This window comes from Gossypium raimondii, chromosome 8 (genome assembly GCF_025698545.1).
Source record: "Gossypium raimondii isolate GPD5lz chromosome 8, ASM2569854v1, whole genome shotgun sequence".
NCBI classification, from domain to species: Eukaryota; Viridiplantae; Streptophyta; class Magnoliopsida; order Malvales; family Malvaceae; genus Gossypium; species Gossypium raimondii.
In genome coordinates this window covers 316,588-457,434 of record NC_068572.1, presented here as the reverse complement: position 1 = coordinate 457,434, position 140,847 = coordinate 316,588, and the positions used below count along the sequence as shown (strand labels likewise).

Genomic DNA, 140,847 nt, shown 5'->3' with positions numbered 1-140,847 from the left:
TAAGATTTTACTCTTGATTTGGCTCTTAAACTATTCTCGTTTTCTTAATTTGATTTTTAAAACTTCTTTTACCCCACTTTACAAAAAAAAAATTATCTATGTCCAATAAGAATATGCCACATGTGAAGTTCTTACTGGTAAATTGATTATTTTAAAGGTAAACTAAGACGAAAAATAATAATTTAAATATCAAATAGTAAAAAAAAGAATTTAATTTAGATTTTACCTTATTGTCCCTGAAAGTACAAATATGGGACAACTGGACAATGCCTTTGCTACTCATAATGAGACCAAAAGCCAAGGCGTCCCTAAAAGGCATAAAGTTTAAAAATGAACCTATGCAACATGGTATTAGTTTGGCAAAGAATGTCGCGATAGCAAAAATGATAGAAAATTTGACGTGGGACGGATCCGACAACCAATTCTGTAATCTAACCCTCATTGTCGACGATGTCACGTAGACTGAAAGAAAGAGGCCATTGGTAAAGCATTCAAACTTGTCTATCAATGCCGACCCTAGCGGCGGACCGTCAGGGACAGCTAGGCCGAAGAGAAAAGCACCGATTAAAGGAGATCGATCGGTCCAATGTGTAAATCTGACACCCTATAGCAACCATCATGGTGGTTGTGATGTACACTTCATGATCGGTCCCCATTGGGTGTTTTTTTAATTACCCAATACATCAATGGACGAAACACAAAGAAAATGAGTGCTATGAAACAACACATGATCACTCCTCGTACTAAAACCGAGAATGGGGATGAGGAAATATGTCGTGAAACGTAATTATGTGGACTAAAACAAGGTGCTCAAGTCACCTCACATGATAGATGATAGGGCAAGTCGTCAGAGTTCGGTATTTAAGATCTTGAGCTCGGCTAGTAGGCAGCGATGACCGGAAGCGATGTTAGCGCTTGATCGGTGTTCGACTAGGCGTTCGGTTCTTATGTGTTCGGGTTCATTAGGTTGTCGAGGTTACTTGAACAGCTCCACCGACCAAGATGGGAGATAAAGGGATACGATGCTGATCCCTAGGGATCTCTTTGTTGTCTGAATGCCGACTTGATGTCCATTTTCACTCTGTTAGGAAGAAAAATAATGTGAAACCGAACAACGATACAGTGTCCATGATTTGTATACCTAACTCCTGATGCTGGAATATTCTCTCCATTTGTTCTTGTTTGAATATAGGGACCATAATAAAGCCGGACTAGTAAAAAAGAAAACAAGGTTTCACTTAGTTGACATACATTTCATGAAGCATAATAGGCTAAGAAATATAGAAAGAGAGAGTAGGTGATGGATTAACATACAAACATTTGTGAGGCAAATAAGGTGATACCAATAGACCTCAAGATGGTATAAACTAGATGATTGACCAAGAATATCATGACGACTGCACTCAAAAAGCGGCAGCGAGTAATCGAAAATCATGGGCGGTCGATCGCATTTTCCCATATACTGGTGGAATTCACCTTAGGAGGTAAAAGCGAAGCAAAATTCATATGTTGCATTCTCGTAGAGAACATATGGCGGAGGCAATGATTCACCATAGCTACTACATTAGTGTCGCTAAGATTCGGTATTAATGAAGGGAAGGAATTGGATGATAAGCGAAAGAATAGTGTAAGGTTTAATGCTTTACGTAGAATTTTTCTTGGAATTCAAATTAAAGAAATTTGTTGTAATGTTTTAATCAAGAGGGTTAAAATATTAAATTAGCAACTATTTTTGGCTTTTCTTGTTAATGTTCAACAAATTCTCGTTGTTTCAACTAGATTTTCGGCCACTTGAAAAAAAAAGGTGTTACCAAATGCAAAATTAACAAAATTACATATCCTTATTTGTGTTGTATCCTTATTTATCATTTTACACATATCAATTTAATCAAATCATCCACTGTAACCATTTATCAGTCAATTGCCAAACAGGGTCAATTATTTTTCGACAATTGTACATAACTTTTATTGGTATAATAATAAATGTAACTTTTAATATTTATACGTTTCGTCAATTTAATCTTGATTGAACAAATTTAACTTGATTTACATTCAAGTATTTTATATTCTAACGGCGATTTGATTGTTGTAACAGCCGGTTTTCAATAAAATCGAAACAGTGGTTTCAAAACCACAAATTTAAGGTCAGAAGAAAATTAATTTTAATATTATTTTATAGTCTATGGTATGATAGGAATGTATTATAAAAATTTCTTTCAAAAATTTTATCGATTACACGTCTAATTTGTTAAAAAGGACTAAATTCAAAAAAATGTTGAATTCATGGAAAATTATGAATTTTATGAAATTCATGGGATTTCTATTATTATGTATGAAATTTCTAGACTTGGAATGAAGATTAAATGTAATGAATTTCATCTTCCAAGTCTAGGGACAAAATTAGAATTAATTAAAAATATAGGGAAAAATGGTAATTTTACCTAGGATGTAAATTGAATTGAATTGAATATGAAATGTATTAAATTGATGTTAAATTTACTCATATAGATCCGGATAGACCTAGTACGAAATTGGACCGAGGAAAACAAAAAGTATCGGATTAGTAGATTTTCGTACACGAGCAAGTGTCGAGGTAAGTTCATGTGACTAGATTTTGTATATTACATATTTGAATTAAATGTTGTATTTATGAATGCTGAATTGTGAAATTGGTATGTTTATAAAATTAATCATAAAATCTGATAATGCCCGATAAATATTAAATCCCGTTTGAATACATGAAAATCGATTGGATACAGGGATCCCATATTGGTTGTGGTCTTGCATATGTTGCGGACACACCATAGCTCAAAAGAGCATCCCATTATTAGCTCTCATGAGCTTTCTGTTAAATGGTTCTTGTGAGCTTCCTGTTATAGCTCTTCGGAGCATCCCGATAGGTTGTGATCCTACATGTGTAATGGGCACACCTTAGCTCTTTTAAGCTTCCTAATTAAAGGCTCTTTGTGAGCTTCCTGATAAATGGCTCTCTGGAGCTTTCCAATTAAAGGCTATTTGTAAGCTTCCTGATTAATGGCTCTCCGGAGCTTCCCGATATGGCTCGCTTGAACTTCTCGATAAATGGCTATCTGGAGCTCCCCGATTAATAGCTCTTAGGAGCTACAGTTATAGGCTCACACGAGCTTCCTGAATATTGCTCTTATGAGCTTCCTGTTTTAGCCCAGATAAGCTTTCCATTTATGTGCTTTTATAAGCGCTACTGGGTATGAGTTGACAGATTTATTGTATTGTACACTTTGTGTGTATTGCCTAAGTATTCATCGATATTTTAAATAATTCAACGGGTAAAATTTCAGGTATAAGATAATATGAATTATAGATGAATGATTGTGAGAAATACTTGATATACAAAGATATGATATGTATATGTTCATTGGAAATTTGAAGTAACAAATATATGTATATGGGAATGGAATATTGATGAGCTCATTAATATTTCTTGGTATTTATATGAATTACATAACTAACATGCTTGTTGCTGATTATGTGTATTTAGGTTATTGATTACATTGATTTGGGTGTGCTATGTAAGCTTATTTTAAATGAACATGATTGGTAAGTTAAATTCCTGTTATACGAACTTACTAATCAGTAAATGTTTACTCGGTTTTCTTTTCTCTGTTTTATAGTACTTGGAAGCTCGTGAAGGTTGGACGTTGTTGGAGCAACATCAACTATCCTTCAGCTTGTTTTGGTATAAATAGCAAACTTATTTTAGTATAATGGCATATATAGGTTAAATTGGCCAATGATGGCATGTATATGGTGTGTTGTAACTAGCCCTTGGAATGGCTAGTGATGGTATGTTTGATGTAAATGTAGGAGGTCATATCATGTTTAATATATATGTGCTTGGTATGATAGATTGAATTTTGATAAACTTATATGATTATACAAATAGGTAAGTTTGAATACTTAAATACATGTGATGATATCTCATGAATAAGATTGGTTTTGGGCTTGGTTTTAATGTCTTGAATTGGTTGGTGAACGTATTCAAGTGTTTTTGTAGGTTTAAGGCAAATTTGGGTGAGAAAAGTGGCCTTGAAAATGGCATATTTTCGTCCACACGCGTAGACACATAGGCTTGTGTCTCAACCGTGTGTGACACACGGCCTAGCACACGGGCGTGTAACTTGGCCATGTGACCCCTACACCTAATTAATGTAAAATAAATTGCTCACACGGCCTAGCACACGGGCGTGTGGCTTAGCCGTGTGACTCAAGTAAGTAGTTACCTTAATTTGAACACGAGATGGGACACGACCGTGTGTTTCACATCGAATGCCCACACAATCTGGGACACGGGCGTGTCACTTGGCCACATAGACGTGTGTCCCCTGCACCTAAGAAAGCTTTTAAAATTTAGCGAAAAATTCTTTTAGTTCCCAGTTTAGTCCCGATTTGATCTAAATGCATATTTTGGGCCTCGATGGCCCATTTAAGGGACAATATGATTGATTTCGGTTATAAATAGTAAATGATATGTGTAAACTATTTTTTTAATCTGTAAACTCTGGTAATGCTCTGTAACCATGTTTTGGTGACAGATATGGGTTGGGAGTGTTAAATTTATTGGTATCAGAGCTACGGTTTAGCCAATTTTCAAACTAACATAGCAAGTACGAGTCTAGCTATACATGCCATTATATACTTTGTCATAGTATGATAAATCTTAATTATTTTAAACATGTTTTTTATATAGTAATGTCATCCAACTGATCTGAATTCGAGGAAGCTGAGAGCAATGCTCAAGCTTCAGTGCAAAGAGCTGTGTCAAGCAGTAAAAGGCTCGTATCTGAGGGCCAAGGTAAGGAGGCAAAATGAGCCTTTTTTCAAATGATGAACGAATGATTCACTGAATTTTGAGAATAAATCCTATTGTACAACAACCTCCTCCTCTTGTCCCTTAACCGATTCTTGATATTCCATAAGGTATAAAATTTGTTAGAACTGGTAAGCCACCGATAGATAAAATTCGTAAATATGATGCGAAGGAATTTAGGGCTACTGCTGAAGATGATCCAGAAAGGGAATAATTCTGGTTAGAGTATACCACTAGAGTTTTAGATGAATTATCATGTACACCGACTGAGTGTCTTAAATATGTTGTATCACTGTTGAAAGACTCAGCTTATCAGTGGTGGAATACTTTGGTTTCTGTTGTACAAAAGGAAAATGTTACATGGGAATTTTTCCAAGCAGAATTCAAAAAGAAGTATATTAGTCAGAGATTTTTGGATTAGAAAAGAAAAGAATTTTTAGAGCTTAAACAGGGAAATATGACAGTATCTGAGTACGAACGAGAATTTTTCAGATTAAGCAAGTGTGCTAGAGAGTGTATTCCGACTGAAGTTGCCATGTGTAAACGTTTTGAAGAAGGATTAAATGAAGACATTAAGTTATTGATTGGAATTCTGGAATTAAAGGAATTTTGTAGTGTTAGTTGACCGGGCACATAAAGCCGATGAGCTAAGCAAAGAAAAGAGGCAAATAGAGATAAAAGCCTGAACTCCGAGTAAAAGATTTATGGGAAAGTCACAATCGTCGGCTTCAAAGAAATTAAAGAAATATCATGATCATTGTATCACATCTGTGGGGTATTCTGGAAAAGACCGAGGCTCTCAACGCTCTAATCCGATATCTCCGGCCCCATCAGTAGCAAGTGCTGGAAGTGTTGGGAATCCCAAACCTAAATGCAAAAATTGTAATAAATTTCATTTTAGTGAGTACCACATGAGAAGCAGAGTCTGTTTTAGATGTGGTTCTCTTGACCATTATCTCAAAGATTGCCCAGAAATAACTGAAAAAGATACTATTTAGACTTCAAGGCCGAGCAACCCTGCCTCGAGAGGTAGACCACCTCGTAACCTTAGCATTGCCAATGGTAGCTGAGGTACAAAAAAAGGTTCAATTGCTAAATTTGAAGCACAAGCACCAGCAAGGTCATATGCTATTCGTGCAAGAGAGAATGATTCTGCACCAGACATCATTACTGATACTTTTTCTCTTCTTGATACTGATATTACTGCTTTGATTGACCCTGGTTCAACACATTCATACATTTGTACGAAATTAACCTTTATTAAAAATCTATCTGTTAAATCCACTAAATTTGTGGTTAAAGTTTTAAACCCCCTAGGCCAGTTTGTGATGGTAGATAAAATTTGTAAAAATTGTCTGTTAATGGTACATGGTTATTGTTTCTCGACTGATTTGATATTGTTTCTATTTGATGAATTTGATGTAATTCTGGGTATGGACTGGCTAACTCAGCATGATGTAATGGTAAATTGTAAACTTAAGCATATTGTAGTAAAATGTTAGAATGGTGAATTGCTCCGTATTGAATCTGATAAACTGGATGGGTTGTCTAACGTGATATCAGCCGTGCCAGCACAAAAATATATCAGAAAAGGGTATGATGCCTATCTTGCATATGTGTTGGATACTAAAGTATCTGAGTTAAATATTAAGTTAGTGCCAGTAGTATGTGAGCACTCTGATGTATTTCTAAAGGAATTACCTGGATTACCGCCAGTCAGAGAGGTAGAATTTTCTATAGATCTTATTCTGGGGACAACTTCTATATCTATAGCACCTTACAGAATGACCCCTACAGAGTTAAAAGAGTTGAAATCACAATTGCAAGAATTAATTGATAGAGGATTTGTTCAACCTAGTTTTTCACCTTAGGGTGCACCGGTTCTATTTGTTAAAAAGAAATATGGATCATTGAGATTATATATTGATTACTGGCAGCTCAATAAAGTCGTAATAAAGAACAAATATCCTTTTCCTCATATTGATGACCTATTTTTTCAGTTGAAAGGTGCCACTGTATTTTCAAAGATTGATCTTCGTTCTGGCTACTATCAGTTAGACTCAAATATACCAAAGACAACCTTCAAAACAAGGTATAGGCACCATGATTTTCTTGTGATGCCGCTTGGTTTGACAAATGCACCTATGGTATTTATGGATCTAATGAAAAGAATTTTCAGACCGTATTTAAATAGATTTGTGGTGGTATTTATTGATGATATCCAGGTATATTCCCGAGATGAAAATGAACATGCTGACCATTTGAGAATTGTGCTGCAAACTCTGCTCGAGAAATAGTTTATGCCAAATTCAGTAAATGTGAATTTTGGCTTCGGGAAGTTGGTTTTCTTGGACATATAGTATCTGCTAAAAGCATCAGAGTGGACTCGAATAAAATTTCAGCAATAGTTAACTAGAAACCACCGAAAAATGTGTCTGAAGTTAGAAGTTTTCTAGGAATAGCTGGATATTATCGGAGGTTTGTAAAAGAATTTTCAATGATAGCCTCTCCGATAACATGATTGTTACAGAGAGATGTGAAGTCTGAATGGACTGATAAATGTTAGCAGAGTTTTGATAGATTGAAAACCTTGTTGATTGAAGCACCAGTGTTAGTTTAGCCTGAATCGGGTAAGAAATTTGTGATTTATAGTGATGCATCATTGAAGGTTTAGGTTGTGTCTTGATGCAAGAAGGTAAAGTAATAGCGTATGCTTCTAGATAGCTAAAACCACATGAAAAGAATTACCCGATACATGATTTAGAATTGGCAGCAATTGTGTTTGCATTGAAAATTTGGCGGCATTATCTATTTGGTGAAAGGTGTTATATATTCACTGATCACAAGAATTTAAAATATTTTATGTCACAAAAGGATTTAAATTTGAGACAGCACAGGTGACTTGAATTATTGAAAGATTATGATCTGGTTATCGACTATCATCCAGGAAAAGCAAATGTGGTTGTAGATGCTTTGAGCAGAAAGTCTCTGTTTGCTTTGTGAGCAATGAATACTCGACTTTTGTTATCTGATGATGGTTCAATCATAACTGAGTTAAAAGCTAAATCGACATTTCTACAGCAGATTTGTGAAGCTCAAAAAAATGACGAAAAATTACAAGCTAAACGGGTACAATGTGAGCTAATTTCTGATTTTGAATTTTAGATTGGGTCTGATGATTGTCTGTTATTCAGAGGCAGAATATGTGTACCGAAGAATTCAAAGGTTGTACAGAAGATTTTAAACGAATCTCATAGTGGTACTATGTCTATTTATCTGGGGAGTAACAAAATGTATAATGATTTGAAAAAGATGTACTAGTCGCCAGGAATGAAACGGGATATTTCTGAATTTGTATCTAAATGTTTGATACGTTAGCAAGTTAAATCTGAACATCAGGTGCCTTCAGGATTATTACAACCAGTTACGATACCGGAATGGAAATGGGAAAGAATTACTATGGACTTTGTGTATGAATTACCCTTATCCCTGAAAAAGAAAGATGCTATTTGGGTAATCGTTGATCGTTTGACAAAGTCTACACACTTTATTCTAGTACGTATGGATTTCTCCCTGGTCGGATTAGCAGAGTTATATGTTTCTGAGATTGTCAGATTGCATAGAGTGTCGGTCTTTATTATTTCAGACAGAGATCCATGATTTATATCCCGATTCTAGAACAAGTTGCAAGAAGCTTTGGGTACACAACTACATTTTCGTATTGCATTTCATCCTCAGACTAATTACCAATCTGAACGTGTAATACAAATTTTAGAGGATATGCTCCAGTGTTGTGTTTTAGAATTCGAAGGTAATTGGGAAAAGTATTTGCCTTTATTTGATTTTGCATACAATAATAGTTATCAGTCCAACATTAAAATGGCACCGTATAAGCCTTTGTATGGTCGCAAATATACAACTTCGTTGTATTGGACTGAGTTTAGTGAGAAAAAGATACACGGAGTTGATTTAATTCGAGAAACTGAAGAAAAGGTAAAGGTAATTCGGGATAGTTTGAAAGCAGCCTCTGACCGTCAAAAGTCTTATGTTGATCTTAAATGAAAAGAGATAAAACTTCAAGTTGGTGATAAAGTATTTTTGAAGGTTTTTCCTTGGAAGAAAGTTCTTCAGTTTGGCCCTAAAAGAAAACTGAGCCCACGATTCATTGGACCATATGAGATTATTGAAAGAACCAGACCTATTGTGTATCGATTAGCATTACCACTAGAGCTTGATAAAATCCATAATGTTTTCCATGTGTTTATGTTGCGACGGTATCAGTCAGATCCTTCACATGTTATTTCTCCGACAGAAGTTGAGATTCAGCCTGACATAACTTACAGTGAGGAACCGATCAAAATTCTGGCATGAGAGACAAAAGAACTAAGAAATAAAAATGCGACATTAGTAAAAGTTATTAGGCAACAAAACGGGATAGAAGAAGCTACCTGGGAACAAGAGGAAACAATGAGAAAGCAATATCTGAACCTCTTTACTAGTAAGATTTTCGAGGACGAAAATTCTTTAAGGGGGAGAGTTGTAATAACCTGTTTTCAGTTAAATCGGAATAGTGGTTTTGAGACCACAAATCTGAGGTTAGAAGAAAATTTATTTTAATATTATTTTACAGTCTATGGTATTATAGGAATGTCATATGAAAATTTCATTAAGAAATTTTATCGATTACAAGTCCAATTTGTTAAAAATGACTAAATTGAAAAAATATTGAATTCATGGAAAATTCTAAATTTTATGGAATTCATGGGATTGCTATTATTATGTATGAAGTTTCTAGGTTTGGAATGAAGGTTAAATATCATGAATTTCATCTTCCAAGTCTAGGGATGAAATTGGAATTAATTTAAAAGTATAATGACAAAATGGCAATTGTGCCTAAGATGTAAATTGAATTGAATTGAATTGAATTGAATATGAAATGTATTAAATTGATGTTAAATTTACTCATATAGATCTGAATAGACCTAGTACGAATTGGATTGATGAAAACAAAAGTATAAGATTAGTAGATTTTCTTACATAAGCAAGTGTCGAGGTAAGTTCGTGTAACTAGATTTTATATATTACATATTTGAATTAAATGTTTGATTTATGAATACTGAATTGTGAAATTGGTATGTTTATAAAATTAATCATAAAATATGATAATGTCCGGTAAATATTAAATCCCATTTGAATACATAAAAATTGATTGGATACAGGGATCCCGTATTGGTTGCGGTCTTGCATATGTTGCGGACACACCATAGCTTGAAAGAGCATCCCATTATTAGCTCTCATGGGCTTCCTGTTAAATGGTTCTTGCGAGCTTCCTGTTATAGCTCTTCAGAACATCCCGATAGGCTGTGATCCTACATGTGTTGTAGGCACACCTTAGCTCTTTTGAGCTTCCCGATTAAAGGTTCTTTATAAGCTTCCTAATTAATAGCTCTCTGGAGCTTCTCGATATGGCTCGCTTGAAATTCCCAATATATGGCTATCAGAGCTCCCCGATTAATGACTTTTCAGAGCTACCTGTTATAGGCTCACACGAGCTTCCTAAATATTGCTCTATGAGCTTCTTGTTTTAGTTTGGATAAGCTTCCCATTTATGTGCTTTTATAAGCACTCCTGGGTATGAGTTGACGGATTTACTATATTGTACACTTCGTGTGTATTGCCCAAGTATCCATCGATATTTTAAATAATTCAACGGGTAAAATTTCAGGTATGAGATAATATGAATTATAGATGAATGATTGTGAGAAATATTTGATATACAAAGATATGATATGTATATGTTCATTAGAAATTTGAAGTAACAAATATATGTATATGGAAATGGAATATTGATGAGCTCATCCATATTTATTGGTATTCATATGAATTACATAACTAATATGCTTGTTGAGGATTATGTGTGTTTAGGTTATTGATTACATTCATTTGGGTGTGCTATGTATGCTTATTTTAAATGAACATGATTGGTAAGTTAAATTCTTGTTATATGAACTTACTAAGCATTAAATGCTTACTCGGTTTTCTTTTCTCTATTTTATAGTAATTGAAAGCTCGTGAAGGTTGGATGTTGTCGGAGAAACATCACACTATCCTTCAGCTCATTTTGGTATAAATAGAAAACTTATTTTGGTATAATGGCATGTATATGATTGGTTGTAACTAGCCATTGGAATGGCTAGTGATGGTATGTTTGGTGTATATGTAGGAGGTTATATCATGCTTAATATATATGTGCTTGGTATGACAGATTGAATTTTGATAAACTTTTATGATTATACAAATAGGTAAGTTTGAATACTTAAACACATGTGATGATATATCATGCATAAGATTGGTTTTAGGCTTGGTTTTAATGTCTTGAATTGGTTGGTGAATGTATTCAAGTGTTGTTGTAGGTTGAAGGCAAACTTGGGTGAGAAAAGTGGCCTTGAAAATAGCCTATTTTCGTTTACATGGGTAGATACACGGGCATATGTCTCAATCGTGTGTGGCACACGGGCGTGTGTCTCAACCGTGTGTGACACACGGCCATGCGGACGGGTGTGTGGTTTGGCCGCGTGTCCCCTGCATCCTTAAAATTGAGAAACAGAATTCCCAGGTATTTTTACATAGGCAGAGACACATGCGTGTGACTCAGCCGTGTGTGACACACGGCCTAGCACACGGGCGTGTGACTTGGCCGTGTGACCCTCACACCTAATTAATGTAAAATAAATTGCTCACACAAATTAACGCACGGGCGTGTGGCTTGGCCGTGTAACCCAAGTCAGTAGCTACCTTAATTTGAACACGGGCTAGGACACTCCATTCTGATAAACCATTGATTGTATCGACCCCACTCCGTAGCGTCTACCGACTATTATCAAATCATAATCGTCGACAATCATCCTAATAATCTTCACAGTCTTTCATCCGCTATCCGATACTTGTTCTACATACATCATGTCACAGCCATTACCTATTATTTTGCTCAACATCTTTCAATATCTCATTATCCATTATCGTGTCCCAGTCTAAGACGTCTCTACGATATTGATATGCAATGAGACAGATCACAGTTAGCTTCACTCGAGGGTCTTGAGCCATCCTTTTGCCAACATTAAAGCCTCCCTATCGTCTTTGCCACCTAAGAAAAGAATCCTAACAGAGTAGGACGATAATTTCATCGATTTTTGCCTCTCACCACGGTTAATGAGGATCCCTATCGAGCATGGTGCTCGGTCCAAGACTCTACAATTCACGTTCCGTGCCACATTGTTTTCTTCTTTTATAGACCCGTTAAGGACCATTTCCTATGGAAAGGCAGAATTATGAAAGATGTTTACTTGTCAAGAGCCATAGTGCAAATATCTTCATGCATGAGCTTCGGCGGTGAGATTGCTGTAAAAGCATTAACTGTAACCAAGCCTCAATTGTTCTGCTCGTATTGATAGAATGTAAGGATGTCCTCAAAGGAACTCTCGATGGTGGCGTTAGTTTCATGCTTGTGGTGAGCTATAAACACTGGTGAATCATGAGCCATTAACTCGGTCAAGTGAAGGGCATAAATAACATTAGTACTTTCTTTCATAGGGCATGTGAGGTCAAGCAAATTGATCATGGCTGAGACATTTTCAGGCCAATGAAACTGTAACATCCCGTTTTCAGTGAAATCGAAATAGTGGTTTCGGGACCACAAATCTGAGATCAAAAAATTTATTTTAATATTACTTTAATATCTATAGCATAATAGTATCATAGTATAAAAATTTCGTTAAGAAATTTTACCATTTGTATGCTCAATTTGATAAAAAGGACTAAATCGCATAAAGTTTGAAAGTTGTGTTCTATTAGCTAAAGGTGTTAAATAGCTATATAAATTTAAAGTGGAAGTCCTTATGTGGCAATTAGGCCATTAAATGAGTTAGTGGATGTGCATGGCTTGGTATTTATGAAAATTTTAAAGTTAGGTAAGGTTAATTAGGTAATTAGCCAATTAAAGATAAAAATAAAATAAAACAAAATACTCATCTTCTTCACTCATTCACCAATTGAAAATTTCAGCAAAGATTAGCCCTTAGAAGCTTTAAAATTTTGCAAAGAAAATTCTTTGCATGCAAGTGATTCTTTGTCCCATTTTTGTTGATTTTTATGTTTTTGGGATCGTTGTAGCTTAATCTAGCTAAATAGGGGACTAATTTGCAATATGGTTGAAAGTCTAGAGTTTTTCCATGAAAGCATTTTATTTGTTCTTTAAGTTTAATGGAAGAAAATGAACCCTTTTTGTTAATTAAACAACTCTTGTTAAGTGATTTTTAATAAAATTGTCAAATAGGGATTAAATTGAGAAATATGAAAATTATGTGTTAAATATGTGAAATTGTGAAATGTATAGGCTACTATAAGCATATTTAGAATTTGGCTAGGCTTTTATAAGGATGAAATTGCATGAATTTCATTTTACGAGCCTAGGGACTAAATTGTGAAGAAGTCAAAAGTATAGGGGAAATTGCAATTTTTCCATAACATGACTTTTGGATTGAATTGAATAGAGTGAGGTTTAAATTGGTTAAATTTGATTATATAGATCAAGAAAAGCAATGTACGGAATTAGATCGAGGGAAAGACAAAGTTATCGATTAAACAATCATTTTTCTCCGTACGACTTTGAGGTAAGTTCATGTAATTAAATTGCATATTTATATGCTTTAATTGAAATGTATGTATGTGGATTTTATAATTCCTATGCATAATTATCGATCGCATAATCGATGATGTACGAAGAATACCGAGCCCCGTTTGAACCTTAGGAATTCATAGGATACAAATGACATGTCATTAGGGTTACTGATTCCAGCTCTGATGAGCTTACCATTATTCAGCTCGGAAGAGCTTACCGTTTATCGCTCGTATGAGCATACATGTACAAGAATTGATGAATTACAGTTCAGTACACCTCGTGTGTACCACTCGCATGTCTAACGATATTCTAAGTGGTTCAACAGGGATATTGTTATTACAAGTGTCGAAACCATTTTTTTGTAAAAGGGGTCGAATTTAATTTTGAAAATGAAAATGAAAATGGATTCGTCACCGATCATTTTTATGAGGTGTGATCGGTTCACCTCGTAGCGATTTAATTTATTAAAATAATAATTTTGGTCTAGGAAATTTAGAAAAATGGGTTCGAGAGTCGGTTACGTACGAGGAAGGATTAGCACCCTCGTAATGCCCAAAATTGGTACCTAATTGATTAATTAATGTCTGAATGTCGAAAATTGAAACTCGAAAAGAATTTAAAAATACGATCCCTTTTTGTATTAATGTTAATTTTTTTAAAGGAAAAACGCTTGAATAAATTGAAACGAATGTCAAAGACCCTTTCGTCTCGAGATAAAAAATGTCACATCCCGTAAGTTAGGACACGGCATTTTGAACCCTCGAGAACAAGCTTGCCTTTAGAATTTTTTTTATTTAAATTTCATGTATTTTAATTTTAAAAGGACATTTGGCTAGTTCGGTTTATTTATGCTAAAGACTTACTGAGCTATTAATGGCTTACTGTTTGTGTTTGCTTCTGTTTATTTTGTCTTATAGATTTTTGAGGTTGTTACGAGCTCGGGGATCGTCAGTAAAGTTTATCACACTATCGACAGATAATGGTATCTTAAATTGAAAATTTTTTTGAAGTATATGGAATGTATAGACTAAGACTAGTTTGAAATTGTTTATTTTGGAAGTAAATATGTATTAAAGTCATGCGAATGTGGCTTAATTAGTTTGTTTTAACCGTTTTAGGTTTGAGTGAATAATTATGCATATTTTGGTTGAGGTTTAGTATTATACTGAGACATATTATATTTATGCATGGTTGTGCAGTTTGTTTGAGTTAGTTCGAGATGAATATATATATATATATATATATATATATTATGCATATAAATGGAAGTATATATGCGAAATTTTGGAAATGTTTTATTAACATATTATAAGTAGATTGAATGAATGTTCAATTATATAAATGTTTTAGTTGTTGGAATTGAGTTTGATCGGGGTTATACAAATGGGAAGCTAAATTCATAGGACTAAAGGTTGAATTTATATGATAGTATATATGTTTAAAATGGGATATGAAATGCATTGTTATAAGGTAATGAAATGAAAAAATTTTGTAAATGGTTTTGTATAAATAATTATGAATATGTATATGCGGTTTTGGTATTTAAATATAAACTTGATAGGTGAAAATTTGGCTTTGTGACTTATAATATTTTGAGATTAAAATGATGTTTGACTTTGCATGTTTGGTTGGTGTATTTTATAAAGTATAAACATATATTTATTTGAAGATCATATGACAAACAAAATTTTCTTTAGTAAATTAAGAGATGATAGTACATATGTGATGCGGTCGTTGGAAGCACCAAAATATCCTATCCTAATAAATAATGAAAAGAATAGTAAAAGGGAAGTAGGGTCAAATCCTCGGGATTTGGACTTGCAAAATATCTTGTTAAGTGATATCCCGGCGAGTCTTGCCCAAGACAACTGCGTTCTGAAAAAATAAAAACAATAGCAGAATTAAATTGTTGGATCTAGAAACGAAAAATAAAATAAAAACAGAATTAAGAATATTTAATTGAAAATTCGAAAAATTAAAAATAAAGTTAAGAGAAAGAAAATTCTTATGGGAGATTCCAGCCTCCAGTTGTCTCGTTCCGCCTTGGGTTCAATCCTCGGCTTTTAGATGATCCTTCCCAAACCAAATAAGCCAGTTATAGTGGAAGAGGACGCCTACGACCACCAGCTCCAATGATTTAGACTACGATTTGGTGGAACCTGACTCTAGCTAACAATCGCTTCTGTGGGATCGTCTTATGCTAGATCAACGCTTCTCAATGGCGAATCTCACGCCATTTTGTCTCTTGGGCTCGCCAACCTCGACGATAAGCTAACGAACCGATCGTGCAACCTTCCCAAAACATACAAAGCGCCGCCTTTGCATATGTTGAAAAACTTACTTCTTAAGGGACTTGGGCGGAGCGTCGGCCCAGTAGTCTTGAGAAACGATGAATACTCAGCGAGAAGGCTAAGTACGGATTCTTAGCCTCAAGAACCTTTTTGGGGATTTTTGACAACCTTTGGCTAGATGGATTTAGTGGCTCATGGTTGTGGTAGAAAAGAAAATAAATAAAATAAAAACAAAGATTTTATTGAAAGAAAATATGAAAAGAACAAAAGCCTAGACTTTTGGGGAGAGAGTGTTTACAGAAAAAGAAAAAGATGGGCTCCCCTTTTGAGTCACTTCACCCCCTATTTATAGTGCTAGGGGAGATATTCTAATTCTACTTAAATTCCTAAAAGATAAATACATTTAATTGAAGATAAATAAAGATAAAATAAAATCCTAAAAATAATCCTTAATAATTATCTCAATATTAATTATCCTAATATAATTAAAATAGAGTTTAATAAAATAAAATCTCTTCTTTTTGCATTTCAACCCTTGTGTCCTCCATGCTTGCACTTTTGGCACCAACTTTTCCTTGTGTCGCACATTGGCCCATTTTATCTCTAAATTCACGCTTTTGGCCCTTAATTTCACTTTTGCCTCAAATTTAGTCCCTATGAGATAAAAGATCATAAATAGCTCAAATTAGCAGGATCATACTCAGAATAAATACATAATTAATACATAAAAATACGTTATTCTAGAGTGTTATCAATATGCTTATATTTATAGGATTTGATAATCGATATAGACATATATACTTGTAACTCGCAAACATGAAAACATAGGTTTAATATATGTTGAATATATATATATATATATATGTATAAATATTTATATTCGAACATACTTAGATAAATTGATTTTGGCTGTTTACTATGAGATGTCATTTTGTTTAAAATTGAATGGTTCACTATGTATAATTAGTTTTTTTAGTAAAATATATTTATTTCTTTAAATCACTTTGTGAATTAAGACTTTGCTATAATTGTATTCAATTGTGCTATGTCTGTTAATACCTCGTAACCCTAATCTGGCGACGGATACGGGTTAGGGGTGTTACAAAAATAGCTTCATTTCTGCACTTCTCCAAAAAAAAACCAAAATTTTCTCTCCAAAACCCTTTCCCTTTTTCCAGAATCTGGCGAACTGCTGCCGTGTCGGCCACCGATCGCCGACGATGGCGCCGCCTTCCACGACGGTCAGAAGGCCAAAAGTCATTTTTTCGGTGAAATCAAAGAAAAATGGGTAAGTTTCTCTTTTCATACACTTTTGAAATACATATATATGTATAAACAGTATTAAAAAAAAGAAATATTTGTATGTATAAACGGTTTCAAAAAAGGAAAAATAAAGAAAATAAAAATAAAGAGGACCCTTGCACGTTTCTCACTTTTTTCTCTTCTTGGTTGCTATATTTTTGTTTGCATGCTTTGAATTTGTTCTTTTTGTTTATTCAATTTTTTTGTGTATTTCTCCGTCTCTGAAATTACAATCAGTTTTTGTATGGCTTTATAGTCGATTTTTTGTTTCTTGCTTTGTTTGCTACTGCTTGTATGCTCTTGCTTTCTGCCACTGTTGTTGCTGCCATTTTTGTTGTTTCTCTGCACCCGAGGAAAAGCGGCGCACATGGAGGCTAGGGTTTCTTCTTCCTCTTTTTTGCTGAATTTTTTTTTAGATTTTGGGCCATTTGGGCTTAGGGTTTTTTTTGTAATTTGGACTGGTTTTTTGTTTTGGTTTTATTTATTTGGATTTGTTTGGCCTAGTTAATTTGGTTGGTCCCGTGTAAATTGGGCCTACTACAACAAGATTATACAAGTTTGATATGAACTAATACAGGTATTTACATGGAAATGATTTGTATATGATATACAGATACATGGTACTGATGTTATATGTACATGGAATTTAATAATTGTTGAATTCATACATGATTCTCGGTTTTATATGAATACATGTCTAACTTAGTTATTGATTATATGATAGGCTTTGGTCATACTGAATTGTCTACTCTGTTTATTTTTCAATTTTTTATAGTGATTCGGAAGCTCGCTCGGATTGGAAGTCGTCAGGGATCTCATCACATTATCAAATGTTATTTTGGTACTTTGGACTTTATATTTTGGGTTAAATGGCATGTATAGGTCATTTTGGCTAATAGCAGCCTATATCTTTTGTGGTGTTTTAGCCATTTGTGTTGGCTTGTTTTGTGAACATATTTTTGTTATGTAAATAACCTTTGTATATGTGGTGTATTGTTGCCAAATGAATGCCATGTTTGTGAATTGATATTTTGGGTACCAAATGGTTGAAATGGATAAGTGGCATGCATGATAAGTGTTAGAGTATGCCCAAAGATCAATCATGAGATGGTTGTAATAACATACTTGATTTATCATGTTTATTAATATAAGGCGTTACCATTATTATTTCAGTTTCTTTTCTGTGTATATATAAATAAACTGTTTTATAATAATGTCCTGAGAATAATATGATTATTCTTAAAAGTTTCTTAGTCAAGTATTATTGTTGGATAGGACAACGATAATGCATTAAGACTAACGTGTAGTTGATTGATGATAAAGAGTTGTCATTGATATGGAATGTCAGAATCATTACATGAATATATGTGTTAGAGAACAACATATTGGACTGACCCGTTATGAGTATGTTTCTTGGATTATTATGTAATTGTCACGACATTACTCATAATGATTAATATTTATATGATCCTCAGACTTGAGATCATCATAATCCCAACATCGTGAGTTGTATATTTTGATACAGTCAAACGTACACCATAATTGGTTGTTCTATAAAGACTGATGTTGGATATACCACAATCTATGTAAAGGGATATGGTTGGTCGATATAGGATAAGTCCCTCCTACATAATGGGAGTAATATCTTAGGCCACTTGATTAAGTGAGACTAGAAATGCATGGCCATGCTCAAATAAGTTGATATTAGATGTCATACTTATTTGTATATCGTAGTCTGCTTAAGATATCAAGGAACATGGAATGGACAATGCAAGTGTGACTATTCCATGACTTGTGTCCAATCCAGAGATAAAGGACTTAAGGATTATTGCATAAAAGGTTAATCATAAAAAGGTTATGTCGAATCATGATCTCTTGTGACTTAGGTAGCAATGATGCATTGCTAGATGCCACTCATTGTTCGTAGCATTAGAATCGTTCTAGTGTTACTGCTAACGTTACAAGAACCTACAAGGTCACACCCTATAGTTGAAATGAACGGAATAAACCTACAAGGTTGTTGTACGTATAGTGAGGACATGAATTTGGTTAGCATAAGAATTCAAATAAATATATGGTTTACCGAACTTATATTATAATTAATGTAATTATAATTTTCAGATTAAAATATTATTATATTTATTTAATTCTTAAAAAAACCCTAAAACAAAAGGATATATATAATCTCGTTTTTCTTTGTTTGAGTCTAGCAGCCTTCAAAGAAAAATAACTCTCAAAACTGTTTTGGGGATTCCTTCCGTTCGTAGTCAACTGGGTGGATTACGTAGAGGCCGAAATCACGATAGATTGCGGTTTGGTTCGACAGCAGATCAGACTACTCGTTGTTGAGGTGTTGCTGTCTACTCTGAATAAACATTAGGTAATTTCACAACCTCTTTCACCCTGATTCGTTCCTCACACATGGATCCCTGGTTAGGATCTCCGGATTTTTATTTTTCGCTGCGCCATAGGGGTGCCGGCGATCCAACAATAAGTTAGGCACATTGATGCATATATGTGTTTGACCATTTAGGTAGATTTTGGAGGCATAGTGACAAGTTCTAAAATGGTTGATTGAGGTGTCTATTAGTATCATACTTGTATGTGATGTTTTAACAAGTTATAAGCTTGATATTGGTTGGTCTTGAATGTCTATTTATGCCATGGTTGTACGCAAATTTTTGTGTTTAGGTTGGTACCAATTTGGGTGAGAAATATGGCTTGAAAAATGGCTTATTTTTGTCCACACGGGCGTGTGTCTCAGCCGTGTGTGACACACAGCCAAGTGATACGGCCGTGTGTCCCCTGTAACTTCTTCAGAAAATAAGTCAGTAACTTAACACGGCCTAGCACACGGGCGTGTGGCTTGGCCATGTGGCACAAGTCAGTATACCCTCCAGTTTTCACACCGCCTGGCACATGAGCGTGTGAGGCCATTTCAAAGGGTACACGACCTGGCACATGGGCGTGTGGTCTGGCCGTGTAACCTAAGTCAATATGCTCACTAGTTAGGACACGGGCTAGGACACGGGCAAGGAAACGGACGTGTGGCCCCATTTCGAATGTCCACACGGCCTGAGACACGGGCGAGTCTCTTGGCCGTGTGAGACACACTGCCTGGCCACATGGGCGTACCTTTGAAATTTTTACATGTTTTTCGAAAAATTTCTTGAGTACTCGGTTTAGTCCCGAACTATTTCTAATGTCTATTTGGGGCCTCGAGGGCTCATATTAGGGATTATATGAATGAATTTGAATGGTTTTTTATTTGATTGAGAAATGAACATGAAATGTATGATTGTTTGATTTATAAGTCCGGTAATGCCCTGTTACCCTGTTCTGGCGTCAGATACGGGTTAGGGTGTTACATCAACTAGTACCTACGAACTATACATGGAAATAAAACTACAAAAAATCCTAATTTGCATGCTAGAATCAGATTTACATTAATAATAACGACTTGTCACATCACACTACAGGACAAGAGGACCTCCCCTATAAATACCCTTCAAATGATGAATAAATGATCAACCCCTTTAAGTCTTACACTTCTCTGAGCACTCTCCTCTACCTCTAGAATTCAGCCTAGTCTCTTATCCATTTTCGGCTTTCTGCCTCTCTGGGTGAACTGGCTTCATTAACACCACCATATACTTCTCCTTACCTCCTCATTATCTTTTCCCTATCTCCTCTATTGTTGTATATTGTATCAAAAACTTTAATTTTTTTGCCAATTGTACATATTTTTTATTGGTATAATAATAAATTTAGCTTACAACATTTACACGTTTTGTCAACATTAACACAAAATATATGAACATCAAGGGCTAAATGTACAATTAACGAAAAACATTAACGTTGTGATTAATTGTCTTAAGTTGCTCATTTTCAAAATTGATAGTGATTAAATTGTTCCAATTTTTTGAAACAGACCAACTTGCTTAATATCGAAATTGTGAGAGATTGAAAGGTGTTTTTACCAACTATTTTATATTTCAAATCTGTGATAGCCATTAGATAACTATTAGGATTTTTGTGCCCTTAGTGTAGTAATTTCATCATATTTGATGAATTATTGATATGACCAAACTAATTATTCATAAAATAAACAAATATTATTCACTATCTCTATGTTGTATTATCCTTAATGGTTTTACATGTCAAGCAAAATGTATAAACAAATATTGACTCATTAATTACCTAAGGTTTAACTAATATAAAGATGCATTATATGGATTAATTGTAGTGCGAAAAGACAACTTATATTAATAGATAATCTAAATTGTCCATAGTCCATAGAATAAAATTAAGTAAATGATTTATATAATGGACTACTTTGTCATTTACAAGTCTAATTGGGGAGATAGCTTATCTTGATTATCAAAGCAGGATTGACTCCTAAAGAAAAAGACATGAATTTGATTGTTCGGACTGACAATACATTGGATTTGGCACAAGTTGAATTAATCATAGATTTGTGTATGGATTTAATCACATGCGACGTTCATCGTGTGACTTGCCTAATCCCAAGTAAGTGAATGAACATGTGTGTGTAACAAATGTGTATTGATATATTGAAAACTTGTGCTATCATGGTAGTAGGACCGAAAGTTGGTATATTAGGTATATGAATTATATATGGCTTGACATCCATTACAATAGTAGAACCTATAGTTGTAATCAAGAGTAAATGGTATCCTCCCCTTACGGATTATGAAAATAGAATCTAACCAAGGGTCATTTGTCTAGGGAAAATGATTTTATCATTACTAATATGAGTAATGCTCATTTTCATTGCAGAAGATAAAATGGTGACCATGAGATAAAATAGATTGAATTAAGTTAATGGATTAAACCTTAAGAGATAATGGATATCCTAGGAGGATAACACACATATGACAAGTTCATTGGGCTAAAACTTGAAATATGTACCTTTTGTAATGGTATATAATAAGGAGTTCAGTCATAGTACTTGAATGGAATGACTCGGTAACTAAATAATTTTTTTATTAATAGACGAAGAGTTGAAATTTAATTACAAATTATTTAAGCCCTAATTATGTCTAATTGGATTCTCTACTAGTTCAACGCAATTCTTTAACGGATTGTGTTTGACACGAATAGTTATATGGAACCGTAAACGATTAAATGAGAAATGGTTCACTGAATTTACTCATTAGAGTAATATGTGTTTTCTCAATTCAATGATTAGATTATCTTGAGTTAATTTAGTCATTTTGGATATTTATTTAATTGGGTTAAATAATGAATTCAAAGTGAAACTAAATTAAGAGATTGCGTTATCTAATTATTTGGAATAAAATAAACTTAATTAAAAAAAGTTGCACATGCATTTTAATACGATGAAATCGTCATGACTTTAACAATATTAGAATATGACTTGTATTAGCAACAATGCTAATACCAACCAAGTAATCAATGTCTATTTACATTTATACATTGTTGTTGTTGCACAACTAATACAGATACCCTACTATCTAAATCCGTGGATGCAAAAAGGTCTCCGACAACCCCTAGTTCAGGAAATTCACTCCATTCTGATAAACCCGTCAATAGCACCGACTCCACCCCGTAGCGTCTACCGACGATCATTAAATCATAATTGTTGGCGATTGACCTAATGAGCTTTATGGTCTGCGCTCCGCAATTTGACACTTCTTCTAAATACATTATGTCACAACCATTACCAAGTACTCCAATATTTTGCTTAACATCTTTCAACATCTCGGTATCCAACACCGTGTCCCAGTATACAACGTTCACACAATCTTGATACGGAATGAGATGGATCACGGTTAGATTCACCCGAGGTTCTCGAGCCATCCTTTTTGCCAGCGTTAAAGCCTCTCTATCGTCTTTTCCGCCCAAGAAAAGCATCCCGATTGAGAAAGACGATGATGATGACGGCTTCATCCATTTCTGTATCCTGCCACGATCGATTAGGATCCCGACTGAGCACGGTGCTTGGTCCAAGATGTTGCAATTCAAGTTCCTTACCACATTATTTTCTTCTTCAAGTGATCCATCAATTGACCATTTCCTATGGAACGGAAGAATTATAAAAGATGTTTGCTTTTCGAGAGCCATTGTGCAAATATCATCATGCATGAGCTTCGGTGGTGTAATTATCGTGAAAGCTTTAACCGTGACCAAATCCCAATTGTTCCCCTCATACTCATAGAACGGAATGATGTTCTCGAAGAAACTGCTAGCGGCGGTGCTAGTTTCTTGATTGTGGTGAGCTATAAACAATGGTGAATTACGACCCCTTAGCTCGATCAAGTGAATGACATAAACAGCATTGGGATTCTCTTTCGTAGAGCAAGTGAGATCAAGCAAACAGATCATAGCTGGGATATTATTAGGTGTGTGAACACATGCTAGAACCCGTAGCTCAGCATCGGGTTTTAAGTTCATTAAGTTCCGTTGCTCATATGATCCATATTTTCTTGAATTTGAGTCATAAAGGAACCTCACCAGGAGTGGGACTATAGTTGCATTTGCCAAAATGCAAAAGATCATGGCGGTAAAAACTTTTTGTGATATAACCTACAAATGAAAAAGATAATTAGAGATTTACAAAACAATCAAAAAGATTTGGGAGATTCTAATTAAGTTTTTGATTGGTCAAATTGTATAAAAGGTCCTTATAGAGTGTTTGTTTGAAAATTTTAAGTCTCTACTATAATTTGATTATTTCTAAATTATTTACCTTTCACAAGGGTTTAAATTTTGAAACAACATCATATGGTGCAATGAATGTCATATATGCTTTATTAAAAATCATATGTACTTAATTGGGACATAAAAAAGTTCAGATACCAATGGAACATTAAAGTGAAACTCATGTACTTAATTGGGATGAAGAAAAACTCAAGTATCAAATTGAAAAACTTAAATACTAAAATGAACATTGAAACCAAACTCATGTACCAATTTGGGATAAAAAACTTTAAATACCAAATTAAACATTGAAAACAAACTTAAGTATCAAATAACATATTAATCTTTTTCTGAAATGTGTATTTTGAAACCTACGCTCAACTTTCCATTATTCCATCAAATATTTGACGTGGCTTTTTTTGAACTAGATGATTTTGCATATATAATTTAACATTTTCTATGGTTGAATTTTTTTTTTGCATATTTAAAAAAATGTTTGTTTAAAGGCTGAAAATGTAATTTTGAAAATTAAGAGATTAGAAATGATCAAATTATATTATAGAGATCAACTATACCAAAGAAACATGGTATAGGGACCGTATATAAAATTTGACCTTTTAAGATTTTACTCATGATTTAACTCTTGACCGTATATAAAACTTTTTTTCCCCCATTTTACAAAAAAAAAATTATCTACGTCCAATAAAAATAAGCCACATGTGAAGTTTTTACTGGTAAATTGATTGTTTTAAAAGTAAACCAAGACGAAAAATAATAATTTAAATATCAAATAGTAAAAAAAAGAATTTAATTTAGATTTTACCTTATTGTCCCTGAAAGTACAGATATGGGACAACTGGACAATGCCTTTGCTACTCATAATGAGACCAAAAGCCAAGGCGTCCCTAAAAGGCATAAAGTTTAAAAATGAACCTATGCAACATGGTATTAGTTTGGCAAAGAATGTCGCGATAGCAAAAATGGCAGAAAATTTGACGTGGGACGGATCCGACAACCATTTCTGTAATCTAATCCTCATTGTCGATGATGTCACGTAGACCGAAAGAAAGAGGCCATTGGTAAAGCATTCAAACTTGTCTATCAATGCCGACCCTAGCGGCGGACCGTCAGGGACAGCTAGGCCGAAGAGAAAAGCACCGATTAAAGGAGATTGATCGGTCCAATGTGTAAGTACAGCACACCCTACAGCAGCCATCGTGGTGGCCGTGATGTACACTTCCGCGACCGGTTCCCCATTGGGTGTTCTTTTAATTACCCAATACATCAATGGACGAAACACAAAGAAAAGGAGTGCTATGAAACAACACGTGATCACTCCTCGTACTAAAACCGAGAATGGGGATGAGGAAATATGTCGTGAAAACGTAATTATGCGGACTAAAAACAAGGTGCTCAAGTCGCCTACAGCAGCCGACGATAGGGCAAGTCGTCCGAGTTCGGTATTTAAGATCTTGAGCTCGGCTAGTAGGCAAGCGATGACCGAAAACGATGTTAACGCTTCGATCAGTGTTCCGATTAGACGTTCGGTTCTTACGTGTTCGGGTTCATTAGGTTGTCTGAGGGTTACTTGAACAGCTCCACCGACCAAGATGGGAGATAAAAGGGATACGATGCCGATCCCTAGGGATCTCTTTGTTGTCCTGAATGCCGACTTGATGTCCATTTTCACTCCTGTTAGGAAGAAAAATAATGTGAAACCGAACAACGATGCAGTGTCCATGATTTGTATACCTAACTTCTGATACTGGAATATTCTCATGATTTGTTCTTGTTTGAATATAGGGACCATGATAAAGCCGGCCTAGTAAAAAAGAAAACAAGGTTTCATTTAGTTGACATACATTTCATGAAGCATAATAGGCTAAGAAATATAGAGAGAGAGAGAGTAGGTGATGGATTAACGTACAAACATTTGTGAGGCAAATAAGGTGATACCAATAGACCTCAAGATGGTATAAACTAGAAGATTGACCAAGAATATAATGACCAACTGCAGCTCCAAAAACGGCAACGAGTAACTCAAAATCACGGCCGGGTTAGTCGCATTTTCCCATATACCGGCGGAATTCACCTTGGAAGGTAAAACGAAGCAAAATTCATATGTTGCATTCTCGTAGAGAAGATATGGCGGAGGCAATGATTCGGCCATCGCTACGGCTGACTGTCGCTAAGATTCTGGTATTAATGAAGGGAAGGAATTGGATGATAAGGGAAAGAATAATGTAAGGTTTAATGCTTTACGTAGAATTTTTCTTAGAATGCAAATTAAAATATCAAATTAGCAACTATTTTTGGGTTTTCTTATTAATGTTCAATAAATACTCGTTGTTTCAACTAGATTTTCGGCCACCTGAAAAAAAAAATTGGTGGTACCTGCAAAATTACCAGAATTATATATCTTATTTGTGTCGTATATTTATTTATCATTTTACACATATTAATTTGATCAAATCATCCACTACAATCAGTAATTTGCCAAACACGGTCAATATTTTTTCGACAATTGTATATATATTTTTGGTATAATAATAAATATAACTTTTATTGTTTATATATTTGGTCAATTTAATCTTGATTTAACAAATTTAACATGATTTACTTTTTAAGCATTTTTATTCTAATAACGATTTAATTGCGGCTATTTTTCATATTCGTTTAGGATTTATGATTGTACAATAATATTATTTTTAAGATTAGAATCTTAAATTTTATTTCCTACAAAAGTATGAACCAAAAATAGATAATCATAATCAATGTCTACTTTCAGCTATATAATGTTGTTGTTGCACAACTAATACAGATACCCTGCTATCTAAATCTGTAGATGCAAAAAGGTCTCCGACAATCCCTAGCTCAGGGAATTCACTCCATTCTGATAAACCCATTGATTGTATCGACTCCACTCCGTAGCGTCTACCGACGATTATCAAATCATAATAGTCGGCAACCGACCTAATGATCTTCGCAGTCTGTGATCCGCTATCCGATACTTGTTCTACATACATGATGTCACAGTCATTACCAAGTACTCCATTATTTTGCTTAACATCTTTCAATATCTCAATATCCATTATCGTGTCCCAGTCTAAGACATCTCTGCGATCTTGATATGCAATGAGACGGATCACAGTTAGCTTCACTCGAGGGTCTCGAGCCATCCTTTTCGCCAACGTTAAAGCCTCCCTATCGTCTTTGCCACCTAAGAAAAGAATCCCAACAGAGTAGGACGACGATTTCATCGGTTTCCGCCTCCCACCACGGTCAATGAGGATCCCTACCGAGCATGGTGATCGGTCCAAGACGCTACAATTCACGTTCCGTACCACATTGTTTTCTGCTTCTACAGACCCGTTAACGGACCATTTCCTATGGAAAGGGAGAATTATGAAAGATGTTTGCTTGTCAAGAGCCATAGTGCAAATATCTTCATGCATGAGCTTCGGCGGTGAGATTGCTGTGAAAGCATTAACTGTGACCAAACCCCAATTGTTCTGCTCGTATTGATAGAACGCAAGGATGTCCTCAAAGGAACCGCCGACGTTGGTGTTAGTTTCATGCTTGTGGTGAGCTATAAACACCGGTGAATCACGAGCCATTAACTCGATCAAGTGAAGGGCGTAAATAACACTGGGACTTTCTGTCATAGGGCATGTGAGGTCAAGCAAATCGATCATGGCTGAGACATTTTCAGGCCAATGAATGCATGCAAGTACCCGTAGCTCAGCATCGGGTTTTAAGTGCATTAAGTTCCGTCTTTTATATCCTGCATATTTTCTTGAAACTGGGTCGTAAAGGAACCTCACTAGGAGTGGGATTACAGTTGCATTTACAAGAATGGCAAAGACCGCCACGCTAAAAGTTGCTTCTGATATAACCTGCAAATGAAAAGCATAATTAGAGCTTGTCATAATCATACATTTAGGCTTTAACTTTTAATTACTTTCGCATTTAAATTTCACCTTCAAGAAAATGAGTCAAATTAATGATTTTTAAGGGAAATATGAACTAAAATGTTAAATATTTAAATAACTTAAAGAGTATTTTATGTTATTTTTTAATTTTTTATGATTTTTTAATTATTTATTAATGTGACATATAAAAATAATAATATCATGCTAGCCTAAATTATCTGGATTGTGACGCATATTGCTATACTAGCATAGATAAAAATAAGTGATGTTTTAGTCAGTTTTAAAAAATAATTTAATGTTTTTTAAAAGATTAATAATTAAATTTAACTGAAAAGATTGGGTCTCAAAATATTAAAAGTTTAGATTTATCATTATGCTAAACAGGACAACTTACCCAATTGTCTCTGAAAGTAGAAAAATACGCCAACTCCACGACCCCTTTGCTGCTCATAATGAGACCAAAAGCCAAGGAGTCCCTAAAGGGCATGAAGCTCACAAAAGATGCTATGAAGCAAGATATAAATTTTGCAAGGAATGTCAAGAAAAATGAAATTATAGAAAATTTGACTCTGGGTGGATTCGACACCATCTTCCTCGGATTAACCCTCATTGCCGATGCTGTTATGTAGACAGCAAGAAAGATGCCATTGACAAAGCATTCGAACTTGTTTATCAACGTCGACCCTAGTGGCGGACCGTCAGGCACGGCTAAGCCGAAGAGAAAAGCACCGATTAAAGGTGCTTGCTGGGTCCAATGTGTAAATATAGCACATCCTATAGCAACCATCAGGATGGCCACGATGTACACTTCCTCAATTGGTTCTCCTTCTGGTGTTTTTTTAATGATCCAAAACATCATTGGGCGAAACACGAAGAAAAGGACTGTTATGAAAAGAAAAGCCACAAGTACGCGTTGTAGAGCCAACAATGGTGACGTGGCCCAATCTTGTGATAATGAAATTATGTGAACTAGAAACAAGGTGCTCAAGTCACCTACGGAGGCCGACGATAGAGCGAGTCGTCCGAGTTCAGAATTTATGATCTTGAGCTCGGTGAGAACGCAGGCGATGACCGAAAACGATGTTGTTGATTCGATCAATGTTCCGACTATTCGTTCGGTTTTTATTACATCATTCATTCGTTTATGTTCGTTGAAGGTCTTGTGAAGCACTATTCCGACCACGATGGGAGATAAAAGGGATATGATTCCAATTACTACGGATTTCTTTGTTGAGTTAAATGCCATCTTCACATCCATTTTCACTCCCGTTAGGAATATAAATAATGTGAAACCGAATACTGATACAGCGTCGATCATTTCTACACCTAACTCTCGACGATAAAATATGTTCCTGAATGCGTTTAGTTTCCCCATTATTGGAGGTCCCAAGATGAGCCCGGCCTAGTAAAAAAAAAATTTAGGTTTCACTTACTTGACATGCATTTCATGAACCATACCATAATAACTCAAGAATATATAGAGAGAGAGGGGGTGGGGGGTAAGTGATTGATTAACGTACAATAATTTGTGAGGCGAATAAGGTGATTCCAAGAGGCTTGAGGATGGCATAAATGAGATGAGAGGAGACGAATATCATGACGATCTGCATCTCTAGAAGTGGCAATGAGTATGTCAACATCGTCGACGGGTAAGCCAGATTTTCCCAGATACCAGCTGAATTTATTCTGGGAGGTAAAATGATGCAAAACTCATATGTGTCATTTTGGTGGGGAAGCGGTGATGGTGCTTCGACCATGGTTGCCGCTGGCTGTCTCTTGTGGCTAAGATTAAAATGGTATTAATGAAGAGAATGTATTGAATGATAAGGGAAAGAACAATGCAAGGTTTAATACTTCACATAGAAATTTTTTTTTAGAATGCAAAGTAAGAAAGTTAAAAGAAATTGTTGCAATGTTAATCAATCGGGTTAAAATTTCAAGTTAGCAACAAATTTTGGGTTTTTCTTGTTAATGTTAACAATTTCTAGTTGTTTCAACTAGATTTCCGACATATTTACTTAAAATTTAGTTTATTGAGTCACTAAACTCGATTTTATCACTGTAAAATGTTAAAATTTATATCTCAATATAAGGTAGTTTTACAGATAAATTATACGAGAAATTAACACGTGATATTTGTTAAAATAATTCAGAATCACCAATCTTATTCTATTCCACAATGTTTCTACCTTTACACAACGAATAATTACAACCCCAACAAAATACCGTAATGTTACAATCACTCACTCTAAAACGCCAATCAATTGGCTAGTTATAGGCTTCTTCAAGTGTATAAAATTTATCATTTATCTCATCATTATTATAATTTACACGGCAGCCTCAAATCTCTTAAAATAAGGGTAAGGATAATGTTTGCTCTGAATAATTGGATCCTTCTCTTCGAAACAAAACCAAAATATAATTATAGTTTAATTTTTATTTCTTAATAAATTACATATTATTTTGGTAAAATAAATAAATTATATATCATACAGACAGACAAATATATCTTAATTACATCCCTATAAACATATTTATATGTTAATATAAGTTTTGTAATTATTAATTAGGTTCAATAATTTAAATTAATAACTATTAATTTTAAATGTAATTATAGAAAATTTAAAATGGTTAAGATACAAAATTCAAAAGTTGGTTTAAAATATCAAAATTTTGTACCAATCTACGCAAGCCGGTATGTACTAATACATGCTGGTATTGACTGAAATAGGCCGAAACACACCAAAATGGTTGAAATGCGCAAAAAAATATTATCATAACAGAACATAAACTATTCGATATTGATTTAGGACTGGAACAATATCGGCCAATACCGACTCCCATGGCAATGAGCAAAGATGGTTAGGCAATTGGAAAAGTTTATACATTTGCGAGACTAGAATAATTCACTATATTTTAACATTACAAGTCGTTATTTAAGTTTAACTTACTCATCCATTTACAACCTTACACCCAATACATCAATTAAGATCTTGAACAAATGAACCTCAAAAACAATTTCTTTACAAAGTATTTGTATTAAAACAAGTTGCTGTCAATGAACAAATAAGAGATGCATAATCAAGCCTTTTTATATATAGGTATTATAAGCTTGTAATATTTTATTGGTGTGAGGCATCAAATATGTAAAAACTCTTTTGACGAAATTGAATCTCTTCAAATCTAATCACTTTACCCTGCTTAAATTCTTCAAATAAAAATCCTTACTTGATTGGTATTTATCAAAATCAATCTTATGTAACTTTTGCTGACCTTCCTAAAAAAAACATAGAAAGATGTTCACGGAATTTGCAGCCATCTAATCACAAAGTGAGTCGTTATGAATGATGGAAATAGAATGTGCAAGTGGCACTAACATTGAATTCAACAATCAAGTTTAATTTGTTTGAGCTCGAGGCTTTCGAGATAAAAACAACAACAAGCCAAAATTAAAATAAAATTGACTTAGTTCCATCATGCATCTTCCAGCTATAACTATTATTCTAAAAGTGGGTTTTTAAATTTTGAAATATTCTAATACATCTTTAAATTATTGAGGTTATATTAAAAAGGTCATTTTATTACTAAATTTGATAAATTAACAATTAAATGCGACTTTAGATCTTATGTGGCGTAGTTTAAAATGCAAAGTTCAAAGAAAAAGAAGGCAGTAAAAATCTTGGTTTTGAGGCATCTTTCACTCTCTCTCTCTCTCTCTTTTGTTTTTCATTTTTACTTTATTTTTAGTTTTAACGTTTAAAATTTACGTGGTAAAATTTTACTTTTCTTTACAATTTTCATTTTAAATTATATCACATAAAATTTGATCTATCATTTAATGATTGAGTTAATAGTTTTAATAATAGAATGACCTAATTGATATAACATTGATAGTTTGGGGATGTAATTAGAATATTTAGAAGTTTGGGGATCAATTTAGAATAAAAATAATAGTTTAGAGATGTATGATGAATTTTTTTTTTTATTTGTGAATCGATGCGATGGATTATACATATTTAATTAATGTCTACCTAGCTCTACATAATATTGTTGTTGTACAACTAATACTGATACACTACTATTTAAATCCGTTGATGCAAGGAGATCTCCGACCACCCCTAATTCAGGGAATTCACACCATTCCGCTAAACCCATCGTTTGTACCGATTCCACCCCGTATCGCCTACCGACGATGATCAAATCGTAGTTGTTCACGATCGATCTAATGACCCCCGCGGCTTGTGGCCCGTCGTTGGAAACTTTTTCCGCATACATTATGTTGCAACTGTTACCAACTTCATTTTTTTGCTTAACATCTTTCAAAATCTCGGAATCGAGTATGCCGTCCCAGTCCATGATATTCCCGGAATGATGATGATCAGCAATGAGACGGATCACGGTCAGATTCACTTGAGGGTCACGTGCCATCCTTTTGGCTAACGTTAAAGCCTCCCGATCGTCTTTCCCGCCTATGAAAAGCATCCCGATTGAGCAGGTTGGCATCCTTGATGATGTCTTTAATGTCTTCCTTCCCCTATCGGCTACCCTGCTGTCAATGAGGATCCCTACCGAGCACGGTGCTCGGTCCAGGACACTACAATTCACGTTCCGCATCACACTGTTTTCGTCTTCGATTGATCCGTCAATAGAGAATTTCCTATGGAAGGGAAGGATTACAAAAGACGTTTGCTTGTTGAGTGCCATAATACAGATATCTTCGTGCATGAGCTTAGGCGGCGAGATTGCCGTGAAAGCATGAACTGTAACGGAATCCCAATTGTTCTGTTCGTATTGATTGTAAGCAAAGATGTTTTCTAAAGAACTTAGGGCACTGTTTCCATTCTTTTGGTGAGCTATAAACACAGGAGAATCACGTCCCTTTAGTTCAACAATATGAAGGGCAAAAACAAGTTGAGGACTCTCCTTCGCAGGACATGTAAGGTCAAGCAACTCGATGATGGTGGAGACGTTTTCGGATCTATGAGTGCATGCAAGAACCCGAAGCTCGGAATCGGGTTTTAAGTGCATTAAGGTTCGTTTTTCATACCCTGCATATCTTCTCGAATCCGGGTTGTAAAGCAACTTCACCAAGAGTGGGACCATAGTTGAATTTACAAGGATACCGAGTACCAAGACACTAAAAGTTGCTTTGGACATAATCTGCAAATGAAAAAGTACATTCAGTGTTTAATTTACGAAACGATGGAGATTCGAACTCAACCGAGTTTTCGATCTGTACCTTATTATCTATGAAACTGCAGAAATATGATAATTCCACAATCCCTTTGCTGCTCATGATTAAAGCAAATGCCAATGAGTCCTTTAAGGGCATTAAGCTCCAAAATGTGACTATAAAACAAGATATAACTTTTGCAAGGAACGTTACACAAACAAAAATGATACTAAATAGGAATCTAGATTGATTCTCCATCATCGATTTCACATCGACTCGCATTGTTGATGTGGTTGTGAAGACTGCGAGAAAAACACCATTGACAAAGCATTCAAGCTTGTCTACCAAGGCAGAACCTAACGGCGGACCATCTGGAACGGCTAAGCCAAAGACGAAAGCACCGATTAATGGTGAATCGCCGAAGAAATGAGAGAATATACTACACCCTATAGCCACCATTACTATGAGCACAATGTACACTTCCTTAATCGGTTTTCCTTCGGGTGTCGTGTTTATTACCCAAAACATTATCGGACGGAACACGAAGAAGAGGATAACCACAAAAGCAATGGATGCCGCCGTGTTAACTGCGGCTACTGATGGTGCATTGGCCCATTTTGCCATGGACGAAAAGACAAAGACGAGGATCAAGGTGCCCACGTCTGCGATGGCCGACGCTGATAGTGCTAATCTTCCGAGCTCGGAGTTTAGGATATTGAGTTCGCTGAGGAGGCAAGCGATGACTGAAAAAGATGTCAACGATTCAATGGTTGTTCCGAGTAAACGTTCCAAGTTTACCTCCTTGCTTTGTTCAGGCTTTTTGAAGGCCGCGAAAATCATTAAACCAACGGTTATAGGTGCTAAAATGGATATAAAACCGATCACCGCGGCTCTCTTCGTCGACCTAAACGCTACCCTCAAATCCATTTTCACTCCCATTAAGAACAAAAATATGACGAAACCGAAAAGCCCCGTGGTATCAATGATTTCAATGCCTGATACCTGAGGAAACAACAATTCGTTGATTGTGTCTAGTTTTCCCAATACTGTATGCCCCAACAGCAAACCGGCCTACATGTTAAAAAAAAAAATTTAATCCAATTCCGATGAAAGCATGCATTCCGAACACAAATTTATCAAAAGAGATGATAACTTACAAACATTTGAGTGGCAAAGAATGTAATTCCAAGTGGCTTGACGATAAGATAAATGATATGACTACACAAAAATGTCAATAAGATTTGCAACTCGAGACGCGGCAATGGATAGGAGAGGAACACGGAGGGATACGACAGGTTTTCCCATATACCCTTTGAGTCTACCTCACCCGGAACACAAACTTCGAGCGTTTTGTTTCCGTAAGGAAGATACGGTGGCGGTGCGTCACCCATAGTTTCTGCCGCCGGTTGTAGCGTATTGATAGGATTGGATGTGAGGTAAGGAATTGTGCGAAGGCTTAATGCTTTTCATAGAATTTTCTCTTTGTGAAGAATATAAAGAAAGGAAATTAAGTCGAATGTTTACGTTAGTTACAATAAATTGTTTTTTGAACTAGTAACAATAAATTGTAGTGTTGATAATGTTGAAAACAGTAATTTGTTATTTTTATTTAACAAATTTGATATATTTATACAAATTTATGAATATTTCGACTCAAGTGTAAAAATAATAACAACAACAAAAAAAACTAATAATATTAGAATAATTCCATTAAATCAAAGTTCGATTCTCTAAATATTTGAACCAATTCTTTAAAATTATTTAAATATATCTATATTACACATATTTATATCTATTTCAATACCCAACACCCACTTGAAAATGACGCCTAATTTCATATATAATTTTGAGATTTATTTCAAAATGTAAAATTGAAGCAGAAAAATCTAATTATTATATCCCTCAACATATTTTTTTATGTTCTCTTGCAAATTCAATTTTATATTTCAATTTCATCCATTCTAATTTTGTATTTTTTTAATTTGAAATTTCTATCCTAATTAACGATAGCAGTTAAATTTGTTAAATTAATTTCTACTATTTTCAAAACTTATACGATAAATATATTATCACATATGTAATGTCATGTTATGTTTCTATTTCCACATAATAGTACTACTAAAAAAAAAATGATGTTATTTCAATTCATGGGTTTAATGACTATTGTTTGAGTTGAGATTGAAATTTTAAAAATCCAATTAGAGAAGCGAAATTAAATCCATAACTTACGAGACCAATATCAAAATTTGATCTAACTAATTTAATTGCTATCATTTAGATTATAATTAAATTTTAAATTTTAAAAAATAAATAAAATAAAATCAACTTTCACAAAACACACAAACACTATGCATTTAGCTTGAAATTATCAAGGCCAACCTTAAATCCCAAGGTCTCTATTTCCTTTTGAGCTTGTGCTTGAAAAGATTTGTAAGTAAAAGGCTTGTACTTTGAACTTTGAATGGTACAATCAAATTGCGGAAACACAAAATAATTTATTGAGATTCGGTCCTCTTACTTCTTCACCTTTACTCTATGCTTTCGTACTTGTGTATAAGTAATTGTTTATGGCCTGATTAATGCAAAAGAAATGTGCTAAATACTAGCAATTGGGTCGAAATAATTAATTTTCCTCTCGTTGGGCTCTTAGAATCTGAGTTCAAAGATCCATTTCTTGACTCTTTCACGTAAACTGTTATCATCTTATTCATTGACAATGTATAAAATTTACAGTTTATTCATTCATATTTGTGGTTGGGTTAGGAGTTTAATTGATGAATATGGAAGGCACCAAGCTAGGCTTGCTAGAACCATATACGAATCCATGGCGAAAAACCTTGGTCTCGATTCGAGACTATCGAAATCTTATTTGTTGGAATTGACTAGATTTATACGTGTTCATCGGTACCCACAGATCCCTAAAGGTAACCAAGCTTGGGGAGTTGGAGTTCATACAAATAGCACGGTTCTTTCGATATTGAAGCAAGACCAACTCGGAGGACTACAAGTTTTCAAAGATAACAAATGGATCCATGTTAAACCCATAGCTGATTCCCTCATCATCAACCTTGTGAGATATGATGCAGCTCCTAATTTTTTTCTCAATACCTAAATTTTTTTTGTTTTATTTTTATACATAAACTATAATTTTCATCTCATTTTACTCCAAAATTACTACATCCAATAAAAATGTGCCATGTGTTATGTTCTTATTAGTAACTTTTTTTTTCTTTTGAGGGTAAATAAAACCAATGATAACTAAAGTGAAACAAAAAATATTTAAATACCAAAGTGAGAAAATAAATATAATTCAGGGTTAAATCATAATTTAAGCCTATTATATGCTTGTCAATTGGACAAGTCATGTTGATTTTTGGTCTAGGATTAATTTAGATGGCATCAATTCAATTTCTAAATTTTTTGGTTATTTTTTTGTTTGTATCATTTTGGTTTTTTTTTTTTTTTTGGTATCATTTTGGGTTTAAGTCAAGATTCAAAATTTTTCAAGTTGGGTCCATGGGTGGCAAGGCCTTGACCCCCTAAAATTAGAAACTTAAAATTTGACTTTTTAAAATTTATAAAATTTTAAATTAGTATTTGGTAAAATTGTACTTTGACCCCTAAAATGATAATTTTTTTATATAATCTTTTTTTAGTTCAAATCATTTCGAATTCCGGTTCATGTCGTTTTGGTTTTGGGTCAATTTGAATTAGAGTCCATTTCGATCTTGTTCATGTTGTTGACGTTTTATAATCAAATCGGATCGAATCATATTTAAATTCAAATCAATTGAGTCTAGTTTTCAAGTTCGGATCAAAATTAACACGTTTCCTTTGAGATTTGATGAGAAAATTTTGCATTAATCAGGCCATAAACAACTACTTATACACAAGTGCGAAAGCATAGAGTAAAGGTGAAAAAGAAAGAGGACCGAATCTCAATAAATTATTTTGTGTTTCCACAATTTGATTGTACCATTCAAAGTTCAAAGTACAAGCCTTTTACTTACAAATCTTTTCAAGCACAAGCTCAAAAGGAAATAGAGACCTTGGGATTAAGGGTTGGCCTTGATAATTTCAAGCTAAATGCTTAGTTTTTTTTATACAAGTCTTTGTATTAAATATGTATATTGGTTTAATTCATGAATTTTAATGTACTTAATTTTAGTTTCTTTTTCGAAATTTGAGATTTTAATCATGATCCAAATGATCATATCAATTAAATCTATTAGATCAAATTAGATATTGACCAGTAAGTTATGGATTTCAATTTTGAAATTTCAGTCTTGACTCAAACAATCGTTGTTGAATCTATTAGTTAAAATAATGTGATATTTTCGATGAGGATTATATGGAAATAACAAGTTGACATAATATTTTACACATCGATAATATGTTTGTTATATGAAATCTTGAAAACAGTCAAATTTAACTTAACAAATTTAACAACTAACATTTGGTTAGAATTAAAATTTTAAATTTATAAAAGAAAAACACAAAATTTAAAACTAACCAAATTCTTTGATTTAACGTAATTGTATATACGACCCATTTGCTCTTTAATTAAATATATATGGACTAATTTGATCATTTTTTTAGTAAAGAGAACAAAATGTAATCCAACTCCTAATGCAAGGGTTTCTATGGTGCTTTTACCTTTAATTCAATCAAGCCAAATATGATTTTAATTCAATTTGATTTGACCATAGAAAAGTCAACAATCCAAACTTGAATAACATGAACTTAAAATGATCCGAGCTTCAAACAACTCAAACTAAAACAATCCCAAACTCAATGACTTTAAAAACTTTTAAATAGTACATTAATTTAAAACTTTCGAATAGTACTGTAATGACCCAAAATTCACAGGCATCGGAAAATTACATTATCGGACCTCTGTCTTAGTAAACTAAGTCCGTAAATAATTATTAGGAGTAATTGTGAGTTTTGTAGTATGTTTAAATAGGCTTTAATTAAGTGAAATTAGCTCAACTTAGAGAAAATAGTAAAAATGACTAAATTGAATTAGGGGTAAAAGTTTAATTATAGATTAAAATAAAATAAAGGGATTAAATAGGAAATTATGCCTATTTGATTAGGTGAGGCGGCAAATGGGAAGATTTTTTGATTATGTATTATATATATATAAATATTATTATGGTTTTATATTAAAATAGTGACAAATGTATGGTATTGATAATAAACATGTGTAAAATACATGAAAATACACTTGTAATATATTTGTATATTTTCTTAAATAATAAGCAAAAGATATTTATTAGTTGTTATTATTATATTATAAAATAAAATAGATAAAGACAAGTGTAAGGTGATGATAAATACAAGTGTGTTAAATACAAGTCGAAACAAAAATAAATAAATAAATACTAAATTTGCTTCCATTTTCCATCCAAGAAATAAATAAAAAAATTAAACTTAGGAGGTAATGGAGGGAGGGGCTAGTTTTCGGTTTTAGTTCAATATTTGGTCTTGGTCCTTGTATAATTGTTCCATCCAGGCAATGAGCATATCAGAATTCCCAGTGTTACGACATTTCTGCTGCTTCTGGTCCTCAGGTCTAACCTGACCAGCGGAATGGGTGCCCCCGTTCATGTCAGGCTGGACCCGAGACGCTTCTGGTTCTTCGCTAGTTGATGATAGTGAGCGTGTTGTATTCGACAAATTGCTGCCGTTGTTTAGGAACACAAGAGATGCAGATTTTCTTAGTTTCTTTAGCTCTTCTCCCTGTATACCCCAGTCTAGTTTGCCATCGACGGAACCCCAATCCGAAAGGTTGGGAGGCATTGCACCAACTGGTGATGCTGGCGTAGAAAACCCTGAATTACGATTTCCAGCAGGACGCTCGATGACGCTTGGGCTCCGTTTTGAACTTAAACTTGATGCTGCAGTTGGCCCGGATGTTTCAACCCCGAAGGTTGGAGACATCATTATGGGAGAGGATGCTAGGTTCGTTGGGTAGCTAGCACGGAGCTGCTGGTTAAGATTCTGCCACTTCGGAACTCCCGTTGGTGACTGTAGCTGAGGTGAAGCAGCCTCGAGCGGAAGTCCTTGTAACTGGGGCTTAGCACTATCTAAAGATCCGAAAATATCGTCAAGGCTAGTCGACTTCACCCCTCCAAACCTGTTTAATTCCCCGGATAAGGGATTGTTCCAACTGGTCGGAGATTGTTCCAACTGTTGCTGCTGCTGCTGAAAGCGACGGTGAGTTTCCAAATTGAGTTTATCCATGTTTAAATCCTTACCCCGAGCAGTACGTGCAGCTTTCAACCTACTGAAAGGAAGCTGCAACGTAGGAGGTACGATGCTAGACTGGTTCGGCCACATCGATCCGCCTATAGAATTAGTCCCGGTAGGAGTCAAGGGTGGTGTTGATGTTGAAGGTTTTATAACAGATGGAGAAGCTGGAGCAAGCGGGCTCATTGAACCAAATTCGATCCCGGAACCTGAGTATGATCTAGGTGAAGGCAATGCTGAACCTGTTGAAGCATACAAAGGACGAAGTTCTTCCGGCTTGTGTGCAAAGAAACAAACCCTCCTGTTGCAGTTAGTCTCATCTTTGCATAGACGAGTTCGATATTGGGCAGGGTGAAGCCAAGACTCGAAAATACCATGTGCATACTCACAACTATCACCTTGCTTGCAAGATCCCTTACGGTATTCAGGGCAAGGGACGCAGCTGTAAGCATATTTCCTAGGATCGCGCCTCCTTGCATTCTCCCCAGGATGAACGAAAGGGCACTCGGTCCAATCATGAGAATAAGCCCTCGAGCAAGGTTGGATCTTGAAAGTGTACATCCTAAACTCATCTGTCCCATACATCCCGTTCTTAATGTCAGGAAGAGTGAGATCATAGGGATACTCTTTCTTCTCATTTCCATCTTTCCAAACTCGGTGGATCGAATTTACTTGCACCTCCGACACATCCATCTCGTTTCCTACTCGGAAGGGGAAACCCTCTCTTCCATCGACATTACTTTTCAACAAAGCCTCCAACAACTTCTTCCTCGAGCTGCAATCTGAGTTGCAACTAGCTGGAGCAATCAAATCACCAGGCCGGTTTCCGTTAGCATCAACAGAATTAATATCAGCACAAGCATGGAGCAGGATTTTGACAATTTCAGGTGAACCAGAGGAACCACCGGCAGCAGCACAATGGAGAGCCCTGGCTCCATCGGAACCACAAGCCCTATTGACATCGACTTGGCCGCTTTTGATGATATAATTTACCACATCCTTGCAGCCGAAAATCGAAGCAATCATAAGAGGCGTCCGTTCCTCAAACCCCATCTTCTTCGTACCTATCCTTCTTCCGTACCACAAGCTAGGCTCATCAATGTCATGACCCTCTTCCTCAATAGCAATCCTAAAACTGATCAAATCATTCGAAGCCGATAACTCCAGCAAATCGGAAAAATTTTGTGTGGCCCCACCGGTTTGAGTTGATTTCCCCATTGCAACACTGCACATGGTAATTAAATTTCTCTTCGATTCTGAGAAGAAAATTTTATAAATTTCTAACAATAAAAATGCAGAGCCTACAATTGACATAAAAAAGGGGAGAATTGCAGAAAAGTGACTCCCTAAAACCCTATAAACTTCATAAATCTATAATAGAATATTAGTTATAAAACTAAAAACATAGAAAACAAATAAATAAAAACAAGACAAATGCGGTTCAGCCAATGTCCAAACATGGTACCAATATGTATTTTTAAGACTAACTACCCAACAATAAAAAAACACTTCAAAGTTACTATTTTTTTCTTACACATTTTCTCACCAACCAAACAGCACACAATCAAAGGACCAAAATGTAAAAAAAAATACCTTTGAAACACAAATATGAGAACAATAGCAGAAACACAATCAAATCAGGGGCTTTTTGGCTTTGTTTTTTTTTTTTTTTCTGAAGAAAAAAGTTATAAAATTTGATGAATGATGTAAAAAAATTAACATATAAATATGATAATTTTTAGTAAAGTAATTATTTTTTTTAGTAAGGTAGTTATAACACAACTAGGTGGCTGGATAGTTGTTTTTACATAGCAGAGCAGTTCTTATTTTAACAAAAAAATGTTTTTACAAATATTAACATCTATAAAGTTAAAATGCTCTAATTTTAGTTTTGTTTTTTCAAATTGAATTAGTATGGTATAATTGAAGTTAATTGCATTAGACATCCTCAAATTATAATTCTCATTTTAAATTTGTCCTCAAATTTCAAAAATTTAAATTATATCTTAAACTATCGATGTTATATCAACTAAGTCCTTTCGATATTAAAGCGGTTAAATAACACATAAAATATTATGTAGCTAAATTTAAAATGAAACATGTAAATAAATAAAACGGTTTTTCTCATAACTTTTAAAGATAAAAACTAAAGCTAAAGTAAAATAGGAAAGAAAAAACAAAAGTGAACAATAAAACTTTTGTAAAAACTTTGAAAATGTCTAAACTAAAATTTTTAAATATTTTTTTATTTTAAATTATGTCACATAAGATCTAACTTGTCATTTAACAATTAAATTAACGGTTTTAGTAATGAAAAGATCTAATTAATATAATCTCGATAGTTTATGGATATAATTAGACTGATTTGAAGTTTAAAAATCAATTGTTTAGATTAGACAATTAATAATTATAAAAACTAATATTAAAAATCGAGTAAACTATAAATAAATCTTTTGTTTAGAGTCAAAGCGTTTACAATAGACATAATTTTTTAGATGTGCTCTTCATTCATAATTTTCGACCATATCAATAGGATTAAATGTTGGACATATCGACGTGCATTATGTGCTTATAAATTGAGGAGTGTATATGAGGTAAATAGAGTTTTGGGTCATTATTAACTAAATCTGAAATTGTTTTTAGCTCTCAAAATTAATTTTTTAGCCATTTGTTTTATAAATATTTAATTAATATATATTTATGAATGTCTTGGTGAATTTTATCGTAGAATATTTCACCTCTAATTTTAATGTCATTATCAATGTTATTTTTATTTCATCAAAATTATTTTTATTCTCTATTCAAATAAATTTTTTAACTGGTTAGACTACTAATTCTTAATCCAAATGGTTCAAAATAAATAAGTTATTAAAATAAAATTTAAATTTAAATTTAAAAATATTTTAATTTTATAAAAAAAAAACCAGTTCAACATAAGGATGGCAAAACTCATACTGTTCGATGAATTCTAAATCAGTCCACTCCGAATGAAGTGAGTTTTTTCTTTTGAAAAGTGAATACGGAGCAAGACGGATTGAATTTATTTTAGACAATTGATACGAAGCGACCATGATAATTACTTGCCCCGCGCTACTCTAGTATATTAAATTAACATTTTATCATTGTATGTATGTATATTTTTTTTTAAAGAATCACGATGAAATATTTATTTGCATTCAAAAATTCAAATTATTAAAAAAAATAACAAAAAATAAGTTAAAGTAACGCTTGATAAGACAGAAATAGATGGATCCAACGTCTGCAAAAATAATAGAAAATATACTAATATGTTCATAACTTTTACGAGTCACATCAGCATATAACAGTCAAAAAGTCACATGTGATGCTTAAGACGTTTGAAAGACATCCACCTGCCCTCCTTACCCCCATGGATCTTCTTTTTAGCTCCAGCGGGCCAATCAATGATAGCATTTTCATACTAATTTCTTTTAATATTATTATTTTACAGCTCGAAATTAAATTATTTATTCAAATATGTAACGTAGTTTATTGTTATACTCAACATTAATCCATAAATTAAGACAATAATTATGTTTTTTTGCTACACTAATGGATAAATGTATTTATTTTTAAAATGCATAATTAAATCAAAATTAAAGTTTTATGTATGTATTTGAAACACGATAAAAATTTTATGTACATAACTACATCAAATCAAAATTTACATATAACCCTTAAAGAACTGATAAAAATATCTAACAAGTCCTTGTGTTATGAAAATTTATTAAATGAATGTATTTTAGCATTCATTTCAGCTGGTACAACAACTTAAAGCTGAGTTGCTAAATGGTTGTGGGTATTTCATTCATTTAATTAAATCATTAACTCCGTGTTTAAATACCTTATGAATGAGGTCTAATTCTGATTTTAGTCCTTTTATTACGTTGAAATTTGGGATTCAATCCCTTTACTTTAATTTAGTATAATTTTATCATCTATTTTAAAACGGTATCAATAAGTCTAAATTGATAAAACCATTAGTTACTATCATTGATGATGTGTATTTTTCTTATTTATCATTTTATCCAACCAATTATATTCAAGCGATAATAATTTTATATATAATTCATATTGTTACTTTAATCACAACAACTATGTTTCTCAATCTAGACTTACTAGTAACATTTGGGGGGAGTGGCCATGGACAATGGGAGGTGTTGCTACGGGGGTTTTCCCGTAAAATAGGGATTTGCCCAGTGTTGGAAGCTAACTTGTGAGGGGGGTTTGAGGGAGTTAAGCTAGCATGGGAGAAGGGAGTTAAGAAGATAATCTTAGAGATGGATTGTATAGAGGCAGATAACTTGTTGAATAATTACACGTGAGATCATAACTTGTTAAGGGGGTAAATGATTTATTAGAACGAATGGAAGAATTTCGAGTGGTATATATATCAAGACAAAATAACAGAATAGCGGACGATATGACCAACCTTGTCATGAGAATGAATGTTCGAGTACACTGAAGCGTATTATCCTCCAATTTATAAGTTGAGGTGAGGTTATAAATAGTTATAAATATTATATTAAAAAGATATGATATTATAGGAACTTATGATGAGATTAATTTTCAAAAATATATATTTATTTGATGTTTTATGTATAAGGCATAAAACAAATTTATTTGTTACGGTTTATAATTTTATTTAATTTGATCCCATTTTTTTATTTGAATTTGGCTTTTTATATATATATTGAAATAGTACTATTTTATCTTATACATCATATCAAAATAATAATTTAAAAATTATGAAAAAACTTTTCAATCTTTACTTTTTAATTTTCATTAAAATTATAACAATTAAAAAAATAGAAATGCAAAAGAGTGACGACTTAGTAATAAAAGGTTGAGATTTAATTTGTTCCAAATAGAAGAGTACGAGTTAAATTGAATAAAAGCGTAAAAAATTAAGGTTAAATTTATTGTTCGTTATATATAAGACACCAAATTTTAACATATAACAATAATTTACTCATGTTTTAGAGTTAAAAGTGTAAATTTGCTATCGTACTAGGGGATATTGAAATTTTTACTATATTTGCTTCAATTGATATTTGCCCATAAGTAAATTTTTATTCAACTATTATGCCATTGAATTTTATTTTATTTTAATTAATTTTTACCACTCTATATTAATTTTGATAATATGAAAGCATAATTTGATAATAAAAATTCTTTCATATATTTTATTTTAATTTAACTTATAAATATTAAAAATTATTTCTAATTAATGAAATAAAAACTTGAAAAATAAAAATAATATCGTAAAAGAATTTTTTATATAAAATAACCATTTTTATTTAATTTTAATCTTATATTAATTAACTTATTGTTGTTAACTATTAAAGTAAAATATAAAAAAATTATTAAATTTTGTCTCTCAATTTTAAAATTAAATAAACAATTTAACTTAGAGGTGCTCATGGATCAGGCCGGGTGGGCCTGAAAAATGGGCCTAAAATTTTACCCAAACTTAGTCCGGATAAAAATGCTAAAACTCAGGCCCAGCCAATATTAATTTTTTTATATACTCTTTAAATATATATAATACATCAAAATTACTAAAAATTAAAATAAATATTTCTCAATAAATTGAAAATAAATTTTAAAAATATGTATACTTAAATAACACTAAGATAGATGCAACTTAACAAGCAAATGTCTCTAAAATAATAACAAAATTAACAATAAAACAAGTATTATACAATATTCAAACAATAACAACAAAATAATAGTAATATAATAATGTTATGGTAGCAAAATAGGGAGAAAAAATAAGAAAATAGCATTAAAACAACAACAAAATAGTAAATTTTGTTGTCATTTTGTAAATTCGACCCGGCCCAAAAATAGCATCAAATCCATATTTTTGTCTAAACTTTATCACTTTTTAAGTGAACCAAGTGATCTGGCAATGATCACGTATAAATTTAACTTTAGTGGTAAGTAAGAATAAATTTAATAAAATTCATACATTTACATAAATTAAGATTTTAACTTAAAATCTCATAATTTTATTTTATTTCACCTTATATATTCGTTATTTCTATCATTTTCAGAGACAGAAAGGAAAAAAAACCAGCTTTTTATGGGTTATGGGAACTATGATTAAACTACTTTTAAAAGGTAAAATCTGCAAGTAGGGAACGTTAAACAAGACAGACAGAAAGATAAATACTTTAATCTCTGTTCTTAAAAAGTATTGTTTTAATTTCATCCAACACTCTTATAAAGTTCCATTTTTTTATATTTGATTGAAAACCAAAAAAAAAAAAAAGTTTTCTGAAACTACCATCACCATTTTCATGGGACCACATGCTTTGCACTTATGTATGAATTAATCTTTATTCATTATCATATTATATTGTTTTATTACACGACTCTCTTTTCTTTATCATTATCATCGTGCTCCCTGTTTCTGTTCCTATGTTTTTTTTTTTTGTTCTGGTTTTTTTTTTCAATGAAGAACATCAATAAACCACCAGCACCATCTTTGAAATGACCTTCTTTTTCACCATTTCCCTCTTGATCCTCACCGCCGCTACCATCCATGTTGTCGCCGCCATCGGCTCAGCCTCCACGGTTGCGGTCGTATACGGCACAGGCACCATATGTGGTATCATAGCTAACGAGCCAACCCAACGAGTCCAATGTTACCAAAACGGACTCAAACTCGACGTTTCGGTATCACCCAACGTATCATTCGAATCAATCTCCGGTGGCAAAACCTTCTTTTGTGGACTTAGATCAGGTGGATTCAGTCTCCATTGTTGGGACACTCGAGCTTTGTTCAACCCAAAGCGTATATATTTAAACTATAATGTCTCGTTGACCGACTTAACCGTCGGTGTTGACCATGTTTGTGCTAGAGAGGTAAGTTCCGGCATAGCTAGGTGCTGGCGAGGGAACCGTGGTTCACCATTTTCATCACCTGGTGATGGTTTAAAGTTCAGTAAGATCACATCAGGGAATGGTTTTAGCTGTGGGATTTTGATGAACAGTAGTAAAGTTGTTTGTTGGGGTTATAATGAAATTAGTGTTGAAATCCAAACTCAGTTTGGTAACTTGTCTATGTCGAATTTAGTTGCAGGAGATTCCCATGTTTGTGGATTGACCAAGACAGGATTCCTTGTCTGTAAAGGAACCGGCCAACTCGATGTTCCAACCAGTTCGGCTTTTGAATTCACCGGTTTAACATCAGGACGGGGTTTCGGTTGCGGTATCCAACGAAGAAACGGTTTGGTTCAATGTTGGGGAAGCGGTGATAATAATAGAGTTAAGGATGTTTCATTTGAAACCATTGTTGCTGGTTTGGATTTCATTTGTGGGTTAACAACAAGGAATTTGACAATTATTTGTTGGGGAAATGCCTTTACAAGTGATGTTCCTGTTCCAATGGTGATTCCAGGTCCATGTGTTAAAAGTTCATGTAATTGTGGTACTTATTTGAATTCTGAGACACTGTGTTATGGTTCAGGCAACATTTGTAAACCGTGTCAAACCGAGCTTCCGATCCCTGTCCCGATAAAGCCGGTACCATCACGAGGATCTGAGCCGTCAAAAGGGATTAACAAGCTTTCAATGGCGTTTTTGATTGTGGGATCAGTTGGTGCTTTTGTAGGGATTTGCAGTGTTCTTTACTGTTTATGGCAATGGAAATGTGGGTCTTGGCTTTGCAGGTCAAATAGTTCCGTGCAACCCACGGTAGCTAATGATGCTATTGCTCCACCACCTTTAAGATCATTTTCGCTTCGACACAATAGTTCGAGGAGACTCAGCCGGCAACGAAGTGGGTCGTCGTCATCGAAACAAGCGGAGAAAACCCAAAGCTTTTCGTTCTCGGAGCTCGCCGATGCTTCCAACAACTTCTCGATCAAAAACCGTATCGGTTCCGGGAGTTTCGGGGTTGTTTATAGAGGCAAACTTCGAGACGGTCGTGAAGTTGCTATTAAAAGAGGCGAAAACGACTCATTAGAGAAAAAAGCAAAGAAGTTCCAAGAGAAGGAAACCGCGTTTGAATCGGAATTAGCTTTGTTATCGAGGCTGCACCATAAACATTTAGTGGGATTAATTGGATTCTGCCAAGAAAACGACGAGAGGCTTCTGGTTTACGACTACATGACTAATGGTTCACTCCACGATCATCTCCATAACACGAACAACATCGAAAAAGGAAGCAGCGAACTAAACTCTTGGAAAATGAGAATCAAAATTGGGTTAGACGCGGCAAGAGGGATTCATTACCTTCATAACTATGCAGTACCACCTATAATTCATAGGGACATAAAGTCCTCCAACATACTATTAGATGCAAATTGGACCGCTCGAGTTTCGGATTTCGGATTATCGTTGATGGGACCGGAATCCGATCAACAATTCATGTCAACCACCGCAGTCGGTACGGTTGGGTACATAGATCCTGAATACTACGTCCTAAATGTATTGACACCAAAGAGCGATGTTTACGGCTTAGGTGTGGTATTGTTAGAGCTTTTAACAGGAAGAAAAGCCGTTTTTCGAAACAGAGAAGACAGAACTGGACCAATGGGGGTAGTCGAATACGCCGGCCCAAGGATATCAACCGGGGATCTCCAGTCGGTGCTCGATACAAGAGTCGGGGTGCCAGAGATTCACGAGGTCGAGGCAGTGGAATTAATGGCTTATACAGCTATGAATTGTGTGAATTTGGAAGGAAAAGAAAGGCCTAATATGACCGACATTGTTGCCAATTTAGAGAAAGCTTTAACGCTTTGTGAGAATAGTCATGCTAGCCTTTCATCTACTACAATTTCACTTCCTTCAGATTGAATTTTTTAATTGCATTTTAGTCCTTTCTTTTTGTCAAAAGAAACCCAGAATTTTGATTCTTATTTATGATTCTTTGATTTGTAAATGAATGATTAAAAAGATTGAAAAAGAAAGTGAACAGAATGTGTTCTTGGATTACGGTCCCTGTAATCTTGCTTTAGTAGTACCCTATTAAGTAATGTTGTCGTGATCAGTTACATGATGAATATCGATAACACGAAAAATCGAAGTAGAAAAATAATGATCATAACATCGAATTACTGCGACTATTTAAATTTCGATAAACTATCTAAGGTTATTTCTAATTACAATATGGTACGTTAAAATGCACTGGAGATTCCAACCTAAATCATTAACTTGGATCTGAATCAGGTAAGGATAACATTGAGAACAGGTTGACTTTACAAGGAATTATAAACACTATAGGTTAAATTTTAAATTATAAGAGTATTAGTATCATATCAATTAAGTCCGTCTATGGAGCGTAATTAAAGTTCAATTTAGACTCCCCTAAAAACATTTTTCTACTTTCACCCCTGAGATAGCCTTTTTGCCTTTTTAATTTCATACTATAAGTGCATACACGTTTGCAATTTGATTCATGCGCTTTATAAATGCTCCACTTCATATTCGAATATGCCTAAACTAACGACAGAAGCTGATCGAAGAACTAAGTTGATATACATACTTTGAGGACTGTTTTGAAATGTGGGGATCAATTTATAACTTGGCCCATAGTTTGGGGATATTTGGTGCGATTAATCCTTCATATAATTACACCAAATGGGGTCCAGAATCAAGATATATTTTGAAAATCTACGAACATGAGGTCATCATTCTTCTTCCTCTTAATGGTTTCTAATTCTTTCAGAAAAAAAAATGGGACTATTTTGGAATCAATAAAAAAGCTGAAGTTTATATTAAAAAAATGAAATTACTTGAAAAAAAATTGAATCCAGGCTGTCTGATTTTGTCTTGGAGAGAATCAAGGAAATGTTGTGAACGTGAGGGTTTAAAATATTGCAGCAAGTTCCATATGCTTGGTCGAAATTCAAACAGGATTGGGCAGATTTCGTTTCATGTCTTGAAAATAACATGTTGCTAAGTCAAGATCTTAACAATTCAAGGCTTATGCTGTTAAAGTCTTTTTTTTCTAATAAGAAAATGTAGAATCCAACACAAAATTCAGAGATCCCATTAGTTGTTAGGTTGTATAGAATAATAATAATAATAAAGTATTAATACACTATTTTTGGTCCTTAAATTTGATAACTTTCTCATATTATTAAATTAGAAAAAATCTCACATTAATACTTAGATTTCTTTTTGTCGAATTTTTTAATTTGGTCACTGAATTTGGATCTGTTAAGGTGGGATGATCTGACAGGTTACTGTTGTGTCGCATTATTACCTGAATATTTTAAATATATAGATTTTTATATTTTTTCAATTTTTTATTTTTAATCTGAAAGTACCACGTCATCACACTTTAATAAAATCCAAGTTTAAAGACCAAAGTGGGAAAAGTCGCCAAGTTCTAGAACTGATGTGGAAAAATAAAAGTTTAGGGATTAAATTAAAAAAATTAGCAAATTCAAGGATTAAATGTTATTTAACCCTAAAAAGGAAGCATAGGAATTTTTTTTTGTCCAAAGGAAATTGAGTCGGCTGAGGCTAATTACATGTGAAACTGGGTATGTAACATTTCAAGTTCTAATTGTGGTTTTAATCCTTTAACTATGTCGAAATTTGGGATTTCATCCTTTTACTTTAATTTGACATAATTTGATTTTTCTACTTTTATAATATTATTAATAGGTCCAAACTGATGACTTTATTAATTGTTGCCATTGAAACAATGACATAATTTTTTTAAACAAACTTTTATTAGTATGTCCAAAACGATAATACTATTACTTGGTTGTAGATAAATATATGATGTATAAGGTCAACACCAAGAGGTATAAGCAAGAAAGGCCTTAACCTCTCATTCTTCAAATAGTACTTTTGTTGAGGGTGGATCAACTCCTCCGGAAGAAGTCTTCGAAGTGTTGTTCTTGGGGACACCAATCTAATCCCTCAACAATAGAAGGTATTGTCCCTCGAGGGAAGTTTTTGCCCCCTCCCCCCGCGGAGAGCCATGTATGGTTCACAGAGGGGGTGCCTCAACCGTACGTGGATGTATGGCCACCCACCAAGAGGCGGCATGACATCTCGCCCTTGGTGGGATTTGAACCCCTAACTATAGTATATAAGTCACCTATTGGGGTATATGGTATCACTTGAGCTAGCTAGCCAAAGTGGTACTACATGCGGTATACCCCAACAAGTGACTTACATGGCATAGGTCAGGGATTCAAATCCCACCAAGGGCAAGATGCTCATGTCGCCTCTTGGTGGTGATCGTACGTCCACGTATGGTTGAGGCACCCTTTCTATGACCCGTACATAGCTCTCTGTTGAAGGAGGCAAAACCCTCCCCTTGGCAACATTATCATTCGTTGTTAAGGGACCAGATCAGCTGCCCCAAAGACAACACTTCGAAGACTTCTTCCGGAGACTTTAATATTGGTAAAATTCCTATTTAACCCCCCAAAATATTGATAAATTTGTTATCTGAGTCCTCCAAAAAATTATGATTCAATCTTAGTCTTCATAACACAAAATTCCCATCTTCTTCCTAGATGACATGGAAATAAATTTTTTTTTTTGGTGAATTACAAAAGCATTCCCCCAGCATCTCTTTAACGGCAAAAACTAGCTATATTATTAATTAGGACCTTCAAAGGAGAACCAAAATCAGAATTAAACCAGTTGGTTTATAAGTGTTTCTTCATACATTCTCATACTATGGTATTATTATAGAAAAAAGGAAAGTAAAAGCAAGGTGAGGAAATTTCGTCCAACACCTTCCTTTATATGAGAGGGGCAGTACATACACCATTTTTAAGATTGTCATTTTCATCATTTGGATTGCTTTCATTTTTCACAAAAAATCTTGCCATACAAAACCCTTTGATTCTTTGTAAAGGAAGCTCTGACCTGAAAATACCAAGAAATTTCTGACCCCTTTTTAGTATACTATCATCCACAAAATTAAGTTTATGTAACTTTAAAAATGTCAATAAACATAATTATTAATTAAAATAATGTAGTTTTTTAATATTACGTGAAAATAGTAAATTAACATAATAAAATTTAATTTAATAAATTCAAATATAAAGGTTAAACCCGTAAAAAATTAATAAATAGCTCTAAGCTTCTAAAATAACATAAATGGTATTTCACTAATATAATCAAATATAAATATATTCTACTACAGAGAGAAATCAATTACAGCAAGTTTCCTCAAATTTTAAAATATTTTAATTAAATCATTAAAGTATCAACATCATATTAATCGCATATTTCTGTTAACATCATTTTCTTAGGTGTCAAATGCCAACTCGCATTGATTAAATTATAAATACATGTGTACCTATTGCATATATAGTTTAGATCTGACGTGTCTTCTAGTAATATTATATACTAATGCCTTGAAGATTCAATTAAACCATTTTAAAGTCTAGAAATTAACCCGTATAGATCCATATATACATAATTTAACTTTATAAACGTAAATGTGTATAAATATGTACCTGCAACTTTCATTTTTCTCCAAGGGTGAAAACTAGATACTATAGTACGTAAATTAAAGGGCTCAAAGCTCATGCAAGAATGGGAACAAAAGGGTTGGAAAATTCCAGGAAACTGCAAAACCCTAAAGAAATAAAAATTAATGTCCCTATATAAATCCCATGCACATATAAAAAATCAAAAAACATTCCCCACTTTGCTCTTACTATTAACAAATTATTTCTCTTCGAACAAAAATAAAATAAAACCTATAATTGCACTTTAATCCTTCTTCTTCTTCTTGTATCAATGGAGTTCTCTGAAGGGTCCAACAAAAGTTTGATGGACAAAGAAACATGTTGTAATAATAACAATGGTGTTACAATTAGGACAGCACAAAACATGTCGAGTTCGTTTATGCGTAAGAAATCGGACCCGATACTGGTGTCAACGATACGATTTCGGATTCTTAGGGAGTTGTTAGCAAATTTGCAAGAAGTGATTTTAGGTACTAAGCTTGCTGTTCTTTTTCCTGCAATCCCTTTAGCCATTGCTGCTGATTTCTATAAGTTTGGAAGAGTAAGTTTCTTTTTCAAATTTAATTTAATTTATCTTTAATTTTATCATTTTTTATTTAATTTTTCTGGGTTTTTGTTAATCTTAATGTAGCCGTGGGTATTTGCTTTAAGTTTGCTTGGACTTACACCACTTGCTGAGCGTGTTAGCTTCCTAACTGAGTAAGTTTGATAGGATATTAATTTATAAATTGATCCTCGAACAATATGTTTTTTAACGATTTCGTACATCCCTACACTTTTTATTTGGTTAGCAAATTTAATGGTCAGATGAATGGAGTTTGAGATTTAGTCCAATCGTTAACACAATTAGTGTATTTTCTATCAAAATTTGCTATTAATACAACCATAAAATCATACCAACTTCGTTAAGTGAATAAATTTTGGCAAAAACTAAACCCAAAATTGTCTTGGGATTTGACCCTAGTATTGATCAACAAAGCCATTTCAATATTTTATGTAACGAGGTTAATAACTTACTAAACTTAGAGTGTCTAATTATTAAAATAAATTTAGGTACCGAATTGTTAAAAGTTACAAAGTTTAGGGTTAATTTTCATATTATCCATTTTCTTTTCATGCACATATATTCTAGTATAATTTATATGCAAGATTTCTGACAAGATTTCTTTCTATAAAATCCAGGCAAATTGCGTACTTTACAGGTCCAACAGGTATTATTATTATTATTATATATATATATATATTACATTTCAAACATTTAGATAGGAAATTTTGATTTTTTGGGTTAATATACTATTTAGTACCTAAATTTAGTTTTAATGTTCAATTTAGTATTTGAATTTTTTTGTCCCATTAGCACTCATGTGAAATATTCATTGGACCACATTATGCCGTTTTGGCTTGGGTACCAAATTGAACATTAAAGCCAAACTCAAGTATTAAATGGTATATTAACCCAGTTTTTAAAGGATCAAGAAAATAAAAAATAATAATGGGATTGGAATATTTGCAGTTGGAGGACTCCTAAATGCAACATGTGGGAATGCAACAGAGCTTATAATAGCACTATTTGCACTTTACAGAAACAAAATACATGTTCTCAAGTACTCTCTAATGGGCTCCATTCTCTCAAATCTCCTCCTTGTTCTTGGCACTTCTCTCCTTTGTGGAGGCCTCGCCAACCTCAAAAGAGAGCAAAGATATGATAGGGTAAAGACTTTCTTTATCATACTATAAGTAATTTTGGAAAATTAATAGGGTAAACTACACTGGTAGTCATCCAGTTATTGGTAAGTTTTTTTTTCGGTCACCCAATTATAAAAAGTTATAAAATAATCACTCAACTATTCGATTTTTTTTCTTATTTGGTCACTATCTATTAAATAACTAACGGAAATATAATTTCAGAGCTTTTAAAATTGGCACAATTACAACTTTAACCCTCAATATTTATTAATTGTGTCAATTTAGTTTGGGTTCTAAAATAATTTAACCCTCAACATTTATACATTGTGTAATTTGATCTTTTTGAAGTTTTCTTTTCTTTGTGATGCTAAGTGAATTTTAAAAGAATGAGAAAATGAAAATTATTATCTTGGATTTCTGATGTTTTCATTTCTGGTATATTTTCAATCAAATTTAGTTGATAAATTTATTTATTTTTTAGCTTTTTAAGTGAAAGTGTCTAAAAAAACTGCAAAAAGACTCAATCACACAATATGTAAATGTTATATAAATGTTGAGGGTTAAAGTTACTATTATGCTAATTTTAAAAACTATCACATCATCTTTCCGATAGCCATTTAGCAGCAGATTACCCAAAAAAGTTATCGAATAGTTGAGTGATGAAAAAAGAAACTTACCAATAATTTGATGACTACCAGTGTAATTTATCCAAAAGTTATTTATTGATAATAATGCATTGGGGCTGTATGTTTGTGTATATATTATATATGATATGTGCAGAAGCAAGCTGATGTGAACTCTGGGCTGTTGTTGTTGGGATTGCTTTGCCATATGTTGCCATTGATGTTTAAATATGCAGTAAAACCTGAAACTGGGGTTTCCATTGCTGAATATACATTGGAGCTGTCAAGAGCAAGCAGTGTGGTGATGCTTGTTGCTTATATTGGATATATTGTCTTCCAGCTTAAGACTCATAGGCAGATTTTTGACTCTCAAGAGGTTACTATTTTTCGGTTAAAATATGCTCCAAGCCTTTATACTGTTTATATATTTGAAAATTTAATCCTTTACTTCTATTTTAAGGAATTTAATTTTCCTATTTTGTTTCAAAATTTAACACCATCGAATTCAGTATAAGAATTTAAATAGAAGAATCTTACCATTGTTAATGGTTGAAACTGAATTCTGGATTATTTATAAGTATGGAAGAACTTGTCGTATTTCATACCAAATCAAGCATAAGCAACCATGCATGATATTGATCTATGGACTCCTCTAAACCCGAGTTCGAAGCTGAAAGTGATGCTAATTGATAATGATGGTGTAGGAAGTTGAAGATGAAGATGAAGAAAAGGCAGTGATAGGGTTTTGGAGTGGATTTAGCTGGTTGGTTGGTATGACACTCATCATTGCTTTGCTATCTGAGTATGTGGTGGGCACAATTGAGGTACATCCATCCATCCATACATATTCTATAACATATATACATACATATATGGTTCACATTGATGTATTTATATATGTATGTGTTTTTGGTGGTTCAGGCTGCATCAGAAACATGGGGCATTTCCATTAGCTTCATCAGCATAATTTTGATACCCATTGTAGGGAATGCAGCTGAACATGCTGGAGCTATCATTTTCGCCTTTAAAAACAAACTGGTAATCAATCATATACATCTATCGTTATACCTATACCTGGCGAGTTTTGATTGTTGGAAACCTAAATTTCAGGACATATCTTTGGGTGTTGCTTTGGGTTCTGCAACTCAAATCTCCATGTTTGCTGTAAGATTTTAAACCTGTAGTGTCATGTTCAACAACTTAATGTCTTAATCTCTCCATCAATTCTAACATTATATGTATATACCACAGGTTCCATTATGTGTTGTGGTTGGGTGGATTATGAGAATCAAAATGGACCTTGATTTCAATCTTCTCGAAACTGGTTGTCTTGCTTTAACAATACTTGTTGTTGCCTTTACTCTACAGGTTTTATTAATCAACTTTTAATTAATTTTCTTTCTAAATTTTAGTGTTTATATTTTATTGTTGTAATAAATATAATTTTCTTTTATAGGATGGAACTTCACATTACATGAAAGGAGTGGTACTTTGCCTTTGTTATGCAGCCATTTCTGCATGTTTTTTTGTTCATAAAATTCCAGCACCACTGGGTAAGTAAAAAATTAAAAGGATAATATATTAACAAGGTCTGTTTAAATAACTCTTTTTTAAATAAAAATAAAATGTGATACGGTACACTTAATCACTCTATTAAAAATTCAATTACTCTTTTAAATTTCATGTCGGTATTAAAGTGTATATGATTTCTATTGCATCAACAAAAATTAATATAAGAAGTTGAAATTTAGAGTTTGATTTCACTCTGTTACTTTTTGTCCATTAATATCCAATGCATGTTTAATTACCATTTACAAATTAATTTTCACTGGTCTCACGTGTTTGAATGGTGATGATCAGTATATTAGATATTAATAGATGAAAAAAATAATGCCGTAAATCTTAACCCTGAAATTTAACGCATAGATTAAGGTTTATTTAGAGTATTTAAATATATTAGCCAAATTAAAACTAATTCCAATGGCATCCCTTTATTTATTTATGGTGTAGTGAATACTAGTTAATGGCACAATTTGCTTGTTATAGATCAAACTAATGTCCAATCGGGACTCAACCCATCGTTGTCAGCCTAGGCGGCCGCCGCCTTTTACACCGGAAATACCCCAAGGATGACGTCATTCCAAGCATCGATTTTCTTGGACCGTATGAAAAATATTTACATTTTGGAAATTTGAGCACTGAGAAGATAAGGAGTAGTGTTTGAGGCCATTTTTCAAGTTGAGAGAGAGAGGGAGAAAACCCATTTCTCATTTGAAAATGTTGTTTGTAAACAAGCTCTGTTTATGGGATTCCTTAATAAGGTTTTTGTCATCATTTCATTATATGCTTACCAAAGCAAACATAAATACCACTTGCTTTTTTTTATTTGAGATGTTTGTAAAATTTGCCAAGAATTCTTGTGGAATTTGGATATCTTTTTTAAATGAAATGTTGTGGTTAGAAATTTATTTTAAAGAGAATATAGAGCTCATATAAACTTATAGTAAATCAATACTATATAAACTTATTTTAATAGGTGCATCTAAAGGATGTGAGATATGTGAAATTCTTTGAAATACATACATGGAAATTTCTAACAGTTAAAAGATAGAATGATGAGATAGCAGCTGTTTGATCAAGCCACATCAAAAACTAAGACATTGTACTGTCAACTTGGAACCTAATCAGTTATTGAATACATTGCTTTTCTGTGGAAATCAGTCCTTCTTTAGTGTTGAAACCGGTTGAATTGGTTAAAAAGTAAACTATCGTTTCTCAATGCAAATCCTACATGACATGATTAACGGTAGATTGGTGTTTCTTTTTCATCCTTTTTATTTCAATCATTGATTTAAAAGAATCCCTATAATGAGATCTTTAGATAGTCACATTTTATTTCAGATGAGGCAAAATGAATCTAGAATCCAAAGAATAAACCTAAAAGACCTAGACCCAAACTTATTTTAAACCCGACTTGATTAAAAAGATTAGAAAAAAAAAATCAAGGTTAAAATGATTTGAAATCAAAATGGTCCAAGATAAAATAGACAAAACTTAAATGTTTATGAATTTTCACACTAAACTAATTAAGGATGATAAAATCCGAATTACTCAATGTTTTCCAAACTAATTACCACTTTACGTGACATGATCAAAATAAACAAAACATAAAGCTGTTATAGTAATTGCTTGTTTCACTGTAACCTGTCTATTATTTAAAATTGTCGCATTATACTTATATATTAAAAAGATAAAAAAATGTGAAAATATGTTCATGTTATTAAATAATAATAAAACAAAAATCTAAATACACGTAAATATGTTTTTTTTTCTGATTTACAAGTTGAAGGGATTATGGATAAAAATAAATATTATATTGAAAAATTAAAGATAAATGGTTATGGTGTGAATTTGAAGGGGTTGCCATTACCATGACTTGCAGCTAGCTTTGAAAATACAACGAAACCTCGTCAAGTTGGTGACAAATTTCGTATTGGGACCCAAAATTGTCAGCAAATTTAATCTCTTGTGGAGAAAATCTCATAGCCGTAAATATAGCTAAAGAGGACTTGTATCAATTTGTATCACTTGGGGTTTCCAAAGAAGACTGAATCCAAAAGAGATTGATTTAACCCTCTCAAATTTGATTCTTTGATTGGGTTTGAAAACAAACGAGTGTGAGGATGAGTGGACGAAAGGAGTGAGTGGTCAGCCTGCAACCTGCTTTGGTGCGTGCATGGTGTGCCAATATTCCCATCCACATTCATGCACGTCTTTCTCCAACTCAACTACGCTAATCAACTCCTTTTCCATGGGCCAAACGATTTTTGTATTATTTTTCATCTACGTTTTATACTTTATAAAATTTAATCTTTTCGGGAATCATAAATATTTTTCTCAATAATGTCTCTTAAAATAGAGACGAAATCAGAAAATTGCTTTAAAAAAGATAGAGATAAATCATAAATTTTGGAAGGTCGAGTGTAATTTTATCATTATATATTAACTTGTAATTTTAAAATTTTGAAGGGTTTACAAGGTAATTTTACAATTTTTGGGTCCTGACTCCATGAAAATATAATGTGATTTACTATCGCATCTAACACTTGTTGATAATTGATTTGAAACTTTACTTATACAACAATTGCAGCTATATACTAATAAATTCAACAGATGAATTGTTAAAATATCAATTATATAAAAATTTATGAAAGTGTGTAAAACATGTGGACTAAATTATAAATTTATCGTACTTTTACACGACATCCATTCCTTTAATTTAAACTTTGGGATAACTTCACATTTATTCATTTTTTCAATTTAACCAAAATCAAGTTTATACACCTAACTTAGAATCTAGACAATACTTTGGAAATGTTGTTTCAATGTTTATGAGTAGACTTGTCAATTAGGTGAATTGTATTTGATTTTGGGTTAAATGAATCGGGATTAGATCGATTCAAACTTTTAAAATTTTTAGGTTATTTTGAATTGAGATATATTTCAATTCAAATCATTTTAATTTTAATTATTCAAATTTATTAATCATATTTATCGAGTCGAGTCATATCGACTTCAAATCTTTTTAAGTAAACATTTATTTTCGAGCCATTCTAAGTTCGAGTTATCAAAATTTTATAAAATGTCAAATAATCAATATCAACCGTTGAAATTACTAGCCTTCCATATTTTTGATGATGTAAACGTTTTTGGTTACCTCAACATTTTTGGTTTTTGGACCTTCCATTTCTCATCTCTTTTTTTGGCTTTGCTTTCCACAATTAGATTCTTTTTTTCTTTTTTTTTTTGAGCATTTTATATTGAAAAATTAATTAGCTTTTTTAAATAAATGAATGAATAATTTTATTAATTTTGACATTTTAATACATAAATAATAATATAATTCATACGGTATAATTTTAATTTAAAAATACCAAAAAAAAAGAGATTACCAGTGTTAACAGTTGAAAGTTTTGAAATTAGAAAAATAGATAGACTAAATTCTGAAAACAAAATATAAGGACTAAATTACAAATTTGCGAAGAGTACAATGACTTATAAACATATTTTAATCAACAAATTTTACTGCAATTCCTAAACTAATTTTCTACCTTCACCCTTGAATACATTGGACAAAAAACGAAAATACTACATTAAAAAATTCAAACACAAATACTAAATAATATATTAAACTTTAAAAAATTAAGCACATGTTAATTTATTATTATTTAAGAAAAACGATGCATTTAGCTTCTTCTTCTTTTTTATCTCATATTACAATATCTTATCTCATATAAATTAAACTTTCTTTTAAAATTGAGATTTATTTTCTGTTAGAATTTTCCATATTTGGTATTCACTATTGTTGCCATGCTTAAGATAAGTCCATTCTACATTTTCTTTTCCAAAGCCTACTTTTGGATTTAACATTTAATTTCAAACTCTATGATTAATCTTTGAATTTAGAGGAACACCTAATCACAAATCTAATCTAAATAAAATTAATACAATTTATAATAAATTAAACTACTAATTTTTTTATTTTTAATCTCGTATATTTGAAGATATTTGTATTAGAAGTTAGTTGCATTTCATCCCTCTACTAAAAAGACATATAATTTTATTTTTATCGTTAGATTAAAGAGTGAATTGATTATTTTTATTTAAAATTATATTCATTTTACTATTAAATTGACATGGTGATAACATAACCAAATTAAATTGTAATTTTTATGATAGTAAAAATATAATTTCACCATTTTAATAATCTATATCTTTATAATTTTTAAAGAATTAAATTAAATTTTATTATTTTTAGGGGGCAAAGTGTAATTTTACCTCTACTAATTTAAAATTTTAAAAATTTTAAAGGACCTAAATAAAAAATTTTCTATTTTAGAAGGGCGGAGCCCTTCCAATCCTCCCAGTTACGCCCCTATATGTCACGCGTATTTCTTGTTGACATACGAAAATTAGTTTTTAATAATAAAAATTAATAAAATTTTAATGGAAAAATAAATTTACTTTTCAAGTAATTGAGCCGTTTATTAAGTACGAAAAAAAACACAATTCACTTTTATTACCAGTGATTTACTGATGCAAACCAAAATCAGGTTTAAATGTAATTTTAACCAAAACAAAGGGTATAGATAAGGACACGTGGCGAAAAAACAAGTCGGTGGAAAGTAAATTTCGCGAGAGGCGGCGGTATAGAAACGTGGCATACTTAAATGTTTTCCACGTCACCTCCATCTTTGTCCATGAAACAAGCCGTGTTGAAATTAAAAACATATGTAAAAGAAATGGAAAAATCTAATTTTATTCACATGCGAAATACATACAAACAAATAAAAATAATATCAACTAATATAAAAATAATATATAAAATTTTATCTCAATTATTAAAATATTTAATTACTTCAATCGAGTCCTTCCATTGATTTAACTTTTAATATAAACTGATGTGAAGCATATTTAATATATATATATAGGGTTTTTACAAAAATATTATTAAAAAATAAAATTTACCAAAATATTACAACTTGTTTTTATTTACCAAAATATTACAATTTTTTTTTATTTACCAAAATATATCAAAAAAAACAGAACCGGCAAAAAAAATCAGAATGATGTGACAATTTACTGGTCATGCCAATGGTATTGGCGGCACCAAAGGTGCCAAAACCATTGGCGGCACCAATGGTGCCAATACCATTGGCGGCACCAGTTGGTTTTATGGGGGGTCGGTGGTGGGGGCAGAAGAGAAAAAAGGAAAGAAAGAAAGGAGAGGAAAGAAAGAAAGGAGAGGAGAAGAGAAAAAAGGAAAGAAAGAAGAAGAAAAGGAGAAGAGAAGAAAAAAGAAAGAAAGAAGGAAAGAAAGGGAAAGGAGAAGAGAAAAAAAAAAGAAGAAGAGGGAAGAAAGGAAAAAAAAGGGAAAAAAAAGGTAATTTTATTTATAAATTTGAATTTTTGTAATATTTGTGTGTTTAAAATTTATGTAATGTACATTACAGTTATTTTATTATTTTATTTAGCATATATATTTTATGAAATATATTTAGAATGAAAAAAAAGTTAAAGTAAATTGCATGTTGATTAGGGAATTTTTTATGAAATTTACTTATGAATTTGAAATTAAAATTTTAGGAAAATAGCATTAAAAGAAAAATGACAAAGAAGTATGTTTAAGAAAACATAAAATACGAAAAGAAAAACGAGAATTGTAAATTTATCGAAATAATAAAATGCGGAAAAAATGCGAAAAATGTACATGTAATAAATGTAAAACATAATAAATTGAAATAATGTAAAATTATAAAATAAAAATTACGATTTTTTAAAATAATAATATGGATAAAAAATACGAATAAATGGTCAAGTAAGATCAGATTAGTAAATGTTTGTAAAAATTCAGAAATAATTTATACAAATAATTGGAAAAATGTAGTGAAATAATATAAAATAATAAGATACAAAAGAATATAGTTTTATTGAAAGTAATAAAATCGGAAAAATAATAATACGACCAAAGGCGGGGAAAGGGTTTATTTCGGTTATTTACCAAAATATTAAAAAATTACCAAAATATTATAAAGTTTTATTTTATTTACCAAAAGAATAGAGGAAAAAATGGTTATGGAGGGAATAAAAAGCGGTACCAATATGTGGGTAATTACTTTTAATCCTTCCTTATTTATTAATAAATTTCAAACATTATGCAATTGAAATAATGTAAAATTATAAAAGACTAAGTTAATGATATTTTTAAAGTAATAAAATGCGGAGAAAAAAATACGAACAAATGGTAGAAGTAAGAGTGTATTACTAACTTTTTTAAAATTCAGAAACAATTAATACAAAATATTTCAAAGAAAATGTACTAAAATAATTTAAAACAATAAAATATCTTTGAATAATATTTTATTATTTAAAGTAATAAAAATTTAGAAAATTGGGGGATCGGAAGCAGACAGCACGATGGATTCGGATCCCCCCGTACGTTCAGCAAGTTGGGGGATCGGAAGCAGACAGCACGATGGGTCCGGATCCGACGGCATTTTGTCATACAGAACAGGTAAAGCCCGGACAATCAGAATCAAATGAGGAATCACATGGCTATCATCCGGATTTGTTGGGCGGGGAATATTATCCGAGCTACGCAGAGGGCGAATATGCATTTGATTTTGAACTGTTTAGCTCCCCCCGGCCGCAGTACGGCATGCCCGGCCCGTCTGACACGTATCCGCCGCATTATGGGACTCATGATGGTTCAAGTTCATCGGCGGCGAACGAGGGACAGGACATTCCCTCTATGTTTTCCACGCCCCCACCCGCGGACGATGAGGATGTTGGTCGTCGCCCAGGCCGTGAGCGTCGACCTCCGCGTAGGTATACCCCCCGGACAACACCATCGAACCATCAAATGTAGGGGTTTAATGCACTTTTTCTATAACTCGTATTATTTGTATTTTAGATATCTCGGATGTTCTGAATTTTATCTATGGATATCAATTATTCAATTTTTTTCATTATATTAATGCTGAATAGAATTATTAATGCCTCCATTATAATCATTTAATCTCGGATGTTCGACAACGCTTACATGGTATATTATAACTTAATCTGGAAACAATATGGATACAATTTAAGCGTAAGCATAAGCCGAATAAGAAAAATTATTATTATTATTAAAATTACAGATCCTGATTTCCCCCCGATCCCGACGACTGTCCAACATGAAAGTTTCGGTTAAGGCATTTATTCCGGCTATGACCACTTAACCTACATATTCCACAGCGTTTTCCTTCAGATTTCTCCCTAATGTCCATCTCATTACGGATTCTGCTTGACTGCGGACGACCCTTTGGATTCCTCCGTAGCCCTCTGTCTAGGAGAAGCTCGAAAGTGATCGGCGGCACCTCCCACGTAGATAGGTCCGGCAGGACGGGGAACTCATTCTCCCAGACACGCAATGTGCGCTCCAGCGTGTACACATCATCGACATATTGTTCAGCAGCAATGTTGACTTTAGCACACGCTGCCACGACATGCGCACAGGGGTAATGAAGTGTTTCGAACTTCCTGCACTCGCACCGTCTGTTCCGGAGATCAACTCCGTAGGACCTAGGTCGACGAACGATGTTCTCAGTAACTTGAAACGTTTCCTGTCGTCGTGAATATATTTCCACGTTCATTGACCTCGCCAACCGACGGTTTACGACCATTGCATCCCTCACATGTTCAACAAACACATGTCCCTTTGAATCTGTCGACTTGTCACGACCCATTTTGGCATCAAAGTGGCCAGCCTATAGAAAGTAGCAGAAAATACCAATGCAATCGGAAGATGACGTGTTTTTAACAAGACTGCGTTGATCCCCTCGACTAAGTTTGTGGTCATGTGGCCATAACGAAAGCCCTCGTCAGCACTTTGAGCCCATTGCCACGGCTCCATTGTGCGCAACCATTGTCGAAAAGATGTGTTTGTCTGCCCCTCCATGTCAGTCTCAAGTCGGGCCATTCTTTGCCGGAAAATATGTGGCTCTAACTCGTACGCTGCATACGTATTAACGAAAAATAAGTGCTGACGAGTGGATAAAATCAAACATTACAGGTTATATTGAAAATATAAGGTTATCATTTACTCATTGCCACGACTTGTCTCTTCCAGTCTGCGTTCTTATAATCTTTATGGAAGTTGGACGCAATGTGACGAATGCAGTAAACGGATCTCCACGGCACACCGGAACGCCTAATAGCTGCAATTAAACCCTTCCCTCTATCGGAGATGATGCAAATGTTATCGTTCCTAATAACATACCTCCGCAGATTTGTCAGGAAGAATTCCCAAGACTCCATGTTCTCTTTATCTACGATAGCAAATGCTATCGGGAGCACATTTCTGTTACCGTCTTGAGCAACTGCAATAAGCAGTATCTGTGTATATTTTCCATACAGCTAGGTCCCATCCACCTGCACTAGTGGCTTGCAGTGGGGAAATGCCCGCACACATGGATCGAACGTCCAGAACATCCGATGGAAAATCCTTTTCTTGCTCTAATCGCTCATCCGGCCGTAAGATGGATGATGCGCAACTCAATCACGGTCCCCAGATGCGTACTCCAAGATAGCGACTATCCAACCTTGAAGCTTGTTATACGACGAATCGTAATCCCCATATAGTTGCTCCATCGCCATCTGTTTAGCTACCCATGCCTTCCGATATGAGACTCGATACTGGAATCGTGCTTGTATTTCCGCAATGAGTACCGAAACTCTAATGGTCGGCATATCCTTCACAATTGGCATGATACACGTACAAATAGTTTTCGAATCAAGTTTTTTATGATCTTCTGTCATACGTGTTGATGTGCATGTATGTGGACTAACAAATTTTCGTATCTCCCACATCGAGAACTTCTAATGAATGCACTCGTACGCCAATTGCGACCTTCACGCCTTCCAACACTCCCCAACATATGTTGTCGGAGTAGACACGGAGACTTTATAATCCACCGATATCTTCATGCTGTACCGTTTAATGGCATGTACGCAATCTTCTTTGCAACTGAATCTCTGGCCCATGAATAACTCATCATCATCAGATGTTACGGCCTGCCCGTGAGCATGATATATTTCAGGGTACTCCGGAAACTCAGATACATAGGCTGCGTCGGGATCTATGAGCGACATGTGTGGCCCAAGATTATTGTGTATCACAATACGCCGCATCTGCTCCCCGACCGAACAACCAGAAATGCCTTCATCTTCAGCGTCAATATCATCAGGTACATCGTCCAAATCGAGATCAGCGTCACTATCGACCTCTTCATCCCAATGATCGCCACCACCTTCTTCTTCGCCGGCACATTCTTCTTCACCACCAACCATGTCAACATCGGGTGTAAAATTCAAGTCGATACCAATCCCAACCATAGTTGATTCACTATCAACGTATGATATTGGAGCCACCATCCGCGGTTCTTCAGCCCCGTCTTCTTCATCAGATGCATTTTGCTCCATACAGACTAACTCAGCAAATAAGTGAATCGGTGCATTCTTCTCACTCCCATTCCCACAGTACAGATCGACCATTGTCTCCACGTCTTCGTCGTCTACAAGTTCCATTTCGACGAATTTGACCGGGTTTGTCGAAACTGGAAACTTGTAGAAAATTTTTGATATCATTCTCCCACAACGTCTATGGATTTTTGCATTAATCCTTGCCTTCATTTCATCGAACGATACATTTCTATTAAATCTCATTGCTATTTGTTGCCGACATTCAAATACACATCCAACACTTGTTGTCAATATGACTCCATCGAAATAAACACATACAAGAAACTTAGCATCCATCTTCAATATTTAATCTGTCAAAAAAAAAAAAATCTCATAAAAAATCTCGAACGGTAACTGAATTACTTTAAAAAAATTTATACTCACAATAATACACAAAATAATACACACTAAAATTATTAATTTTATACTACGAATAATATTAATAATTTTATACTCAAAATAATACACACTAAAATTATTAATTTTACTAAAAAATTAACTATAATAATAATACTAATTTTTACTAACTAGTTTATTTTCGTAAATAAAATAATAAGTAACCATAATAATAATAACTAACAACAACAACAACAACAACAACAACAATAATAATAATAATAATAATAATACTAACTAATACTTTTATTTTGAGTTTTATTAATCTTAATAACTAAACTACAACAAAAATATTACAAAATATACAAAATAATAACAATAATATAATCAATTATTTTTAAAAAATACCTCCTTTTCTCTTCTTTTCCGCGCCAACTCTTCTTTTTTTTTTAATTTTCTCTCTTCAGCTTTTTTTTTATTATTTTTCTCTCTTCAGCTGGGTAGAAGTCGTATTTATAATACGAGTGGTGCTGCCAATGGCATTGGCACCATTGGTGCCGCCAATGGTATTGGCACCATTGGTGCCGCCAATGGTTTTGGCACCTTTGGTGCCGCTTAATACCATTAGCGTGACGATAAATTGTCACATGATTCGATTTTTTTGCGAGTTCTTTTTTTTTGTTTTTTTTATATTTTGGTAAATAATAAAAAAGTTTATATATTTTGGTAAATAAAAAAAAATTGTAATATTTTGATAAATAAAAAAAAGTTGCAATATTTTGGTAAATTTTTATTTTTTAATAATATTTTTATAAAAAACCCATATATATATATTAATCATATAAATAAATTAGACATAAAACCTTAACTAATGGTAGAAAATTCAATTTTCGGAGTAGTTTTAAAATTTGTGGCCAGCATCTACTCCTTAATGGGCTTACAGAATGCGAAAGATTAGTTACTGGACAGGGACGAAGTTAGAAAAAAAATTTTAAGGGGCCGAAATAAAATTTAATTTTTAATACTCTATATCTTTATAAAATTTAAAGGATTAAATTAATTTTTTATAATTTTAGGGGAGCCAAAATATAATTTTACCTTTACTAATTTAAAATTTTAAAACAATAATTTTCCATTTTAAGGTGGGTCGGGGCCTCTGCCAGCCCCCTGGATTCGCCTCTGTTACTAGACTCGCTTCGATAAACATATTAAAAAATAAAAAAATAGACAAAAAACATATTAAGAAAAAATAATATCATTAAAATTTATGAATATATATATATACTATTTATAATTTGATACAATGTTAAAATATTAATATCCTATTATTATTTTTAAATATGTAATATATTAAATAAATATAATTATAATAATTTACTATTCAATATTCAATTTTGTACTTCAGTTTTTTATCCTGATTCAGTACTTAAAATTTTTAATCTCAATTTCATATTTAAGTTTAGTTTTAATATTCAATTTGGTATTTGGATTTTTCTTAATTAAGTGTTTGGATTTGGCTTCAATATTTAATTTAATACCTAAGTGTTTTTTATTGCAATTAAGCACCTATATTTTGTTACAAGATCACACGTGTCAAATAGTCATAAGGGATATGATACCATTTGGTCTAGGTACTAAATTGAACATCAAGTAAAATTCAGGTACCAAATTAGGACAAAAAAACATAAGTATCAAATTGAACAGTGAAATTAAACTCAAAGTACCAAATCTTATATTAATCCTTTTTCGTTAAACAAAATCTTAGACTTATCACAGTAAAACAAAATCTCTCTCTCTCTATATATATTTTATTTTTTTGAAGTACACAGAGCAAAAAAAGGAAACAGCTTTGTTCTATAAATACAGATCTTCTCCTCCTTTCTGATAACTGAATATATAAAGCTTCGCCAGAGCTTCTTTTTCTCGGGCGCCAAGCAAAAACTAAGAAAATTCCTTTTTTCTTTCTTAACAAATTTCTTGAAAACTATTGTTTAATTAATGTTTCGTTAAGAAATCTCGAATTTCTATCAGTTTTCCAGTTTCAAGATCCGCTTTTTCTCCATTTTCGAATATATTAAGGAAAAAATTCAGGGTTTGAATTTTGAAAGAAAAAAAAGTTTTTTTTTTCCAGCAAAGGTTTTTTTTTTTCAATCTTAAGGCTCTGTTTGGTGGCTCATAGCCGAATTTTGTAACAAATGGTAGTAAAAGTAGCAGCAAATTTGCATTTACAGTTATCAGAGCCAAACCTTACCCACTCGTCGGCGGTAATCCCTTCACCTTCATTTCCAAAACGGTGCCGTACCGACGCCGTCCTTGTTTCAAAGACCGTTAACCGGTCTACTCTTTTCGGTTCACGTTCCGCCATTATCAACCGGTCTAAATCCTCTGAAATTTTCAAACCGAAACATAAAGCTTCTTCACCAATTGCTTGTATACACTACTTATCAGACGATGAATTTTCAAAGAGAATTAAAGACTCAGCCCTCAGATTCCACTTACACGACGGCGATGAAAGATCCGACGACGAAGAAGATAGCTTCGATAATGAATTACAGTGGGGGGAATCGGCTTGTTGTTCAATGAAAAAGGCGTTTTCATCGACGGTATTTATAATCCGTGAGCTCCATAGTTACACTTTACAAATGCGTGAATCATTGTTATACGAAGATTTACATGGAATTTTCATTAGAGTTCAAAACGAGATCCATGCTTCGTTCCTCTGGTTGTTTCAACAAGTGTTTTCTCGTACACCCACTTTAATGATTTACGTGATGATATTGTTAGCGAATTTCTCTGTTCGTTCTATGGTAAACAACGCCGCTTTGGCGGCAGAAACGGCGGTGAATCCGACGATGGGGTCTTATTCTTATGTTCCTTCCGGTGAAGTTCGAGGCAAGGAGCAAACGAAGTTTGATTCTTTGCAGCTACAGAATGGGAAAACTGGTGGTGGTAGAGGCGGTGGGGGAAAAGCGAGACCGGTTGCTTGTGGTGGTGATGAATGGTTTGATGAAACAGAGTGGGAACCGAGTGAAGAAGAGTTGAGTCATCGGAACTCGATCGTTGATGGAACGCATTGTAGGACAGAGCTTGTTTACAAAAAGGGATTATCACAAGAACCTAATAATCCTCTCCTCCTTGCTAATTATGCTCAGTTTCTCTACCTTGTTGTTCATGATTATGACAGGTACTAAGTTCTTTTGTCTTTCTCATTCAATTTTTTTTAAAATTTTATTTTGTTGTTTTAGTTGTCGAGGGATCTCCACTCCCAACCATAGAGGTATTGTTTTTGAGTTTTTTAGACTAAATATTTTATTTGTTTAATTCTCAGAGCAGAAGAGTTGTTCAAGAAAGCAATACAAGTGGAACCGGTAGACGCTGAAGTACACAATAAATATGCGATTTTTTTATGGAAAGCGAAGAAGGATTTGTGGGCAGCGGAGGAAAATTTCTTGAAAGCCATTGAAGTTGATCCTAATAACTCATATTATCCGGCGAGCTACGCTGATTTTCTATGGAGCACCGGTGGGGAAGATACTTGTTTCCCTCTTGGTTCATCGGATAGTATTGCTTAAGAAGCAATGGCCAACACCCTGTCTTTTCTTTCTTTTTCTGGAATTTTGTTTGGATAAATGAAAACCTTTCTTTCCCAATGACTTCAGGTTTGATTTTATTGTACCAATCCATGTGAGAAAATGTAATTAGTAATAATATATTTTGTTAATACCATTAGATTGAATTTACAAATAATTGTTATAACCTAACTATTATCAACCCATTCATCTGCTACTCCATCGGATCTTGACCCGCATTTTGTATGAGTTCGTACATGGGAGAGCTTTAGATGAGGACACGTAAGTACAAACCCTGTGTATGCGAACCTCCTTTAAGTATACACATGTTAACCCTAAGATAGTATATATGTTATCATGCATAAAAACTTACCTAATATGTCATATCTATAAATAATGATAGTATACTATAAATACACAAAATTAACCTATCTACCCATGTTTCCCTCTTATTAATCTATTACTCAATTTGGTTGGTATATGTAGTTGAGGGATTGGACTTTTATTAGCTAGAAATTGGTGTATCCATGTTATGAAAATTGTATACAAGTAGCTGGTGTGGTCAATTTCACTTTAACATACTCTATTTTATTTTATTTTTTACACCAGGGCTTTAATGAATTCAATAATATGATGGTAGGTGCAATGTGTAGAGCTTTGTGGATGCTAGTTTTGTTGGTTAAAGTGATGGCAATGGGAGAGTGCTTTATTTATTGTTTTTCTTTTTCAAATTAATTTTCAAATATTGTAAGAAAAAAAAAAGCACAAAGTATTAAAGTTGGCCAAATTTAGGAATATTTAGTTTTAAAGAAATTAAGGTTTTGGGTCGGTTTCTGCGATATTTAGGGAAATAGATCGATTAGGGCTGAAAATGCGTCCTTCAGGGCATGCATTATGACTTATATGACATGTCAACTCTTTTGGTTAGATGTTAAATATTAGTGATTTTATCCTTGAGTTTCAGGTTTGATTCATTTCTTAGTCATATTTATATTTTTTTATTTTTTTCTCCAAAATCGACCTATTTCTCTATATATCACAAAATTCAACCCAAAATCCTAATTTTTTTAAGTCATACTAAGAAAATATCTAAATCAAGGATGTAACGTCAAAGGAATTTAGTTCTCATACTTTATTTTAAAGAATAAGTCTAATTATTTATACTACTAAAATCCTTCTATTAAATTTAAAATTATTGCGTCATTTTTTATTACATAATTATCGTATGAGTTTTTTTTTTTGTTCTAAAATGTCACACCAATGAATTTAAATTTTAATAATATTAATAATATGACCTCGATTAGAGTCTAATGTTCTTGGATTGAGCCTACACATGATATTAATACACTTTTTGCTTGCTCAAGCTCGACCTGATCTGAAATATGAGTCTAAATTTTTATCTAAACTTGCTCATACTTATAACTAACCAAAGATCATATTAGACCCGCTCATAATATTTAAAAAATAAAAATAAAAATATGTTTATACTATTTTAAATGTAATATTTAATTATTTAATTCTACTATTTATTAAAATTTTATATATAATTATCTTAACATTTTTTAAATGTTTATATTATATATAATTTATCATAATATATAACATTATAAACTAAAAAATTGAATTCAGCCAAGTTAAACTCTTGAATGTTTAAACATAAACTCAACTTATATTTTAAACGGACCTAAAATTTTCACCTAAGCCCATTTTTTAGATCTAATATTTTTACCAAAACTTATAACTTTTGGGGGAGAGTGCAAGAACTAGGAGATCCAAGTAATGAATAACAAAAGGAAATAATCAAATAAAGGGAGAATGAAATAGGGCAATGCTTGGATTGGAAGAGTGTTATTAGATCATTAATGAACTAAATTGATACAACTTTGTAAAAATCTGCAAAGATACAGAGCTAATTAACCTCAATAAATCACCAAAACTAGCCTACAACAATGTTTGATTTAGGCAAAGCCTTGAATTTCTTCAGCATATATGTAATGGCTTATATGCTAATTGAGGGGGGGGGAGGGGGGAAGCAGGTCATTGAGCTGCATCACCATTCTCATCTGCCTCAAAAGGAATGGTCAATAAATTAACACAAGAAAAAAAATCAACAAAGATAAATATAAGAACTCCTTATAGATTCAATGATCATCATCTCATCTATGCAGGCTAACAGATACAAAACTGATCAAGAAACACCTATGTGATGTCGTGCACCATTTTGCATTTTGCATTTTGCATTTAGTCCTTAGTCATTATAGCAAACTAAAGCTATTACGGTAAAAACATCATGGAATCCCCTCTACTCAAAAAATGAGCAACTTAGTCCCTGTATGTCAGTGATACGTGGCGTGCCACATGTACCTCATGTTAACATACAGTGATTAATTTTGAATAGTAGAAATAGATGAAATTTGTAACAGAAGGATCGATTTGCTCTTTGATCTGACATACAGGAACTAATTTATCTATTTTTAATACAATCTAGCTCCTAGTCCAGAGGCCTCCATGGTACTTTTACCAACTATTACCAAAGAAGAATAAGCATCTTCATACTCTCTTTGTCATTAACAAAGATCTTAGTACTCTCTTTGCATCTTGACTATGTTGAATTGTACATCTATCTAAAGTCATACATAGTACTTATTGCACCATACGTTATACACACCATACACCATTTTGCATTTTTTGCAATTATGCCTTATTCGTTATCACGAACTCAGCTCCTACCAAGTAGGAATATGCATCTTAATACTCTCTTTTGTATCTTTACCATGTTGAATACAGTGCCAAATTGTGTATAATTACCAACAAAGGATCTTTCTACTCTATTGGCATCTTCACTATGTTGACTATATACACTTAACCTATTACATAAGGACCAACAAAGCAATAAAAGTATCATGGAGGCTTTTGTATTAAGAGTCGGATTGCATTTCATCCACTCTACTAAAAAATAGGCAAGTTAATTATTGTACGTTAGATCAAAAGGCAAACTCATACTTTTGTTAAAAAATTTATTTATTTCTATTGTTAAAAACTGGTCTCTGTACGTCAACATGAGGGACATGTGGCATGTCACATCTAATTATTCTATCAATCATACCAAATTTTAATAGTAAAAATGGATTAATTCTTTAACAGAAAAGATCAATTTGCTCTTTGATCTATTGTATAGAGACTAATTTGCTAACTGTTTTTTTTAATAAAGGGGCAAAATGTAATCTAGTACAGGAGCCTTCATCATACTTTTACCCAACAAAGCTCATTTCTCGATAAAAGTACCGTAGAGACCCCTTACTAGGAGTGACTGCAGTTTACAACTCTACTCAAAAATTGGGCAAATTAATCCTTATACATTATATTAAAGAGTAAATTGGTCCTTTTTATAATAAATTTCATCTATTGGTACCAATTTTTAACTACAAAAATGGATGAAACTTTTAAGAAAAAAATCAGTTTGTTTGTCTAACAATCAAGAACTAATTTACCATTTTCTGAAAAGAGGAGTAAAATATAACCTAACTCGTACAAGGGCCTCTATGATACTTTTACCCTCATTTCTCCGATTTCGAATCCTTCTAAACGACATCTAAATTCATCTTCTTCACACATATCAGATCAGTAAATAAACATTATAAACCTACACACACAAAATGTAATGCAATAAAAAGATAGAAAATTTTAGCACCAATTTATCAGTAATATACTAACTAAAAAAGAACTTTACCTTCACCGCTTTGTTCTTCTTCTTCTTCATATTCTTCATTATCATCCTCAGTATCACCTTCATAATCTTCACCATATCTTCCATTGAGATAATCCACAGTATCCGGAGTCAACACCAAATTATCACAATTCAAAATATCAAACAAATTAAGGGTCCTCGGCGTTAACATCCTCAAAGTTCCAATATTCCGACTCGATTTATTCACAGTTTCCGGCACTTCCATCATCAAAAACATAGATTTCTGCTTTGGGTCTAATCCCCATCTCTTCAAAGCCTCAATAAACTCTTTAGTCTTCGGTTTCTCAAATTTATCCCCAAAATCTTCAACAACTATCGTGTTCTCAGCCGCACTGGATAACGCCGTCGAAATCGCCAACCTTTTCTCTTTTTTATTGATCTTAACCGACCAGTCTCTGGGTTTGGGTCCGAAGATAACACCACCACCGGGACGGAGCGGGGTGCGCGTAGACCCACGGCGAGCACGTCCGGTTTTCTTTTGAGGGTAAGGCTTTTTTCCTCCACCACGGACTTCACCACGAGTGAGTGTAGAAGCTGTGCCACGACGCTTGTTTTGCAAGTCAGTGATGATTGCTCGGTGAACGACGGCTCTAGCGGTTTCGGGAGGGGCTGATTTGAGGTCGAGATAAGTTTCGCCGATTTTTTCGCCGGTGAAGGACAAAATGGGGAGAGTGGAAAGTTGGGAAGAAATGGAAAGAGACGGATTTGAAGAAGGTTTGAAAGAGAAGGAAAGGGAAGTTGAGAGTTTAGCGGAAGGAGAGGAGAGGAAAAGGGAAGAAGAGAAGAAGGAAAGTGAACTGAGTGTAGTAGCTGAAGTCGCCATTTTTGGAGGATTTTTTTTTCTTTTTTTTTTCCTTTTTGGATTTTGGGTGCTATTTGGGAAGAAGAGAAAAAGGATGAGCTAAGAAGAGTCTATTATTTCTTATCCGCTTTCCTTCGAAAAGAAAGGTAAATTTGTCTTAAAAGCCCTTATATTAAAAGTTAGATTACGTTTTCCCTCCTAACTTGAAAATTGAGTAAAGTGATCATTGTACATTAGTTCAAAAAGTAAATTAATCATTTCTATAATTTTTTTATCAATTTCTACTATTAAAGATTATTTTAGTTGATTGAATAACCAAACAATTGCACACAGTGTACCTCATGTTGACATACATGGACCATTTTGTAATAGTAGAAATGGATAAGATTTTTAATAGAAATATCAATTTACTCTTTGAATAAAAGGAACATAATAAATCGACTTCTAATATAAAGCCATGGGTAAGCATAGAGATGGTATAAAAAAATTTCAACACTTAGTATCATGGCGCCTTTGTATTACTCCTCTACTAAAAAAATAGGTAAATTAATCCTTATTTGTTAGACCATAAAGTAAACCAGTCATTCTGTTAAATATTTCATCCATTTTACTGTTAAAAACTAATTCATATATGTCAACATAAAATACATGTAAAAATGGATGAAAATGGATGAAAATTTTAATAAAAAAGATTGGTTGTTTGATCTAACGTTTATGAACTAATTTACTCATCCTTTTAGTAAAATGAATAAAATATAATCTGACTCCAAACATAACCACTTCTTTCCGATCTTTTCCACTCATTTCATTGCCATGCATGAATTTTGTTCGGATTCTTTCGGGTTTTTTTATGGAATTCCATTTAGAGATGGACTTGGGTCCAATTAACCCATTATACTTCATTATTTTTGTAAGGCCCAATTTTAGCCCGGGCCCATGCAGATTAAATAAACAAAAAAAACAAAACAATAAACAATGTCTAGTTTTTTTTGTTTTTTTACAAACCCAAAATCAATACAGCCCAGTAAACTAAACCCTATTAACCTAGCCCAAACCTAAACCCATTAAGCCTAGCCCAGCAAACCAACTCAACCCAAATCCCAACCCGATTACAGAATCCCTAGCAGCAAACAACTTCCAGCGCCGCAGCCACCAAGGCCTTCGTCCCCACGTGCCGAGCCTCTGCCTAAGCGCGCGCCTTCACACGAGCGCCACGGCTACGTGCCACGCCTCCATGCGCTGCGCCGAACCGCGCCACGTCACCGTACGACCTCCGTATACCTGCAAGAAGGACAAACAAACGAAAAGGGCAGAGAAAGCAAACAAAAAGAATAGAAATCGCCAGCAAATCAGAAAAAATAGGAAAATAAGAAAAAAGTAAAGAAAAAAGATTCGGGGGGATTTCATTTTTTTTATTTCGGCTATAAGAAGAAATAGGGAGCCTTTTGTAGGGGGTTACAGAGACAAACACACGAAAAAAACACACACACAAAGATTTTGAAATTAAAGAGCAAAAAATATTCGGAATCAAAGAGGTGATTCGCATGTATTTTCTTTTTTTCTCCGTTTTTTATTTTTTTTCTCTCCTTACTGTTCTTGTTTTTGATTTACCATATGAAAAATACTAGAAAGATGTTGAGAAATCAGAAAAACATACCTTGCGGTCGAATCCTCGTTCTCTCCGTCGCAGTCGGGGCTGGAGCGAGGGTTCGGAGGTCTCGTTTTGTGCGATTTTTCAGGAAGCGGCGTAGAGAGTTTTGTTCATTTTTTTTTCTTTTGGTTTTCTTTTCGATTAGGGGAAAATATCAGATGGCTTAGGGTTTTGTGTTTTAAATGGTGAAGGGAACGTCATCGTTTGAGGCTAGGGCCATGGCTTCGAAACGGCGTCGTTTGTAGGCATAGATCCGCGTGGTGACCCGATTCGAGGGAGGGATCTGCGCGTTTTGCCTTTATGGATTATTTATGCAGCAAGTCCTTCTAGATTTTATATGACTTTGATTCAATTTTTATTTATTTATTTTAATTTATACCTTACTATTGATTCGGATTTCAATTGAGTACAGTTTAGAGCGGCGCCGTTTTGAGTATTTCAATCTGTAAGCCAAATAGGATTTTTGTGTTAAATTGCTACAATGGTCCCTGTGATTTTCAGTGGCTTTCAATATGGACGATTGCTCATTTATTTTAAATTAACCCTTAGAATTTTGTTTGGATTCAAATAGATCCACTTTCGTTAAATTAATCAGTTTATTATATTTAATAGTTTTATATATATACGGGTATCAGTTAACCTAATCTTTCTATAATTTTTCATTATATCATATTATTTTATATACTCATTTCTTAATTTTATAAATATTCTTATATATGTTTATGACATTACCTTAACATAATTCATATATACCTTTTATTTTTTGTTCACGTATATATATATATATAATTAACTTCAAGTTTTTTATAATACTTCATATTTTTATATAGGTATATGTAGTATTTTTAGTATATATATATAATAATAATAATATGTTATTAATTTCAAATGATATTTTTTATGCATAGAAACCTTATTTCTTTTAAATTTGTTATTTTATTTCATTTATTTAACTTTTGTACATTATTACTATGTATGTATGATTATTTATACTAGATTTTACTTTTTTTATAAATCAAAATGTAAGTACTAATTTTATGTTATTCACTTTTATTTTATTTCCTTTATTTATTCAAACCTTTTATTTGTTTTTGGTTCAATTACCAAAGTTGTATCAAATATTCATCTTATTCATTGTTACTATATTTTTCTTTTTCTTTTTCTCATTGTTTGAAGTTTTTATTTATTGATTATTAATTTTAGGTTGCTTAATTATTAATATGGATGTTTGTATAACATGATTAAAGAATGTTTGTATTAGCTTATTACTTGCTTGATTGCTTCTAGTTTAAATTTAGATAGTTATTTATCTTTTACATTACATGTATTGCTATTCAATTATGTTCTATTTGTAAGAATCGCATTTCATTAAAGCATTATAATTGTTTTATTTCAAAGTTCCTAAAAAAGCGTCGTGTTCATAAGCTCCCGAGAGAATTGTGCCCTAACTTATTGGGCTTCAATCTTTCTCGATGAATTTAGATCATCAAGTGTTCATTTTGTTAAAACCATAGGATTGTTAAAATAAAATTCTTAAGATTACAAAATGTTGGATCCTAACTTACTGGATACGACATTTTGTTGTCCCGATTTTAAAATAAAGGCAATATTTGAGGTTTAGGAATTTTGAGAAATTGAACCCTAACTTACTGGATTCTGGTTTCTCGATTGACTTAAACAATCAAGTAGCCTTCATTAAACACATGATTTTCTTAAGAAAGGGACAAATTTAATTTCGAAAATTGAATTGTTGTACCCTAACTCACTGAGTATGGCAATTTATTTCTGCGAAATAAGTGCGTCTTATCATTCAATTTAGTTTATTCAAGTTTTCTCATCAAAGGATCGTATTTTAAAATCTTTTCAAAGTTTCGACACTAAGACATTAAACAATCAATTCGGTACCAAATTTGGGCGTTACGAGGGTGCTAATCCTTCCTCGTACGTAACCGACTCTCGAACTTATTTTCTCAAATTTCGCAGACCAAAACCATTTTAATGGTGAACCGGTCACACCTTAATAAAAGATCGGTGGCGACTTTCATTTTATTTTCAATTTTTAAAAAAATGATTTCGACTATTTTATTTTAGTTGTTAGCTTTTGGGCCTCTTGCTATGTAACCCAATTTCTATCCTTAATGGATCATCTTATAAAATTTAACCAGAATAGACTTCATTATTAACCCCCACTTCAATTACCAATTTTTTATTTGTCACGTATTATCCCAAGCAAAATTAATCACTAAAAAAATGGCAGAGGAAATCCTAAATTACAGGAATCCAGCAAAAACTATCCACCAAAAATTAAAATTTCTTAAAAACAAAGAATTAAACCCAACATCCATTCACTTTTCTCTTACATTAATTTCCCCTGTTTTAACTAAACCAAAATGAAAATCAATGTTCTATCATTATGTCTCAAATGCATGTCACATAGATTTTACTTAGGAATTTAAAAAAAAAAAAGAAGAAGAAGAAGAAGAAGACCCAGAATGAGTATTGATTCAAAGGGTATTCAACATCTTCTATGGAAGTTGTTGTTATAGATATGTAAGAAAGTATCCACTTGTGTCTGGTTTTATTGTCTTTGTTTCATCCCTGTATATATGTTTTCCTGTTGGCTTTTACTATTTGATGTGTTCTTGTCCTGTTATTGTGTGTGCTTATGCTGTTATTAGATTTTATTTGAAAGCTAAGAGAAAAAACAATGAGAAGAAGTCATATGTTGATGTAAGTAGATCAAATGGTCCTTCATTAAAAACATTGAAAAGTGTTCGACGAAATGCTCGAATGGAAGTTTTAGAATGGGATAGGAAAGAAAATGAGGACATGAACAAGTTTTCTCCTAGAAGTCCTTATGGTAGTTTGTGTAGTAATAATGCTAATTTGTTGGATGAGAATTCGAAGTTGGTTTTAGATTAGAAAACGAGGATTAGTACAGAATGTGGAGGGGATGTATCCGGTGTCGAGACTCGAAATGATCGAGTGCTTGATGGTTCTAATGGTGGTGGTGGTCGGGCAGAGGTTGAAAGTATCCAAGAAGGGGAGGAGGAGAACGATGACAGGAAAAAGGGGATTGAATGGACCAAACATGATCGGGAGAATGTTATGATTCTCGGCACTTTGGAATCAGAGAGAAACCAAAGGCTTGAAAGTTTAATGGTGAAACGTAGAGCAAGGAATTTGTTCAAAATGGCGGTCGATAAAAACTTGATGAACAAAGATGCTATTCTCCCTAGTCATTTGGCTCCTGTTATGACCGCTAAAAGCGACCTTCTCGGTGGTACGAATGAGCCATACGAAGAAATATTACAGATGCCGGGTTCTGCACCTTCAATCTGGGTACCTAAAAATAATCCATTTGACTTACGTTATAATCCACACGAAGAGAAACCGAATCTTGCGGGAGATAGTTTCCATCAAGAATTCATGACAGTCAACCAAAAGGAAATGCTTTTCTGCAGACACGAAAGCTTCTGTCGCAGAACATGGTTGACCCAAGACTCGAATGATGCTCACTTTAATCATTATTATAGTACTCAAAGAAGTCTTGTGGAGGAGCCAACAGATCCTAGATTCAAATGGCAATCAGATAAAGGGGGTGATCACCATCATAATTTCTCTAGTACAGTAAGTGATGTTGATATCGTTGAACTAGATGAGTCCAATCATGAAAATGCAACGAATTCATTGGAAGGGAAACACGAAATGATTAGAGAAATAGCAATGGGCTCTCCTCATGATGTCAAAATGGAGATGGATTCTATAAACATCAATGATTCATGCTACACATCTTCATCTGAAGACACGGAACCGGTCTTACATCAAACGAGTAAGTCTCCCGAGATATGTAGGGATCAAATGCAAAAGAGCCTTAATCTTTTAGTTCCCCCTAAGGGGAAAACTCTACATACACTTCCCTATGATTTCAATCCATCTCCAGCTGAAAGGCCTAGGCCGGAGTTCAATTTGTTTTACGGTACATATAATCGACATCGTCCTACTTCAACTTGTTCCGTAGCTTCTGATTTGCAAGTTGAGGTCTCAGAAGTTGGTTCACCTCCATTAACAACAACAGGTTCATCCATTGATGGTGAGTCAGTTACGTATGATGATAGTGATGTTGATGGGGACATCCATTCCGACAGTGAATTGTGGGGAGTCAAAGTAGACCTTTAAGGTTTAAAGACGAAACCCGATGAGCCAAATGCTTCTCATCAGAAGCCTATGGAAGAATTGAACGTAAAACCAATAACTCAAAGAGCTTCTAGTGTTTCAGACTCGAAATCATATGAATCTAAAACACCTTTGGAATCTAAAAAGATGGAGAAATGCCAACCTGGGGATGCACCGAATGCAATTCAAAGTAGAGAGAAGTTGATAGAGAACAACGATTCTGGATCGAAACAAAGATTTGACGATCCAATTGTGATGGCTCTAAATCAAAGATTGTTGATTGAACAAGTTCCTGAAAACAAATTTTCATCTCCAAGGTCAGTAATAGCAGAAAATATCCTGGACAATGAAATACCTCTATTAGATGTTGAGCAACCACAAGAAAACCCGAAATGAATGGAAGCTGGTTGTGAATTCAATAGATCAGTCATCCAGTAATAGCAGTCTCGAAACATTCAAGGTCAGTAATACATTTAAAGGTCTTGGGGTCATATACAAGTATAGAAACATTCTGTATGCTATGTTACTTGGACTCCAAGGTAAATCTAGACACTCGGTCTATGTTTGATATAAGCCTCTCAGACACCAGTGTCAAACATGGGTACCTTAGAGAAAAAATGAATTCTCTGTAACTTAGCGCAAGTATGTGGTATGTGGTAGTCTAACATAGACTTACCAAATGTTCAACAGGGGTCATCTATGTCCATGCTCGTGATACTAAAGGAGAGTCCCAAATATTAAGTAGAGAAAAGGCCATGCCTGTCGTGGAACAGGCCACTGGGGCAGCTAGTACACGATCTGTTGAAGATACTAAACACGAAACTGAAAGATTAACCGAAGCTAAGGCCAACTCTGGCTTATCAACTTCAGCAGGAGAAAGCGGCAAAGAAGGAGGATAATCACAAAGCAAACGACCATAACATTGCCGTGGAAACATCGAAGCCGACAGAATCCGAAGTGAAACCAACCAAGCCTGAGGGAAATGCTAGCAATGCAGTGTCAAAATGAGGCGATTTTACACAATTCCAGCATGTCTAGAAGCTATGCTCAACATTTACACCATAGAAAAAGCTGAAACTTCCTCCATCCATGAATCAATGTAGCAAAATTTCAGTTACTGTAAATTTTGAACATATCAATTTTGACAACATTTTGGTACATAAAAAAAGTAGAACTGCAAAAATTGTCAAAGTGAAATACTAACCCATTTACCTTGTAATGAAAGTTAAATATTCTAGTCTCATTGCTTCATCCAATTCATAGATAAACTATAATCTTTTTTTAGCTATACAGGGGTGAATCCAGAAAATTTTACAGTGGGGATCAAAATTGAATTATAAATTTGTTAAAATATCAATTTTGGAGGGACTAAATATATATATATTTTTCATTTTGAAAGAGCCAAAGTACAATTTTACCATATATTAACTTAAATTTTTATTATTTGAAAGGACTGAATCGCATGATTTCCATTTCTGGGCCCCCTTAAATCCACTCCTGAGCTTATGCATTTTTGGGTCCCCCTTAAATATTTCCTTTAATCTCTTCAAAATTTATGAAATTAAAGTTAATATAATAATAAAATTACTCTTTAATCCCTTTAAAATTTTATTTTTCATTTTCACCCTTAAGCTTAGAGAAGGGTTCCTAGCAAATACCATCATTTCATGTCTCAAAAGAGGGTTTAATCTTATAAACATCATGATCAAAGCATTAGCTTCACAAGTTATTCTTGAAAAAGACTTGGCCTAGCTAGACAAAATATTACAAGACAATAATCATGTACTAAAATCTGTATTAATGGTGTTTAAATTTGTCGAATATGTCATGTTTTTAAATTATGTCCGAAATTATTGGCATTAACGCAGGTGTGAAAGCAAATATAGCATTCATATTAAATGATAAACACATCATTAAGAAACTAATTAATTAACATCAAATGAACTGGTTGCTTTGATTAGAAGTTTTGTATATATCATCGAGCTTGTCCTTTTTTGGACAACAAGTTCAAACCAAAAGGCTTCAGACTGCACTTTTGTTCACATTACTATTTGTTTTTAGAGTCAACCCAAATACATGTTTTAATATTCGACCAATGATGCTTCATGAAAATTAATAAACTTTTTTATCCCTCTGTTGAAGAAATAAGGGAATCTCGGGGACAAGAGGCCGAGGGTCGTAGAGTAAGGTATAAAACTATATTTCTACTATTTGACTTTGATTAGAATAAGGTTTTCCAACCCTTAAATAGATATAGTTGAAACTCTTATTGTATCATTCATTTGTCAACATATTAGTGAATTTCTTCTCCTCTGCCGTGGTTTTTTTCCCGAAAGGGTTTTCACGTACAATCTGTGTGTTCTTTTTTTTTTCTTTTTTTATTGCTTTGCGATCGTTCTACCGTTATTATCAACGTTTATTATAACAATTAAATAGATTAATTTAATCACGATATCATTAAAAAATTAAATAAAGCTAAACTGAAATAGAGTTAATACTTATAATAGTGTACGCAGTTAATATTTTAAAGTTTTTATAGTTTTGTAAATGAATCTTTTGTTAAGAATTGAATTGCAACTAAAATTAATAATTTTCAATATATTTTATATAGTAATTGTTAACTCTATTATAATTTAGACTTGTTTGATTCTTTTAATAATATAGGAACTAAATTTTTCAATCCTTATAATATCTGAGATCTCTTAAGTATTTTCACCCTTTTTATCATATGATAGTATTAATCTATATTTGATATAAGAGATCTGAACTTGACAATTTTCTGAATTTTATCTCTAAGCTTTTTTTATCCATATTAGTCTTGGAATTTGACAACTTTTTTAATTTGGTCCCAAAACTTGAATTTTGCCACATCATCGTCTAGAATGTTTTTATAAAAAATATAAACTTTTAATATTTTTTCTATGTTCTTAGATTTTATAGAAATTTCAATAAGAAATCTAAGTTTAAAGACCAAATTGAGAAAAATTGTTAAGTTTCCAGACTAAATTGGACCAAAAAAATTTAAGGACCAATTGAAAAAGATTCTCAAATTTAGGGACTAAATATTGCTTTGACCCTTGATATAAAAAAAATGAAGAAACGTCTCGTGGACATCAAGGTGATGTAAGAAGGGAAAGGCATTAAAAACAGAAAAAATAAATAATCACACATTTTTAATGAAATTAAAGAGGAAGAAGCAACACAAGTTATGGTTTTTTTTGGATTTTTGGAAGCATATATAAGAGTGTAAAGACAATACCTTTGATGAAACTCATCGCTCTCCCTTTGTGGAAACCAAAGCCATCATCTCCTTCAACTCTCAATTTTATTTTGCCGGAAAACCATTGTTGATCCACTTGTTACTTGAAGCTTAAGGTATACCAAAACAAACCCAATATTCCTTTTCTCTCATGCATCAATTTTCTTTTTATTTTCTTCAACCTGGAAAATCCATTCATTTCAATACAATCTTTCAGTGCTGTTTTTGAAAATTCTTGGAGCAATACACTGTTAAAACATGATTCAATGCAACCCAAAGTCATCTTTTTGATCTTTATGCTAAAGTTTGTCAGCTTAAACTAGACCAGGAGTGCACATACTATAGCATGTAGACCTAGCAATTCGTATATTTGTGTCAGTTCATATCATGTTAATGTTATTCTTTTGTGTCCCAAGTTATTTTGAGACACTCGTCCATGCCTACACTAGACTAGGAGTGTGTATAGACTATAGCATGTAAACCTAGCGTGTATTCGTGTCGTGTTTTTTTATTTCAAGACAGTCATCCATATCATGTTCATGTTATTCTTTTGTGTCTCAAGGTATTTTGAGTCACTCATTCATATCATGTTTATGCAAAAGTTTGGCAGCCTCAACTAGACTAAGAATGTAGAGATTATAACATGTAGACCTAGAACTTGTATATTTGTGTCTGTTTTTCGATTTCAAGACGCTCATCCATAACATGTTCATATTATTCTTTTGTGTCCTGAAGTATTATAGCATGTGAACACTATCTTGATCCAAGTTTTCACAGTTTCAGGCTTTGACAAATGGAAGAAGATGATATATATACCAAAGATGGGACAGTGGATTACAAAGGAAATCCAGCTAATAAGAAGACAACTGGAACCTGGAGAGCTTGTCCCTATATCATAGGTAATCAAAACGGAAGCCATTAAACGAACTTGAAATTAATAATTAAAAGATAAGAGATTTTGATGTTTCACCTTGGCCTTTTATCAAACAGGTAATGAAGGTTGTGAAAGATTGGCATACTATGGGATGAGCACCAATTTAGTGCTTTATTTCAAGCATCAATTAAACCAGCATAGTGCAACCGCTTCAAAAAATAACCAGAACTGGGGTGGAACATGTTACATTACTCCATTGATTGGTGCATTTCTAGCTGATTCTTATCTAGGAAGATATTGGACAATTGCTTGTTTCTCAATCATCTATATCATTGTAAGTATACTTCGAGCCCAAGCAATATACGAAGTTTATAGTCTTATAAAAGTACCATGGAGACCCTTATATTAAAAGACGAATTGCATTTTACCCCTTTTACTCAAAAAATAACAAATTAGTCCTTGTACATACGTTGGATCAAAAAGCAATATAGTTCTTTCTATTTCTACTGTCAAAAACCGACTTGATTGACAAAATAACCAGAAAGTTACACGTGCACCTCATTATGACGTATAGAGACCAGTTTTTAACAGTAAAAATGGATGGAAATTTTAATAGAAGGACGAGTTTACTCTTTAATTTAATGTACAATGACTAATTTACCCATTTTGTAAAAAAATGAGGCAGAATACAATCCGACTCCTAATATAAGAACCTCCATAATTCTTTTGCTTTTATAGTCCCTCACTGAGATAATATTGATATAGGGAATGACACTTTTAGCAATGTCTGCATCGGTCGATGGCATGAAGCCATTTTGTTATTCGAAAGATAATTGCAACCCGACCGATAGGCAAAGCACCATTACATTTCTAGCGCTGTACCTAATAGCGCTAGGAACGGGAGGGATTAAACCATGTGTTTCGTCATACGGGGCCGATCAGTTCGACGACACGGACGAAAGGGAGAAGATACACAAGAGTTCATTTTTCAATTGGTTCTATTTCTCAATAAACATTGGTGCACTCATTGCAGCATCTGTGTTGGTATGGGTTCAAACCAATGTGAGTTGGGGATGGGGTTTCGGCATCCCGGCTATAGCCATGGCTATAGCTGTCGGGTTTTTCTTTGCGGGCACTCGTTTATATCGGAACCAAATACCCGGTGGCAGCCCTCTAACACGTCTATGTCAGGTTTTGGTAGCATCCATTAGGAAATATAATGTTGCAGTGCCTGCTGATAAGTCTCTTTTGTATGAAAAAGCAGATGCAGAGTCTAATATCAAAGGAAGCCGCAAGATTGACCATACCGATGATCTTAGGTCAGCTTTTTAAGCTTTTAAATCATCATTCATTACATTGTGAATTTGCAACTAACATTACTCAGATTGCATTTTTACTCTTTCTACTAAGAAAATAGGTAAATTAATTCCTATAATTTAAATCAAAAAGTAAATTTGTCATTTCTATTAAAAATTTCATCTATTTATACTGTTAAATCTGGTGTGTCAATGGAATAATCAGACAGTATCACGTGTATCTCATGCTAACATATAATGATCAGTTTTTAATAGTAGAAACGGATTGAATTTTTAACTCAATGATCAATTTGCTCTTTGATATAACTTCAAAAGACTAATTTGCTCAATTTTTAGTAGAGAGGGTAAAATGCAATCCAACTCCTAATACAAGAGCCTCTATGACACTTTTTGAAGTTTAGTGATCAATTTAAATTCTAGACGATAGTTTGAGCACATTTCATGAATTAACCCGAAAATAATTGATATTCTAATTGGGATAATATGATTTTTGGTCCCTCAACTTAGCAACTAGGTTCACTTTAGTACATGTACCTTTTTTGGTCCACTTTTGCACTTGAACTTGGCAACTAAGTCTATTTTGGTCCATGAACTTGAAAACTAAAAATTTAATCATATGACACTCTGATATTATACCACATCATCAGAGTGTCGCATTTAGTGTTTTAATAATTGATGGTTGAACTGGTTACCCTAACGATTCCTGATTCAACCAGTTTGTTTGCTTCGACTATCGAATCAACAATAATTAAATAAATAATTAAAATTCATTTAACTAATTTAATTGTTTATTCTTTTCGATTTTCGATTTTTATCAATTTCAAGCCGTTTTTGAGTCAACCGGTTGAACTCCTTTGTTTGGACCTTTATATCAATTAGTTCTCAATTTGTCCAATCTGGTCATATTTCAATAATGTTGGCCATATCATCAAATGTCGACAAAATCTAAGTTCATAGACAAAAATGGATCTAGTTGACAAGTTCAAAAACAAAAGTGGACCCAAAAAAAATATTGGTTCCAAAATGGACCTAATTGCTAAAGAGCCAAAAACTTATATTATCCCATTCTAATTATACAAGTCTGGCGGTACCGTGGCTGACCATGGACTGATGGTAATGGAAGGCAGCAAGGGAGGCTTCTGCGCCAAAATTTTGGAAACTTTTTTCTAAGACCCAAACAATTTTTTTAAATTATAATTAAGTTCAAAAAAATTTTGAAATTTTTAATTAGACTCTCACTATGGCTGCAATTTTTCAGTTTCTTCGACAAAGCAGCAGTGGAAACTCAAACAGACCAATTAAAAGGCATTAATCCATGGCGACTTTGCACCGTCACACAAGTCGAAGAACTCAAAGCTATAATCCGATTACTCCCCATATGGGCTTCCGGCATCATCTTTGCCGCCGTATACAGCCAAATGAGCAGTTTATTCACCTTACAAGGCGAAAGAATGGACACTCGCGTAGCCCACTCCAACTTCCATATCCCACCAGCCTCACTTTCAATCTTCGACACCCTCAGTGTCATTTTCTGGGTACCAATCTACGACCGAATCATCGTCCCGACGACCCGAAAATTCACCGGCCAGAAAAACGGATTAACCCAACTTCAACGAATGGGAATCGGACTCTTCATATCAATCTTCGCCATGGTAGCCGCCGCTATCTTAGAACAAGAACGGCTTAAAATAGTGAAAAAACATAACTATTACGACGTAAAAGAGATGCCATTGACGATTTTCTGGCAAGTCCCGCAGTATTTCCTCATTGGGTGTGCTGAGGTTTTTACCTTTATTGGACAATTGGAGTTCTTTTATGAACAAGCACCGGATGCCATGAGGAGTTTTTGTTCGGCGTTGTCGTTAACCACCGTGGCTGCCGGTAGTTATTTGAGTTCATTGTTGGTTACTATTGTTACTAGTATTACGGCTAAAGATGGGAAACTGGGGTGGATACCGGATAATTTGAATCATGGCCATATTGATTACTTTTTTTGGTTGTTGGCTGGTTTAAGTGTGGCGAACTTTGGGGTTTTCATCGGGATAGCGAAATGGTATACGTATAAGACGGCGGTGGGGACTGTGCCGTTGAATCAGAAAGAAGCGAAATGAAGAAGACGAAGAACATTAGTGTTCGGAGTGTTTTATAAGATTATATATGGGGCTGTCTGTTTTTTTCATGTTTTTCGTTGTTGCTATTTACGTATCCTTAGCATCTTATTTGTATTGTGTCTCTCTATTTTTAGAATTTTAACTTTTTAGTCCTTCGTTTGCATTAACACTAAACAGCTACCATTTGGTCAAGACTAAAATTTCAAATTTTAAAAAGTACAGGGACTAAAAGTGATCAAATTAAAGTACAAGCACTAAATTAATGATTTGCACAAACTAAAAGGTCTAATACTCAAATTTTGACCAATGTAAAATCTCATATTCAAACTTTTATAATTTTAAATTTAACCCTCAAGCGTTTACACTTTTATTAATTTAACCATTATTAACTATTTAAAAGAGTAAATCCATCTTTTAATAGAAATACTAATTAAAACATTAATTTTTAGTGGCTTACTTCATGTTGATATGACATTATTTGTCTTATATGTTATATCAATAAATTATTTAAAAGTTGTAAAAATATCCAAAATTAAAATATATACATAATTCATAAAAATTCAAATACAAATTATTATAAAGTACATGTGGATTGTCATACGGGTTATTATGTTTAAAACTTTAACATTTTAGTTAGTATTTACGATAAAAAATAGCAATTCGACTATTTTTGAAAGGTTGATAGTCAAATTTAACTCTTTTAAAAGGTTGAAGGTCAAATTTAGCTTTAAAAATAATTAAGGATCAAATTGACAAAAAAATATAAATATTATAAACTAAGTTTATTATTATGCCTTTAGAATTTTAAATTTTAGTTATATTTATTTTTTATAATCAATATCGTTTAAATTAAATCAGATCAATTGATCGAACTAATTGAATCGAAAATAAAAATTAAATTACTTAATTTACGAATCCTTTATTTCTAATTGAACCGACAAAAATTGATAGTTTGACTGGTTGGACCGAAACCAATAAAACTCGGTCTAAGGGATCAACGACAGGCCCGATCCTACCCATTTGTTACATCTATTGGCGGGAACCAACGACTAAGTCGCTCTTTGGTTTAATTCTTTCCCAAGTCCCTCTACTATTCAAGTTTTTAAAATTTAATTTCTCTATTTTTATTTCAAGAGATTTATTTTTTAATTATTTGATTTAAAAATAAATATTCAGCTGATTTAAAAAGAAAAGAAGAAGAAATATCTAATCAAATTTTGCCAAATTCTCCCTAAAAGAAGACATTGGTTCAACAAAAATTACAAAATTCTTCCTTCAATTTTGTTTCACTCAACAGCCTAATCCCACACTAAAAAACACATAATATTTGTTGAATTTGTACCCACATACATATATATATATCCCTATTGCTTAATGGTCCCTTTACTTACATACTGCGTTTTTTAGCTTCAGCATAAAGAATAACCCCTGCCACTGTGAGTGAGTATCCAAGCATCCCGGTAATTGATACTGGATTTTTGAATATCAAGATCGATATAACCACGGCCACCGCCCCTTTCGCGTTTCCCAACACCTACAACAACGACAATAACTTGAATGCTCGTAAAAAACAATTTATTTTATCTGTATTAGGCATTTACTCGTATTCAACAATGTATGTATTTGCAAGGTAAAAGTACCATAGAAGCTCTCGTACTAGGAGTCGATTTACATTCTGACTCCTCTACTCAAAAAATGAGAAAATCAATCCATATACATTAGATCAAAGAGCAAACTGATCATTCTGTTAAAGATATCATCATTTTCTACTATTAAAATTGGTCCATTTATGTTAGCATCAAAGTACATGTGACATACCACGTGTTAATGGACCTATTTTCTCTTTGATCGAATGTATAGAGATTAATTTGTTTACTTTTTTTTGCTAAAATGTAATCTGACTTTTAATATAAGAGCCTCTATGATAATTTTACCGTATTCTCTAGTGATTGTTTTTTTTACCTGGAGAGTCAAGGGACTGGTATGCTTGGTGACCAAGAAATTGGCCAAGTTGACAAAATAAGCAAGTGCTGAATTGAAGAGGAGATATATTAAGAACTTCCAATCATCTCTTGCAAGTGCAATGGTGATGCCAACTACACCTCTTTCCATGTAAAGAGCTGCTGGGAAAAGGGCCATGACAGCTACAGGTGCCATGTACATTAATAGGTTCATGGAGTTGAGCTTTTCCCTAATCAATTTAAACCCCAAAATTAGATTTCATAAAGACAAAAAAAGCATTTCCGAGAGCAAAATACCCTTTGTTTAGCATTGGTTTTACCATCAGAAAGTGTTTTAGACAGTCAAAAGCAACGGTAACTCCAAAAATGTCAGGTCCCTTACCCTTCAGAAGACAGCAAAAGGCCTTGAAGCACTGATTTAAGAGCTCTTGCTGCTGTGGCACCAATACACATCATAAATCCAAACAGATGAAACAATGGTTCTCCCTGGCAAGGATTATCATCAAGTATTGTTCAATAAAATTCAATCTATTTTCAAAGTGTTGTTCTTCGAGAGTTAATAGACCCTTAACAGTAGAGAAGAAACAGTGAATTTGGGGACAACATTAAATAATATATTTTTATGATAATAAAAATACAATATTGTCATTTTAATAGACTACATCTTTACAATTTTTAAAGAATTAAATTAATTTTTTATCATTTTAATAGTCTAGATTCGCCCCTGCTTAAAAAGTGTGTCGATATTAAGTTGTCTCCGAATTTTCTCTGTGCCCTCTTACTCTATAAATACGTCGAGTTTCTTAAACTCACGTAAATATCATAAATTTAATATCCATCATATTTAAACACAAATTAGAGACGAATTCTAGGGATAAGCAAGGATTAATCCTAAAAAGTGATTAAATTAAAATTAATAAAATTACATTTTAATCCTCTAAAAGGGGAAGAAATTATGTTTAATCTCTTAAAAGTTAATGAAATAATAACACAAATATTGAGATTTGAAATTTTAAGGCTTACCCCACTGGCAATGATAACACCAGCGACAACAGGCACGAGTGTAACATACGTAATCCAACCTTCCCTTTTAGAAGTCATAACCACCGCAAAAACCGCCGTGAAAAACGGCGTAGTAGCACCAACAGCTTGATTAAACGACACAGGAAGGTACCTAAGCGAAATATTCCCGCCGACGACCGACAAACAAAAGATGAACCCCAAAGCTGATATCTTCATCATCTGCAACCGTGACTTCACCCTTTGCATCGGAGCTATTTTCAGCCATTCAATAGCAATATAACTCAGCAACGAACAAGCCATCATATGGCACAAGGTGAGGAAAATTGGGTACTTGAACCCATAATTACTTAACAAGAACTTGTTCAATAACAAAACCCCAATGTTCGAGGCGTACCATGATGCTATTAAACCGATCGTAAATAAACTTCTCATTGGATTTAATTTTTTTTTAAAAAGCAATCTTTTTTTCTGGGTTTTCTATAAGGAAGAAATTGAATTGCTGGGTTGAACCCAAAGAATTTTCTTTTTTATCAGATTGTAGAGAATTTAGCATTGGGATTTGGGTGTTAATGGAAGAAGAATTAAAGTTTTGATTTTTTCTTGGGGTGGGGGGGAATTAGAGAAACCTGAGGTGATGGTTTTTTAATCTCAGGTTTTTGAGGAGGTTAAATCGGAGAAGAGTTCTTGTTCTTCTTAAATTTTTGTTGTGTTGTATTACTTTATATTTTATTTGAGTGAGGGAAAAATAGTAATTTAACCCTTCAATTAGCCGTTTTTCCAGTTTTATCCTACGAAAATAAATAGATTTTCTTGCGTTTTCCCACAAACCAAACACATCTTTTGTTTTCCATGAGTATGCGGACTGATGTAAAATTTGAAGGCTGAGAATTGTAAGAATTAGTATTTGAGCTTCCTCTCCACTAATTTGTTCCTCCCACATTTTTTTAGAGAAAAAAAATTACAAATACAAATTATTAATAAAAATTAAAACAACAAATTAAAAATTAAAATATGACCCAACTTAAATTAAAATAATTTTATCTAAACTTATATATATGTAATAGAATTTAAATAAGAACAAATTTTAAATTAATGATTTACCGAAAGTAGAATCGATCCGAATATCTCAAGATTTTCAGACCTATCAATAAATATTGGTTGCAATAATAATACACATTGCATTTTCAAAAACTCAAATTCAAATCTTAAAGACAAACATAAACCGAAAAAAAGGAATATCTTGATTTCTCCCATAAATTTTTCTTATATTTTTCTTAACATGGAATAAAATTACTATTAAACTAAAGTTTTAGGTTGAAATGCAAAATTAACTCTTAAATTATATTGTTTTTCTCACTTATTTAAGTGAAAATCGATATCTAAACTATAAATTTTGTTTCATTTTATTTTAAAATAGCCTTAATTAGCAATTTGGCTCTTAAAGTATTCATTTTCTCACTTTGATACTTTAATTTTTTTGTTCCAATTTGGTACTTAAAACTATATATCGCTTATATTTTTAATCCATTTTTACGGGCATTAAAAAATTTTTATAGCCAACCACTAAGCGCCACATGACATTTTTATGTTAAAACAAACATTTTTTATTAAATATATATACACATTAAAAATTAAAATAAATAAAAATATATAATCTAGAAAAACACATATAAATTATAAAAAATTACAAAAATTAAGATAATTGAAAAGAAATTAGTTAAAATTAATAATATTATTACAAAAAATTTGTAAAATTTATTAAAATTTGTAAAATTATTAAAAGGTTTAAAATATTTTTTTATAAAATTATAAAATATATAATTCTAGAATTCTAAAAGGTATTTAAATTTCATTCTTTTTGCAATTAGTTGAAATTTAAATATATTTTTAATTTTATAACGATTTTCAATTTGTAACATTATTTTGATTTTTTAAAATTTATAATTATATATTTTAGAATTTTATAAAAATTCAAAATTTTATAAAAAACATTTTATATTATATTTTAATCAATACAATATATAATACTTTAATAAAAAGGAGTTGGGGTATACTCTAATAGTGCCATGTAGTCAATCAATGCCGGTCAACAATCAATCAAAGTGAAAAGTATTTCTTAATATTTAAATATTTAATATTATAATTTTTATTTTTTTATTTTTAAATTTAAATAATGTTTTATTTTAAATAAATCTATTTACCACGTGTCATGTGGTGCTTTTTCATTGTTGCTTAATAGTTTTTTTAAACATCCGTTACAAAATAGACCAAAATACGGAAAAGCGATACTTTAAATATCAATTTGGGACAAAATAAATTTAGGTACCAAAATGAAGAAAATGTAAATTAACTCTCAAACTACATTGTTTTTATCACTTACATAAAAAAATGTAGTCAAATTTGGTTTCTCACTTATATTGTTTCATTTTATTTCAAAATATGATACGTGTTCCACACGTCTCTAGGACATTCTTATTGGTTGCCATACAAATGAGATGAAATTAATAGCTTAAGCACTATATTTGACCAACAAATTAAGTCCTTAGGTGAAAAAAATCGTATAGTTTATAGGTCAACTTTGAGTTAAGCTTCTTCTTTTTTTTTTTTTTTTATGTATAACCAAAGTATTTTGTATGTTCCTTTTAGGTCTAATAATAATGAATTTTTTTTAGATTCGTGATACTCCACCTAATAATCTCACATTCAAGGTTTAAATCTGAGTTCTCTCCCTTGAAGTGTAGTATAACTAAACAATACGCCAACAGTTGTTGATACTTTTATGTTGAGCTTGAGACTTTGCCACTGTTTTTAGAATAGGACTGTCTAGATTAGGAACTAATTGAGGTATCAGCCCAAAATAAGGAATTGGACCAGTTGACATGTGAGCCTGTATAAAATAGTTGAACCGAGAAAAAAAACAATTAAACTAATATTTTTTTTAAAAATTTTTACAATCTTTTAATAATTTATTTAATTAAACCGAATAAACCAATTAAAATTTATTTTTAATCATAAACCTCAAAATATGTTAAAAGTACAACACAGTTATTGCCCTATTAAAGCCCATAATAATATAAAAATATTCAAGAATGTTCTAGAATAGAAAGTACTTATATTAATCATTATTAGAATCTTCAAGATCATGCTCTACACAATGATTTAAAGCCTAAAAATAGAAAAATCTTGTCCAAGCTAGAATCCTCCACAAACTACTATAAATACCCATTTCACCTCCCCTACAATTCTCAGACAAGCAAAACTTAAGATCAGCAAGCATTCAAACACAAGCTTACCCACTGTTTTTCAAAAATGTCTTTGATTCCAAGCTTCTTCGGCAACAGACGCAGCAACAACGTGTTCGACCCATTCTCTCTCGACCTCTGGGACCCACTCAAGGACTTCCCCGTCTCAACACGGTCACCGGAAACATCTGCCTTCGTCGACGCTCGGATTGACTGGAGGGAAACGCCGGAAGCTCACGTGTTCAAAGCCGATGTGCCGGGGCTTAAGAAAGAAGAAGTGAAAGTAGAGGTAGAAGATGACAGGGTGTTACAGATAAGTGGAGAAAGGAACGTGGAGAAAGAAGATAAGAACGATACGTGGCACCGCCTTGAACGGAGCAGCGGCAAGTTTATGAGGAGGTTCAGGTTGCCGGAAAATGTTAAGATGGATCAAGTTAAGGCTTCAATGGAAAATGGGGTGCTGACCGTGACTGTTCCGAAAATGGAAGTTAAAAAGCCTGATGTCAAGGCTATTGACATTTCTGGTTAAAATATGTTTATTGTGTGTATGTGTGGAGTTTGTGAACTTAAAACAATAAAATTTACTATCTTATTATTATGAGTTTTTATTAAATAAAAATTATATTATTCTTATTTTTATTTGAACATAGGATCCAATGTTTCAATATATACTATTAAAAATAAATAAAAACACTAAACGGTTCAGAAATAAATTAATAATAGTGTTAATGTTTTGATTTATATAATAAAAAATAAAATGTACAAATATTATAAATTAAATTTGTTAAATTATAATTAAGTTGATGTCTAAAACTTTTGGGTTAAGATTAAATTTTAAAAATTAAACTTGTAATAATAATAAGAGTCAAATACAAAATTAAAATCTGAACTTATCTATTTCTTGATTTTCCATCCATTATATTGGCACACGACATGACAGCATTGGTCGTTCGCGCGCTGCAACATGTTTCGAATATTTGTATAGTTTGTTTTTTTCAATAAATGACATGTACCTAAGATTTGAGCCAATAATGTTAACTTGAATCTTGATTTTTGGTATATCATTAAATTGGTTGAAATTGAGGTGTTTAAACTTTTTTTTAGGTGTCCTAAAATTTGTACCATTTGGAAACAAACGGTCACGTCGCAATGTTGGACCTTTAACGTCACGACGATATCAAGTTAGTGAGTTGCACCGTGACAAGGAATCTCCGAAGTCGCAACTTCAACCTAATAGTTCTTATTTGATCCCAAGTCATCTTAAGAGCTTTTGTAAGCATGGATAAAACCTGAAAATGATTGTATAATATATTTTGAATGAGTAATCTAATTATTAGCATGTATTCGTGGTTAAATTGAGTTGTATTTTATTGTAGTTACTCTGACAATGAATATGACATCTTGTATCTCTGACCTGACGTTCAGATCGGATATGGGGTGTTACACTGTATGCCGTGGAAGGTAGCGTTCTAGGTAATTTTCCAATTAGGGGTAAGTTTCCACAGATTGTTGAAGTTTAGTCTGATTCTTTGTTCGGAGATTACTCATGATGAGATCCGATAGACTCTGTTTGAGATGGCTCCATTGAAATCTCCTGGTATTGATGGATTTCATATTGAATTTTATCAAAAACAATGTAGTGTTGTTGGGGCGTCAATTTTTGAAATGAATCAAGAGGATTTTGCAGGGAAGGAGTTGGATCTGTTTTGGAATCAGATGTTATTAGTTCTCATACCCAAGGTATGGGTGCCGGAAGTCTTTACCCAATTTCGTCCCATAAGTCTATGTACTATGCCTTATAAAATTTTAACAAAGGTGATTAAGCGTAGTGTTGTGGCACCTAATCAAACTAGTTTTGTGATGGGTTGATGTATCACAGATAACATTATCATTGCACAAGAGGTTGTCCACTCCATGTTTAAATGTAAGGGCGCAACAGGATGGATAACGATTAAAGTTGATTTAAAGAAGACTTATGATTGCATTTGGCGGGATATTATGGAAGATACTTTGGTGGATGTTGGTTTGCCTTCAAGTATTATTTCTGTCATCATGCACTATCTTTCCTCATCATGCAGATTCTGTGGAACGGTGAGTTATCAAAAACTTTTGTGCCTACTCGAGGCAATAAGGGGACCCTTTGTATCCATTTTTTTTGTCTTATGTATGAACTGTTTGGGGCATCTCATTCAAGCTGCTGTGGAAAGTCGTCAATTGAAGCCAATTCGGTTATCTCGAAGGGTGGGTCCTTTGATTTCCCATCTCTTTTTCATAGATGATTTAGTGTTATTTTGTGAGGCCTTTGTTGCCCAAGCCAATTTAGTTAGTGCTATTGTCCGTCGATCCAGCTACTTTTCTGGGCATAAAGTGAATGCTCAAAAGACTTCTATTTTCTTTTCCTCGAATGTCGGAACTGCGGAAGCAAATGGACTAGGTGGTATTATGGGCTTCAATAGGGTTGATGACTTGGAATCTATGGGGATGCCTTTATTTCATAAAAAGGTGACTTGTAACACCTTTCAATTTGTGATTGATAAAGTGAGAAGAAAGCTAAATGCGTACCACGCTAAGTTGTTGGCTTTGGCTGGTCGTGTTACTTTAGCTAAGTCGGTTCTTTTAGCCATACCCTATTATTTCATGAAGATCATGTTGTTGCCTATTAAGGTTTCTCATGAGATAGAGAAGCTAGCTTGGCAGTTTATTTGGGGGACGACTAATACGGCATGCAAGGTATCTTTAATTAAGTGGGAATCTTGCTATCAACCGGTGGAGAACGGTGGTCTTGGTATTCGAGGATTGGAGGTGCAGAATAAGTCTTTTTTTGTATAAGCTATGTATTGCTTTGCTTACTAAAGAGAATGATCTTTGGGTACAAGTTCTTCGCTACAAATACAGATTTGGGAATGGTTGCCCTGTTTCGACTGCGAAACCAGGTTGCAGTTTGTATATTTGGCGATCACTCTCGAGGGTATGGGCACAATTTCGAAGCAAATATTTGTTGGTCGCTACGGACTGAGAGGTGCGTGCAGTTTTGGATGGATACATGGGTTCCGGATGTGGGGCCTTTAAGTGATCTTTTTCCTGGTATGGTGGCCGGTATAGAGGACTTGCGTGTTAGTAATGTTGTTGACTCGTTGGGGAATTGGAGGTGGGATTCAACGTTCTTGTGGATCACCTTTATTCCTCCTCCAAGTGAGACAGCAGGGCCGGACAGATGTATTTGACGATGGACAGCTATGGGGCAATTCTCTGTATCGACAGCTTACAAACATCTTGTAGCAGGTTCTTTGGAGTCTAAGGAAGAGCATTGGAAGCATTTATGGAAGCTACGGGCACCTTTTAGAGTCAAGCACTTTTTGTGGCTTCTGTACAAGGAGAGGGTTCTTACTAGTTTTGAAAGATGTCGAAGGGGATTTAGTGACGATGCTTCTTGCCCTCCGTGTGGTACCAAATAGTTTGCATGGAGCGTTCTTCAGAGGGGAGTTAAGCTTTTGGCTTACGAATAAGATTCCCAATGTGACCCATGTTAGTTTGTTGAATGTTCCGTGGGAGGTTCTGTTTGCAATTGTTTGTTGACGTCTTTGGAAGCAGCGGAATGCTGTCGTTTTCCGGCAAAAACACAGCAGTACGGAGGACTTTGTTGCGAGCTGTTGGAGCTGGGCTGCATCAGTTCATAAGGCTGCTGATTTAAGGTTGTAACAATGCCGATCAGTTACAACAAATGATAAATGGTTAAATCATTAAACTATGCCATATAAGATTTGAATCGGTTCATAAAACTTTTGTAAAAGTTCTGAAAATCTCAAAATCAAATTTTTAAGGTATTCATTTGTTAATGGTTAAATTAATAATTTTAATAATAGAAGGACCTTATTGATATAAGCTTGATAGATTGGGATGTAATTAGAATGTTTTAAAATTTAGAGATCAATTTGATACCAATAAATGTAACACCTTTTACCCAGTCCGGTCGCCGAACCCGAGTAATAGAATGTCAGAAACAAATACAAACCATTTACAAACAAATTATAACTTAAGTCTCAATTAATTATTATACATTTCATGAACAATCAAATTAACATGTGTTTCAATAAATTTTGGTTTAATATCGAGAGCTTACAGAAGGTTAAAATTAAGCTAGCAACTATTAGGGATCAAATTGAAACTAAATTAAAAAGGTAAGAAAAATCTACAAATAGGGGTCACACGGTCGTGTCCCCTGATCATGTGCGAAAACTAAACCGGTGTATGATGAACCACACAACCATGTCACCAAACCGTTTGCGAGAGCTAAACCCATGTGAAATAGGCCGCACGGCCTTCTGGTCTGTAAAAGTTTTGGTGATTTTAGTGCACACAGTAACATTTAATTGCATGGTCATGAATGTTACAGTTTAGGGATCAATGGTGGAACTAACTCAAATTTATAGTGTACTAAAATGAATTTAGTTACTAAGTTAGGACCAAAATTACATTAACCCAAATCAATATCTACAGCCTGTTTTTCTAAATTCCTCAAATGTGTTTGTACTGCAAATCCCTAAATTACAAAGTGCAGTACAATGATAATAGTCCAAGGTTCTTTTTTTTTTTTTTTCTCTCACTAGCTGGCAACTCTAGTGGACATTAGATTCATTGCATTTAAATGTGATCCAGCAAATTAGAATTCGACATTTGTAATCACTTGCACAACTTTTTATAATTTTCCATGCAGGTCCACTGTTGTTGTATCGAGTGGCGGCCCCATGCAGTTAAGGGACTCCACCCAAAAATATACAAATTTATAACGTAGTTTTTATGAAATTCTACTTTCAAAAAAATGAAATTTTAAATTAATATAAGGGTAAATTTATATTTTGTTATTTTAAAATTAAAATTTTATTTTGGCTTAAAAATAATTTTATAGTTTAATTTTTTAAGTGTAAAATTTTAAGTTAATAAAATGATAAATTTACCATTTTAACTCTTACGAAATTTTGTATTCAATTCTAGTCCCCAAAATATTTGGGACTTGTCATTGGTTTTACTTAGAGTTATAAATGTGATACTAGTGCTCTCAAGTTATTCAAGCTCAACTTAGAAAAAACTCAAATTTGATTCACTATCTATAGATTGAGTTAAAATTAGGCATTGTAATATTCTATTCAAATGGCTCGTTGGCTTAATTGAGATTTTTATTTTAATGTATTTTTATATTATGAAAGTACATTTTACTCTTATCAATTTTAATTTAACTATAATATGAGCTTGAGTAAAAAATTTGATAAACAAACTTGAGCTCAGATAGCTCGATTGAGTCCCAAACCAAGTTCAAACTTAAATTTTAATATTTGAATGAACTCGAACTTATTATTATTCAAATTCAGCTCCACTCTATTACATTCCGATAATAACACTAACCTTAAAAAAATGTGAGAAAACTTTAGAAAACAGTGATATTACTTAGTGATAAGCACTTTATAATGATGTACCAAAGCTAGCAATGGTAGTACAAAATCATGAGCGGGATCCCCTTTTTAAATTTGCTTTCAATTGAGTCCACCAAAGAAACCATAAGCAAACCCAAAGAACATGAAGATGGGACACTTAACATTATTTTGGGGCAAAAACACAGAGGATATATTCCCAGGATGGTCAGGTGGAAGCTTCTGTTCTTATTTCTTTGGGTTAATTTGGGTGTTTCTTCTTTCATTCATGGTGGAACGACTTTCCCACACAAAGTTTATCAAGCAAGGGACCAATCATGTCGTTGCAGGGCTTTTGCAGACACTTATGTATGCAACCAGGGTGGCTTTGGCTTACTTAGTGATGTTGGCTGTCATGTCGTTTAACGTTGGTGTTCTTTTAGCTTCGGTTGGTGGGTATGCTGTTGGGTTCTTGGTTTATGGGAGTCAGGTTTTTAGGAAGGCGGACTTTATTCAATACGAGGAATCTTCTGACATTCCTCCTTTAAATTGTTGAAATGTTGTTTGATAGTAAGTTCTGTCTTCTGACAATGTAGAGAAAAGTGCTTGAGATTTTGGCTCTGTAGAACGAGAGTATCTTGTCGGATCAGACCATACATAGGGCATGGCTGCCTATCAAAGGAACATGAGTATCTATGCTTGATAGGGTTTGTATATATGCCCTTATATACAGGGGTGAAATTAGATATTCTTTTGGAGGGGCCAAAAGTAAATTATAAATGTTTGGGGGCTAAAATGAGATTTTATCACTTTACTCATTTGTATTCTTACAATTTGTAAAAGGACTCTAAGCAATTCTACCACTTTTGGGGGCCAAGGCTGAGTACCAGTCCTCTAACTTCATCACTACTTATTTGGCATCAATGGACATTTATGCTACCACTTGATCAAAATGATCGTGCGTCACGTATGGTCCAATCCAATAAGATGCTTCTGCTCTATTGAACATGTTGTTTTAATCACTCAGAAACTCTCTAGAGTTAGGAGACAAAATCCCGATTAAGAACAATTTTGTTCCATTTAAGGGTCTATCAATTCCCATTGAACTTCAAAAGCTTCTCCAAAAAGGTTTGACCTCTTCTCAATAAAACCATAACTCTAACATGTGAAAAAATCAGTTGGTCTTTAAAGATGTTAAGTTTTGGGTTTTCACTGTTTGTTGGCCCAAAGGGGTAGAAATACCAAAACCCATCATACTCACTTGTTCAAGTTGAGTCAATTTGGGTTCTTTAAGTTAGAATCATTTCTAATTATCAAATTACTTCGAGTTATTTCAATTATTTTAGATTTGAGTTAAATTAAATTGACTTACATAAAATTTAGCAAAAAGGTACCATTATGATTTTGTACCCAATTCACTATTTAAATACAACGATTCTAGATTTTTAAGGTGCAACAGATCAGGTGAACATACTACCTCACTCACATCATATTCAATTAAGTTCATCTCGTAAAATCACTAGATAGTCTCCATACTTATCAATTTATGTAAATTTAATCATTCTAATTTTATTTGTTCAAATTAATCCTCTATTTTTGAATTATTCATTATCAGTCATTACGTTAACTTTTGTTCAAATCTCATCATCCGCATTCTTCTAAATTTTATAATTTTCAACTAATTTATTTCAAGTTTGACTATTTTATCTTCATATTCAATTTTAAATTCATTAAAATCTCGACCATCTATAGAGTTGAAAGTGTTTTAAGTTTAAAATAGTGGAACCTCACTTTTCTTCCACTTCTAATAAAGTAATGGGAAATTTGCTTTATAGCTCTTCCTAAAATTAAAAAAATTGAATTTAGTCCTTTTAACCTCTGATTAAACGAAGAAAATTATAATTTTAGCCTTTTTCAAAAATTAGTAATTTAACTTAGGTATTTTTAATACAATATTTTTAGCTTTAGGCTAAATTTTATAATCTTATCCATCCCTTCTAAATAAAATTTCTAACTTTGCCCTCACTCGATCTCTAAAACGTCTAAATATGTTTGAATTTATATTTTCAAATTATTGCAATAATAATACCAGCTGAACTAAAATCCGTATTTTTATAAATGAATCTTGGTGTGTGCTCTTTATTTTAAATAAGATTTGTGAGATAAAATGGTTCCATCTTTTCTACCAAAAGATGATTTACATATTGACCAATTAAAAGTATGATTATTACCCAATCATATAATAGAAGCATCTTGGTGTCATCTATCACATGATTTTAAATAAACCCACGAATTAATATGACGTTTAGAAAATGAATTTTTCTTTTTATATTCTAAATCCAACCATTCTATCTTTGACCAAAATTCATCCAATCGGACGGCTACCATCAACAACATGAAACCGGCCATGATTCAATCAAACGGCATCCCACATTCACAATGGTAAGCTCTATAAATATAAAATGGTAATAACTTCTGTTACGATAGTTGTTACTAAATGGGTTCGGGTCGGACAGGTCGGTTTCTATCGATCTCGCATGATAGTTATTTATATTCTTCTGTGAAGTCGCATATGAGATTGTGCAAAAAAAACATTTGTTAAGTATACATGGAACCTATCTAATACATTATATTAATGAACAACACTGATATTATATAAATGACAAACATCACCATTTAAGAAAAAAAACGTTTAACAAGTTCGAATCTGAGTTTGTATTTAAATTTTGAATTTTAATATAAAATATAAACCATTGAGTTTGAGTCAATAAATATTAAAGAAAATTTTTTTAAAAATTATTTGAATTCAAGTAACTTATGAAAATTTTACATCGAGAAAGCTCATGGAGACCGGTAGATGTGACCGCATTGGATTAAACCTCAAGAAAATGACAAATTTCAAGGATTTGGGAGAGACATGCTAACATTACATCCACTGTCACTGCAAAATCATCTGCCATGCCAGCCTATTAATTTTTTACCTTTAAAATTCGTCTTTTTCACACAATTGCCATTTAAACGACTCCGTTTCATCTCAACCAATAAAAACAGAATGTATATTCTAATTCAAAATTTAATCCTTGCCCCCGTTTCAAAAAAAAATCAAAAATCAAAGCCCTCTCCCGGCTTGTCCCTCTTTTTATTTTCACAAAATTATCGAATTTTCTTCCATTTTTTGAAAAATTTTCTCTTCTCGATCTATCCACTTCGGGTAAGTTTTTTCAATCGCTTCAATATTTCTCTCTTTTTCTTTTCTTCGTTTTAACTTTTTTTTGTTTTGTTTGAATTTTTTTGGATCTTGCAGGTTTGAGAGGGAAGAGATTTATAGACAGTGATAGAGAGGACGAAATGGCGCATAGAGTAGATCACGAGTACGATTACCTTTTCAAGATCGTGTTGATCGGCGATTCTGGAGTTGGAAAATCGAATATTCTCTCTAGGTTCACGAGAAACGAGTTTTGTTTGGAATCTAAATCCACTATCGGCGTCGAGTTCGCTACGAGAACTGTCCAGGTTTTTTCATCTATTCAATCGACAACTCTTTGATTCATGTTCGTGTTCTTTTTTTAAAAAAAATTTGTATTCTCTGCTGAAAATTAATTGTTTCTTGAAGTTTCTAGAATTTAACTTCATATTTCTCTTCGGCTTCCATATTTTAAAGTGTTTTTGACTACTTAGGATCTGATTTAGTTTCCGGAAAAAATATTTGCATGATCAAGTTCACTGTTAATTCTTCGTGATATTTTTTTTAATTCCTTGCTGAAAATCAGTTGTTGTGGAAGTTTCTAGAATTTTACCTGATAATTCTCTTCATCTTTGATATTTTAAAGTGTATTTGACTACTTGTGATCTGATTTAGAGTCCGGAAAACGAAATTTGCATGATCAAGTCTACTGTGAATTCTTCGTGACCTTGAAGTTTCTAGATTTTACCTATTTTGATATTTTGAAGTGTACTTTACTTATCATCTGATTTAGTTTCTGGAAAAATATTTTTGCATGATCAAGTTTACTGTGGATTCTTATACTTAGTAAAATATTTAGTATGTAAAGAGTTGTAATCTGATTCCGTAACAACTTCTACATTTAAGAAAGCTTGAAGATTTGATTAATTCAAAACATTTTTTCTTACTATATTGTTTATTTTGTTGCAAAGATAGATGGTTTTTTTGTTAATGAGAAAAACTATGTTACTCGGGCTCTTCATTTTCTCTAAAGAATCTGTGTTCGACGACTATGTATGGGTTATCAATTATGATGCTCCAAATATATCATACATGTATGCTTGTCTCGAACTTATATATATATCTAACACTCACCTAAGTCATATAGCATATGAGAAAACATCTGTCTCCGTCTTTTTCCCCCTCTCTGTGTAGACATCATTTTATTGAATTGAAAATGAAGTTATTACAATAATAATCCAAGCTGTTATGTTGCTGTCTTATTCCCATTCTTATTAATAGGGAGTTAAGTATAATGTTGTTGTTCATGGGCCCATGATATAATTAACATTTTCTTTCATTTGCCAACCTGTTATATTAGATATATTAAATCTTTTGATTCTTTGTTAACTAGTAATCTTGTTAATGGAGACTGGTAAACTATTGCTTTGTATTTTTCTATTAATTTCAATTCATTATCATGATATAGGTGGAGGGAAAGACTGTCAAAGCACAGATATGGGATACGGCTGGTCAAGAGAGGTATCGAGCTATCACTAGTGCTTACTACAGAGGAGCTGTTGGTGCACTTCTTGTCTATGACATAACCAAGAGGCAAACCTTTGATAATGTCCAGAGGTGGCTACGTGAATTAAGGGACCATGCGGATTCCAACATCGTCCTCATGATGGCCGGTAACAAGTCCGACTTGAACCATCTTAGATCCGTTTCCGAAGAAGACGGTCATGCTCTGGCCGAGAAGGAAGGGCTTTCTTTCCTCGAAACATCGGCATTGGAAGCCACCAACATCGAGAAAGCATTCCAAACCATATTGAACGAGATCTATCATATTGTAAGCAAAAAGGCATTGGCGGCACAGGAAGCCGCTGCTAGTGCCTCGATTCCTGGTCAAGGAACCACTATTAACGTGGGTGATGAATCGGGGAACACTAAGACAGCATGCTGTTCTACTTAAAAAAAGGTAATTGGTTATATCATTTCTTGTACTTACTTTTTACTTGATTGTGATATTTTAAACAAAACCATGTTGTTAGTAGCTTGGAAAGGTCTGCATTTTTTTGTTTTGTTATTTTTTTAAATCGACATGTTTTCTTCAAAAGTGGAAGATTGAAAGTTGGGTTTGGAAGTTGCTTTTAGGAAAAAAAAGAAAGGTTTAATTTGTTTTATTTGATCAGTCACTAACTTTAATAAAAGTGTGCCTACTTTTAGTCGTGGTTAGGAGAATTGAAAGGCACAAAATAGACCTTTTGTCTAAATTCAAACACCTGTTAATCTTTCTGTAAACTTGTCTTGTTCATTCAAATGGAAATTTAAAAAAAAAAAAAAACTATGTCACTTGGATTTTTATTTTATTTTCTTAAAATGTCTGTTACATTGATATCTTTTATATGGATATGAATATTAGCTTAATATATATATAAAAGTCATGTCGAAGCAGAGATGTTGATGGACAAAGTAGTTTGATCCAACCAAAATAAAATTGAGGTTTGTAAATTTGGTATGTCACATATTGGTCAGCATTCTTTTCATTTAAATAGCAAGGTTTCCCTCTTCCATGATGATGGTAGTGATGTTTTGAACATTAAGCAAAACTTTATTTTGATATGATGTATAAAGTTATTTGAGTTATTATTTGGTTTTCTTAATAATTTAATAATTTATTTATTTTTAAATTCGAGTGAATTGAATTTTATAATTCAAATAACTAAAAATGATTAACTAAAATTGCTTGTTTAGGTACTTTTTACTTTTGTAAAAGTACTTATTGGGTCGCTATCAATTTAAAAAAAAAACAAATTCATTGTTTAAAAAAAATTGGCTTTTAAAATTATATAATTTTATGTTTTTAAAAAATATATAAATGATAATGAAAATATAAAATCTAAAAAATCTTAATATTTGGAAAAATATATAGGTTTAATGGCAAATTTGGTCTTAATGTTTGTATGTTTTGTTAAAATAACGCTAATTGTATTTTTGATTCTTTTTGGTCATCAACTTTTGTTCTTTTTTCAATTTACTTTTTCTAACAAATTTAATGAAAGTGCCATTAAAAAATTAACGGGATGATGTGGAATTTTATATGTGGAATATTTTAATTAGATGTAATTTATTATTTAGATAACTTAATAAGATAATTACATGTGAAAAATAATAAAATAAATAATACAATAAATTAAAAATAACTCTTAATTTAAATAAAATAAATGTAATTATTTAAAATTTTAATTCAATAGAAAATCTTCTTAGTAGACAAATTTATAAAATTTGAAACCTTTTAAAGGAAAAGAAAAGTTTAAACCTTGAATTTATTCATTAAATCATTAGAAAAAGAAAGTTAAAAAAAACAAAGGTTGGTGGCCAAATAAGGCTAAAAAAATAATTAAGGTCATTTTGACAAAACATACAAACGTTAGTGGCTAAATTTATTATTAAGCCAAATATATAATACATAATATTTAAAAATATCTTAATATTTGAATCATAAATTTTCTAATTTAAGTTTAGTTGATAAAAGAGGAATCAGTAAATTTTTAAATTCAATTAATTTAATTTTTTTTCAATACTCACTAAAGGATCATATCCAAACACACCAATTCGCGAACATAGTTGAATTAAGGGAGGTAATACCAACGGCAACTAATTGAATAAATTGATGGTTAATTGATTAGTGGGATAAAAATTGATATAGAGTAAGCGTGAGTTTGGATGGGCGATTGGGTGCGTTGCGTTTACTTTTTGTCTCACGCTACAGTGTCTAATCTCACCGCCACCGCTGTTTTTACACTAACCGCAGATAAACGCACTGCCCATCTAAACTTACCCTAAATCTATGTGAACCGGTAAATCATTAAAAAAAACAAATACAATAAACCAATGGTTTAACTGATTAAACTAGGTTTCGAATTTCTAATAATTTTTTTAATTTGAGTTTTTCATTTAATTTGTCATGACAATTGAATTATTTAAATTGGGAACAAGGGGTTTGAATGATTCGATCTTCAATCTGGTTTTTACTATACAATTTTTGAGAACAATAAAAAATATATTTTAATGATAAATATGAATACAATTATTTTTAATTAAATGAAATTATCTAGTCAAATACATTGAATAATTGGTAATAATTATGGTTTGATCGTCTGTTATGTTAAAATTCGAGATTTAATATATTTATCTTAATTTGACATAATTTGATGTTTGGATAAAAAATTAGTGGGCACTGAGAACCTTCTAAATCTCACAATTCTTTCATAGATGACCTCTTACTTTTCGCAAAGGCTTCGACGAAACAAGTGAAAGTTATACATTCATGCTTACAAGAAGTCAGTTCAACTTCGGGATTATTTGTTAATTTAGACAAGTCGAAGCTTTTTGTGTCACCTAATTTAAACCAAGCGGTAGTGGCTAATTTTAGTGCAGTGGAAGAGAATAGATCATGCCACACCTCAAAATTTTCACTGCTCTATTTATGCTCAGTTGAAAATTCAAAGCTGTAAACGCAACTTACATCTTCTTTTTCTTTTTTTGTCTATTTTCATTTATTAATAAATTGAATAAAAAAAAGTAAAAAAACCAAGTTGATGGTTAAAGAAAAAACAATGTTTTATTATAAATTTACATTTTAATATTTTATTAAATGAATTTATAAACTCACACATTTTTAATAATTTTATAAAAGTAATAATTTAAATTTTTTTATTAGATATCATTTTTAATCTAATCATTAATAATCATTTTCTTATTTTCACCGTTGTTTTTAATCTCGTAGCTACAATATTCAATCTTATCACTACAATAATTAATCTCACCACAACCGATGTTTTTAACCTTACCAAAGTTAAATACATCGCTCATCCAAATTAAACATTAGTTAATTGTCACGTGTGTATTTCTTCGAAAATTTGAGGAAGGCAACATTTAACAATCTCGCCATGCTCTCCGAAGCTAGCTGGCGTTTACATATGAACCATGAAGCACTTTGGTGTTGAGTTTTTAAGCAAAAATACATGCGCAACACCTCTTTCGTGGAGGTGGATTTGAAGGCGAAGGCGTCATCCCTCGAAGACTCGTACTGTCTTGACTCAAGATTGGAAATGGAGAGTTGGAAAGTCTGACCTAAAAGACAAAAAAAAGGCTAAACTTATTGTGAAATGAGAACCCAATAAATAAGTAAGCAGCCCAAGCTCCTGGCTTGAAAACTGAAGCCTTTTCTTTGAGCCCAAAGAAATAAAACACAAATAATTATAAAAACATCCACTTAACCCCGACCAGCTTTCACCTTCAACCTCTTTTAATCTTGTTTTCTCGACAGGGCAAGAAACTGTGATTCTTGATCGGTTCGAGAAGAGGACAAAGTTAAATTAAAAAAACAAACATGTTTTTTCACATAGTATTAGAGAGGAACATGCAATTGCATCCACGCCACTTCGGTCGTAACCTACGGGAAAACCTCGTATCCAAGCTCATGAAAGATGTCGAGGGCACTTGCAGGTTTCTTCTTTTACCATTTCATAAATGTTGTGACAGAAAAAAAATAATTGTTTTGGGTTTTCTTTTATGTATAAAAACAAAAACCCAATTGAGTTTATTCGCTTAAATTTTCTTGAGAATTCTATATCTTAAATAGATAGAAAATATAAAAATTAAACTAGGTTTTAGCTTCTTTTTTGCATAACTTGGTTGAGTGCAAATAGATCTCTAATAGATTGATTGATGGTTAAATTCTGCTATTAGTCCTTGTACTTGGCGAAAGTTTTGTTTTAATTTCATTCACTGTATTCACTTTTCAAAAATTGAAATTTTAGTGCTGTTCCATTTGGTTAAATTCAATTACTAGTGTTGTATTATGCGTACAGTTGTAGATTTAGTCCATATTCTTTAATTAGATCATTATAAGCCCTATTCTTTCCAAAATTTGAAAATTCAGTGATGTAAATGATTGTTGTTAATCAATTAACTGGATTTTTAGTGAGTAATATGTGGAAATAACAATCTAACATGGCATTACACATATGACAATACGCCTGGTGAGGACTCAAATTTTAAAAATTGAAAAGTACAGGGATTAAAAGTAACCAAATTAAAGTATAGAGACTAAATCAACAAATTTTGCAAAGTACATGAACTAATATCTCAATTTAACCTTGATTGATTGATTGAAATAACCTTGTTGAGCGAGTTCGGCTTTTTTTGGAGAAGTCTTCGAAGTGTCGCTTATTGGGTTGAGCTTGAGTTTTAAGTTTGGGGTTAAAAATGGCTGAAATTGTTAGCTTTACTATTTGTTTACAGTGGTAGACATGGTTTTGTGGTGGCAATAACGGGTATCGAAAACGTTGGGAAAGGTTTGATTCGAGATGGGACCGGGTTTGTGACATTCCCTGTGAAGTATCAATGTGTTGTTTTCAGACCATTTAAAGGGGAAATCTTGGAAGCTGCTGTTACTATGGTGAACAAGGCATGTTTTTTTTTTCTTTCTTTCTTGGGCCTGTTTTCATTATTTGATTTCTACCATGTTGTGTTTATGGTTGTAACTAGATTTTATGGTTTCCATACAGATGGGGTTCTTTGCCGAAACCGGGCCTGTTCAAATTTTTGTTTCGAACCATGTAAGTCTTGTTAAAAATCTTGGTATCTGGCTAGAACAGTTTCGAGCAAATGCTGCTATAATCTTTCGCTTTGATTGTATTACTATATGTTGTTTCCGAGGTTTGAAATACTATTCGATCAATGATATGTTCTGTATGTTGAGATGAAGTTAGAGACTTTATTAAGCAAATTGCATTTGGAGGATTGAAATTATTCGTTTTCTGTTCCGGTTGACAACATATGAAAGAATATGAGTTTCATTTTTCGAGATTCCATGTCTTTAAGATTAATGCGTGAGGGATGACAAACTAGGGTAAAAGTATCATGGAGGCTCCTATACCAGGAGTTGGATTGTATTTGGCCCCACATGCTCAAAAAATGGGCAAATTAGTCCCTGTATGTTAAAGAGGAAACTGGTCATTCTGTTAAAAATTTCATCTATTTCCATTGTTAAAAATTAATCATTGTACCTCAACTTGAGGTATATGTGGCATGCCACATGTTACTGTGTTACTGTTTAGTTATTCCATCAACCACACCATTTTTTAACAGTACAAACGGATGATTTTTTTCAGAAATGACCAATTTGTCCTTTGATCTAACATACAAGGGTTTAATTTGCTCATTTTTTTAGTAGAGAGGGCAAAATGTAATTAAACTCCTAGTACAAGGGCATTCATAATACTTTTTCCGAAGAACTAGCTTCATTTGTTAACCATGCCTACTCGGATATGTTTCACAAACGACTTAAAATTGAATCTAGAGAACTTCTGTAAGTCAGTACCATAATTTCTTATGTTACTCGTTAATTGTAGTGAAGTTTCATCGTCATTTAAGCTTTTGTCATATGTTACTCAGATTTCGTTGTGTAATGAAAATTGTGTTCTTTATTCAGTTGATTCCGGATGATATGGAGTTCCAATCCGGAGATATGCCAAATTATACTACATCTGATGGATCGGTATGCTTAAGTTTGATTTTATGGCAAAGGAAATTTTCTTTTTGTGGAAATTTCATTTTCGACCTTTTCATCGATGTTTTTTCAGGTTAAGATTCAAAAGGACAGTGAAGTTCGCTTGAAGATAATTGGAACTCGAGTAGATGCTACTGAAATAGTATAAAAACCTGACCCTTTCTTCCTCTTCATTATTATCTCACTTATAGTTCCTATAATTATTTGTGCTGTGAATCACAATCTCGACAATTTAAAGACTCGAGTCACTTAGATGCCAACCGTAGAGTCTTTTAAGCTCTCACTTGGAATTGCTAGCTATAGTGCTCGGATTCTTGAATACACCCATGTCAGACAACATAGTCGTATCTATTGACTGATTATCGGAACTGGCCAACAGTCGGTATAAGTTGCATTTGTGACTGTTAAACAAGTTATCCATTTCAATAGGCTGCATTGGCATTCAAGTTTCTTTGTGGTTATCGATACTTATTTGTCCGTATGATCTAAAACCCACGTTATCGGTCTCGAAACTCACATCTGTCTACGGTGAGATTGAAGATATCGGAGATTTGAACACGTAGGCAACTTTGTGAGCATACATTATATGCACTTGTTTGAAATCTTTTACTTCATATTTCTGTCGTGTTTCATCCTACGAGCGTTGCATGCTCGAATATGTTTTGTCTAAAAATAATGATTTCCTTTTCTGTGTATTGCAGTTTTGTATTGGAACCATAAAGGATGATTTCTTGGGTGTGATTAATGATCCGACAACAGCTTAATCCGATGTGGGATAAATCTCACAGATCATTCCACCATTTCTATGGACATTGGAATCTTGTTTTTGTTACAGTTAATACAGTTATTTGAGGATATGTTAATGGTTGATGTCTGAACTTTCATTAGCTGTAAAATATTTATTTAATTTCATGGGCATTAGAATTTTCTCTCGTTTGTTACTGTAATAATTATTGATCTAATTTCATGGATAAACTACACCAAAGTCACTAAACTAATAGTAAGTTTACTTAATTTCGAAATATTACAAAATAGTCATTGAACTAGTTTGAAAGTTTTTATTTAAGTTATTGTACTATTAAAATTATTGTATGATTTTCTTTTCTTGCACCAACTAAAAGTTCTTTTCCCTTGTTTTCTCTATAGTTCAGTTTTATTTTCATGAAATAGCTTGAATGTCGTAAATCTGCGGATCAAAATTTAAACAGTTTTCCTTTTGATCTTTGACATTGATCATTAGATTAACTTGTTGATGGGCATTGACTCACTATATTGATTGTTGAATCGGTGCTTGGAATTTGCTAGTCAAACTTAAAAAAAAAAAAACTTAATAGTTTAGTTTTTAAATAAAAATTTCTGAATGGTTTAGTGACTTGAATGAAAATTTTTAAATAGTTTATGAAATTTTTAAACAATGATAGTAAAGTTAAGTAGGAAGTATAAAAAGAATTATATTAAAGTAATTATTATAAAGTTAATTTCTACCTTAGAAAAGGAATCTCAAACTTTAGTTTCAATGATATGGCATCCCACTTTCCAAAGCTTTACAGCTTAGCATTTTCTCTTTTCATTTGTTGTTTTAAATATCACTAATTAAATAATGCTTGAGATAATATAAGGATTAATCTCATAAAACATTCTTAAATTATGGTTTAGATTTTGAATTGATACCTAATCTTAAAATATTCTAATTGAGTCCTCAAATTATCGAGTAGCATATTAATCAACTTCTTCCATCATGCTAACGTTAGTCGATGCACTAAATGACAATTCGGTTCTATTCTGAAGTATATTTAAAACAGGTAAATCAAATTTGAAACATGTGTGTACTTCTGACCTGAACAATTTAGATTTGACGTGTTATAGAAAAGACAATATCATTAAATTTAGGAAGGTTATTATTTTCAACTTATTAAATCTAACTTGTCCATACAATTAGAGCTACTCAATGGCTAAATTGCTCGGTCAAGCTCGAAGGTCCGCCTGAAGTATTGGGAGGATCTCGACAAAATATTAAGTCTGAAAAATGAGATTGGATAATAAATTTTGGTCCATTTATTGGCCCAACCCAAATCATTTTTGAGTTTATAATATGTTACATTTTTTTTTCTCATGAACGAACTAAAATGAACTTAACTTAAGTTAGCTATTTACAAATATAAATGGGCAAGGACAAAATTCAAGGTCCATACTTTGAACCTGGTCAGGCGTAGGCAACTATGTATGGTTTCGACACCATGCATGAACCCGATCCAAACCTAGACTATGAATACCTTTACACACGTACGTGTTTTAAATTCAACCTCATGTTTAATGTCAAGCTCACAAGTAGACGGATAGAAAAACATGATTAAAACTATACCCATACTTTAAGGATTCAATTAGAACATTTTAAAGCTTCTAAACTAATTTTTAATATGAGTCATAACTTGGGGACGTCAAGTAAATTAATCCTATATATATTAGCAGGACTAGAAAGAGAAGAAAAAATAGGAAAAAGGTGGTGGAGGGGAAATACTTATTAATTAAGGAACCAAAAGCTAGTTAATAATAATGATTGAGGTGTTTTTTGTGATATATATATATATATATATATATATTCTTGCTGAAGCTAGCGTATACTCAGCTGATTTTTTTTTTTTGGGGGGGGGGGTGGCAGCCATGAAATACAGAAAAAGCTTTTGTTTTTGCATCCCAGCAAGCTCAGAGAAAGAAGATTATTCAGACAGTTCTTCTTCTTACAAAACAAAAGCTAAACGAAGTGGAAAAAAGAAGAAGAAAAAGAGAGACATAGAAGAAGGTAACGATGGGAGCTATCAAGGAGCTCCTACTGTTACCACAGCCAGCAATGATGCTGCCGTGGCGACGGCGGCGGCTGTTGTAATGGTGGGTGCTACTACTGCTGCAGCCATGGAAGGAAGTGGTTGTGGTAGTTCTCATGGAGGAGGTGGCGGCGGAGACGGTGGTGGCTGATATATACTATTGAAAGCAGCTATTATATATATGTATGTATGTATAGTTTTTGGTCTTTGGTAATGATGTGATCATAATTGGTATTTATAACCTTTTTCCTTGTATGCAATTGGGTTTTTGATTATATTTTGTTGATGAATTTTTAATCTTTGGTGTTCTTTAATTTATGGAAATCTGTGTAAACTGTAAAAGCTTCCTTGAAGCTTTTCAAAAAAAAAAAGTATTCCATTGTAAGTTTGTGTATTTGCATTATTATTTCTTGTTTTAACTCTCAAAGGTTTATACCTTCTCTCAACTTATTCTCGATTTAATAAATTTAGTCTATAATATTTGTATAAATATAATTTATTGATTTTTTTAGAATTAAAACCAAATAAATAAAATATATAAACATTAAGTGTTAAATTTATTGTTATACCGATAAAAATTATGTATAATTGATGAAAGACATTAACATCGTGATTAATTGTCCTTAGTTGCTCTTTCAAATTTATTGGCATTAAATTACTCCGTTAGGGATCAATTTGCTCAATTTAGAAATTGAGAAGGATAGGAGAAGTTTTTTCCCCATTGAAATCAAAGGTTCTAAGTATTCTATGGAGTCCCTTGTAGTAGGAGTTAGATTGTGTTTTGTCCCGTTTACTTAAAAAATAGTTATTTAGTCCTTATAAGTTAGATCAAAGAGCAAGTTCGTCTATATCTATTTTTATTGTTAAAAACTGGTTTGGATGGTAAAATAACCAGACAGTGTCACGTGTACTTCATTTTGATATACAAATATCAGTTTTTAACAATAGAATTGAATGAAACTTTTAACATAAGTATCTGAATTGGAATGTTCAAATTCAATTTACTTGGCATATAAAGAATTTGAATTGTTATACGTTTTAAATTAAAAAAATTAATTTAATAAATATGAAGTTTTAATAGATTTAAACATCCGATAGATAATTTAAATGGTTTGGATTCAGTCAATTGAGTCTTAACTTCATTGGTATGAGCATTGTTGCCAATGTAGGAGGATGTGTGCTCGAATACACTGAAGCGCATTATCCTCTTATTTATGGGTTGGAGAAGGATTATGAATAATTCTAGACATTATGTTAAAAAGAACAGATATCATCAAAACTTATAATGAAAATGTTCAAAAAATAATAATTTAGATTCAGATTTAAATATTTATATTCCATCAATAATTGCTCATGATAGCCAAGTTGTAACTTTGGTAGGGTTGATAATGTTGAAATTTCATGATTGGGAATATTGGAGTATTTATGATTTGGACCACCTTAATTTTCTTTAATTTTTCTCAATGTCTTGTACAGTAGCTTTTAAGGAATATATAATTTCTTAAAGAATAAAATTAATCATCATAAATTAATTATTAATTCACAATTTATACTTTAATCACATCCCATAAACCATCACTAGCAGACGTTGCTGATAAATTATTCAAATTTGATCCAAAAGAAGTTAATTTTTGATTTCGTAATTATTAACAGAGGTTCGAATTATCAATTGAGTTAAATTTAAGTATTTTAATATTCAATTCAAACTGTTCATGAGTCTAGTTGAATTTTTCATTGTGATATAAACATATACAAGCTTAATCGTGTTGGAGTTTGAGCTTGAGTACTAAAAGTTATAAATGAGCATAATCAAGCTCAAGCTTGCCACTAATCAAACTCGGCTCAACTCGATTACACCCTTAACCATCACTCACTAGATTTGAACAAATGTTCTCTATCCTCGTCCCGACTCAAGTAAGGGTTCAGGTAGTTGTTGCTTGTGGTGCAATACCACTAAGATTTCTTAATAAAATCGGGTTTTAGGCGGAATCAAAGTAGATAGGGGCGAATGGAGGGGCAAGCAGGGGCCTTAACCCCTTAAAATAAAAAATTGTGGCTTTAGACTTCTGAAATTTACAAAGTTTTAAGTTAATATATGATAAAATTATAGTTAAATCCAAATATAATAAAATTTTAATTTAGTCCTTTTGAAAACCGTAAAATATAAACTAAAAATAAAATTATATTTTAACTCTAGTAATAATATATAACTCAATCTCGGCCATTTAAAAAATTTTCTTACTTCGTCCTGAAAGCATGAGGTATGAAAATCGGATCAAAAGTTAAAACGAGTAGAAAATCTGACAGATCAGACACAAAAAAAAAGAAAAGTACTTAGAACAGGAAACAACAAACCACCCAAAGAAAGCTTGCTATCATGGGGAAGAAAAACATCAAACAAAGATATACAGAATCATATGATGTACAGATGCAGAACAAAAAAAAAAGCATCACTGTGCATCATTGACAAGGAGAAATTTATTTTGAAACAAAAAGAACAATGTGGAAGGTTCTGCGTATCCCGATCCGACTGGAAGATTTCGCCACCCGATCGCGGTCCCCATCGGTGCTTGTACCACAGGTTCCATGTGATCATCGATCGGAAACACGGATTCTTGCGTCTCCGAAAACGGACTCGGCGAAGAAGCCAACGGTGTAAGCAATGGGATTGGTGTTGCCCCTTTTTCGATAACAGTGGTGTTGGGCTTCATCTGACTGAGCTGAAGAGGTGCCGGGGCATGCTTTTGAAGCCTGGTGGTGGGCGGTTTCGGCTTATTGGTTTCGTAAATGTCGATAACTCGTTTCTCAAGTAAGATCCCACCGTTTTCCATTGTTGAAAAATGAAACGATATCCCTTCTTTTGATTTTCTCTTCTTGTATCTCTCAATTCACCAACATATGTCGATATGAAGATGGAGAATTGAAGAGATATTGAAGAAAAAAGGAAAGAGTTTAAAATTTAGTGCAAGAGATAAGGTAAAATATGTAGGAAATGGACAATAAAAAAGGGCCTTGTCTTGGAACCGGGAATTACGGTGACTGTCATAAATTTATGGATGAAAAACATGAGTTTTACTATGTTTGGTAAGGAGGAAAGTGCAAGAAAAAAAAAGTAAAACAAAAAGACTATTAATCGTGGTTAAGTATTAATTAATTTGAAGGATAAACTATCAAAATATTCACCTTTATTTATTTATTTTAGGTTACATTTTATTTACTTAAATTATCGCGTTATAACATTTTAGTTATTGAATTGTCCTTAATCGTGTAATGATAAGCTAACATGGCATGTTAAATCATCATTTCAATAAAATATTTTAGGTTAATTTATATAATCGACCCCATGGTTTTTTCGCTTTGAGTAATTTAATTTTTTCTTTTATGTTCTTTTGATTTTCATTTTTTCTTTATTTTCCATTATTTTTTGCTTCTCCCTCTGTTTTCTTCTTTTCTTTATTTCTTTTAACGTAGTTTTTCTATGTTTTCATTTGCTAAAACTAGTCCCTATACTTTTATTTTTTTGAACAATTTAATTTTTTGGAGTGAGGCAAGCTTGTGGACTAGTTTTAACAAATGGAAAATATAGAAAAACTACATTAAAAGAAATGAAGAAGGGAGGAAAACAGAGGGAGAAACATAAGAGAATGGAAAATAAAGAAAAAAAAAGGAAAGTTAAAAGAATAAAAGAAAAAAATTAAATTGCTCAAAATGAAAAAAATATAGGGACCAATTGTAGAATTTAACCTAAAATTTAATTTTGAAAGGATGATTTAAAGTACCACGTCAGCTTAACGTTACACCGCTAACAATAATTAACGGCTTAGTGACTAAAATGTTACAACATAATAATGTAAGTGGCTATAACGTAACATTTCAAACATAAGTGACTAAAATGTAACATGAGGCAAGTGACTATTTTGATAGTTTATCCTAATTTGAATAAGAAACAAATGAAGGATAAAACGAAGACAAAGTTGTTTAATCTTAAGCCTAGTCAGTTTGCTTCTCAAATCGACAAATGGGACAATAATGACTTTGCACCAACCATTTTTCGATGCAATCACCATGAAATGCATGAGAAGAGATGGCATGCAGTCTTCTTCATCTCCATCCTCTACTTTGACTCCCTTTGGCATCTCCTTCATCGATGATTAGGTAGCGGCAACCATGCCATAGTTAATGCTCTCAAGCTCAGAGGTTGATTCAGCCAAAGCTGTTGTCATCAAAGTCCCTCGGTTGATCTCGGATTCTACCAGCGATGCTTGTATCGCTGAATGTAAGTACACCACTTTGCAATAAGATCCACTATTTAGCGTCCTATTCGCAATTCCAAGTCCGCATTCCACGATTCCTTGAACAAGGGTGTTGTAAGAAGCAAAACGCATGTTGATTCCGAGCCTTGCAAATGTCGAAACAAGAAGTTCACGAAGCCTGTTGCGGTTTTGCAAGACAATAAGACCAAAATGAAGAGAAACAATTGGTGTAATAGCTTGTTATAGAATCATGATGGAAGAGATTGATGTCAATAGTTGACGAGACGAGATATATGATGAGTTTGAAACATAATTCCATGATGGTGCACATGGTGAGAAATTAAATTACACCGGTAAGAATTTGAAGCCAATGCCATTGAAGAAACTTGGGGGAGAAATAAAGCTTTAATTTACTATTCACAACGTGTATGAGGATTTCCAATTCTTATAGTAATATATTTATAAGGCGGTATAAAAAATCTCACTTCAACTAGAAATTACAAATCCTAGTTCAGCAATAGAGGTGTTCATGGGCCTGACGGCCGTCCGAAATATGGGAGGGTTTGGATAAAAATATAGGCCCGAAATATGGGTTTGGGAAAAAAAATGAGTCGGGCACCATTTTTTTGGCCTAGGCTGAATATAATAAATATTTTTATTTTTTATTTTTAAAAATATTTTAAAATATTTTTAAAATACTTTTTTTAATTTTCTAAATTTTTTTTGATGTTTATTTAAAAAATGGGCCGGGCCGGCCCTGGACAAAATTTCAGGCCCATATTTCGGCCCGGACCTGGCCCGGGCCTAGGACTCGGGCTGATTTTTATGGGCCCGGCCCATGAGCACCTCTATTTAGCAATGAGTAAAAATCAATTATTATTTAGCTATTTAACTTTTCAACTTATCTAAATTTGTTTTTTCAATCCTTGTGAAGTAGAGATGTTCATGGGTCGGGTCTAAACATAATATTAACATCCTTTATGCTTGCTCAAGCCCGACTGACCCAAAATTTGGGCCTAAAATTTTGCTCAAATCCGCTCATATTTGCAAAAGACTAACTCAAACTAATTTTAGGCCCGTCCAAATTATTTTTTAAATTTAAATAATATATATTTATATTGTTTTATTTTAATATTTATTAATATTACATTTTTTTTATTTATTGAAAATTTTTATATAGTTATCTTAACATTTTTTTAATGTTTACATTAGAGTAGTATTATATATTTAGTATAAGTTTATTTTTTTAATGTATTATAAATTTAAAACGGGTCGGGCTAGGCTCGGGCCTTGAATGTTCAAGCCCGAGCCTAACCCATGTTTTAAAAGTGCCTAATTTTTTTGCCTAAACCTATTTTTCAAATCTAATATTTTTACCCAAATCCTCCCATATTTTAGACGGTCCTCCGAGTCTAAACCAATTACCCAATCCATTAACAGCTGAGCAAGAAAAAGAGAAGGATTTGTGTTTTAAGACGGCCATCTTTTTCTTCCATAAATTTAGCATGTCATGCATATCCGTACATAATTTTTTTTTTATTCTTTGTTTTGCCATTAATTAGTTTAAGTATTTCGGCTGATCCCTTTATTGATCCTTATATAAAATGTAGAAGTATATTAGTGTTCGTGTAGAGGGCTGAAAATAGAAAAATTTTCATTTGGGTCTATAAAATTTTAAATTAGTAAAGATAAAATTACATTTTGATCCTATAAATAATAAAAACTAATTTAATTCTTTAAAAGATAAAAATATAGACTATTAAAATGGTGAAATTACACTTTTACAATTATAAAAATTACAATTTAATTTCGACCCTCCTAAATAAATTTTACGCTTAGCCCTTGTTCGTGTAAATTACACATTTGAAAAAGAAATGCACCTAATATCTTACACAAAATAATTAAATTTAAAATGGGAGATTAAAATAATTTTAAAAATAATTAGTCTGAATTTTCAAATTGTCCTCTCAATCAACTTGTCCCCTAACATGCTTTGAAAAACTTTCAAATATACATGGTTTCAAATTTACGTGTTCCAACATGAAATTAATTATATTGTGATAATATTTTAATTTGACATGTTTAATTTTTTAAATTTAACTCGAGCAACTTAATTTTACTTGGCTGAAATCAAGATGAGACGCATCAACTCAATTAATTTGAAAATTTTCTCTTAATTCGATCGAATGCTCACCCCTTTATCCAAGGGTGGTGGTGTGGGGTTGGCAGGCCCCACTAAATTAGCAAATTTATGTTTTGACTCCTTAAAATTTATAAATTTTTAAAGTTAGTATATGATAAATTTATAATTTACCTAACTAAATGTTAAAATTACATTTTAGTTCTCATAATGTTATACAATTTAATTCCGATCCTAAAATTTTTTTTCTCGCTTCATCCCTTCTTTTTTATCAATTATTATTTTTAAAGCTTTATTTCGGACAAATGCATAAGAACAAATGATATATGCCAAAACTTCTGCATAAATGGAAAGTAGAATTGAGTGTTTCATTTGTTTCTGAAAATAAAATCCTTGAAAATAGGATAACATCTTAAATTTACATTTGAATTTTGATACACCCATTAAATTTTAATTTGAGATAATTATATATATAAATTTTAATTTTAATTTAATGGTCTGTATAAATAATTTAATGATTAAAATATTTAATTTTAAAAGATTAGTGCGAAAAAGTTAATAGTTAAGTGATATTTTTGTATGTTACCCTAAAACTAACTCCTCATAATCTGCATCATTTATCCATCCATGTAGATACTTCTATTCGTCTGAACTAGAGGTGATCATGGGCCGGGCCGGGCTGGGTTCGAGCCAGGTCTAAATAAAATTTTAGGCCTGGGCCCGGCCCAAAATATGGGCCTAAAAATTTGTTCAAGCCCGGCCCAAAAGAAAATATATATTTGATTAGAAATAAAAAAATATTTAATATATAATTCGGGCCGGACCGGGATCGGGCCAAAAAATTTTGCCCGAGGCCCGGCCCGTTTTTTAAACGGGCCTCATTTTTTATCCAAACCCATATTTCGGACCTATATTTTTACCCGAACCTCCTATTTTTCGGACGGATCGTCGGGCCGGGCCAGCTAGCCCAACCCATGATCACCTCTAGTTTGAACCCTCCATTATGAGTAATCAACGGCTAAAATATATTCTATGTCAGATTAAAACTAATATTTAACACTTAAATTAACGACTAGTCTAATAAAAAAAGACATGACTGATACAATATTCATACTTCGAGTACTCAATTGAAAACCCATTTAAAATTTGGCAACTAATTTAGAATCTGAATAATAGTTTGAGGACGCTTCTTGGATTTAACCCCCCAAAAAAAAGGCTTAAAGTAACTGGTAATAATCCATGTCATCGATCCGCGCCAATACTTTTCTTCACCTGAACCCTTCATTATGAATAATCAACGGTTTTTATTCATCTTCATGCTCAACCCACGGATCACTATCGAAGCACAAAACTCTCCGTTTCCCGCTATAAAATACCTCGCAATTTAGTTTCGCTCCTCAAATTTCCGATTTTATCATCCAAATCGTTCGTCTCTTAATTCTGGTTGGATATCGAAGATGTCAGGAAGAGGAAAGGGTGGCAAGGGTCTTGGCAAGGGAGGAGCTAAGCGCCACCGTAAGGTCCTCCGCGACAACATCCAGGGCATCACAAAGCCGGCAATTCGACGCCTTGCCCGTAGGGGAGGAGTGAAGCGTATCAGCGGCTTAATCTACGAGGAAACCCGTGGAGTTCTCAAGATCTTCTTGGAGAACGTCATTCGCGATGCGGTCACATACACCGAACACGCCAGGAGAAAGACGGTGACTGCCATGGATGTGGTTTATGCACTGAAGAGGCAGGGTAGGACTTTGTATGGATTTGGCGGTTAGATGATTTAGGGTCTAGATTTTAAAATAGAGGAAAAATTGTAGGACTCAGTTAAAGTTACAAGGTGGGTTTTGTTGTTCGCTGTTATAATTTGTAATTCGCATCATCAATTGCATATTTTTATTGAAATTTGAAGGTCATTTTGTCAATCTTAGCTCTCTTCTTTTAGAAAATGTTTTTATAGTTTCCCCCAAGGTGGCATTGCAAATAAGGTTCCTACTTGAGAGAGGATGTTGAGTGAGTTGAAAATTTCAATGGCTACCAAAACAGAGACTGAAAGAATCAAGGCTTTAACATTTCTTTGGCCAATCATATGGGGCATGCACCCCAGCATCACTATTTTTGTAAGCAACGAAAGCAGGCTATTAAACATGACTTTGTTTGGTAAGAAAGAAATCGCAAGAAAAGAAGTTACAGCTCTCCACACCCATTTTTCCATGCAACCACCGTGAAAGACATGAGAACATTGAATTTGAGAAGCTTCAAAACCGACCTTGAGTTCCTCCAGACATAGCATGCAGTCTTCTTCTGCAGCTTCTACTTTGACTCTTTCTATCATCTCCTTGATTGATGATTCATTAGCTGCAACCATGTCATTGCTAATGCTCTCAAGCTCTCAAGTTATTTCTGTCAAAGCTCTAGTCATCCAAATCCCTACATCCATCCCGCTTTCCACCAGTACTGCCAGAATCTTACTTTATAATAATATCCCCCGTTAACCATCATTTGTGATATTTCCCCCTATTTATCTTCTTATTTATACTTACATTTTATTTATTACGTATTTAGAGAATTATGGGAGAAAAAAGTGGAAGAGTGCATGAGCATGAGTCCGAGTATGACCAATATGCTCAGAGTAACCTATATATTTGAGATCCAATTCAGAGAACAACTTTGAAATACAGATAGATACAAATTTGATGATATTCTCGTTGCTGTAATAACTTAAACCTTTTAAACCCATTTACGAGTAATAAAATCCAATTCCTTCATGCATTAGATTACAAATGAAGGATAAACAATAACACAAACTCCTATAATCTTAGTCTTAATCAACTGGCATCTCAAATCGGCAAATGGGACAATAATAGCTTTGCTGCAGCCATTTTTCCATGCAACCACCGTGAAAGACATGAGAACATTGAATTTGAGAAGCTTCAAATCCGACCTTGAGTTCCTCCAGACATAGCATGCAGTCTTCTTCTGCAGCTTCTACTTTGACTCTTTCTATCATCTCCTTGATTGATGATTCATTAGCTGCAACCATGTCATTGCTAATGCTCTCAAGCTCTCAAGTTATTTCTGTCAAAGCTCTAGTCATCCAAATCCCTACATCCATCCCGCTTTCCACCAGTACTGCCAGAATCTTACTTTATAATAATATCCCCCGTTAACCATCATTTGTGATATTTCCTATTTATCTTCTTATTTATACTTACATTTTATTTATTACGTATTTAGAGAATTATGGGAGAAAAAAGTGGAAGAGTGCATGAGCATGAGTCCGAGTATGACCAATATGCTCAGAGTAACCTATATATTTGAGATCCAATTCAGAGAACAACTTTGAAATACAGATAGATACAAATTTGATGATATTCTCGTTGCTGTAATAACTTAAACCTTTTAAACCCATTTACGAGTAATAAAATCCAATTCCTTCATGCATTAGATTACAAATGAAGGATAAACAATAACACAAACTCCTATAATCTTAGTCTTAATCAACTGGCATCTCAAATCGGCAAATGGGACAATAATAGCTTTGCTGCAGCCATTTTTTTATGCAATCATCGTGAAAGACATGAGAACATGGCATCTGAGATGCTTCAAATCCGACCTCCACTTCTTCCAAACATATCATGCACTTTTCTTCATCTCCAGCTTCTACTTTTAACTTTTTCTATCATCTCCTTGATCGATGATTCGGTAGCGGCAACCATGCCATTGTTAATCCTCTCAAACTCTGACCTCGATTCCGCCAAAGCTCTACTCATCAAAGTCTCTTGGTTGATCTCAGATTCCACCAACAATGCTTGTATCGTTGAATGTAAATACATGACTTTACAATACCATGCACTGTCAAATGTCCTGTTTGCAATTCCAACTCCACATCCCATGATTTCTTGAACGAGGGTGTTGTAAAAAGTAGAGGGCATGTCGATTCTGAGTCTTGTAAATGCCGAAGCAAGAAGTTCATGAAGGTTGTTGCGGTTTTGCAAGATGTTGAGACTAAAACGAAGAGTTTGTTATACAGAAAAACAGTTGGTGTAATTATCTATTATCAGATCATGGCGGAGGAGATTGATGTCTACGATTAACTTGATTTGGATGTGACGAGGAGGTAAAGGACGCTTCTGTTGTATCAACCCGTGATGGTGAACATGGTGGGAAATCACATTGGACGGGTATAAAATTGAAGCCGATGCCATTAAAGAAACTTGAAGAGAAACAAAGCTTTAACTTAACTATCCCAATTCGATTTTCCGATTCTTGTATTGATATTTATTTATAAAGAGCAAGGAATCCCATGTTTACTAGGAATTACAATTCTGCAACTACTTATCCATTTGATTTATCAGATAATCCAATATTTTTTTCTACTCCTTGTAGAGGAAGTAAAAGTTATAAATTTATGTTTACTGTGTGTAATAAACTTCTCTTCATCTGAATTCTGTATTACAAAAACATTTCAATCCACAGGCATTGAGCATGCTTTGGAAAATGACATTGTTGCAGCCATGGCAATCACCATGAAAGATATGAGAACCTGGCATCCGAGAAGCTTCAGAACCAACCTCGACTTCCTCCAAAGGTATCACGCAATCTTGTTCATCTCCACCTTCTATTATAACTCTTTCTATCATCTCTTGGATCCATGATTCAGTAGCCGCAACCATGCCTTAGTTATTGCTCTCAAACTTCGAGAAATGCTCTTGATTGATCTCACCTGTCTCACTAAATGACAGTAATGTGACAAGTATACATATATTTGTAATTTGATTTTTGTGTTTTAAAAATACTCTATTTCAAATTAAAACCGGCTTTTAACACTTAAAAATGATGGCTATACTATCGAATAGGACCTGATTGATGCAATAGGATTCAATTGAAAACATTTTTGAAATTATGGGGACTAGTTTAGAATCTGAATGATAGTTTAGGGATGCTTCTTGGATTTAACCCAAACAAAAAAAAAAAAAGGAAAAGCGCTTAAAGTAATTGGTAATAATCCAGGTCACCTATCCGCGCCAATACTTCTCTTCATTTGAACCCTTCATTATAAGTAATCAACGGCCGTTCTTTATCTTCAAGCTCAACCCACGGATCACTATCTCAGCAAAAAGCTGCCCAGTTCCCACTATAAAATAACTCGCAATATCTTACCGTTCCTCAAGTTTCCAATTTCGTTATTCAAATCATTCAAGTTTCTTAATTTTCATTCGATATCGAAGATGTCGGGAAGGGGAAAGGGAGGCAAGGGACTTGGCAAGGGAGGAGCGAAGCGCCACCGTAAGGTCCTCCGTGACAACATCCAGGGCATCACAAAGCCGGCAATTCGACGCCTGGCTCGTAGGGGAGGAGTGAAACGTATCAGTGGCTTAATCTACGAGGAAACCCGTGGAGTTCTCAAGATCTTCTTGGAGAACGTCATTCGCGATGCTGTCACCTACACCGAACACGCTAGGAGAAAGACGGTGACCGCCATGGATGTGGTTTATGCACTGAAGAGGCAGGGCAGGACTTTGTATGGATTTGGCGGTTAGATGATTTAGGGTTTAGGTTTGTAATTAGGGGAGCTTTGGTAATGTTTAGTCGAAATAGCAAGTTGGGTCTTGTTGTTCGATGTTGTGATTTGTAACCCGTGCCATCAATTGCATATTTTATTGAAATTTGAATATCAATTTTCCAATCTTAAAATCTTCAGCCTTAAGTTTTTTTTTTTTTACACAGATGTTCAAATTTGAAGCTTTTCCCAAGCTAAAGAGTAATTAAAGTAATTGAATTCATGGAATGCTTGTGGTTGGTTCCAAGTTTACAGTGAGTAGTTGTTCTCCATCATTGTAATCTACCCAAGCCTGTGTTGGATGTACATTGATGAGCTCCAAGCTTATTATTCCTTTCTTCAATGGAAAAACATGTTGCTGGTATGGATTTGAAGCCATTCACATCAATTCCTTCATGCTTTTCATCTATATCCTCTATGTCAATACTCTGCTTAGTATTGAACTCAACTGCAAAGATACGATTTGAAGAATTTCCATTGTTTGTGGTATTAAAGAGTCCTACATATTGGCTTTGCATTAGCATGGCTGAAATCTACAGATTGAGAGATGACAAAGGCTTTGCCATGGCCGCTACGAACAAGATCGAGATGAATTTGGGGTGTATTGGAGATGGATAAAATGCATGAGCAACTGCTAGTTTTCAAGTGTTGGTGAGCTGCAATAGACCATTGGAGTAGATACTGGTTAGTCCATAAAGGTGCAAATAAGGATCATGGAAGCCATTATTATAAATGAAGTGGTCAGGATCTTCAGCAATGACCACATAAATCACAGCCAGAAAAGTATCAGCAGCCATTGTAGAACCACGGAAACAACTTGAAAGCAATATATCAAATTAAAGTCCTAGTTTTAAGATACTTCCTTCAAGTTTTAGATGGTGTTCAACTCCTTATAACCATGAAATCGAACTTTCTGAGCAAAGTTGCCTCAACAGCCTGGAACTGAACCCGGTTTTCACTGTTGAACCGAGAGTTGATAAAGTCCCACCAGTATGGGTTCACTAAGCAGGTGTTAGAGCTAAACTAAAGACAAGTATCACAGCATTCTTTTGAGTAAAACATATCAAAAGATTTTGTAAAAACAGCTAGTCGATCACCAAGCAGTTAGAATTATGGATCTCCAAAGCATATAGAGATAGAATATGAAAGGGAAATCAAGCAGTACCAATGGCCTAATTTGCTTTTTAGATTATCAATCAATAAGAATACGCATTTTGCTTTTGGATTACAAATAATCACACTACTAAATTGTGGCTAGGAACAAACCATGGCATACAATGGTCAATCACTATGCTGCTATATGCTACCAGTTTATCAAGAAATGGAAATGGTTGAAAAAAAGGAATTAACAAGTAAAAGTCGGAGAAAAAGCCTTTTTCCACAATTCTGAAAAAGTAGGTATGGAAGTACCTTCCCCTTTCTTGGAGCTTCTAAATCGTACATTGATGTTTCTTTTGCATGTGAACTTCGGAAATGTTATTGCAATTCACTTTCCAGCATGGTAAGCTCACAAAACAGCTCGACTTTTTGTCAAGGCAATATAAAAGCTGCATTTCCTTTGTTATAACCCTAGCTCCTTTTTCAATTTAGCAAGAGTAGCTTCTATTTCATCGATGTTCTCCTCGATGCTGCTACCCTTGTTAGCTTCATTTCGAAAACTGCTTCCAGTTTTCTCGGAATTACTGAAGTCGTTTCTGTTGTTTTCTTCGAATTCATCATCAGATATGTTGAGCTCTTTCTCCAGAAATTCAACAAATTCCTCTCCAATAGCCTGCCAAGGGTGAAATCAAACTAGTTAATCAAAGCTATTCTTTATTATGAACTAAAGGTCGAACGGGTGTGATTAAGCTCTTCATATATGCTGGAACTGCTAAAAACAATGGCATCATACCGCTAATTCCTCCCACAAGCTTTTCGGCTTTTCTTGTGAAGATGCACTTGCTTCCCAATTCTGAAATTCTTCTTGAAGGTCTCTAAAGAAGTCCTCTGCAACACAAATCAAAATATGAGTGATATAGAGAAATGGGGTATTACTTGACACTTGTAGGGAAAAGATAAAACAGATGCTAGACAAGATTAAGAAAATGATGCAATTTTATCTTATCCTTCTCACAATCTCAACAGAGAGTACAAATCTACCTAGCGTAATTTGAACATCCCTCAAAAAATTACCTGCAGCACGAAGCGTTTAAGTATAAGAATAACAGAAATAAACCTAACTCCTATAAATATAATAAAACATATAAATTTTAAGGATCCTTTCATTGGTAGTTAGATGGTCGTAAAAAGATAGGTTAAAACGGTTGAAAGTATGAGATGTGCCACTACAATATCCGACACAATGCATGGCATGGGCCACAAGCATCTTCCATACAGTGAGAACATATTGAAATGGTGATCTTCTAGCTAAGAAATAAAAATGAATTGCGAACACTTCAAAGCCGTATACATTGGACAAGCACCATAAGAATATAAATCCTTTAGGACTAAAAGTAATTAATTTGCTTCTAGCAAGTGTAGAGGTTGTTACCAAATCCATAGAATTCTTCCTCTTGGGTATTCGGGCTTTGGCTTCGTTGAGTTCTTGAGTATGAAAAATCAGATGTTCGGTTTCCAGGGTTGTATCTTCTCCGAGATTCAGAGTTCAGTAATGTATTATATGCATGCTTAATCCTCATAAATTTCTCTTGTGCATTTGCCTGTATACCAGAATTCGCTCAGTACACCAAAGCCGTAAACATAAAACCAAAGCAAAAAGGCTTCGAAAAGCAAATGCAGAAAGGAAGCAGGCTTAAAGTTAATCCAACTATGAAGGAACACTGATGGAAATGCACAAACAACAACCTTGAAACTATTATATAATAAACATTGCTTTCAATCGGTTATGAAGTCTTAATTATATGATTCGCTAATTTGACAAAGCCAATATCTTCTCAAAGCAATGGATTTTCTAGTTCCTGGACAGCCATTGTTTTATGTTTAAAATCTGAAAACCTACACTAACAAGATTGTTCAACAATAGTACATGGCATATAATACGAGAACTTGCTGACTATTACATGGGAAATTGTTGCAAAGCAAGAAATTACAAAAACCATTTGCTAACCAGAACATAAAACAAAATCCAATTTGTTCAATATGCAATGACTATGTGGTGATAGGCCTTTGCTCCATTTGTTGAAATTAAGAAAAAAATATGAGCCAAAAATACAGGAAAATGGGAATTTTAATGTGTGTTTAACAGAAATGACCTCTTTGTTGACATCAGGATGATACTTCAAAGCAAGTTTCCTATAAGCCCTTTTGATTTCATCAGGAGTTGCAGAAGGAGAGACACCCAAAACTTCATAAGGAGACTCTCTCCAGCTCGCTCTCAAAAGGGTACGACTGTTTCTTTTTTTATAATACCTGAAAAGAACTGGTGCAAATTGTCTCGGACTAAAGCCAAAGCCACTACCTCGGCAATATCTAAAACTGGGTATTGACAAATTTGCTTGCTTTTGAAGAATGAGGAATGATCTAGAAGAAAAGTGGGGGGGAAAAAGAAGAGAATCTGGTGTTAAAGAACGAAACAATCCATGAGTATTCATGAATTAATCCCAATTTTGTAGTGTGTTTGATAATCATAAAAGTTAGAATTTTTGGCTGCAAAACTTTGAAATTGGGTTGTAATAGTTGTGGTGGGAGGTGAATGGCGTGGAACTGAACCATTGTTTCTGAGGATAAACTACATCGATGGTTCAAAAAGCTCGTCCCTTTAGACAGAAACAAATGAAAACCAAAAATACTAAAATGCCCTCATTTTATTCATAATTTTTTCCTAAATGGAAAGTTTGGTCATTGTATTGACACCAAGGATGCCGGCCATGGGCTTCAATTTCCAAGATATGCCTGTACAAGGCCTTCTATTTGTCCTTATCTTGGTCCATTAAAGATCCAAGCTTTGCTTCAAAATAAATTCTTATCAAGAATGAATGCTTGTGTCCATCCAGTTGCCGGAAAGAATATGTGTTAGAGAGTGATTGGGTCAGTATATCATCGTCAAACTAGAATAGGAAGAAAATAGTAACTCGGCAACAAATCTGTTGGCAATTACTGCAGATTTTAATCTTTGATGGGTTTAGAATTTGTAAGATTGGACCTTGCTCTGATTGCAGAGATCAGACGAGCTTCTAGGTACTTAGCCTTATTGATATTGTATGCTATATTTAGATTGCGCCAATGGGATGCCTCATTTAGATGTTTCATGTCTGCTTCATCTTATCGTCTGATTGCTGGTTATGCTAGCTGCGGCTCGTATGATGATCAAGCTTTTACGTTCTTCTTCAAGTATAACTGTGTTGAAGGCTTTTAAGGAAGATTTTAACATTTCTGTCAAGAGCAAAACGAACCCCTCAACGAACCAAATGCTTGAAAAAGCCCCTAAAGTGCACCTCACAAAAGCGTGAATGCCTTGACGCATGATCACCCATCAAAAAATATGGCAATTTACTATTGGAAGGGACTTATCGCCCAACTAATAACATACACGAAATCTTTCAGGGTGGATGCCTTGTATGCTATAAGTTCAGTTTCAACCTACCAAGCGTGAATGTATATATTCCCTTGGTATGCAGCAATGTACCACCACAGTCCGATCCAACAAAACACACTTCCTATGTAAACAAGTTGTCCAAGCACTGAGCTCTCTTTAGGGTCTAGAGATAAATCCCCAATAACCAGAATTATCCCATTGAGAGTCCATCAATTCCGGGAAAATGACACTTTTTAAGACTTCGTTGAAAGAAGTCAACCTCCCCTCAACAAACAACTTCAATGACAAGCTTAATCCTTATACATACTCGACTGTGCTAGCAATTTGTGGAACCCTTTCAACTATTTAAGGGATTATACCAGTATAATCATTTTGAGAAAGCCATTAAGCTGTGTGGTGTAATGGATCACATTGATTCACAGTTACAATTACTGTTGCAATCTTGTGCAAGTGTAATAATGATAGTAGCCGGTTGCTCTATGCCTTTGCAAGTAAAAAAACGAACTTCGATCATTAGGAAAGAAAGTATCAAATAAAATCCATCAAAGATGTGAACAAGTTCATGGCAACAAGAAACAAAGTGCATTTAAAGGGAAAAAAAGAGTAAATGTCATTAAAGCATACATTGAGGGGGGGAAAAACCAGTGGCCTCACCTAAACATCAACAGCTCTCCACAAGCCAACATTTTGTACAGTGGCGGTTATCATATAAACTAAACTCACCATTTTTTAAATTTTTACACCCTTAAAAACTCGTATAATCATTCGATCTCCTCTGCATGTAGCATTCTGTTGTGTCCGACAACAGAAACCTCGGGTTTGCTCGATTCTATGTATACAATCTTAAGCTACAAAATGTACAGTTTCCGGTACAAGCAACAACTTCTTTTATTTCCATACAGATCTTACCTGTCTAAAAAGATAGGTAGAAGCATAGCTCTAAGATAGGGGAAGCTCTCGTAATAGCTTCTGTTAGCTGTACAAACACATTATTTCCTACACCAACTAAGCAGTAGGGTGTGGAGATTGAGCAGCAATTCTCCTTTCTGAAAAAAAAATGCAATATCGCCTATTAGAAGGTTTCAACACTGGAAAATGGATCAAATTTGAACTTGACCAAACAGAAAGGTGAATATTGGTATAATAGTTCAACATCCGATAATAGGAATCATGTCATTTCAACAGCCATATATATGCCCCTTTAGCTCAAATTCCCACGGTTTCATCATCATAAAAATGTGGTTTATGAGCCTGTTTCACTTTCTAAAACGCTCAAAGCAATGTATTAAAAAAGTAAACAGGGAAGTACGAAAACTCTGCCTGCAAAAGTGTGCCTATTACTAATGCAGAAAGAGGTTAAAAGGCAACTTCATGAAAAGATACTTGAAAACATGCCGTGAAAGTATATCTTCTACAATTACTATAATGCAATGAACCAATCACAATCTTGAATTGTGTAGAGCCTGTGAAATTGTTGTGGAACCCGTATTTTTTAAGTGACCGGATAATTTCAGCTCTAGGAAACTTGCTAGCACCATGCATGAACAGATATACATAAACTATAAAGCGGTCATAGAAGGTAAAAAAGTATCAGTACCTCCAGCAGCAACAAGTTTCTCTACACGCGCAACAATATGTTTTCCGTAAGTGTACTTCTTCAATGCATTTAAATGGACCTTAATTCGAGAAAGGATCAGCTCACGTTGCTGGTCATCACAAGTCTCCAGTACTTTCTGAACAACATAATTTGCAAACTGATCTTTCATCATTGCCTGAAACAGACAAATGGAAGTCAGTAAAGTAACATGGAATTCTGAAGGGTAAATAAAAAAGCTAATTCTTGAAGACCATGCAATCAATGTTAGAAAGACTGTTCCGATCACAGTTTTTTCATGACATATTACATCTCAAAACATCAGTGAGATAAGGAAGTTATAAAAGTTCAGCACAAAATGGACCAAACCTGAAGAGGTTCATTCTCATCAGTAGAACCAAGCATTTCATTCACCAATAACTGACGTTCAGAAGGACCGCCAAAAGTTAAGCACTTCTCAACAACATTAGAGGCAAACTTCTGTTGACTCATCTGGACAATCTTTCCAGCTAACTCCTTAATTATAATTGAGCGCTCATGAGGCTTTCCATGCTCCAGTACATGCTGTTACGGGAATAAAAAAGGTCGGTTCAAGCAACAAGCAGTATAAGTGATACTATAGACAGCATAAACAAATTGAAAGATACACTATAAAAATAAACAACAAATATCACCAAAAAGATGGAAAGCGTATTAATAGACATAAAGGCAACAAGGGTGAAGACCCTCCATAAGGTTTCATTGATTGATTACTTTTCAACAAAAAAAACCTATAATATGCGAAATATAAGTTTTCAGAAAAGAATCACAACCTGAACAACATAATTGCCATACTGGTCTTGGGCCAACATGCTAACAGATCCTAGAATCTCGTCCATAACCTTGCTCTGTGTTTTTGGGTCCTTGCAGTGCTCCAATATTCTCTGTAGTGTTAACGGAAAAAAAAAATACAGAACAGACATTGGTCATTCTACAAGGTAGTTCTAAAGGCCAAAACAAAATCAAAAAAGGAAAAAGAAAAAAGGCTCTCGACCTGTATCACTCGGCACCCATATGGATGAGCAGAAAGGGTCACAACTTGATCAAAAAATGTTGTAACTATAAATTGTATATTTTCCTCAGGAACACATTCGATGCATTTTTGGATAACATGGTTGCCATTCTGATCACGTACACAACGCATCACACTACCATCAAGCTCTTGAACCATTTTAATCTTCTGATCCAGATCGACAACTTCTATGGCCTTGAATGTCAAACAAATCATACATAATTGTCAGAATGCAAGGCAGTATTCTTGGTGTAACCATCCAGAATAATATCAATTAGTATGAACACTAAGAAATCTATAAAACAAAACAAGTTAAGGCGATGAGAGAGTAAAGCTCAATTATTAAAGCATATATATTAGCACATATTTACAAACTAAACATAAAGATTTGGATCAATTCTGCATGAAAAGCGAAGTAAAACTCTATCACACTAAGGCACATTTTCACTTGTCAAATACAAAACCATGCTGGGGTCATTTAGAAAGAAACACGTAAATTGTCAAGAAACAGCAATTATGAGGAGGTTGATAAATGATAAGAATCAACAAGCAACTAGATGATTATAAGCGAACCAAATAAGAAAAAAATACACAAAATGAAGTCCAATAAAATAGCAATAATATTTGCTAATACCTTCTGGATCACCCGACATCCATACATTTGCAGACCAAGAGTTAATACATGACCAAAAAGCTTGCCAGCAAGTTCCCTTCTCTGACTTGGAAGTCCGTGTTCAAAAAACTGTACAAATTTAAGATTTCATTTGGTAAAAACAATAAAAAATAAAATTGTAAGACTAAGCAGATAAGGAACAGATTAAGAAGCAGATACCTTTTGAATAACATAATTACCAAAAACATCAGTCATCAAAGCAAGAGCTTGAGGCATGATTTCCTCATAAACCATAGTTTTCTCTTCAGTTGTGGCTGTTTCAAGTTTTTGCTGAATAAACCTGCTGCCATATTGATCCGCACTGCTCATCAAAAGCATAAAAATGTCAGGATATGACAGTATGACAACATAAAACATGATTAGGATACAAGAATACCTGAACTCAACAACGTGACCAGCAATTTCTGAAAGTTCAAAACACTTCGTCTTATTGCCCTTAAACTCTTCAAGTAGGGAGGAGGAAAAGCTTTCATCAATATTACATCCTGAATCCAAATGCCAGGGTCCCATTACACTCCCAGCTAGATTCCTCATCCCAGATGGAAAACGCATGTTCAGGTCAGTGTGTCTGATAGGACTACCGGGTCCAACTGGAGAATTTGGAAGAACAGCATTTGCTAAGGGACTTCCAGGATAAGCCATGCCAGCTCCAAAGGTGGTATTTCCATAAAAGCCATGGAGATTTGAACTACTAGATTTAGCACCCAATGGAACATATTGGGATTTTTGAGGTGATAGCAGAGCTCCGAGATAAGCTTTTTGAAGCTCAAGCAAGTTCATGTATGAATTACCAAGGAAATTTCTATCCATAGTGGGGTCATTAAGAGCTGCCTGCTGTGCTGCAGCATAATCAGAAGTCCTTAAATACTGAAGATACAAAGGATCAATGAAAGGTGCGTTCAGAGCATTTCCAGCTATTTGGCTTCCAACTCTACCAAGATTATGGGACTCAGATGCAGCATTTGAAATGTTCTGTCCAGAACCAAAAGCTCCCCCAAGCAGTCTGGAGTCCATTCCAGGGACTGCCATAGCTGATGCAGCAGCAACATTTTCAAACAATGGTGGCAAATTCCCAGATCCAAGTTGGCTGGGCACCATATTGGCCAAAGCAGGATTTAAAGAGTAACCACTTAACCCATAGTTTGGAAATGATGCATTTGCACCATCACCATGCTGATATTGAGCAGGTAAGCTGCCACTGCCATTAAGTGTGGAAGCGGGTGATCCTTTCAAGTAAGAATTGTTTGAGGGAACAGCAGATTTCTGGAGCACAGCTTGCCTATCAGAAAGCAAGGAAGGGCTTTTCAGGTCCGATCTAATTCCATTACTCTTAACTGAAGGCATATGTAAATGGCCAGGTTCTGGTTTCTTCAAGTATGCCTGCTGTTTGATATGATCCTGACCATCTTGCAAACCAAACAGATAATTCTGGTGATTCTCAACATCTTGTTCAATCTGTGATGCTAACTGATTATCTTCATCTATCCCATGATTTGATGACAAGTTCATGCCTGATAAAGCAGCAACAAGATCATCAGATCCGTTGACACCAGATGTGATGCCACTAAATGTGCTTGGACTATTTATGTTTCTTTTCTCTGAGTTGCCAACTCTCCCTCCACCAATTGGTGTCAGGCAAGGACTAGAAGCCCTAGCTACGAGTTGGGGATCAGGAGTGGTACTCCTAGACATAGAAGCACCTACAGCAGCAGCATAGGTGTATGAAGAAGGTGGCCCGATGTTATGGACAGCCTGACCACTTGCACTTGACCTTAAAGGATCTGCAGAAGTAAGTTGTCGCCGCAAATGAGCGAGCTCAGATTCAGCAGAACCTACATTCTCAAAGTTCTCATCAAAAGCATTACGACTCGCAGGACGAGATGGTATCCTAGCGACTGGAGCAGTGTGTCCCAAATCATCCTGCAAGGATTTTAGATATTAGATCACTGCACAAAAGAAAGAAGGTAAAGGTCCAGAAGTTTCTGAAATATTAACAGAAAGATCTTGATAGTTGCATGGAAAGTTAAGGAACAAGGAACAACTTGAAAACTTAAACGAGCAAGATTTTTCGTAGCATTTTTTTAACCTTGGATATACTTTAAAGCTTAAAAAACCTAGCTATGCGTGAACCACGACAGAAGATTGATCACAAATACACCTACTAAGTATGCACATAGTACTATCACAGCCTTGGGAACCACAAAATTGGGAAATAATTATGTCAGTCAGATATGATTTAAAACATACATCACTGAGTATTTTTCAATCGAAGACTGCACAAATAGGCAAATTATTATCAGCAACAAAAAAAAAAAAGGCAGACTGTCTAAAATCAACTAAGGATCGGTTATCACCTGAAAAATTTCGGCAAAGCTTTTCTGTTTGCTTCCAAGTCCTATACCAGACAAACCAATCAGTCCATCACCACCCCAGTCTGCAGAGGTATGCACTTTCTCTGCCTCTACTTCGTTCTCTTGTTTCCTGGTATCAAACCCAGGCGGCATCGAGAACAACGACCTATTGCTACCATTATCAGCCCTATTCAACTTCCTCCTATCTCCAATCCCACCTATAGCTAAACCCTCTCCCTTCAACCTCTGCGCAAACTTCCAATCCTCCTTTGAAAGCAAAGGAGGTGGGAGCCTCGGGTTGAGATTCACATTCGAGTAATAGTATGAATGATAAGCTGGATCAGACCTAAGTTCTTCCTCAGATGCAAATCCATTTCCATTTTTAACTCCAGCAAAAGCTGAAAAGGCGGAGGCTGAAAAACCACCACCAGTACCAGCGGAGGAGGTGGCACCCCCAAACAAACCGCCAACCGCACTCAGTGAACCCTCCACGGTAGGAGGAGCAGAGCCACTTCTATACAAGTTCAGCTCGCGTTCAAGATCATCAGCATCTTGCCTACTATGCTGTTCACGGAGCAATAATCCTATCTCTTTCTCTAAATCATCCCCAAATGATCCTTCACTACTTCCTATCATTGGTCTCCTATCTAACTCAGATAACATTATTCAAAAACCCTAATTGATCATTAATCTCTATCAGAACTCCCAAAACCGATAATCAGCCGCTAAATCCAAAAGAAACTAAACTTTTCTACACTAATACACCTAAACCCCATATTTACAAACTAAAGATTCTCACTTTAAGCTACCAAATGTGTTAAAGATCAAAACTTTAATTTCCCTGAACTCATAAACAGCAAAAAAGTCCACCTGCCCAAGAATCAAACCAAGAAAAACAAAAACAAAAGGGTGCCCAAATTTTAAATATTCTTCAAATTTGGAAACCATAAATCAACCAACAAAAACCAGGTAAGAAAGCCATGATTTTCAAGTAAAAAACAGCAACAAAAATTAAAAATAGAGCAGAATAGCTCAAGGGCAAAAAAAAAAAAAAGCGTTATTTTTGAAGCAGAGAGATCAAAGAAAAGAGTGAAAGAAGTTTAATGATATATAGAGAAAGAGTAGACGGCTGAGATCAAATCAAGCGGCGATGGTTTCTTACAAGAACCCTTTTAGGGTTTTGTTACAATCCAGAAAAGCTTGGATTAAATACAGTGAGGGTAAAAAAAAATGTTTTTACTTTGTTTTGCTTAGGGATATTTATTCATTTTACACATTTCTTTTTACGGAGTATTTCCTAAAAGTCAGGGCCGACTGACCAAGTGATGACCGACTGATATAGGGAAAACAAAAATTAACGCTTCATTTAATTTTAAGAAAATCATTTTAATATTTTTTATTTAAAAAACATCCTTTCATTTCCTGAAATAACCATGTTTTTTTACTTTATCTCATGTCACGTTCAGCAATGGCAACTTTTGGTTCCATAGATTTTGATCAACTTTTGAAGTGATATTTTATATATTTTTATGATTTTTCATCATGATTTAATTTTAAGATAATTAATCTAAACTATTTTGTCAGGTAAAAAAGGAGGTAAATTTATTTTCAGATATAGGATATTAATTTTTTATTACATTAAAACTCCATTTGCCTGGATCTTTGTTTTGTTTTTTTCTTCTTTTTCTAACATTTTTGGATAATGGCAAACACAGTTAAAACTCCTTTTGTTAAGGAAAGTGTTTGCAGTTCAAAGCCAAGAACTGCAGAATTCAGTGCACTTTGTTCCCTTTTCAAGTACATTTCAATCAAATCACAATTTTCTTCAATTTTTTAACCATATAACTAGTTTCTTTAAAAAAAAAAAACTTAAATTATGTCTTTCTTAAATAGATTTTCTATTTTTTATATAATATGTTAATTTAAATTTATTATTTGATGTTTAAATTTATCTTGGTTTAAGAAAAAGTCAAAACAAAATTGATTTTAATATTATTATTTTGCATATTCGAATTTTTAGTACATGAAAAAAGTTACGAGAGTGTTTGGTAAATAGAGTTTTGGCTTTTTTTTAACTGATTTGAGCACAAACTCTCCAAAAAAAAAACGTAAGTATGGACAATATTTTTCACATCTGATTGAGAATTAGATATGTAGAATGACATACCTAACCATATTTGCTCAAAAATTACTTCCTTTGTCACATACTAAAAATAAGACATAACAATCACTTAGAATATAGTTTACAATTATATTAATACACTATTAATATTTATCAAATTCCACAACGTTAGTATTTGTAGATAAGTAACTTAAAAATTTATTTATTTAAATTTTCAAAAATATTTACTAATTAATTTTTATAATGAATGTTTTATTTTATTAGTGATAGTGTTTTATTTCAATAATTTCACTAAATAAATACTAAAGTATTATAAAAATATTTAACAATAAAATGTGTCATGCCTTTATTTGTCATTTTATACATATCGATTTATGCTATCGTTAAGTTTTATCAAACACTTTTAAATAAACGGTTAATAGAATCAATTAGTCAAATCGTTTTATACAAATCATTTTTCTCATATTGGGTTTTAATTTTTTTTTACTATTTTAGTCTCTCGCATTATGAAAAATTCACCAATTGAATCATTTGAGTGTTAAAAAACCGGTTAAATATCTAATATACTATAAAATGTCACGTCGTTATGACTAAATCTAAAATGATAAAAGAAAGTTGAACCAATGGAGTTAAATAGGAGCTCAAGCCATAGAAATTTCAAACCCTCGTAATATCTAACCTCAAATTAAGACGGTCCAAAGCCTTTCCATTATTGATAAGATTTTATCTTATTGTATGCACGTTTAGACTCTATAGCATTTAGGGCAGTTGGGGCAGCATTACCTACTTTCCTGCCCCATTCAATCTACTATACCACTGCTACCAATAAGTAGAAATTTACAAAAATGTAATATTATTTAAAATTATTTTAATTTATTTATAAAATATTTAATATCAATAAATATTTTGTTTAAATAAAAACATTCTTTTCATTAACACCATTAAACCTTGTCGTTGAAACAAATGCTAGAAAATATTGGTTTAATATTACATTATTATATTTGTTTTTTATATAGTACTTCAAATCACTCATAATCTTTTTTTCAATTTATAAATAAGTGGATAATACATTTCAACGTACTTGACCTCACGTTCTTCTGTGTTAACAACAATACACATGTCAATCGAGTTAAGACTATATCAATCTTTATTATCCAAATAACAATGATTAGGTCGATCCTTGATTAAAATCGTTTAGGGTTTAGGGATCCACATGTCAATCATTGATTTCAACTATACAAACTAAAATCGTTTACTAATTTAAGACGCATTGACGAGAAAAAGTGACCTAAATGCTTTGTTTATAACTTCAGTCGGAATTTTCCATGGAGCAAATGGGATATCCGGCCAAACCTAAAACTAAAACCTAATTTACCTGCCTCATAGGACAAGGCAACTCAAACTCAACTCCTGCTTATATTTTGTTATATCAACATATCATATCCCATTTTTGTCACCAGTTATAAGTTGAAAGGGATGATATAATTTTGGTCCCTAACTTGGTAATTAGATTTATTTTTATATTTATATATTTTTTTCATTTTTGGTACTTAAACTTGGTAATCAAATTCATTTTGGTCATTGAACTTGAATTTTGTCCAAATTAGATGAGACCAATGTTCTTGGAATAGGACTAGATTGGTCGGTCGAACCGATTAGATCGAGAATCGAACGATATACTGATTCAAACAAAGAGATTGAATCGGAAACTACTCGAAACTAATAAAAATTAGAATCTGGGGTAAAAAACCAATAGTTGAACTGGTTTAATATTTTTTATTTTTAAAAATTTTCATGAAATTAACTGATTAAACCGATTGAATCGAGAATCAGTGGTGTGACCAATTCAACTACTAGTTTAATTTTAGAATATTGTATGTAATACTCTAAGATTGTATGACGTTATCACCTAAAAATTTATATACATTTTTAATTTTCAAGTGATGATGTGGCACTTTAACAAACTTTTATATTTTTAAATTCAAAAATAAAAATAGATTAATAAAATTATAAGTACCAATTTAGACCCGATTTTCAAATTCAAAGCAAAAATATATATATATTATCTCTAAATAATAATAATAGTAATAATAAAAGAAGGTCGTTGGGAATGACATAAGGATATAAATATATATTGAGTCCCTGTATATAGAATTCGGGTTTTTACGATCTAGCGAATATAATATAAATTTTGAGTAGAATTATTCATGAGTTAAGTTATCCGTTTTTGAGTCTGTATGAATTTGGAAAAAAAAATATTGAGCTCCAAAAGTATGCTTGAGTAAAAAAAATTAAGTCTGTTTAAAATGTGAATCAAGCTCAAGCTCGAACATTCAAGGTTTGAGCCTAACCCATTTTTACATGTATATATTATATAATTTATATCACAGAAACTAAATTTATAGTAATATATGATGCTATAATGCAAATATTAAAAATTGCTAAGATTTCTATATATATATTTATAATAAACGATCTATTAAATATTAAAAATGTAAATATATTTTTAATTAAAAATATACTGGACAAATCTAAAATGAGTTTGGGTTGCTATTTACAAATATGGACAATCTCTAACAAATTTTTAGACTCATATTTTGAACCGAACTAGACTTAAACAAATATAAAATATGTTAATATCATGTTTAAATCTAACTTATAAACACCTCTAATTTCGAGGTGTTAAAGTTGGTATGTGTTTCAATTATCATAGGTTTCAACCTATAATCATGAGCTACCATAACAATAATTATAATAAAATAGAAATTCTTAAATTTAATATTGTTAGTTTCATGAATTCCAGAGGTGAAATTAGAAAAATTTAGGGATCAAAATTAAATTGTAAATTTTACAATAGTAAAATATAATTTTACTATTTTAATAGCCTATATATTTATAATTTTAAAGGATTAAATCAAATTTTATCATTTTTAAGGGATCAAGATGTAGTTTTATATTTTTACTAATTTAAAATTAAAAAATTTAAAAGGTCTAAATGAAAATATTTCTATTTTGGACTAATGAATTCACTCAATTATATTAAAATTAGTATATCCAATAAATTTAAAACTTAAATGTTTATAATTTTTTTTTATTTTATAGCAGAAAACATTTTTTTTTACTTCAAAAATTATGTCAGCAATAATTTTAATTTGCTTGAGCTTAAAGAAAAATTAGTTTACTCGTAAAAGCAAAGTGCTGAACAAAACCCATATATAGTGGAAAAGATGAGAGATATTTTCATGTCCCCCCACTTATTTGCTGCTTTTAATGCTTATGGTTAAGCCACGTGAAAGGTACAAATTAATTTACTTTTTTTTTTAATTTAGTTATATATATAATCACAAGTGATAAACATCAAATTTATATATTATTAGAGATTATGTGACTCGAAAATCTTTACTTGTTGAAGAAATAAATTCAATGACAAGGTTGAGGGTCGTAGACCCAATACCGCACAAGTTTAATATGTATAGAACTATACTTCTACTATTTGACTTTGATTAGAATAGAGTTGAAAAACCCTTAAATAGATGTAGTTGACACTCTTTTTTGTATCATTCGTTTTTCAACATTAGTGAATTTATTCTCCTCTGTTTGTGGTTTTTTCCCGAAAGGGTTTCCACGTAAAAATCGGTGTGTTTTTATTTTTCTTTTCTTATTGTTTTGCGATTGTTCTACCGCAATTATCGACATATATTATAATATATATATATATATATATATAACTTAGATTCAATGTATAATGTTGTACATGAACTTTAATTTGGTATGTTTTTATATATGAATTTTTAATTTGATTTAATTTTCACAAATCACTAACAACATTATCAAATTATCACTATTTTATGTTTATATATTACATTCACAAACAGTTATACTAATCTAATATGAAAATAAACGTATGTATTTATTTATTTAAATGTATACAATTAAATTAAAATTAAAGTTTTATTTATACACGTGAACCACAATTCAAATTTCATGTATACAATTGCACCAATTCAAAGTTCATATATCAAATTGCACATTAGACCAAGATTTATGTATAAATTTAAGATTTATCCTTAATTATAAACGATACACATTTAAATAACTATGATAAGAATTTATCATTATAATGCACAAAATAACTCATTTCAATAAACTTAAAATTGAAATAATATCTCGATTGGATCCGCTCATGGAATAAAAGTGGATATTTATATTGAGTTCGTAGTTTTTATTATTATATAATTTAAGAATTTAAAGAGGATTTTCAAAATTTTGAACTAATTTAATTAAAAGTTTAAGAAAACTATTTTTTAATATAAACCACATCTTTTAAAACTTTATATTATATTATTAAATTTTTAGTGCTAACATGTATATCACCCGATAAAAGTCTCATGAAAGTTTTCTTTATTAAGAGTTAAATTGCATTTTACCTCGTTCATTCAAAAACAACGTCAAATTAAGGAAATAAATTGGTTCATTTTATTAAAATTTTATTATTAAAATTGACATGATCGACAAAATAACTAGAT

General features: G+C 33.1%; 21 protein-coding genes across 24 annotated transcripts in view; 11 read left to right on the top strand and 10 right to left on the bottom strand.

Annotated features, from left to right (window-relative positions):
* LOC105789995 (cation/H(+) antiporter 4) overlaps positions 1-1,459 on the bottom strand; it is an 11,910-nt gene extending 10,451 nt beyond the window's left edge. Inside the window, 7 exon segments of the mRNA XM_052634386.1 lie at positions 227-593; positions 595-651; positions 653-823; positions 825-891; positions 894-930; positions 1,022-1,081; positions 1,352-1,459. Coding sequence (XP_052490346.1) covers positions 227-593; positions 595-651; positions 653-823; positions 825-891; positions 894-930; positions 1,022-1,081; positions 1,352-1,459 — 867 coding nt within the window.
* A 21,093-nt stretch (positions 1,460-22,552) lies between these two features.
* LOC105793045 (cation/H(+) antiporter 4) lies at positions 22,553-25,970 on the bottom strand. The gene is made up of 3 exons (XM_012621988.2): positions 25,728-25,970; positions 24,624-25,622; positions 22,553-23,686 (listed from the first exon to the last, which is right to left on the bottom strand). Exons 1-3 carry the CDS (start codon positions 25,968-25,970, stop codon positions 22,553-22,555), a joined length of 2,376 nt encoding a protein of 791 aa, XP_012477442.2.
* A 601-nt stretch (positions 25,971-26,571) lies between these two features.
* On the bottom strand, positions 26,572-29,107 carry LOC128042924 (cation/H(+) antiporter 4-like). The gene is made up of 2 exons (XM_052634385.1): positions 28,127-29,107; positions 26,572-27,696 (listed from the first exon to the last, which is right to left on the bottom strand). The coding sequence occupies exons 1-2, from the start codon at positions 29,105-29,107 to the stop codon at positions 26,572-26,574; spliced, it is 2,106 nt and encodes a 701-aa protein (XP_052490345.1).
* Positions 29,108-31,752: 2,645 nt separating this feature from the next.
* On the bottom strand, positions 31,753-33,364 carry LOC105793499 (cation/H(+) antiporter 4). Its single transcript, XM_012622404.2, has 2 exons — positions 32,972-33,364; positions 31,753-32,892 (listed from the first exon to the last, which is right to left on the bottom strand). Exons 1-2 carry the CDS (start codon positions 33,362-33,364, stop codon positions 31,753-31,755), a joined length of 1,533 nt encoding a protein of 510 aa, XP_012477858.2.
* Positions 33,365-34,166: 802 nt separating this feature from the next.
* Positions 34,167-36,999, top strand: LOC128042923 (gibberellin 2-beta-dioxygenase 8-like). Its single transcript, XM_052634383.1, has 5 exons — positions 34,167-34,200; positions 34,269-34,341; positions 35,494-35,592; positions 35,669-35,975; positions 36,808-36,999. The coding sequence occupies exons 1-5, from the start codon at positions 34,167-34,169 to the stop codon at positions 36,997-36,999; spliced, it is 705 nt and encodes a 234-aa protein (XP_052490343.1).
* A 1,363-nt stretch (positions 37,000-38,362) lies between these two features.
* Positions 38,363-40,398, bottom strand: LOC105789994 (zinc finger CCCH domain-containing protein 66). The gene has a single exon (XM_012617358.2). It carries the CDS (start codon positions 40,391-40,393, stop codon positions 38,378-38,380), a length of 2,016 nt encoding a protein of 671 aa, XP_012472812.2. The 5' UTR covers positions 40,394-40,398; the 3' UTR covers positions 38,363-38,377.
* A 5,183-nt stretch (positions 40,399-45,581) lies between these two features.
* On the top strand, positions 45,582-48,129 carry LOC105789993 (putative serine/threonine-protein kinase-like protein CCR3). The gene has a single exon (XM_012617355.2). The coding sequence runs from the start codon at positions 45,677-45,679 to the stop codon at positions 47,984-47,986; it is 2,310 nt and encodes a 769-aa protein (XP_012472809.1). The 5' UTR covers positions 45,582-45,676; the 3' UTR covers positions 47,987-48,129.
* Positions 48,130-51,812: 3,683 nt separating this feature from the next.
* LOC105789992 (vacuolar cation/proton exchanger 3) lies at positions 51,813-56,428 on the top strand. The gene is made up of 11 exons (XM_012617354.2): positions 51,813-52,180; positions 52,271-52,338; positions 52,822-52,850; positions 53,153-53,349; positions 54,106-54,324; positions 54,653-54,772; positions 54,870-54,986; positions 55,059-55,112; positions 55,200-55,316; positions 55,405-55,501; positions 55,995-56,428. Exons 1-11 carry the CDS (start codon positions 51,911-51,913, stop codon positions 56,039-56,041), a joined length of 1,335 nt encoding a protein of 444 aa, XP_012472808.1. The 5' UTR covers positions 51,813-51,910; the 3' UTR covers positions 56,042-56,428.
* A 10,744-nt stretch (positions 56,429-67,172) lies between these two features.
* On the top strand, positions 67,173-69,092 carry LOC105789990 (hypothetical protein). Its single transcript, XM_012617353.2, has 2 exons — positions 67,173-68,529; positions 68,674-69,092. The coding sequence occupies exons 1-2, from the start codon at positions 67,541-67,543 to the stop codon at positions 68,915-68,917; spliced, it is 1,233 nt and encodes a 410-aa protein (XP_012472807.1). The 5' UTR covers positions 67,173-67,540; the 3' UTR covers positions 68,918-69,092.
* Positions 69,093-70,746: 1,654 nt separating this feature from the next.
* Positions 70,747-73,561, bottom strand: LOC105789989 (50S ribosomal protein L4, chloroplastic). The gene is made up of 2 exons (XM_012617352.2): positions 72,645-73,561; positions 70,747-70,977 (listed from the first exon to the last, which is right to left on the bottom strand). The coding sequence occupies exons 1-2, from the start codon at positions 73,483-73,485 to the stop codon at positions 70,952-70,954; spliced, it is 867 nt and encodes a 288-aa protein (XP_012472806.1). The 5' UTR covers positions 73,486-73,561; the 3' UTR covers positions 70,747-70,951.
* A 4,188-nt stretch (positions 73,562-77,749) lies between these two features.
* Positions 77,750-79,294, top strand: LOC105793044 (uncharacterized). The gene is made up of 2 exons (XM_052634382.1): positions 77,750-77,975; positions 78,057-79,294. The coding sequence occupies exons 1-2, from the start codon at positions 77,750-77,752 to the stop codon at positions 79,292-79,294; spliced, it is 1,464 nt and encodes a 487-aa protein (XP_052490342.1).
* Positions 79,295-82,566: 3,272 nt separating this feature from the next.
* On the top strand, positions 82,567-87,025 carry LOC105789988 (protein NRT1/ PTR FAMILY 8.1). 2 transcript variants are annotated; one of them, XM_012617350.2, is made up of 5 exons: positions 82,567-82,666; positions 83,328-83,449; positions 83,541-83,758; positions 84,190-84,743; positions 85,999-87,025. In XM_012617350.2, the coding sequence occupies exons 2-5, from the start codon at positions 83,344-83,346 to the stop codon at positions 86,849-86,851; spliced, it is 1,731 nt and encodes a 576-aa protein (XP_012472804.1). In that variant the 5' UTR covers positions 82,567-82,666; positions 83,328-83,343; the 3' UTR covers positions 86,852-87,025. The 2 variants fall into 2 exon arrangements, with proteins under 2 accessions (XP_012472804.1, XP_012472805.1); XM_012617351.2 differs by having other exon boundaries at positions 82,581-82,666; positions 83,334-83,449.
* Positions 87,026-88,054: 1,029 nt separating this feature from the next.
* On the bottom strand, positions 88,055-90,590 carry LOC105789987 (probable sugar phosphate/phosphate translocator At3g11320). Its single transcript, XM_012617349.2, has 4 exons — positions 89,836-90,590; positions 89,195-89,298; positions 88,814-89,042; positions 88,055-88,385 (listed from the first exon to the last, which is right to left on the bottom strand). Exons 1-4 carry the CDS (start codon positions 90,265-90,267, stop codon positions 88,239-88,241), a joined length of 912 nt encoding a protein of 303 aa, XP_012472803.2. The 5' UTR covers positions 90,268-90,590; the 3' UTR covers positions 88,055-88,238.
* Positions 90,591-92,999: 2,409 nt separating this feature from the next.
* Positions 93,000-93,710, top strand: LOC105789986 (17.3 kDa class I heat shock protein). Its single transcript, XM_012617348.2, has one exon. The coding sequence runs from the start codon at positions 93,145-93,147 to the stop codon at positions 93,604-93,606; it is 462 nt and encodes a 153-aa protein (XP_012472802.1). The 5' UTR covers positions 93,000-93,144; the 3' UTR covers positions 93,607-93,710.
* Positions 93,711-101,546: 7,836 nt separating this feature from the next.
* Positions 101,547-104,012, top strand: LOC105789985 (ras-related protein Rab11C). The gene is made up of 3 exons (XM_012617347.2): positions 101,547-101,693; positions 101,787-101,995; positions 103,135-104,012. Exons 2-3 carry the CDS (start codon positions 101,831-101,833, stop codon positions 103,618-103,620), a joined length of 651 nt encoding a protein of 216 aa, XP_012472801.1. The 5' UTR covers positions 101,547-101,693; positions 101,787-101,830; the 3' UTR covers positions 103,621-104,012.
* Positions 104,013-106,931: 2,919 nt separating this feature from the next.
* Positions 106,932-110,160, top strand: LOC105789983 (DNA-directed RNA polymerase II subunit RPB7). The gene is made up of 6 exons (XM_012617346.2): positions 106,932-107,159; positions 107,958-108,123; positions 108,224-108,274; positions 109,150-109,215; positions 109,301-109,369; positions 109,929-110,160. The coding sequence occupies exons 1-6, from the start codon at positions 107,044-107,046 to the stop codon at positions 109,989-109,991; spliced, it is 531 nt and encodes a 176-aa protein (XP_012472800.1). The 5' UTR covers positions 106,932-107,043; the 3' UTR covers positions 109,992-110,160.
* A 4,164-nt stretch (positions 110,161-114,324) lies between these two features.
* Positions 114,325-115,019, bottom strand: LOC105793496 (uncharacterized). The gene has a single exon (XM_012622402.2). The coding sequence runs from the start codon at positions 114,878-114,880 to the stop codon at positions 114,500-114,502; it is 381 nt and encodes a 126-aa protein (XP_012477856.1). The 5' UTR covers positions 114,881-115,019; the 3' UTR covers positions 114,325-114,499.
* A 4,813-nt stretch (positions 115,020-119,832) lies between these two features.
* LOC105789982 (histone H4) lies at positions 119,833-120,358 on the top strand. The gene has a single exon (XM_012617345.2). The coding sequence runs from the start codon at positions 119,900-119,902 to the stop codon at positions 120,209-120,211; it is 312 nt and encodes a 103-aa protein (XP_012472799.1). The 5' UTR covers positions 119,833-119,899; the 3' UTR covers positions 120,212-120,358.
* Positions 120,359-123,664: 3,306 nt separating this feature from the next.
* Positions 123,665-124,614, top strand: LOC105793043 (histone H4-like). Its single transcript, XM_012621986.1, has 2 exons — positions 123,665-123,971; positions 124,433-124,614. The coding sequence occupies exons 1-2, from the start codon at positions 123,665-123,667 to the stop codon at positions 124,612-124,614; spliced, it is 489 nt and encodes a 162-aa protein (XP_012477440.1).
* On the bottom strand, positions 124,115-127,757 carry LOC105789981 (uncharacterized). 3 transcript variants are annotated; one of them, XR_001132387.2, is made up of 6 exons: positions 127,248-127,757; positions 126,527-126,695; positions 126,136-126,168; positions 125,888-125,982; positions 125,407-125,767; positions 124,115-124,652 (listed from the first exon to the last, which is right to left on the bottom strand). XR_001132387.2 is itself a non-coding variant. In XM_012617343.2 (5 exons), exons 1-5 carry the CDS (start codon positions 127,584-127,586, stop codon positions 125,558-125,560), a joined length of 846 nt encoding a protein of 281 aa, XP_012472797.1. In that variant the 5' UTR covers positions 127,587-127,757; the 3' UTR covers positions 125,165-125,557. The 3 variants fall into 3 exon arrangements, 2 of the variants coding, with proteins under 2 accessions (XP_012472797.1, XP_012472798.1); XM_012617343.2 differs by lacking the exon at positions 124,115-124,652 and having other exon boundaries at positions 125,165-125,767; XM_012617344.2 differs by lacking the exons at positions 124,115-124,652; positions 126,136-126,168 and having other exon boundaries at positions 125,165-125,767; positions 127,248-127,755.
* A 1,336-nt stretch (positions 127,758-129,093) lies between these two features.
* LOC105789980 (pumilio homolog 2) lies at positions 129,094-135,290 on the bottom strand. Its single transcript, XM_012617342.2, has 9 exons — positions 134,203-135,290; positions 132,225-133,768; positions 132,008-132,149; positions 131,810-131,917; positions 131,158-131,370; positions 130,937-131,047; positions 130,494-130,688; positions 130,128-130,302; positions 129,094-129,576 (listed from the first exon to the last, which is right to left on the bottom strand). The coding sequence occupies exons 1-9, from the start codon at positions 134,860-134,862 to the stop codon at positions 129,536-129,538; spliced, it is 3,189 nt and encodes a 1,062-aa protein (XP_012472796.1). The 5' UTR covers positions 134,863-135,290; the 3' UTR covers positions 129,094-129,535.
* Positions 135,291-140,847: the final 5,557 nt, after the last annotated feature.

Excerpts from the sequence above, each read along its gene's own strand:
- LOC105793045 (XM_012621988.2), bottom strand. The coding sequence starts at position 25,970 with ATGGCCGAATCATTGCCTCCGCCATATCTTCTCTACGAGAATGCAACA. Across the intron at positions 25,623-25,727 it reads TATTTGCCTCACAAATGTTT|GCCGGCTTTATCATGGTCCC; the intron begins GTACGTTAATCC and ends CTTTTTTACTAG. Across the intron at positions 23,687-24,623 it reads GTACTTTCAGGGACAATAAG|GTTATATCACAAAAAGTTTT; the intron begins GTAAAATCTAAA and ends TTTCATTTGTAG.
- LOC128042924 (XM_052634385.1), bottom strand. The coding sequence starts at position 29,107 with ATGGGGAAACTAAACGCATTCAGGAACATATTTTATCGTCGAGAGTTA. Across the intron at positions 27,697-28,126 it reads CTACTTTCAGAGACAATTGG|GTTATATCAGAAGCAACTTT; the intron begins GTAAGTTGTCCT and ends TTTCATTTGCAG.
- LOC105793499 (XM_012622404.2), bottom strand. The coding sequence starts at position 33,364 with ATGGTGGCTATAGGGTGTAGTATATTCTCTCATTTCTTCGGCGATTCA. Across the intron at positions 32,893-32,971 it reads GCAGTTTCATAGATAATAAG|ATTATGTCCAAAGCAACTTT; the intron begins GTACAGATCGAA and ends TTTCATTTGCAG.
- LOC128042923 (XM_052634383.1), top strand. The coding sequence starts at position 34,167 with ATGGATAGGAGAGGAACACGGAGGGATACGACAG. Across the intron at positions 34,201-34,268 it reads AACACGGAGGGATACGACAG|GAAGATACGGTGGCGGTGCG; the intron begins GTTTTCCCATAT and ends TGTTTCCGTAAG. Across the intron at positions 35,976-36,807 it reads ATTCCCTCATCATCAACCTT|CATAGAGTAAAGGTGAAAAA; the intron begins GTGAGATATGAT and ends CAAGTGCGAAAG.
- LOC105789994 (XM_012617358.2), bottom strand. The coding sequence starts at position 40,393 with ATGTGCAGTGTTGCAATGGGGAAATCAACTCAAACCGGTGGGGCCACA.
- LOC105789993 (XM_012617355.2), top strand. The coding sequence starts at position 45,677 with ATGACCTTCTTTTTCACCATTTCCCTCTTGATCCTCACCGCCGCTACC.
- LOC105789992 (XM_012617354.2), top strand. The coding sequence starts at position 51,911 with ATGGAGTTCTCTGAAGGGTCCAACAAAAGTTTGATGGACAAAGAAACA. Across the intron at positions 54,325-54,652 it reads AGATTTTTGACTCTCAAGAG|GAAGTTGAAGATGAAGATGA; the intron begins GTTACTATTTTT and ends ATGATGGTGTAG. Across the intron at positions 54,773-54,869 it reads ATGTGGTGGGCACAATTGAG|GCTGCATCAGAAACATGGGG; the intron begins GTACATCCATCC and ends TTGGTGGTTCAG.
- LOC105789990 (XM_012617353.2), top strand. The coding sequence starts at position 67,541 with ATGGTAGTAAAAGTAGCAGCAAATTTGCATTTACAGTTATCAGAGCCA. Across the intron at positions 68,530-68,673 it reads GTTGTTCATGATTATGACAG|AGCAGAAGAGTTGTTCAAGA; the intron begins GTACTAAGTTCT and ends TTTAATTCTCAG.
- LOC105789989 (XM_012617352.2), bottom strand. The coding sequence starts at position 73,485 with ATGGCGACTTCAGCTACTACACTCAGTTCACTTTCCTTCTTCTCTTCT. Across the intron at positions 70,978-72,644 it reads AGAAGAACAAAGCGGTGAAG|ATGAGAATGGTGATGCAGCT; the intron begins GTAAAGTTCTTT and ends CTTTTGAGGCAG.
- LOC105793044 (XM_052634382.1), top strand. The coding sequence starts at position 77,750 with ATGTGTTCTTGTCCTGTTATTGTGTGTGCTTATGCTGTTATTAGATTT. Across the intron at positions 77,976-78,056 it reads TTCTCCTAGAAGTCCTTATG|AATGTGGAGGGGATGTATCC; the intron begins GTAGTTTGTGTA and ends GGATTAGTACAG.
- LOC105789988 (XM_012617350.2), top strand. The coding sequence starts at position 83,344 with ATGGAAGAAGATGATATATATACCAAAGATGGGACAGTGGATTACAAA. Across the intron at positions 83,759-84,189 it reads TCTCAATCATCTATATCATT|GGAATGACACTTTTAGCAAT; the intron begins GTAAGTATACTT and ends ATATTGATATAG. Across the intron at positions 84,744-85,998 it reads GACCATACCGATGATCTTAG|TTTCTTCGACAAAGCAGCAG; the intron begins GTCAGCTTTTTA and ends GCAATTTTTCAG.
- LOC105789987 (XM_012617349.2), bottom strand. The coding sequence starts at position 90,267 with ATGAGAAGTTTATTTACGATCGGTTTAATAGCATCATGGTACGCCTCG. Across the intron at positions 89,299-89,835 it reads GTGTTATCATTGCCAGTGGG|GGAGAACCATTGTTTCATCT; the intron begins GTAAGCCTTAAA and ends AATCCTTGCCAG. Across the intron at positions 89,043-89,194 it reads CTTTTGCTGTCTTCTGAAGG|GGAAAAGCTCAACTCCATGA; the intron begins GTAAGGGACCTG and ends TAAATTGATTAG.
- LOC105789986 (XM_012617348.2), top strand. The coding sequence starts at position 93,145 with ATGTCTTTGATTCCAAGCTTCTTCGGCAACAGACGCAGCAACAACGTG.
- LOC105789985 (XM_012617347.2), top strand. The coding sequence starts at position 101,831 with ATGGCGCATAGAGTAGATCACGAGTACGATTACCTTTTCAAGATCGTG. Across the intron at positions 101,996-103,134 it reads TCGCTACGAGAACTGTCCAG|GTGGAGGGAAAGACTGTCAA; the intron begins GTTTTTTCATCT and ends ATCATGATATAG.
- LOC105789983 (XM_012617346.2), top strand. The coding sequence starts at position 107,044 with ATGTTTTTTCACATAGTATTAGAGAGGAACATGCAATTGCATCCACGC. Across the intron at positions 107,160-107,957 it reads GATGTCGAGGGCACTTGCAG|TGGTAGACATGGTTTTGTGG; the intron begins GTTTCTTCTTTT and ends ATTTGTTTACAG. Across the intron at positions 109,216-109,300 it reads ATACTACATCTGATGGATCG|GTTAAGATTCAAAAGGACAG; the intron begins GTATGCTTAAGT and ends ATGTTTTTTCAG.
- LOC105793496 (XM_012622402.2), bottom strand. The coding sequence starts at position 114,880 with ATGGAAAACGGTGGGATCTTACTTGAGAAACGAGTTATCGACATTTAC.
- LOC105789982 (XM_012617345.2), top strand. The coding sequence starts at position 119,900 with ATGTCAGGAAGAGGAAAGGGTGGCAAGGGTCTTGGCAAGGGAGGAGCT.
- LOC105793043 (XM_012621986.1), top strand. The coding sequence starts at position 123,665 with ATGTCGGGAAGGGGAAAGGGAGGCAAGGGACTTGGCAAGGGAGGAGCG. Across the intron at positions 123,972-124,432 it reads GACTTTGTATGGATTTGGCG|TATTGAACTCAACTGCAAAG; the intron begins GTTAGATGATTT and ends TACTCTGCTTAG.
- LOC105789981 (XM_012617343.2), bottom strand. The coding sequence starts at position 127,586 with ATGAATACTCATGGATTGTTTCGTTCTTTAACACCAGATTCTCTTCTT. Across the intron at positions 126,169-126,526 it reads GGAAGAATTCTATGGATTTG|GTAATTTTTTGAGGGATGTT; the intron begins GTAACAACCTCT and ends TTCGTGCTGCAG. Across the intron at positions 125,768-125,887 it reads GCTTGTGGGAGGAATTAGCG|GCTATTGGAGAGGAATTTGT; the intron begins GTATGATGCCAT and ends CACCCTTGGCAG.
- LOC105789980 (XM_012617342.2), bottom strand. The coding sequence starts at position 134,862 with ATGTTATCTGAGTTAGATAGGAGACCAATGATAGGAAGTAGTGAAGGA. Across the intron at positions 131,918-132,007 it reads GTAATTATGTTATTCAAAAG|TTTTTTGAACACGGACTTCC; the intron begins GTATCTGCTTCT and ends AAATTTGTACAG. Across the intron at positions 129,577-130,127 it reads GAAACTTGTTGCTGCTGGAG|AAAGGAGAATTGCTGCTCAA; the intron begins GTACTGATACTT and ends TTTTTTTTTCAG.